The following is a 144179-nucleotide window of genomic DNA, read 5'->3' as shown; positions in this document are numbered from 1 at the left end:
TCCGGAAGCTGAAGGCGTCAGATGAGGTGGAAGGTCTGAGACTTATGCCACCTCCAGACCGGACACAAGCTACCGTGGAGGGGCCGAACTGGCCTGACAACCAGCTTGACTGGGTGTTGGGTGCACCCGTCAGACTGGAGAGGACTGGCTGAGGGGAAGGGCAGGTCACAGGGCCCAACAGAGACACATTTATTCTTCCACTTTATTGTGGAAGAAAAAGTGAAACCAAGAAACGAACTTGCTGGAGGCAACATGGTAAGAGCGACAAAACAGGCTCCGGGGCTTCCCTGGTGGCGCAGTGGTTGAGAGTCCGCCTGCCGATGCAGGGGACGCGGGTTCGTGCCCCGGTCCAGGAGGATCCCACATGCCGCGGAGCGGCTGGGCCCGTGAGCCATGGCCGCTGAGCCTGCGTGTCCGGAGCCTGTGCTCCGCAATGGGAGAGGCCACAACAGTGAGAGGCCCGCGTACCGCAAAAAAAAAAAAAACCACTAGGACCAAAAAACCTTGAGGCCTATGAGTAATGGGAGAAAAGAGGAATGTGGCATTTATCTAATTAACTTACTTAGCTGGATACCTAAACATATTTCTGGGAGGAAAACCACATTGGGTTTTGACTATATCTACTTAACTTTATTGTGGAAGAAAAGAAAGTAAAAACCAGGAAGCAAACTAGAGTAAGCTAGAACTCGCACTTGGAGGTAACGTGACGGAGCAGCAAAACACAGGTTCAGAGCTGGGTGGATCTGGACAAATTCCTGAACCAGCCATTTACTAGCTGTGCCCCCCTCGGCAGAGTCGGGCTCCTTGTCTGGAAAACTAGCGTTTTGAAACTACCTTGATGGGTCAGAGAAAAATCTGCTTCCTCAGTGCCTGAAACACTGGTACACAGTCATTCATGTCCAGATCCAGTTGCGGGGATAAGCACGAAGAAAAGTCCGTAAGATAAATGTTCAAAGAACTAACTAAACACAGATGGAGGGTTATCTGAGTTGAAGCAAAGGGCACATCATACGATAACAATCTTATTGATGAATCTTGTCAAACCACCTTGATATCTGAGTTAAAACCCAGACCTACTAAACTTCACAGCTGAAGCCTTAGTGCAATTTAGCATGATTATTATGAAGTTAGTTAGTCTGAGAATTTAGCTGAGCCCAAAGAGACAGACGTATCCCTCTGTTCACTTCACAAATACTTACTAAGCACCTGCTGTGCGTTTGGTACTGTTCAGGCACTAGGAATACAGTGTTGAACAAAACAGTGAAAACTCTGCTGTCGTGGCACTTACATCCTAGCAGGGAATGATGGAAAGTAAGTAAGTAGTAGGTTAAAAGGTAACAACATCTATGGGAAAGTAGGGAAGGGAATATGGAATCTGGGGGAGGCACGCAATGGAAAACTGGGCGGTCAGAGGCAGCCTCACTGGGAAAGTGACTTAAAACAGGACAGTGAAAAGAGAGAGGGAAAAAAAGAGAGAGAGAGGAAAAGAAACCAGGACAGTGAAAGAGCTGTGGGGTGTCTGGGGGAAGAGCCAAGGGAATGGCACATGCAAAGACCCTGTGGTGGAGATGAGCCTGACTCTTTGAAGGCTGTAGAGGTCTATATTAAGGCACGAAACTCTGTTAACTACTAACAGTATATTTTAAAAAGCAAACAATAAACTATTTCCTTAACTATTGTCTAACATTCTTTGCAGGTACGTGAGCACCTGTTTGTGAACTGGTCCTTGGACATAGAAACATTCACAACAGGAACTCAGACCTCTTTCTTCCATATTTTATTTGGAAAACATTTAAATATTTACTACGTGCTAGGTGTTTATAAACTCACTCAATCCTTATAACATTCCTCAGGTAGCTACTAATGTTATCCCCATTTTACAAGGGTATAAGCTGAAGCACAGAGAGGTTAGGTTACTTGTCTAAGATCACACAGCTAATCAACACCAGAGCTGTGATTTGAACCCAGTCTGCCTGGCTTTAGAGTCCACGCCCTTCACCTCTGCACTCTCCAGGCCCTGGTCCCCACAAGCGGTGAGCTGGCGTCGGTGGGAACAGCTCCAAAGAGCCAGTTGTGCACATCTCTTCCCAACTCCTTGTTCGGTGGCTTCCCCTGGGTAACTAGAAACCGGCCCCGATGGGAGTGTTGACAGAGGGGGAGTCGGCTACAGAGCCCGGCTGCATCCTGGTTGCCAGGCAACCACCAGCCCACGACTGCCCCCTCTCACCCTTTGCCCTGCTCGACGGGCTTCGCGGTCCTCCTAGCTTCCCGACTTGCTTCCACCCGACGCTGCTCACTGCAGGTCCAGCCAGGCCCCGGTGGGTTATGTCACAGTGGGGTCCGTGGGAGTCAGGGTCGTGTCCGGTGATCGAGTGGCCCCCGTGGGTGTCAGTGTCGCGGAGGCCTGGGTGTGGGCTCCAGCTCGGCTCGGGGGACGGGCAGCCCCTCCTGAATCACGTCCTCTCTGTCCGCGAGCCTTCTTCACCCCTAATTCACGTCCGCTGGGAGCCCCCTGTGGGTCCCGGAAGCCAGGGGAGAGTCAGGTCCGAGCCCGTGACCCCGCCTCCGCAGGTCCCACCCTCCACACACCCCCAGGAGCCCTTCCTCTCAGCGTCTCAGGCCGGTTCCGGGGCTCCAACCATATCCTGTCTTGGGACCCACCCTGGCTTCCCTTCTGCCCACGGGTCCCCGCTGACTGCTTCCTCCCGACCGGAGGCCCGGCGTCCCTGCGGCGCTGCACACCCAGCACTCCGTCTCCTCCGCCCCGTGTCCTGTCCCCCGTCTCCCCTCAGTACCAAACTCCATCTCCTTTGTCTGTCTGTGACTCGATAACAGCCCTTCTCTTTCCACCAAGCCCCTTGGTGGCAAAGCACTGTTTTCATCTATGTGTGTCCCCAGCACGGAGGGCAACACCAGGCATGACAGGCCTCCAGAAAGAGCGGGCGGCCAATGACCAGTTCCCGGCACGGCGCCTGGTGCAAGGACCTGCTGGACGTGTGTCCTGAGAGGAGCCTTCAGTCCCTCGGGTCTCACGGCCAGGGCTCTGGCCACGTGTGCAGCTGGCCCACATCGAGGCCGGGGTAGGGGGGTGAAACGAGAGGCTCCTTCCTCCGTAGGAGACCAGGGCCCTGCGCTTCATCTGGGCCGGGAGCGCGGACTGCTGAGCAGGAGTCTGTAGCCAAATGTTTATCAAAGACTCCGGACTTGAAGACTTGCAGTTCTAGGAGCGCAGAGCAAACCACTCGCTTTCAAGTGGCCTCTGGCAGGACCTTCTGGCCGCCCTCAGATGGTTAGTGGGAAAGCGTGGGCGGGGGAGCTGCTGTCGAAATCCAGGGTAGAATTTCCTGACCTTGGAGCGTCTTTTTAACTCTTTACGTTTCGGCCGCTGCCATCGAAGGAGGGATCCTTCTCGGCTGTCACCCCACCTTGGAGGTGTCAGGACACCCAGGATTTCGCCTGGAAATCAGCGACCTGGTGATTAGTCACTCAAACTCCTCCTGGCTTCTGCAGCCAAACCTCAGCACTTTAACTTAAAGGCCTCAAGAATTTCCAAGCATCCCTGATAAAGTAGCTCGCAGTTTTTATGAAGGCTGTGTGGAAAGTGGCCCAGAAGAGGCCGGAGGGAGGTCAGGCCCTGTGGGCATCCGTGGAGCCGGTCCCGCTTCTTGTTTGTTAACCACCGGGAGACGTGGCCGTCCTGGCCTGCGCCCCTCACCCTCCATCCCCCCACCCCAGACCCTGGTGACACCGTGTTCCAAATGCTCGTTCTGCTCAGTCACAGCTGCTGCTCCCACAGGGCCCGTGGTTTGGCTCCGAGGTGTGAGGGCCTGGCGGGTGGGCATCGTCAGAGCACGGCAGGGTCTTCGGGTCGCTGCGGCTAGCTGAGGCCGACGCCGGTGACGACGCAGGGCAGAGGAGTCCGGTTTTCCAGCCCCCCGTGTCTCTCTCGCCTGCCCATCATTAACACTTAGGTGACAGAGGAGGGGCCCGCAGTGATCGGGGACCCAGGTGCTTCAGTTTGGGTGGTACTACTGGTATTAGAGGCCATTATGGCCACGGCCACAGGAACACCGCAGCTGGCTTCGTCCCAGCCGTCTCTGGGCAGGAATGCTGGGAAGGAGGCCTCTGCCCAAATACAATGGCCAAGTAACCAAAGTAGCACATTACTGCGTGCCGGGCTGCAAAGCCCTCTGGAAACCAGGCGTGTGGCTGGGGCCTGAGGCCTGATGGGACCGGGGCTAGGGTTAGGGTTAGGGCTAGGGTTAGAGTTAGGGCTAGGGTTCGGACTAGGGCTAGGTGTAGGGCTAGGGCTATTGTTAGGGCTTGGGCTAGTGCTAGGGTTAGGGTTATGGTTAGGTTGAGGGCTAGGGTTAGGGTTAGGGTGAGGGCTAGGGTTAGCTCACTGGAGGACAAAGTTATGAGGGCTCATGTGTGTTTGAGAGCCCAGAAGAGAGAGTGGCGGCGAGGCCCACTCAGGTCCATGCCTGAGGCAGGGTGTCGCAGAGGAGAAGGTGAAGGCGAACAGCGACTGCCCAGCTCCTCCAATGTGTGGCCGCACTGAGACCCGGCCCCTCCTGCTTTCCTGCTCCTTGGTTCAAGAGCCGGGAGGAGGGGGGCCGAGCTCCCTACAGAGGCCCAGAGTGCAGAGTTGTTCAACATTCCATCTCTCACCTGGAGAAATGTAGCTTTTGGGGAAGGTGTGTATATATAATATTTTTAAGAAGCAGAGGTGCATACATTATAAATTAATTTAAAAATCAGTGTCTTCTTCCTTACCTAAGAGATTTGTTGAGGTTTCTCCCCAGGTTTTTCTGACCCCAAGTCCTCTCCTGGGCCCTGAGCACCTCTGCCCGGCACCTCCCTGGCTAAGAGCCCGAAAGGGCAGCAGGACCTTCAAGCACTGCATTTAGGTGAAGGATTTCATAAGCACTAAAATACTAACGATTTTTGCTTTGATTACTTATCTTCCCACCTGGGGTCACCTATTTTTGTAGAACTCATTTTTTCTCCTTCAGCTGCCCCAGCATGATGCATTTTTTTTGAGCCAAATAATAAACTCTGACATTCATTTTTGTTTGTTCTTTTGGCCATAAGTAAATACATGTTTAAGCAATAGCTCTGTACAGCTCCTGAATGACGCAAAAACAGCAGCATGTTTTAATTTTAGGTTTGTAGGTCATGGAATTGGAAAATGATTTTAAATATAATGAAAAAAGTAATATACTTAGAAATCTATACCATGAGAGGTAGAAAGCTATTTCTCACCTCAGTCTCCAAAAGACCCAAGGCCTGTGCCTGCCCGAGGTGACATCTTGGGCATCGCCCTCCTTGTCTGCCCCCTTCCAGCCCTCGAGCTTGTGTCTCTCTGTCCCGTCCAATCACACTGAATTTCCCCAAGTTCTCCCAACACATGACAAAAGTCAGCCGCTCCCGTTTAACGAGCACTTTCTTTGTGCCGGACACGTATCTAAGGTCTTTAAATACATCAACACGTGTAATCCTCAGGACGACCCTGGGAGGTAGGTACCATTTTCCATCCTTAATTAGAGATGAGGAACTGAGGCCCAGAGACGTTAAGTTGCTTGCCTGAGGTCACACAGCTTAAAGGTCAGGCCGAGTGAATCCAGCCTCAACCTTATACTCCACACCTGTGCAGAGCTGCCCTCACCCCTCCCCCTGCCTGGCTTCTCGGTCTGCAGGAGCCCACGCATCCCCCCAACAAGGTCTTCACTGTGGGCGGAGCGGCAACTCCCACCCCAGGGGTCTCATTTCATGCACCCACCACCCCGAGCACGATCATCTGCTTCCCCGTCCATCTCCCCCTATTCCATGTCCCTACCGGGGTCCACACAGGTCATTTTGCACTTTGAGTCTAGTGCAGGGGATCAATACACATTTGCACAAGGCATGGGAGACAGGCGTGCATCACACAATGGATGAGCCTCTCAGCTGCTTGTGGCTGAAAGCGGGCCCAGGTCCCGGGGATGGTTTCCTGGCCTCAGCCCGCTGTCTGATGCCCTTGGAGGCTACCCCCAACACCGCCTTGGCCCCTGTGCCCACCCTGTGCCCACCCTGTGCGGGGCCTTCTTGCCTTCTGCTTCTCTCTGTCATCCCCAGTCTCCTCTGCTGCCAGCCCTTCTCTCAGCTTGAAACATGGGCAGACAATAGACCCCAAGAAATGACAGAAAGACCAGGCCTGGGTCTCGGTGGACAGAGGTGGGAACAGGCCACCCAGTCCCTGCCAAGTTCAGCCTTTGATGGCGTCCGGCAGGGCTGCCTGGAGAGGCTGAGAAAATGCCCATCCCTTCCCGAGGAGCTCACCCAAGGCTCCTAGGGGGCCACGGCCACGGCTGCTCTGCAGACCCCCCAAGAGCCCACGGGCTGTGCTGTTGCCTGTCCCCCAACATGCTTAGAAGAGCTGCTTGGCCAGTGGCCCCACGGCCTCCGGGTCTGCACGCAGTGGGTGATGACTTGCCCCGCCCTTGTGGGCCTCCCCGTCCCCTGGGGCTGGGCCTGGCTGGCCTGTCCACACAGAACCAGCTCTGCTGGGAATTCTCTCCATCCAGCCCTGCCCGCTTGCCCTCTGCAGGGCCCTCTTTCCATCCCCTCCACCTCAGCTAAATCTCCGCCATCTGCGGGCCGGCCTGTGGGCTCCGGGGGCTCTGGGGAGACGGCCCTCTTCCCTGGTCCATGACGCGATACCTCAACTATGCGGTTCACAACTGCTGGGCTCTGTGCGGTTGTATCCCTGGATCCCGTTATGAGCTCACATATAATTTGTCGGCCTTCTCTCATTCCCCTGAGTTCTCGCTCAGTGTTTGTTGTTTCCAAACACTTTATCTCCTTGCCATTAATAACTATGTTTGGGATTCTTGTCCTCCTTAGGGTAATCCTTGCATTTTTTCCACCCTGGACCGCCTTTTATTTACTGCCCTTAATGATCGCCCCTTGCTTTTGGCATCCTATTCTCATCCTCAACTGGGAGGCTCCTGCAGTTTTGGTTAATGGGCAGCTGCCTCCCCGGGTCTTCTGGGCAGGAAGGCGATGCCAGAGGGATGAACGTTACCACGGACACCCCTCCTCCTCCTGCCTCCAGGCCCTGCCTGCTGGGGCCTCGGGGAAGTCCTGCGAAGACACAGAGACGTGAGCTCTGATGAAGACATAAAATAACCAGGACCGCGTGACTGGGATCTCACGCTCGGGCCCAAGTGTTCCTCCAGGGGTGAGGCATTCTTTTATCAAGGGCAGAAACTAGCTGTGTTTCCCATCTCTTTTACATGATGCAGATGGGTTAGTACTAGAACAAGATTTGAGATAAAGTTTCTCCGTAGTTAATCCTGAGGCATGGGATGGGAGCCAAGGAAAGATTTCCTGGGGTGGGAGTGCAGGTGCTGGTAGGGAGAGTCTCTTCCTGCATGATCTTTAGAAATAAAATGGAGATTTTTCTATCAGGAGGGCTCAAGTCCAAGCCTTGTCAAATGGGATCCTTAATACATTTAGATTCTATCAACATCTTCTGGCTTTGATTCCAGCCCTTTGGACATTGTTCTCAACAATACTCTCTCCTTCTGTTCTATGTAACTGTTTATCTCAGTATCTCCAGAGTTATTTTGGTTTAGGAGCACACTGTAAATTACAAAGGAGCAGGTTTACAACAGGCGTGCTTGATCCTGGAAACTTATTTGATCTCCATGCATCTGCTCTCAGACTCTGAAGATGGTTTACATGTGAACCATGTAACCACCCTCCTCGGTTCTCAAATCTCACCTTAAACTGACAGTTTCAGGATCAACCGTCTTGGCCGTCAGCAACTCCGGGGAGGGATCTCAGCTGAGGGAACAATTTGAGCTGAATACCTACACTGCTGACACTTAACACTACACCCCAGTTGCCTGCGCCCTGGGACAGCTGTCGCAGGAAATGTGGCAAATGCAGTGCATGAAACAGACTAAGTGGTCGGTGAATGTGTGGACGGTTAATGGTGATGATAACATGATGGCAGAAGTGGTCCTAAGTCAGTGTTTTCCCCTCTGGGTCTCACTTTTCCCATATTGATTTTTTATAGTCAGGACTTTCCCCATATTAATTGTTTATAGTCAGGACCTTTCCTTTACCCTCCCAGACTCCAGACCATACTACAAAGCTACAGTAATCAAAACAACATGGTACTGGCACAAAAACAGACATGTGGATCAATGGAACAGAATAGAGAGCCCAGAAATAAACCCACACACCTATGGTCAATTAGTCTTCAACAAAGGAGGCAAGAACATACAATGGGAAAAAGACAGTCTCTTCAGCAAGTGGTGCTGGGAAAGTCGGACAGCCACATGCAAATCAATGAAGCTAGAACACACCCTCACACCATACACAGAAATAAACTCAAAATGGATTAAAGACTTAAATATAAGACATGACACCATAAAAATCCTAGAAGCGAATGTAGGTAAGCCATTCTCTGATATAAATTTTACCAATGTTTTCTTAGGTCAGTCTCCCAAGGCAATAGAAATAAAAATAAAAATAAACAAATGCGACCTAATCAAACTTACAAGCTTTTGCACAACAAAGGAACCATAAACAAAATGAAAAGACAACGTACAGAATGGGAGGAAAATAGTTGCAAATGATATGACTGACAAGGGCTTAATTTCCAAAATATACAAACAGCTCATACAACTCAACAACAAAAAACCAAACAACCCAAGCAAAATATGGGCAGAAGACCTAAACAGACATTTCTCCAAAGAAGAAATACAGATGGCCAACAGGCACATGGAAAGATTCTCAACATTGTTTAATTAGAGAAATGCAAATCAAAACTACGAGATACCACCTCACACCAGTCAGAATGGTCATTTCTAAAAAGTCTACAAATAACAAGTGCTGGAGAGGGTGTGGAGAAAAGGGAACTCTCCTACACTGTTGGTGGGAATGGAAGTTGGTGCAGCCACTATGGAAAACAATATGGAGGTTCCTCAGAAAACTAAAAATAGAATTACCATATGATCCAGCTATCCCACTTCTTGGCACACATCAGAGAAAACTATAGTTCAATAAGATACATGCACCCCTATGTTCATAGCAGCACTATTTACAATAGCCAAGACATGGAAGCAACCTAAATGTCCATCGACAGATGAATGGATAAAGAAGATATGGCACATATATACAATGGAACACTACTCAGCCATAAAAAGGAATGAAATAATGCCATCTGCAGCAGCATGAATGCAACTAGAGATTATCATACTAAGTGAAGTAAGCCAGAAAGACAAATACCATATGATATCACTTATATGTGGAATCTAAAATATGACACAAATGAACCTATCTATAAAACAGAAACAGTCTCATGGACGTAGAGAACAGACTTGTGGTTGTCAAGGGGGAGGGGGTCGGGGGAGGGATGGATTGGGAGTTTGGGATTAGCAGATGCAGACTACTCTATAAAGAATGGACAAACAACAAGGTCCTATTGTATACCACAAGGAACTATATTCAGTATCCTATGATAAACCATAATGGAAAAGAACATTTAAAAAAGAAGGAATTTTATATATATATATATTTTATATATTTTATATTTTTTATTTATAATATAAAATAATATAAAATATTATAAATATAAAATATAAAATATAATATAAAATATATATTTTATATTTTTATTGTATATATATATATAAAACTGAATCATTTTGCTGTACAGCAGAAATTAACACAACACTGTAACTCAACTATACTTCAATAAAAAAATAAATAAATATAGTCAGGACTTTTCCCATATTGATTATTTATGGTCAGGACTTGATTACACATAAGTCCTTTCCAACTCTCAGATTTATTCCATACGTGGGGGTTGGCAAGGCACACCTCTCACCCCACCTCACCCAGACCAATGCTCATTGAATGGCATGGATTTTCATGGAATCGGCTAAATTTTCCAAAACCCTCTATGTTCCCTAAAGTGCTACTTTTCCAGCCTTTTTATGTTTGCATGAGAATGAGCTGGAGCTGTGGGTGGGGAGGGATTGGGATTGACATGTACACACCACTATATATAAAATAGGTAACTAATAAGGACCTACCATATAGCACAGGGAACTCTACTCATACTCTGTAATGGCATATATGGGAAAAGAATCTAACAAAGAATGGATATGTATATATATAACTGATTCACTTTACTGTATACCTGAAAATAACACATTGTAAATCAACTATACTCCAATAAAAATTAAAAAAAAAAAAAAAAGAATGAGCCGAGGCATCGTAAGGTCAAAGAGGCAGGATTCTAGGGTTCCCTTGTCCACTCTTCCAAGGTTCCCCCAATTTCCGTTCCTTCCTTCTCCCCACACTGCACCCCCCCATGCTGGTCATTCAGGGCCCCTTGTTTGTAAAGCCCAGGGAAGTAAATACTGAGGCCAATCTTCTCCCAGACTGAGGAGATCCTGAACCCACACCCAGAGAGAGTGGAGTCACCAGTCAGGCTTTCTTGGGATAACCTGGACTGCCGCCCTCAGAGCATAACAAACACCATCCATTCTCAGTCTCTGGAGGATCACGCCAGGCATTTAAAGCCATCACTGACTGCTTTTGCTACATTTCAGAAGACATTTGCTTTTCTCTGATTAGCCTATACCAGGAAATCCAAAGGAAGCTTCATCTTTGTTTTCAAGGCACCGTAATTTGAGATGCTTCGGACACAGTAAAACCAGAGGCAAGGGCCCCATTCCTTGTCCCCAGGGCGGGGGTTACTTGGCTCACGGGGACAGGGCTGCCCGGCACCCTTCTAGGCCCTGGTCCCAGCAGGCACAACGGACATTTAGAATGAGAGACACAGGAGGGTCGGGGCAGGGGAGGAACGTGGGGAGGACCCCGATCCCACCTCCTTCCCCCTCCCCCTCGGTCTCCCCGCGTCTGCTCACCCCCAAGTAGTCACGTGAACGTGCTCCAGGCCGGGCCCAAGTTTCTACCCCACGGGGGCCCGATCCTGAGTGAACACAGGGGACCCTGTGCAAACAAGTACTGAGAGTTTCAAGATGCTGACGGCAAACGGGGGGTGAAACCAAGCGAGGGCCCTCCTGCGAGCGAGCGGGGCCGCGTGGGGCTCTCGGGCGGCACAGCCTCGAAGCTGCCCGATCCCAGGACATGGTCACAGAAGCTACGCAGCCGGGCCAGGCCCAGGCGGGCTTGTCAACACCGGGGCCCGGGCCCCTAAGGCTACTGGGCGGGCCTGCTCCCTCTTCCCCGCTCTGGGGGCCCTTCGTTTGGGGGAGAAAACAGCCGCGGCCGAGATGCAATCTCAGCTTCAGCGCCGAAGTCGGGGAAAGGGAGGCCAGGAGAGCCGGGCTGTGCTCGGAGGGCTTCAGAGGAATGCGAGCCCAAGGCCTTCAGAGGAGCCACAACAAACGAGAAATCCTTCCTCCCCACCTCGGGCTACGGCTACGAGGACTGGGATCAGATCAAGCCCCGCAGCGCACTGGCGAGGGAGAGCTGCAAGAACGCCGAGTTAATGGCTGCCTCGAGGCCCGAACCCAGGCTGCTCCCCGGGGCGGGCGCGCACCCCGCGTGCAGGACGCTCGGGAGGACCAGAGCATCCGGGGGACCTCCGGCGTCCGGAGGCTCGGTCACCACCGCCGAGCTGGCGCCCCCAGTCTGACACGGTGTCCCAGCAGGAGAGGGCGCTGGGTCCCCGCAGGGCGGGCACAGGGCGGGTGACGGGGAAGGGACCCGGACAGGTTAGTGTCCCCAGCGGACTCTCTCCGCGTGCTTCCCGCCTTCTTCTGCCACAAGAAAAGCAAAAGAAAAGCAGCCAAACCCCCAAACCAACCACCTTTCTTCCTACCAGCGTTGGAGCGGTCTTGCCGAGAAGGCTTGGCCGGCAGCTCCCGGTGCTTGGGGTCCCAGTGCTGGCGTCTGAGCCGACGGGTGTGGGTCTCTGTGGGGACGTGGGGCCGCTCCCAGGCCGCGTCCCCCGGCCTGAACCTCAGGGAGAAGGCCTGCTGACGCCCGCCCGCTTGGCAGCGCTCCTCCGCGGCCGCCGAGGGGCCGGATATGCGGGCTCGCTGAGGGATGTTACTGGGTGCAGGTGTGGCTGCAGCAGCCCCTCCTGCCCTCCATCAGCTGCATCAGCTGTGGGGCCGGGGCTGGGGGCTGGTTATTCCAGCAGCAGCCGGCATCCTGCGTGGGCCCCAAGTCCTGAGGCTTCGCAACTCAACTACTAATCATTCGGCCTCCCGACTTCCTTACGCCGCACGTGGTTTGATTGATTCTATTGTTTGAATCTCGCAATGCCATATACCGATGTTCTTGCACTTAAGTGCACCTTTGGGCCTGCGTGTTCGTTTTGAGCATTAAATTATGCCCCAGGACCACCCAGAGGGGCAAGACTCGATGTCCCCATAAGCCAGATAGAGAGCCAGAGAGTGCCTTGAAGGGGGGCAACCAGGCCTCTGGTCCACCCTGGCTTGTTCCAGGCACTGGGCATCCTGACTACACACTGCCAGCCCTGCTAATCCTCGCCTTTGGAGGGGGTGTAGAAAACCTTGAGGAAGGCACTTGGCAGCCCTGGGGCTCCCTGAGATGCAGGGCCCAGGGCAGGGTGCCTGCTTTCCTGGATCTAAGGGCATGACTGTAGAGACACACATTTGGTCCTGGAAAACGGCTGCTGCGAATTTTCTTTCCCTCATCTTCTATTTTCTTTCTTTCTGAAACTTCTTTTAGATACATGTTAGACTTGCTCACCTTATTTTTCACGTGTTCTATCATATGTCCCTTCTATTTCCTCAGATCCAATTTCCAGCCCACTGATTTTCAATTGTCTCTTCTGCTTCGTAGCCATTTGTTGTTTTAAATTTCATTTATCATGTTTTTAATTTTTAGAAGTTCTATTTGTTTATTTTCTACATCTGCTTGTTTTCCTTGCCCATAATTTTTTTTTTTTTTTGGCCATGCCGTGCAGCATGTGGGATCTTAGTTCCCTGACCAGGGATCGAACCCGTACCCCCTGCAGTGGTATCACGGAGTCTTAACCACCGCCAGGGAAGTCCCATAATCTTTTATTTCTTTTTTTGTATCTTTAATCATGTAACAAGATTTATTCCAGACGGTGGCTGGATGGCAGCAAGTTCTTGGAGATGTAATCTGGCCCTTGTTGCGTCAGCTGGTTCTTGCTCTGGGTGTCTGGTCTCCTCTTCTGAGATACGTTGGTGACAGACCGGGCAGGAGGGCTTTCTCAGATTGTTCTGTCTGGTCCCTCTTGCCCTTGGTTCTTTCTTCAGAGTCTCTTCTGTCCCTGCAGGTAAACCTCTGTGGCACATTAGCACGGACAGAGCCCCCGCGTGGGGTGCAGCCGGTGCTGCCTGAATCCCTGGCTCTCTGGGCTTCCTGGGTAGCTGGTTTTTCCCAGGCCTTCATCCCCTGAGGCAGTATTGGATGGGTTTACCCAACAGGGACTGGTAGAATCCCAGAACAGAACAGAACCCTCACAGAACAGGTGGTCACGGCAAACACTCTGGTCCACGTGCCGACACCAACCTCCTAGCTGCTGTCACCGCTGCAGCCTCTGCCCGTCACCCTGGCTGCTTCCTCCACACTTGCTGGTCTGGCACCTGCAGCCCACCCACAGGCAGTGGCCTTTCGTGGCTGAGAGCTCCTTCCTGGATGCCAGGTTCTGGGAGGTTCCGTGGGAAGCCTGGCCCGCTGCTTCCCAGCTTACTGCCGTCTTGCTGTCTGCACATGTGCATGTGTGCACCCAGGCTTGGGGGGTGCGCACCTCCATGCCGGCCCAGAGCAGTTTGCTTGCAGCGGTGCTGGAAAACCACCCCCGGCTCCAGGATGAAACACCGCGGTCTCCTTGTACCCCCTCCCACCTCCTCCTCCCTTACACACACCTCCTGGAGGGAACAAGGCCGCCAGACCACAGTCTGGCCTCAGTCTCCCTCCACCTCCAAAGAATCCCACGTTACTGTGGGGAGCTCTGAACCGACCCCCACAAGCCCAGATGAACAGGCAGAGGCAACTTGTCGACTGAAAAGGAAAAACGCACGACCTACAAGTTGCGAGTTATGCTTTCTTCGGGGACCTTGCTGCTGAGGACCATGGCCCAGGAGACAGCCTCTCAGATGCTCTGAGAAGCTTCTCCGAAGGGGTCAGGGAGGAGCCGGGATGCACAGGAGTTTTTGCCGGAAACAATCAAACATGTAGTGGAGCATCAAATGATGACCGCTAATCACAGAACACAGACATCGCAAGTTAATGATTTTCGTGCTTTTCTATGGATGGAAAGATGCGAGAGTCTGGGCTCGTCGAAATCCTTCCTTAGATCTGCATCTTAACTGTCTAGGGCCAGGGTCCTGTTTTTCTCCATCCTGAATTCCCTCAGGGTGCACCGTCCTGGCTGATGGTTTGATGCAGGCAACATTCCTTGTTTACTGGAAGGCAGGCAACATTTTCTTGTCCGAGGCCTCTTTCCATTTTGCTTGCAGACTCTTTCCACATCTAATTATACTGGTAATACATGTAGAGACAGTAATATCTTCCACTTATGGAGCACCTATTCGGTGATAGTTTTACATATTTTCTCTCTGATTTTTACTATATTCTTTCTGGAGAATTAGAAATCATCACCATTTTTTTTTTTTTTTTGCAGTATGCGGGCCTCTCACTGTTGTGGCCTCTCCCGTTGCGGAGCACAGGCTCCGGACGCGCAGGCTCAGCGGCCGTGGCTCACGGGCCCAGCCACTCCGCGGCATGTGGGATCTTCCCGGACCGGGGCATGAACCCGTGTCCCCTGCATCGGCAGGCGGACTCCCAACCACTGCGCCACCAGGGGAACACCCCCTTCCTTTTTAAGGCTGAATAATATTCCATTTTGGGGGTAGACCACGTTTTGTCTATCCATTCCACTGCGGATGGATAAACATTTTTGAGAGAGGAATAAAAGGATCAGACGACCTCCCAGGGACCCATGGCTGCTCTGGTGTTCCATGGTCTGCACACTTTTCATAGGAGCCTGGTGTTTCCGCCCCAACAGCATCCAGAAATAGTGGAGGTGCGGGGTATGGATCACAGCCAGGTCCTACTATTTTCCTGGGGTAACAGTAAAAGAAGGTTGGGACCCTGGGGCTTGAACTGGAAGCCACCAACGGTATGTGGCAGGTATGGAAGGTGAGCTTGGCTATAGGGGGCAGGGACAGTGCTGTGACATGAGGGGCTGTGCCCTTGTGGTGGCTGCTCTGAGTCTCCATAACCCGGGATTCCAACTTGAAGAACACAAGGGCCTGAAAGAACCTCTGATTCCTTTATATTATAGAGTAAGAAAAACAATCCAGAGAAGTGATGGGCCCAAGCTCCCTCAGCTGTTGGTGGCTGAACTCAGACTAGAATCTGGTCTCTCTGCTTTTTGTCTTGGTATTCATTATCATGAAGCCATTGCTGTCTTCCATGGATTCAGAGCCAGGAGACCAAGGATGGAGTGGGGATTCTCTGGGTCCACGTCTGTGCATTTGCAGAGTAAGAGGTGAATGGTTCTGTGTTTGGAGCAGCACTGAGATGGGCCAGGTACCCCCTGCAGGCCTCTCTCACTCCCTGGGGCAGCCTCCTCAGAACTCTGGGCTCTGCAGATCTCCAGGCTGAAGCTGCAGGACCGGACAATCTCTACGGTCCTTCCAGCTCCGTCCTGGGGCTGTAGGTGAAGCCAGGAGTCCCACGCCTTCATCCCACACAAATGCGGCCAGAAGCCCGGGTCCCCTCTCCCTGCACTGCAGTGTGGAAAGGGACTCCTCGGCTGCATCGCGTGACCAGGAGATCATGGCTCTGAGGGTTGGAATCCAGGGTTCACATCTCAGCTCTACCACTATTGGCTGAAAACCTTTTTACATGTTTTCTACTACTTTCTACCATTTACTGACTTTAAGGCTGGTTTTTACTGTCTTTGAATCTCCATTTCTTCATCCGTAAGATGAAGATCGTAATCCTGCTCGTAGGACAGATGTGAAAACCAAACGAGATAACGGATGTAAAAGTGCTGAATAAGAGATGAGCTGTTTTCAAATGTCACGTTATTATCAGAAGGTCCCCAAGCGCGGAATCTGGCTTTGAGCATATTCATCACTTCCGACAGAAATGTGCAGCGTGTAAGGTCTAGCAGTTAAGTATTGAGATTTTAAACAAGCCTTGAATATCCAGATAAATACCATTAACTTCAAAGACGTTCCTTAATTGGGCGATTCATTATTCTGATAATGTTGCTGTTACTTAAGATTTCTTTCAAATGCATCTTTTAGAGCTGCCTCCAGAGCCGGTATTATCTTTGGTAGAGGTAACTTTATCCATTGGATTGAATTTTGGTGAAAAAACAATATTTATACCCATGGAGCCATATAGACTTTTGACCATAGGGGCAGATCAAGCCAGATAAGGCACATGTGTTTAAAATGAGGAACACCTTCTACGCCATGAGCTTGTTATCCTGTGTGGCGGACTCTACTGTTCTGTTTAATGTAGGATTTTTCTAAAATTCAGGCTCCTGCTCTACACTAACAAATTCTACATTTTGTTTGAAGAGGTGTGAAAATTGACAGCTGAATTGGTTTGCTTATGAAAGGGCATGCTGGATTTTTAGGAGATGCCATTCCTGGGACCCAGAATCCCAGTCAGAGGGCAGCACAGAACTTGTGTTTAGAATGAAGACAGTGTTCCCCCAGAATGACTTATACGATCATGCAGGTGGGGTTGGCTTTTCGGGAAGGGAGAAGTGACGCCTGCAGGGACTTTGCTTTGGGTCTTGGGGAACAAGTTTCTCCTGGACTCCTGAGAATGTCCTTGGGAGCTGTGGACGACAACAGATGTTCTTGCTCCGATTCTGTCTTTGAGTCCCCAGAAGACCTTGGGCACTTTCTGTGCTTCACAGGAAAGCAGTGCCCACTGCCCGGGCTGCTGAAGAGGCAGAATAATTACAGGTTCTCTGTACTGAACCTCTTAGCCAAAGGGAACCACACTCGCTGGCTGTTTTGCATGTTTCACAACAAATGACAACAGTGTTTTCAGGCAAGCGCTCACCTCAGAAGTGTCATTTTGGCCGTTCCTCCAGAAGAGAACCATAGCTTTCTTTCTCTTATTCTCCCTGAACCAACGTCCAGTCATCATATCAAAACCAACAAGAGCCAGGCCTTTCCCTTCACGGACGAAGCCTCTTTGGCAGGAGGCCGTCTGCACAGTAGAGAGAAGAGAGAGGAGGGGGGAGACCGGATGGGAATTACGAGAAGGGAGGAAAGGGAGTGGGGGGCAAAGGGAGCTGGGCCTGAAGAAAAAGACGAGACGGTCCAGTGGTTTCCGAGCAGTGACCTCTGGGTGGTGTGACTCGGCCTTTAAGAACACCTGGGGCCCCTCGAGATTCTACGGTCTGCCCGAAAGAGAACCTTTCATTCATATTACGGCTCCACAAGTTCTGGTCACTGGTGTCTATGCAGCTTGGGGACTGACTGATTGATTAGTCTTTGGTCCTTGTATTACTCAGGTTTTCCCAAAGAAACTGAACCAGTAGGGTGTGTGTGTGTTGGTGGGGGGTGGGTAGATGAAGAGAGAGGTTGATTTTAAGGAGGTAAGAGATTGTGGAGCTGACGAGTCTAAAGTCTGCAGGTCAGGCCAGCAGGCTGGAGACCAGCGAAGAGATGATGGTACAGCTTGAATCTGAAGGCGCCTGGAAGCAGAATTCCTTCTTCCTCAGGGAGCTTCAGCCTTTGCTCTTCAGTCCTCGACTGACTGGACAAGGCCCACCACACCGTGGAGGGTCATCTGCCTGACTCAGAGTCTGCTGCTTCAAATGTTCATCTCATCTAAAAATCTCACCTAAAAAAAATGCCTTCACAGCAACATCCAGACCAGTGTTTGACCAAATACGTGTCCACCGTGGTCCAGCCAAGTCGACACGTAAATTAACCATCACCCTCCCCAACGCCATATCTAACTGGGATCCACTCAGAGAGTGACTGGAATCCACAGCGTTATGGGTGGTTGTCTGGTTTATGAGCTGAGAGAAGACATTCTCTCAAGGGGCCTCAGCTGGAACCTGACCTTCCATAACCTCCTCATCAAACTCACCTTCCAGGAAGGGACGACATCCGTAAAGGCGCCTTGTCCTAGGCTTGACAGCCGAGCGCAAGAATTACCGCGCAGGTTTATTAGATGTGCGATTCCTCGAGGGAATACAACGTTCACGGTTGGATGGGACTCGGCTGCAACCTGAGCTCCCCTTCTGGACGCGTTTTGGGTGCTCTGCGTGGACGGAACGGCGGCCATGGGCGGCCCAGGAGGCGGCCCCCGCGTTAGCTGGAACCTGCATGGCCGGGGAAAGGGGGGCCCAGACCTTAGGCCACGTGGTGAGGGCCACAGTGGGGGGACGGCAGCAACGGAAGGAGGCAGGCTTCCTCTCTGCAAGCTCACACGCGCGTCTTCCCTCCCCACTTTTGAATGGCGCATCTGAAAAAACACTGAATCCCAGTTTCTCTCCCTAGGCTTTAGGGACATTCGGATTAACACAGTCATTCGGCAGAAAACGGGACCCTTGGGTCACGTGACTGCAGCCGCTCCTCATTTGCTCCGCCCCCCGTCCCGCAACCCGCATGGGGTCGCTTCCCTCAGTGAGGGCGCAGGTTCAGGGAGGGCCCTGGGTTCTCCGTGCAGCTCCTCCCTCACCTTCCTGCTTGGGCTCCATCTCCAGCCACCTGACTACTTCTCTCTCCGGACACTTACCTGGGGTTAAAGTTGCCCGGGCAGATCTCCCAGCAGGGGTGCTGAGTGCCAGGGAGCCGACAGGCTGCACCGCGGGGACCAGGGCGAGCAGTAGGGAGAGCTGGGGGAGCAGGCGAGGCTGCACACAGGCTCCCCGGGCCTCGCTGCCCACCCCAAACCAGGGGGCAGCCTTCGAGATTTTCTGGGCCAGGCTGCTCGGCCACCCGAGGAACAAACAGCCACCGTGGCAGCGTTTCTAAGACAAGGGCGAGGGGCTGAGAAAAAACTGGCAGGCAGGATTTTCGCTCTCAGATGAAGGCGGCTGGCTCAGATCTAGAAGCGAGTGGACAGACGCCTGTCACCCAGTGGCCAACTCAGGCCAGGCGTCTGAGCAATGCTGCTGTGGGACATACGGCCACCCCGGGGCTGGGGAGTTAGTCCCGTCCCCAGCCGAGGCCTCTCAGGGACCGGGGAGTGCGGATCTGACCTTAGCAGGTGCTTCAGCTGAGCCCCAAGTGTGCACCTCGTGCTCAGGCCCGTCTCCGCTGAGATTGGAACAGGACAAAGGTGAGCCCCATGAGAGAAGAGTCTCAGCCCCGGTGTTTCCAAACAGGGACTGGCCATCTGCCTCTCCATGCACAGCTGGCCCATGCCCTGCTCCCAGCCAGAGGTCTAACTTCCAAGCTTCTGGAAGACTAGAGATTTCAGGGTTTTCAAGGCACATCACCCATCTGTTTAAAGGCAAGTAAACTCCCTCCAGGGCAGAGTCGACACCCCGGGCACCACACCAGGCCCTTGTCAGGCTGGAGCCTCGGCCTCCCCCCAGACCTGGTCCCACCGCTCCCAGAACAAGCTGGGCCTCTCCACATGCTGCTCATGGGGACCTCAGCCGTGAACAAGGGTCCCCAGCTTCCGTGCTCGTCCGACTGCCCACAGATCGTCGCTGCTCTCTTGCGCCTCAGAGGAAGCTGCACTCTCCTTACAATCGCGCCCCGTTTGGTAAATACTTAGAAGGCTTGTCTCCCGCATACTTAGTGTCTGCTTCAACCTCGGCACTGCATTTATGACCGAGCACATACCCTATACAACTATATACATATATCAAGATATTGAAGGAAGGAAGGAGGGGCTGACACAGGAAACAGCTTCTTCCCAGAGAAGACCTCTGAGAGGAGTTAGATTTGCGCTCAGATTTCAGGGGACACAGTTCTTACCTGATTCACCAAGGGGTGATGTGTACCAGGCTGTGGGCACCTGCCTCTCTCACCTGCAATTAAAGGATTGCCAGCCTATTCTGCAGACCTTCTATTGACTGTAAACAGTCAACCCAGGGGAGGAAAATCCCTCTGAAGGGCACTGCTGGCTACAGGCAACCCCAAACAAAACTGAGAGAACACAGCTATTTCTGTCTTAAGGAGGAATAGTTAATGCCATTAGAAACTAAGATAAAAAAGAAAGAATCCTCTGTCTTTACAGATGAATCATTGAAACCTGCTTCAGAAGACCACCCATGGTTCCAGAGAAAGTATTTTGCTGGTTAAGTTTTTAATGTTCAAGTCTCTTGGAAAGGCTAATTTGAAAGCAGCCAGAAATCACACTAGTTCAAATGCCACTGGTGGTTTATGAAAGGACCGGCCCTGGCCTGCTGAATCTCTACGGTAGAAACCTTGCAACCTTCCTCTGGCTGAAATGTGACATTAAGCAATATTCCTGAGAGCTGACGGCTGATTGGGACAATTACGTGTTTAGAATCATCCACCGGGTCTTTGTGAAATGTCTTCAAAATTATAGAAGATTTTGGAAATTCTCAGATTGCTGTTTAGCTTCAATATAACTGAACGATACAGTTAAGCTGTACTTTCCTACCTTCTTGGATGCCAAATACGTTTTTAAAAACTCAGACAACTTCTCAAGTTAAAATGGGACAAATGGACATATTCAGAATGACAAGTGGACAGCTGCAAACAGACTCATCATAGCTGTAATCATGCAAATGTGTCATCTGTGTGATGACAGAATACTTTGGGCCTCCTGTTAGACCCTCCTAGGATCTGAGCTACTTTCCTCAGAGAGCTGGTGGTCCCCCAAGGCCCCCTCTCCCAAGTCTGCATGGACACTGGGAAAGAGGAGAGAAGCTAATGAATGTCCTTCCCTCATGGAGTCCACAGGGACATTTAACACCAAGCTGGTGATACTTCAAATAACCTATTTTGGAAAAAGAACCTGAAAAAGAATAGATACATGTATATGTAGAACTGAATCACTTTGCTATACACCTGAGACTAGCATGACATTGTAAATCAACTATACTCTAATATAAAATAAAAATAAAATTAAAAAAATAAATGAGCCATTTTTTTCCAGGAAGTCTAATTCCTCTCAAAATCTAGGAACAGCTTACAAAGCTTTACTGAGGGAAGGAAGGGAAGGAAGAGGGGGGCGGAGAAGGGAGAAGGGGAGGAGCTGGGAAGAAACACGGGCTCTCACGGTGACCAGCACTGCCCTGTGCGCTTCCCTCACTCCCACAGCCCACCTCTCCCAGGAGAACGCCCCACTGACCTCAAAAGAGAATGAATGGAAAACTTCTCCTTCTTCAGACCTTTCCTCTCGGTGTCACAAAATGAAGGAAAAAAAAGAAAGAGGTCATGATAAAACCTTGATACTAAAGCTTCTCAAATAACTCGGTACATTTTTCAGTAGCTTGACCAGCCCGAGAGATGTAACCAGAGGATTCCAGATCTCCCTCCTAGAGTCTGAAATCCAGAGAGGGACACATGGGGAAAGAGGAGATCTTGGTGAGACCCTCCATGGAGAGCAGGAGGGGAACACATACCTGCATTCACACCATCAACCATTTTCTCACCAGACGTGTTGATAAGAGTACCAGGTAACAATTTTATTCACAAATTTAAAAAAAGGTCTTACAAAACTAGTTATGTAAGAAAACCAACATTTACAAATTTATCAGTTCCAGTATGCAAAATAGTCATGATAAGGTCTAAATTGATGCAAGCTGACTGCCTTAAACAATGATGGATATTTTTTCCTTTTCTATTTTTTTTTACAAGCACAGACAATAGTGCTTAACCTAGGTAACAGCAACATTAACACTTTATCTAAAGTAGAAAAATCTACGTTTGAAAAATACATTCCATATACACAAGATTAGAAAACCCCATGCCTTTACGTGGCTGTTCTCCAACCCTGAGCTCATCCTTGTCAGTGAGCTTCTGCAGTGCCGGAAGTCACGAGCACCTGCACTCCCAGCCCTGTTATTAGCTGATGGCCATTCCTGGCATCAGCACCCTAGCAGCTGAGTTTATCTGAGTTCTGCAGGATATTGACATGAACTGCCAACTGGATTGTCCTCTACGGCATTTACAAAGAGTGTAGACTATAACATCGTTGTATGTTTCCATAGCACATAGTAGTAAACTGTCTTCCTCTGGATAAAAATAACCCAGGATTGGGACTTGCCTGGCGGTCCAGTGGTTATGACTTCGCCTTACAATTCAGAAGGTGCGGGTTCGATCCCTGGTCAGGGAGCTAAGATCCCACATGCCTTGGGGTCAAAAAAACCCAAAACAAAAACAGAAGCAATATTGTAACAAATTCAATAAAGACTTTAAAAATAGTCCACAACAAAATAACCCAGGATTTTTCAAATGCAGTATCAAATGAAATCAATTTTTTAACCCTAAGTATTTCTCTATTGATCAAAAGTGATGTTTCAGGATTTGTGGCCAAAGTCTCATTCCCATCAATCTTAGCTTTCTCCTGCAAGGGTTTTTGCCTCTGAAGTTAAAGAGGGCTCTACATGTGGAAAATACACTCAGGTTACAAAAAGGAGCACAACCCCGGCCTACTCTGATCACCCCTCTGTCATCACAAAAGTGATCAGATTACAAACTACGGACGGCACACATGTGACTTACAGTGAAACTTGCATTTTCGTGGACCTCTTGTGATCAGGTCCTAAATACTTTACATATATTTCGTAAGGGCAAGTCTCAGAAGAGTTGGTGAGTACCAGAGCTTAGGAACCATTGGTCTAGGCTAAAAAAGGAAGAGAAAAAAGAAAGTCAATCAACTATGACTGGACACCAGGTAGACAGGAAAGGCTGTGCATTACCACAAAACCCTCTAATTTCCCATTTCAGTGAAAGGAACGGAGGTCACGTGCACGACATACCCTGAGCTCATGTCTGCACAGGGATTCTGAGCTGCGGATGGAGGGACAGTCCCAGCATGAGGAAAAGGCCTCGTGAGAGCTCACTACTGCAGGAGAGCAAAGCACGGGGCAGTAAGAGGGAAGATAAAAATGTCCTTGGGAAAGGCAGTTCTAATGCTCACTTTAAACTCTTTTTTTTTTTTTGGCTGCATCGTGCAAGCTTGCGGGATCTTAATTCCCCGACCAGGGATTGAACCCAGGCCCTCGGCAGTGAAAGTGCTGAATCCTAACCACTGGACTGCCCAAGAATACCCTCTAATGCTCACTTTACATGTCAAGTAGAAGACTGATTTGGAAACAACATATCTCAGCATTCTCTAACACAGGGATGTTCAAAGGTCTGTTTCTGTTTTAAGTGCAAATGGGACAGAGCTAATAGTCATCACTTAAAAGACAACAGCCAGAGCTGATCACGTACGTTCAGGCAGGAAAAAAATAAATTCTGCTCAAATGATTCCTCTCCAGGGCGCAGAGACGAGCAAACGAGCCATCCCCTGGTTCATGACTGAGCTGGGTTATTTCTGTCTCAGCTCTAGAGCTAATTCTAGTAGGTCAATACCAAGGTGGTAGCGGATGGATCGCCTTCATAGAAGCACCAGACTCTTAAATCCAGCGTCGTTGGGCTACGGTGGGAATTACTGTGCTGAAGAAGCTTAGGAGATTGGTGGGAGCCCTATGATATCCTGGTCAAACTACACGATGGCAGTTATAATCCATTCACCTAAATGCTGCCTACAAGCTGTGCTTTTTCTTCTGGTCCTAATATGCAGAGTCTCCTAAGACTACTCACCTGGTGTCATGCTTCAGCATCAGGGAAACCTGATATGTTGTCATTTCTAAAGCCTTTAGTATAAAATACGATGCAAATAAAAGGTCATTATCAATACCGATTCTCTATAAAAGAGAAATTCTGGATCTTTTAAGCTCAGTCCCAGGGACAGAAGGAACAAATGCTTCCACATCAATGGATTTTCATATAAATCTGCTCATCTAGGATGCGCACGCTAAGGGGTTTTTAACGCAGAGGGAGGGGCAGTCCTTTCCCAAACACACGCCCTAACTCAGGCCCCTCTTGTTAACTAATTCAGCCGCTGTTCACAAGACAGCAGCTGAGGCGAGAAGCGTCAATTCTGCAAGATTTGGTCTCTTCTGATTCCCAGTTAGGACAGCTGACATCATCTAATAAACCCAAGACTCAGGCAGGCCATGTGAAGTCAATTCTAACCTCCTATGCTAATTATTTAGAAGATGAAAAAGTGACCTTCAGGAAATAAAAACACTCCCTTTTGAACCCATCCTACCTAAAAACTAAGGTAACTCATCTGACGTTGCCTTTTCGTAGGATGTATGAAATTATTTCTGGAAAGAAAATGTAAATGAAAATGTATACTCCGGGTCTTCAGTCTTGGCAAACCACCTCCACCGTGAAAAGAAGCATGAATGCATTTCTGTTTCTCGTTATACCCCTAAGCTCGGTGGCTGCAAACTTGGCCCGTCAGCCTCTGAAGTCAGCCTGTAGCGTAGAAGCTTCTGGTGTAAGAAAGATGCAAAGTCTCAGAAGTGCTTGGAGTGTATTCCTTGAGGTCTCAGCTTACAGCTGGTCTGGCTCAGAAGCAACTGGTTGAAAGGCTTAAAATGCCATCAGTGTGGTTCAGATTTACTTTCTTCCCCCAGAAGCCACGCGAGGTCCAGACGGTGCTGAGTCCATAAGCAGAGGAGGGGCTGCCCTTTGGGCTCCATATGACGCTTCACTGCAGAAAGAAGCAAGTCCTTTCAGCCTCCTGAAACGGTGACAGAGGGACAGCTTTGAACACAGCACCTGACAAATTAAAGCCTTAAACTGTGACTGTAAAAATTTATGGTGCTTAGCTTTTACTAATTGTACACATGAATTTTATAATATATGGACAAGAAGTTCCTGTAAGGGTGTCGCAATATCAGGGACCCATGTGCTCTGAGAATAAAAATAAAGATTTCCTAACAGCCCACAGTCACTCCATATGTGCAAACAGTCCTTAAAAGATGAAAAAGTGCCCCAAGCAAACTATATCAATGAACAATTCTTTTGCTGATTTTCAACTTCAGTCAAACATTTAAAGCTCGTTTCTGTGTTGCACTCCTTTAAAGCAATTGTAGGTAAAGATTTTAGGATTCTTTAGTCTATTCTTTAAAAGAACAAAGATGGTTAATAATTAATGCTATTCTTAGTCTTTGAACTTAAAACTTCTGTGAAGCCATTGGAGAAAGTTTAGAAAGAGTCTGGAAATGAGACTGCTCTTATAATGACCTCCCTGGGATACTCACACATACGTCACAGGGCAAACGTCCTCAGGAGAGAGCAGCCTTTAGATCTGTCCCTTATCACAAAAGCACAGTGACCTCACTTTGGGAGGGGCTGAGGCTTGGGTCACCTGCGTGTTATTGTACGTGAGTGAAACCTTCATTCACGCGGTAACCCTTCATTAACTTACCACTAATTTGGCATTAGTGACATATCAGACACATTTACAGAAAAAAATTTTTTCAAAGGTCTAAGGAGATTATCTAGAAATAGAAACTTCTGAGGTTCTCTCAATAATAAGATAGTTTTATCAAATATGTTGATCAACTGATATGATAATAACAACCATATTAATGCTACCAGGGAGGAAAATTATACTTAATTGGCCAATAAGGAAAGAATAGAGATTTTGAGAGATTGAGAAACTAGAACCCAGGTCATCTCATATCTTTTCTACCATCCCTTCCATTATTTCATGTTGACATTTAAAATGTGGGTTAAGAAACACCACCAAAGAAAGCTTTTCCTGTTATTAAACAGGCTGGCTTCATTCTCCCAAATATCTTAGCAAGTGATGCCTCAATATCTTAGTCCTGGTTCCCTTCTGGGAAGGTGTGTTTAGGGAACATTTGATTAAAATGGAATCATGCAGACTAAAGACAGTCCTCACTCCTATTTGCTTTATCCTGAAACATACCTATCATTATCAGACTCTGGGTGGCATTAAACTACCCACAGGAAGACTACCGTGTAAAAATAAATTTTCGGAAACAAATGCATCACACATTAGAAATCTGAGCCTCACACCAAATACAGACAAAAGTCCCTTGGTGCACTTGGCAATAAATCGAATCATCACACTGTATACCTTTAACTTATGCTATGTTATATATCAATTACATCTCCATAAAGCTGGGGGAAAAAGAGTGAATAGAGGTTAAAATACAAGTGAGTGCCTGGGTAGGAGTTTAAAGTTTCACTGAAAATAAAACAGAAATAAATTGTTTAAAAAGGGGTGGGGCTGTTTTGGCAACAGCTGCCCTCATCCACCCCCCAAACAGAAACCCCCAAACAGAAAACAGTGCCCTCCTGAGTTAGGAGTGAGCCCACATCAGGGGCCAAGCTCACTGTACTTGAACTTGAGGAGCCAGGAGTCCTGCCCTCTGGTCCATTAATAGAAAGCTTCTGAAATCAAATTCTTTGCAAGAGGTAAGTTCAGTAACTACAACTAAGAGAAGTGTTTTTCAGAGTTTAGAAAAGATTCTCGCTTAAAATGGGCTCAAAATAGTATTTGCTATTTTTAATTATATGGAGAAAATGGAAATGATTTACATTTTAACAATCCCTTTCCTGAATTCAGGATGTCTTATTTAGATTTGCCAAAATTATCTAATAGTTATAAGACAACACATCTTGGAAAGCCTATAAAAACCCTTCATTAATAAATTACATGGAGTGGGGCTTCCCTGGTGGCACAGTGGTTGAGAGTCCGCCTGCCAATGCAGGAGACACAGGTTCGAGCCCTGGTCCGGGAAGATCCCACATGCCGTGGAGCAACTAAGCCCGCGCGCCACAACTACTGAAGCCCGCACGCCTAGAGCCCGTGCTCCGCAGCAAGAGAAGCCACCGCAGTGAGAAGCCTGCGCACTGCAAGGAAGAGTAGCCCCCACTCGCCGCAGCTAGAGAAAGCCTGCGTGCAACAATGAAGACCCAACGGAGCCAAAAATAAATACATAAAATAAATAAATTTATTAAAAAAATATTTGGTGATGTCCTTAGCCACTGAGAATTACCTCAAAAATAAATAAATAAATTACATGGAGCAACCTGAATGTAACATTTCCTCATTCATCTTATATGTCATTATAACTTTCCATCAGACTTTGAGTTGAAGGTATCTTTATGTAATCATAATTACCTTGACAACTATCTTTGAAAAGAATTCATGTCCTGATGCACCAATCTTACATACTAAACTACGTTTCTACAATTTTGCATCCATGTAGCTGGGACAAAAGGGCTCATCCACCCTACCTCCACCTCCTCAATAACATAGACAAGGAAAAGGGCAGGCTGAGTTGCTTCTGACACGACTTGGCTTCGAGATGCTTTATTCCTTAGTTTTAGAATTTACACCACAAAATTGGGGACAAGCTACAAAATTAAGATGAGCAGTAATTCTATTTACTGACAATACTCAGAAGAACTGCAGCTAGTCTGATGGTGGCACCGTCCAGAGGTCTGTGGGCCACGTCCATTCTGAGACCTATATGCACCTAGGCCAACTCTTAAGTCTTTTCTTATTATCCTCATGAACAGTGTGAAAATTAGAGGCCGGCTCCAAAGAACAAGGTCAGTAAGTGACCTTTCCCAGCTACAGAGGTACGTAGTCTGTGCTTTTTAAACTGCCTAATTTGTTTGATTTTCCTCCTTTCATTAATCTCTTCTGCATTTCCGTTATTATGAGAAAGCCAACATCGTTTTTTCTCCAAAGCCAACAAATGTTTTCAGTACAGAATTCCCTGTACATGCTTTATAGATTTTCTTCATAGTTAAAAAAAAAAGTACTGCAGATTTAGATGCATATAAACCCACATATTTGTTCTTAGAAGGAACTATCTCCATCCACACTGACTTTAGACTCTTTCTGATTTTATTAGACAAAGACAGGACGTCTCAAGGAAAAAGAGGTGCTTTCCAAGAGCCCGCGCAGCTTGCTTGTGGCTCATCGGCCACGTCCCTGATCTGGGGCAGGAGGACCAAGCATGAGAGCAGCCCTGTCTGTGCAGAACGGGGCTTGCGGGGCCTGGGAGCCCCTGTTGCTGTGACTCTGCCCTTTCATACTCAAGGCCGGCATCATTCTTCCAGAAGAACGTACACCAACAACGTATGTGCTCACATTCAGGGAACGCTTATACACATTAAGCCAAACTCAGCAAAGGCCACCTCCTCACCTGGAGGAGAAAGCAGGGACAGGGCCCAGGTGCCCCGGGGTCAGAGCCCATCTCCCTTCAGTCACCACCTGCCCCACCCCAAAACCTGATTTCAGACCCTTCCATCTGGAAGGTTCTTCTGCTGTATTTGGTGCCAGATCACAACCAACAATCAATTTCCAACCAAACTGATCAGTCAGTCAAAGCAAAGCGATCTAGAAAAACCACAGTGAAAGAGAGAGGAGGGAAAAGGGTAGCCGTGAGGGACCTAAATTCTCATTAACTTGACCGTGAATGGACAGCATGTAAGTACTGGGCATAAGAACATCCCAGGGGAAGACAAAGGTGAGGAACTGCTTCCAAGATGCTCCCATAACTAATTCATCTCTCAGTCAGGATGGTGCTGGGGTGCAGTGCTGGGTAGCTGGAGTGACAAGAGGAGAAAAGAATGCAGCTGCCCTGGATGGCCTTAGAGATGAGCTGTTAGTTAAAAAAAAGGACTCCTGAAATTTAATTTAAATATATTCTCCTATAACATACAAGAAGTTATGAAGGATGGAAAGATCTTCTCCCCAGGTTCCCCCACATTTAATGGGGGACAGAGTCCTGTTCCCTCTGGGCTTCCTTAAGTCACTGCTGTGCCCACACCGAATCCATCGCTGCCTTACCTGGGGTGACGGCTGAGTGGCCAGGTGATGGACATCTCCTCTCTCCTGAGCCAGCTGATTTCTAGCAGTGAGCGCGTCCTGAGTTAGCGCTGGTTCTGGCACTGAGTTCTTGGGTCTCGATAAATCAGTAGTTTCTGTAAAGTTTTCAGGGTGAGCTTGAATTGGAACTGCTCCACCAACCAGACCCCGACTACTGTTTGAGTCCAAGGATGCTGAACTTGCACTCTCTGGATTGAGAGACTGAACATCTTCTCCAGGGAGCTCAGGATAAGAATCGCAAGAAGAGATGTCGTCACCACAGCTGGGATTCTGCATCAGAGGCCAGGCGTCCGAAAACTCGCCACAGATGGACCTCGAAAGGGACCCAAAGAAAGTCGGCATTACTTCCCCTGCTGGACCTGCGTTTCTGGACACATGTTCAAAAGAGCTGTAAGTACTCTACTGGGAGAAAAACCTACTACAAAGCAACATTCCAGCTATGCTTTTCAGTTTTCTAGATGAAATAAACAACAAGTATTGAGTCAGAATTCTCATGCTTCCTTTGTTATAAACTTGCTTCAATACAGTAAGTTAAATAACTACGTTTACTTTAAAACCGAATTTTTATACCTACTTCTAACCAATATAGTTAAACTTAATCCGATGTCTAAAATAGGCAATTTCCTGGGTCTTAATTGAATTCCTTTGATTGCTGTTCTAAAATTCTGAGTATGTGACATGCTAAAAACTACTTACAGATGATGGAAGTGTCACAAATCATGAATATAAGACAAAAGCAAAATTAGTGGAATATAAAGAATAAAGAATGTTATACTGGCTATCAGTAACCCTGAGACACTTACCTAATTCTTGCCAAAGTTCCCACCCCCTACAATGTCTAGAATGTTATTCATAATACTAAAAAAGAGATGTCCCATAGTTTCACATGAAAATTGGTAAATGAGTAGCCTGTATATTTGCACACGGGAACATGAAATTATATAGATTAAAAACACCCATTTACCTGTCCTGAAGAACGGTCTTGGAGTGCACCCTACAAGCAGGAGTCTCCCGGCCAACGCTGCAGGCCCCGTCACAGCACGGCGATGGGATGAGATGCACGGGCCCTAGGAAAGCCGGCAGGGCTGTGAGGCGCAGTGCTTGTTTATACCAGTTCAACACTGCTCTCGAAAATTTAGCTATTCCCCTTTGGGTGACTTTCGGGGGGAAAGGGGTTATGAGGTTTAATTTTTTCTCTTTTTTCTTATCTTAAAAATGATGGGCCCCTTCTATGAAGGACCTGGAAGAGTCAAATTCCTGGAGACAGAGAGTAGGATGGTGGGTCCCAGGGGCCGGAGGGCAGGAAGAATAGGGGGTGAGTGTTTAAAGGGGACAGGGCTTCAGTTTGGGGTCGTGGAGAAGTTCTGGGGACGGTGGTGACGGTTGCACAGCAATGTGAACGTGCTTAATGCCCCCCAACTGTACACTGAGAAACGGCTAAAACGGTAAATTTAAGGTGATGTCTATTTTACTACAATGAAAATAAGGATGAAGAGGAATGATGAGAGGGTACGTGAAACGAGACTTCCACCTATGGCTGACGGTTTGTGCAGAGTGGGCTATAGCCATGCAGCGCAGAACATAAATGTCTAAACCCTTTAACTCAACACACACACAACTTTTTGTTTTTTTACTGCTAGGAATGTATCTTAAAGAATAACTATCTATGTGCACACAGCTCTGCAAACTATTATGTTCACTGAAGCGGTACGTATTTTTGGTTACAAAGATAATACACATTCACTGAAGAAAAAACTTTAAAAATAGAGAGATGAGATCAGAAATTAAAAAATGAATCTTCCTTAATTCCATAAGCTGCAAAACACTGTCCACATTTCTGAACAGCCTTCTAGACTTCTCTCTCTACATATACAGACATATGTAATTCTGATTTTATAAAACTATAAATATAGTTAAACATACAGACAAAATTAGGAAATTAGCATTAATCATGCTGTTGTGTTAAGAGAACATTCTTGTTCTTAGGAAACAAGCACTGAAGTAAAGGGACACCTTATCTGCAACAGATTTTTCTCTTTTTTTGGCTGCACTGCACAGCTTGTGGGATCTCAGTTCGACAACCACGGACTGAACCCAGGCCATGGCAGTGAAAGCCCAGAATCCTAACCACTAGGCCACCAGTGAACTCCCTGCAACTGATTTTTAAATGGCAATTTAAAAACTGTGTACATGTCTATGTAAAGCACACAGCTGGCCCTTGAACAACGTGGATTTGCACTGTGTGGGTGCACGTATTGGAGGATTTTCCTCAACAGTAAATACTACAGTGCCACACGATCAGCGGGCATGTGGCTCCGAGGATGCAGGACCACGGATACGGAGACACCGTGAACACAGAGAAGCCGCAGACACAGAGGGCTAACTATGAGTCACAGGTGGATGTCTGACTGGGCGGAGAGTGGGTGCCCCAACCCCCAAGGTGTTCAAGGGTCGACTGTGTACACCCACCATACTTGGAAAGAGACAAAAATGATAAAGCCAATGTGGAAATGAGATAAAATGTTAATACTGGGGGAATCTAGGTACAGGGTATGTGGGAATTCTTTGTCCTATTCTTTCAACATTTTTGTAAGTCTGAAATTATGTCAAAATAAAAGTGAAAAGAAAATAGGCACTGCCACTGAGGAAGAAGCAATTTATATGATGAGCGACACTGAACCTGGGCGGGCGACAGCGGGGGCGGATGCTGTCCAGTCTCTGCGTTCTATTACAAAAACGTGCAACAAAGCCATCCACGTATTTAATCTTTCTTTTCAGATAGAAGTGACGATGAGGCAGGGTTTGCACAAAGCTGTACTTGATCACATTTCAAACCCAAGTTTCTCTCTCAAGCGATCCTCTTTGCTAACTCTGATTTAGGGGCAGTGCCTGGGCTGCCTTGAGAATCACCAAGGCATCGGTGCTGTCAGGAGCTGAGTCTACGATCTGTGCAGGCAAAGGCAAAACCAGATCCACGCACGCTATGGAAATCCCATGTTTTATTCTTAACCCTAAAGCAGAAGACAGTAGTGGCCAGTAGAGAAATAATTATGTTGAAGATGCCTTACCCCATATATTAAATATTAGACTGAAAAGCTGAACCCTTCAACTTCTTGAAAAGAAAGATCGGACAGTTCTGAGACTATAAGCAATTGAATAGGGAAATGTTTAACTTCAAGGAAGGTTACAGGTGACAAAATGCTGCCACGCTATTGCAACCACAGGCGCCAGGGGACCTGTGAGGGGGGAATGGAGCAGGTGGAGGGCAGGCCTCCGGAAGGGCTGCGGCCACCTTGATTCTTACTTTGCAGAGGAGGTGAGTTTGTGGGGACAGGGGCAGGAAGTGTGCCAGCTGGTGTGACCTTTGCCCGTTTTTGCCCACGTTAGACCCCAAGTCCATCTGAATCACAGGCAGACGTGGCTGTGTCGTGCCTCACAGTTATTGCTTTTTCCCAAAGTGAAGGTTTGTGGCCACCTTGCATCGAGCAGGTCTACTGACAGCATTTTTCCTACAGCATCTCCTCACTTTGTGTCTGTGTCCCATTTTGGTAATTCTCACAATATTTAGAATTTTTCATTATTTTTTCATTATTGCTATATTTGTTATGCTGATCTGTGATCAGGGATCTCTGACGTTACTACTATACTCGCTGAAGGCTCAGATGACGGTTAGCATTTTTCAGCAATAAAGTATTTTTAAATTAAGGTGTATATATTATTTTTTTAGACATAATGCTGTTGCACACTTAATAGACTACAGTACAGTGCAAACATAACCATTATATGCACTGGGAAACCCCAAAATATCACGTAACTCACTTTATTGCAATATTCACTTTATTGCAGTGGTCTGGAACCGAACCCACAGTATCTCCAGGGTCTGCCTGGACTTCCCTGAACTTTCACTTCTGTTAATAACCCCAGAGGCAGTTATGGTTTGTGGAAAACCCTGTAATAGGTCTCCCTCCTCCCTCTTCTTTAAGATATCCCAAAACACACTAAGACACTTACATGCAGGTTCAGGTGGAATCCACCAGACAAGAAAGGAGATGGATCCCCTGCTCTACAAAAGGCTCATAGTATTTTAAATCAATTCACCCCAAAATAAAGGCAAACTTGCTTAAAAAGTTACTGAGAAATTCTAAAATTTTAATGAGATGGTTCTTTTCTGTTAAATACTTAAGAGACACAAAACACCCAAAACATCAGGAGATGGGGGAGAATGACTGAATTAGATTAGCTTTAACTGGAAAACTAGTGGGAGCAGTTCTTTGCAGCTTCAGGGCCTGCATTCCTAGTGGCCCCCAAGCACTGAACTTACCGCAGGTCTGGGCCAAGTCCCGGTGGCACTCACAACAGGCGTGGGGTGCAGGGGCGCTGAGCCGAGGTCTGTCGAAACAGGACAGTTCAGAACCGTTGTACTGCAGGTCCTGTGCCCTCAGGGACCCTGTGGAGGCCAAGAACTCGGTCAGCAAGACAGCTTCCCCAGGAGGAGCCCACAAACATCCCAGTGCAACCAGAACTACCCCAGCTTTTGCTGTTATAAAGGAAAGGAGAGCTGTTGTTCACATTTAAAAATAGTTCTTCTTACACGGAAGCAAAGACACGAAACAATCGGTCAAGACAGCTCGAGTTGTAAGGTACTTGTGTTGCCAGAACTCAGACGAGCTGTGTTTCTGCCGAGGGGCGGGGGTACCCCTGCCTCCTCAGGTCCCCGGGAAGTGGTGCTGCCCGGTGGCCATGCCCTCAGCACCTTGTGGCAGGAGGCCTCTTGGGGAGCAGGCCCCTGGGATGCCTGTTTCCACGTGTCCTCTCTGTCCCTTTGGCTGCAACCTGACTCTCCTCTTAGGTTCTCATCAAACACCCAGATGGCAGTGATGACCAACACCCTTCACCAAGATGCTAAGACACAGAAAGAGCTCAGAACTCACAGCTGGGTTTCTTCTCCATAAACTGCCGCTTACAATATATGACACAGAGGATGAGCAGGGCCAGCAGGACGGTGGCCAGGGCGCTGCAGATCACGGCAGCCAGGGCCGTGTCCCGTGGGCTGGAGGCCGTGGACGGGATCCTCACCAGGTTGACCTTGCTGGTACCTGAAAACCACGTGGATGGAATCAGCACATCTCGACCACCCAAGGGACTCAGGTGCTCACACTGAACTCGGGGTCCCCTGCAGCAGTGGCCTTCATGCAACATCAATGAGACCAGGGGGAGGTGTTCTAGAGGGCTCAGACACTCCCTCCGCCCGGGAGATCGCTTGAATACCGCACCTCTACCTGCAACTCTCCTCTGTTCCCATGACACCAACCACGCGCAGCCCCGACACGTGTGCTGTCGGGCCCGTTGGACCAGAACCGTCTGCGAGTTGGGAATCTGTCATCTTGTTCTTCCTCCCCAGCACTTGGCATTGTGGGCCACAGAGCAAGCACTCGACATGCGTTCTTTAATTGGAATTAGATCTTCTACAGTTTTAAGCAGGCTGAACTAAAGTATGCTTTGGGGGTCAACTTTAGGGGAAAACCAGGACTTGGATCATTCATAACCTCACAGTAGGCCTCCAACTTCTGAGACAGTGAACATTTTTTAATGCCTTAGCTGTTAAATTACTGAACAACACCTAAGTTTTGGAGAAAAAGACCGAACACTGCTGTGACCTCAGATTGACAGCACATCTCAATTTGGATGAAGCACATCTTGAGGGCCGTTTGCCCCTGTGGCTCACGGTGATGGTAATGGACTTGGCAGCCCTAGAGATGACAGGTTGGTGTCTGCATCTGTGCTGCATACAGCACAAAAGGCCACCTGGTACTTTCTCCCCACGCCTGACTGCATAGGCCCCACCCCCATCCCAACCCCTGAAGCCTGATTTCCACTGTATGACCCCTGAGGCTAGAGCCAGAGAGAAACTTCAGGGTTGATATTATTGAATCATACAAATACAACAGCAGGAGCGATCGTTTTGGAATGTTGCATCTTGGTGTATCTACACTCAGTGATTCTGGGCCACCCTCATACACGTTTCTTATTGCCACTGGGAAAGGCACGTAAACCATATGCCTTGGACCTGGATGAATAAGAATCTTAATCCAATCACACATTTTGAAGGATATCTGTTTGTAAACATGTTTTAATATTCATAAGAAAACAGTGCTTCTAGCTATGTAGATATATTGTCATAATCAAATTGCACACGTTAGATGTTCATCATACAGCAAGTTAAATAGATTACACCTCTGACCTGATAGAGATGAAATCTAAACCTGAAACAGCCTCTGTCAGTGGACAAATTCACAAGAGGATGTATGAACACAAGCACAGCTGTGCAAACACTGGTAAGTAAATACACGAATAGGAATTTATATCAAATGCAAGTAAAATCGTGGGCTATGCTTGGGAAACATTAAGTATTACCTATTGCGACCAAATGGTGAAGTTGATTTATGTCTGTGAGAAAGTGGTTTAGTTCAGAGTGAGATCAGGCCCCTTAGCTGAAACTTTCCACCAAATAACCAAGCTCTAGTCAATACCAGGCTTTAGCAGAACTGTTATCAAAATGAGACTGAATACATTATTTGAGTGAAGATAAAGTTCCTAACTACGATGTAAGGATTAAGTTAAACTCATTAATCAATGGAGTATTAGATATTCAGAAAAACCCTAATGGGAACCAGGAATTCAGGTTAAAGTAGATCAAGATGAGAGTCTTCTGGGTTCTTATTGTTTAAAACCTTTCTAAAATGGATTAGTCAACTTCCTTGCCTTCATAGAAAAGGAACTGTTTCTAACACAAATAAGCTGAAATGCCCTCAAATGGGTATTATATTTTTAATTTGGTGGTTTGTGACTCAGGGTTTATTTTCCCCAAGCCGATCAGAAAAGTCTTGGTAACACATATCTTTCCAAGGAAGGGTGCTAATACTGCGATTTCAATGCTACTGAGTTGTCATAACATCCATTTTAAACATAATTACACCAAATAAGCTATTTCTCTATGCATTTCCCAGGCAGGAGCATCTGAAGATGAACAAGAAAAATACGGACATTTCACCTCTCAGTTTTTGACACCTATATACGAAAAGGCATCTTGTTAACGCAAACACCCCTCCCAAGAGTCCCCATGGGAAGCACGATCTGAAAGCCACATTCTTTATTCTTGTTTATATGGACAAGTTTATGACAACCCTTACAGCAAACACCATCTTTTTTTTTTTTTAAGGGGAATGGGTTCATCATTCTCAAGTCTGTCACATCAGCAATGCAGACATAACTACAGAAGCTATGAGAGACTAGGCCGAATATCATTAGATTTTAGAACCACCCTCAGAAACTCATTCACATCAGTTCCCGATAAAAGCCTATTTTCTTATCATTCTTTTGACTTGAGCAGTAAAAACAGAGGGGAGGGAGCGGTACCAGCTGTATGAAGTGGCTTCTACCCTACTAAGTTCTGGCTCAGAAAAGGATTTATCGACTACAAACCAAAAAAGATTGATTCTCTGACATGTAGCTGCTGCCATGATACTGAGATTCAAGATTCTTTCCACCCACGGCTTTAACTCAATTCCCTGACCAAGCACCTCGATGCCTACAAGGCACCTCACCCTCACCTTGCTAGGATCCTGAGGGTACTTCCAAGGAATTGGGAATAGGACTATCCACATTCTCTGGAAAGTTTTAACTTTTCTGGAATACAAAGGCACATCTTACCCTAACCAATTAAGCTATCAGATTCCTCCCTGATCTCAGCACTACCCTTTGGCAAGTTACTTTAGAGTGAGAGCTGTTTCTTGGCTTAAATTTTACGTTCCAGGACACACTGTACATGGGCTCAGTTTCACGCTGAACATTTCAGTGGGCTCAGCAGCTCAACTGGACGATGATGTACTGAGTGTCTGTAGTGACTAAGACGTCTCAGTCCTACAAGGCCTGACGTTCGCTGAGTGAGGATCTGAACAGATGAGAACACGGGGGGCACCTGCAAGGCCTGCTCCCCGCTTTGGAGTGGGACGAGGTGAGCGAATCTGAATAGCTGAGACGCCCTCCTTGCCCCTCAGCCTCTAAAGAGCTTCGGAACGTGGCTGGGGAGACGTGTGTGTTGGGGGCATTTGTTGCCGGGCTCCGACTGCTTTCGGGAAAGTCTGAGGAGGAGCTCAGGCCGAGTGGACCTTGGTGTGCTTTCCTCCACCTGACGCTGACACGCACCTCCGGTGACCCCACCCTCCTGACGATGGGATGAAGTCCGCTGACCACCCTCTATTTATGGAGGAGAAAACCCAAACTTTGAGGGACTTGCTCAAGGTCACACAGCAACATGCAGGCAGCTTGAGAACCGGAACATGGCCTTCAGATCCTTTCTGGCGGACCACCCTGTCCAGGGATGCAGGTAAAACATCTGTCAGGTAACAACGAGCAGAACGTGGCTCATCTCTGTAGGGAGAAGCTGGCCGGGCCCCAGAGAGACCACAGGCCTCCTGATCACAGACCTGTCCACGTGTCCAGGTGTGCAGGTGTCCAGGTGTGCATGGAAGCGGGTTGCACTTGAGGGCCTCTGGCCCAGCGTGGATCTCAGTGTCGCACGATGAGCTGGGCAGAGGGGAGACTCTACGGAGGGGCTTGAGTCTGGAGTGGATTCGAGGGCGAGATGGCAGGAGGAGCAGCGCCCAGACGCCCTCCACCAGTAACCGCGGCTCCGCTTCCTCTCGAGCCCCTGCTTGTTCAACCTCACGCCCGAGTAGGCTGTGTTTAAGAACCTGCTGAACAAAAGCACCCTCTTCCCAGAGCCCACTCTCCACAGAGGGTGCTGAACAGGGACGGAACTGGTTGGCGCCATCTGGCCCCTCCCTGCGCCTCAGCCTCCCCAGGGACGATTACACAGGGCCTCATACATGGCACCGAGGTCCACTGCAAGGGGCCATGAGAACTTCTCTCAGGGCGGAACGAGCTCCATACACACCTGCACACCCGGACAGGTCTGCGGTCGGGAGCCCGTGACCTCCCTGTGGCCTGGCTGGCTTCTCCCCACAGAGGTGAGCATGGTCTTTACAGTAAAGAACAGGATTAAGTCAGACGCTGCATCTCACTTCTCTGAACTTTAGGTTCCCAGTCCAAGCTGCTTTCCCAACTCCAGAGTCACAAACCCAACGGCCAGCTGGACGTCTCCACATGGATGGGGAAGCACCTTAAGCCCAGCATATCCAAAAACGAGCTCTCCACCACCCCGACCCACCCTCTTCCCAGCACCCGCCCTGCGCCCCACGACTCCCTCCTGCCATGGCCTCGGTCTGCAGCACCCTCCCCGGGCTGCGAGCATCACCCCTTCACTGCTGTAGCTCTCTCCTCAAGTGTCACCTACTCAGTGAGGCTTCCCTGCCGAACTCCTTAAAACTGTCATCTCTCTCCAATGCCCCCCGGCTTTCCTTTCCTCCCCAGCACTTGCCACCATGTGGCATTTCATATATTTAACCTGGGTGCTTCCGTGTCCTTCTCCCCTGTGGTGGGAGCAGTACAGCCCACTCTGCTTCCCCAAACCCACCCCCCTGCCTTGTGTTTAAGCTGGTCCAGCAAGAGACTACATTTCCCAGCTTCCTTTGTAGCCAAGTGTGATACATCCAAATCAGAGTCAAGGGGGCCCGGGAGGATGAGCAGAAGGGATGGTGTGGCATCTGTGTCATCTCCACTTTAGGAACAAATTACTCCAGAGTCCCCTTCACTGGGGCTGGAGCTGCATGTAGCAGCAGCCCAGTCTGGATCCTACGGGTGAGGAGGACAGATGAGGAAGCTCCCAAAGGCTGACAAAGCAGCAGGGGCCAGACGCTGGGCCTCTGAAGGATGCCTGCAGCACAGCCGCTCCACCAGCTGCACCACCTGGACAGTCACAGAACAGAGAGGACCTGCTGTCTTATAGAAGCTGCAGTACTGGGGGGCTTCCTTGTTACAGCTGCTTAGCCTTGAGCACAACCAATTAAGTCCCTCCCTGAAATACAGGCTCCACAAGGGCAGAGATGTCATCGGTTTTGTTCACCACTGTACTGATGATACTTACAAGAGTTCTGGGCACACAGCTGGCGCCCAATAAATATAAACGATGAAACGAATGCATGTCTGTGAAAGAAACTGGAAAACCCTAAGTATTCCCCAAAGTTTGTTAAATGGCAAATTGTCCAATCACTGAGACGAGATTATACCCACAATGCGTTTGTCCTTTACCCCTCCACCTCTGGCTGGTGACAGTCCAGGTGCAAACAGCTGGGGGAAAATAACAGTTTCATCTGCAGGCACTTACTTTACGTTATGTTAATTTGACTCTGGGAGAAAAAGCAAGGGTTGCTCAGATTTATCAATACACAAATCTTGAAGGTTATTGGCTATAACCTCAGAGTAAGAATGAAACAAACATTTAGCTCTCTCTATTCAATCTGAATTAGCACCCCATGGACTCATCAAAAAGGAATCTTATTTAAGTTATTATCCGCCAAATGTAATCTCAGTTAAAAATCCACACTTAGCAACAACTGATTTATAGTGAATTACCAAAGAAGCCAGAAAAGGAGAGGACCTTCAGGAGGGCAATCACATCTTCCAACAAAAGCTGCTTTGGTGTCAATTTCAGAACCTGACCGTTAGGCAAATTGGATACAGGGAACGATTAAATCGCATTCCTATCATTTTACCAAATTAGGCATCTTTATCTTAAATTTTTACCCACCCCCTCCCCCTAAAACCACTCAGAGGGATGGAGAAAATTACATGAACATTTAGAGATCTGCTAACAACAGAAGCCCATGAATTTTTTTTTTTTTTTTTTTTGTAGAAAGTCATCCAAATTATCATTGACATTATCACAGACACCACACACCAAACACCTACAGAGGGCCGGCCTCTTATTACCCACTTTTGAAATGTCACAATAATCCTTCACAGCAAGGGTTTTACAGATGAAGACGTCTGTTCAAATCTATAAACAGTTTTTCATTTAAACCACAATTGGGTATTCATACTCTGGAAAGCAAACCAAACTACAGGGTTCCTTGGTTTGTACTCCATTTGGCTGGCTTGTTTGATTTCAACATGAGTACATTTTTAAAAATTGATTTCTTTCCTCATTCTTTTCAATCAAATTTACTGTAATATAAAGTATTCAACAATTTGAATAAAAGATAAATTATTTTTAAAAAATGAAGACAGCTGTACAAATCTATAAACAGTTTTTCATTTAAACAACCATCGGGTGGTTGAATCCAGATTTAGGCCCGATTTGTCTGTCTGCTCTTTTAAAAAATATTAAGCTATGCTCCTTCCAATATTCCAACAATATTGCTTAGAGCAAAAAATATACTATGGTGTGAAGGACTGCTAGTTCAAATTTTGTACAGACCAGTAAATTCTACTTAATTAGCTAACATATACAATATAACTTGACCTAACTTAAAACACAGACAGAGCTTCACAAATTCAACCTCTCTCGCCCCAAGATTGAAGAGGCTCTTGCATGTCATCGCAGTGAAAAAGAACATACGGCTCTTTAAATTTATTTTTTAAATGTTCTTTTTAAGGTCTATATGGTAGAACTAGATGAGTGTCACATAAATAGAGTAGGGAAGAACCAGCTGTAAATGAACTAATCATGCTTTCTGTCTGGGCTTCCATGTTTAAGATCTCACCAATGCCTGTGTTTTCATCAGACAGTTCACGTAAGAAAATAATACAGCAGGTGCCACACTACGTGACAGATCATTTTGGAAACTCCAACAGAATTGGAAATGTGAGCCTTTTCACTTGTCGATGACCATGCTTTGGCACATGCAACTCAATTAACAATTAGTTCAGGAAGATAAACTTACAATTTAGACGTTTGCTAATAATTTTCAGTAATACATTTTATCTTTGACTCTTATATTTCTTTCAAGGAAAGTACAAATCAATCCACTGCTTTCTGTGTGCTTTCATCACCACACAACCACTACCAACCAAAAAACTCCATGTTGAATAACTGTTTAACAAATTTAAAACCTGATGAAGCTATTTCTAGCTATGTTCTTTCATTAAAAAAATATATTAACAAAGAGCATTTTGCAATCTTAACTGAGGCAAGGATATAGTCCTGGAGTGTAAGGTTTATCTTGTCAATCTAACCTGGTTAAACAAAAATATCCATGGTAACACTCAATGTATGAATTCCAGATGTACTAAAGAAGTCTGTCAATAAAAAAAATAGTTGGATTTTTTTCCCTCTTCTAATTTATTTATTTGTTTACTGAGGTATAGTTGATGTACAGAATTATATAAATTTCAGGTGTAACAACGTAGTGATTCACAATTTTTTAAGGTTATACTCCATTTATAGTTATAATAAAATATAGGTTATATTCCCTGTGTGGCACATTATATCCGTGTATCTTATTTATTTTATACATACATTCTCTTCTAATTTAGATGAGGGTATTGATATGCAATTACGATTTACATTTTTTTTCACCTCCTCCCCTTTCTCTTGCCCTGCCTGCCCCTAGTTACAAGGGACACCCACATTAAAAGAAAGCTGCTACTCTTTTTTTTTTGGTATTTGAAGTATCCTTGGTTTTATTTAAAATAATAATAATGATGATGAAGGAAGGGCAATAAGACATGATTACATTTTAGTTGACATGCTAGAATAGCACTGTTCCTTTTTCTTTCCAAGTGGAATTTGTTGATTATGGATAACAAAGGAACATGTAAAGAAATAATATCAGTAATTTATTTCTGAGAAATGAAGACAGAGAGTATCAAAAGTGTCCCTGAGTATTTTCTTCTGATTTTTTTGTAGACCTAATAAAACTATTTCTTACTTTTCTAAATGCAAAGTATAAAGAATATAAGTAAATATAAAGTATGGTTCTTATCCTCAGGCAAGTTTTAATCCAGCTGGGAGGAAAAAAACTGTGTAATTCTTATTCATGGAGATATCCTTACCTAAATGTGCCCGGGTTGTTTTTTTTGGCCAGCCATGGGGATAAAAGTTTGTTACTGAGGATGTTGGAGTACATTATAGAGGAGGCTTGAATCCTCAGTGATGTCAAATACGAAATGGAGTATCTAAACTGAGGGTGGGCAAGCTTTTCCTGTAAAGCTCTGCTATTGCAGTGAAAAGGAGCCACAGACAATATGTACCTGAATGGCTAGGGCTGTATTTCCATAGAAAGAGCAGGGATCAGGATAGACAATATGTACCTGAATGGCTAGGGCTGTATTCCCATAGAAAGAGCAGCGGTTTACTGATCCCTGCTCTACATCCTCTCTGCACTGTCTACCACCAGATTTCATTTATCTGTTGAGATAAACCCTTTGGAGTTGAAGCCACCGACATGTTCCTCTGAAATAAACAATAAATAAAATAGTTGGATTTTTAAAATCCATTTAATATCAAGCACTCTGACACTGGATGTAATGTAATGTAAAAGAGTGAGTCTTTATCATTTTACTTATCTTTCATTTTAAACTTTGGTCTTTGAACTATGTGGTTTGTTTTTCAATAACTGATACAAAAAAACATTATTTGAAAATGAGATATTTTTCTGTTTGCACAGAAAAAATATATTTTTTAAACTGAATTGATTTTTTTTTATTGTGGTGAAATATACATAACATAAAATTTACATTTAGTGACACTGAGTACGTTCACAACATTGTGTGACTATCACCACTAAAGTGATGGTTTTCCTCCCCCTTTTCGCCCCATGTCCTGGTAAGCACTAACCTGCTTTCTGTATCTATGAATTTGCCTATTCTGGATATTTCATATAAATGGAATCATGAAATATCATGTGACCTTTTGTGTCTGGCTTCTTTCACTTAGTGGAATGTCTTCGAGTTTCACCTATGTTACAGCATGCATCAGAACTTCATTCCTTCTTATGACTGAATAACATTCCACTGTATGGATGGGCCACATTTCGTTTATCCATTCATCAGATGGTGGATACCTGAGTTGTCTCCACCTTTTGACTACTATGAATAATGTTGCTATGAACATTTACGTTCAATCTTTTTCCATATATGTTTAAACTTTTCACGAAGATACACAGCAACGGTTCCACACGCTATCAAAAGGTACATTATTGTTATTTCACTAAGGAATTAAGTTAATCAGTCACTCACCTATTTAATGTTATTACACTAAAGCACTAAGTTAATTAGTAAGTCAGGAAATAAAAACAGTTCCCGGGCAAACCCAGAGAAGAGTGGAAGGAGACAGCGCCAGAGAACTGGTCAGGATCAGCGCATGTAGGGATTGTAAACCACAGTGAGGAGTTTGAATTCTAGTCTAAGAATAATAGGAAGTATTCAACAATCGTAGAACATATTTATAGCAGCAAATGTCTACATTTAAAAAGATCTAGGGCTTCCCTGGTGGCACAGTGGTTGAGAGTCCGCCTGCCGATGCAGGGGACACGGGTTCGTGCCCTGGTCCGGGAAGATCCCACATGCCGCGGAGCGGCTGGGCCCGTGAGCCATGGCCGCTGAGCCTGCGCGTCCGGAGCCTGTGCTCCGCAACGGGAGAGGCCACAGCAGTGAGAGGCCTGCGTACCGCAAAAAAAAAAAGTAGCAAATCAAAGTCAGTGCATATTAAAGGATTATACACCATGACCAAGTGGGATCTATCCCATGAAGGCAATGATGATTAATCATAAAAAAAATCAATGTAATACACAATAAAAAAATGAAAGGGAAAAAAAACACATGATCATCTTATTTATGCTAAAAAAGTACTTGACAAAACCCTAACCCTTTCACAATAAAAACACTCAATATATCAGCAAAAGTCCTTGCCTGCGCCTGCCCCGAGCCGGCGGTTCTCTGTACACCCAGCACCCAGCACCCACAGAGACATGCCCTGTGCCCACAGAGCAGATGTGGGCAAAGCGGTAGTGGCCAGGCTCAGACTGGGCTGCTCCGATCCAAGCAGATTTGTTCAAATCCAACAACTCTTGTAACACTTTCCGGTCCTCCTCTCAGAACACCACAGCTGTCCCAAATCCAGCGAGTGCCACCACGAGGCACGTGGCAGTGCTCTGTAGTCAACAGCTGGTCTCTTGGGGATCTCCTCCTCCCTTCCATATCTCTGCTGTTAAGAGACTCAGGCCTGGAAACATCTCCACTCCCCCATCTTCTAAACCCAACCCAAATGGCATCCAGACATCCAGTATGGCAAGGATGAAGCAGGTCTTCATCGAATCTGCTAGTTCCACACCTTATTTTATTGACACAGAAATGTTGAGGATCCCACATTAGATTGCTTTGAAGAGCATGATAAATGCCAATACTAAATTTGCTGGAGTTTTATGTACAAGATGAAGACAGACAACATTTAAAATTACTTAAGATATGATTCCTTTAAATGTGGCTTAAGAAATATGGACACTTAAAACTCTACTTTGAAATAAGAATAGATTCTGTCTTACCTAGAGATAAAGGATGGGATGTGGAACAGAGATTCAGTTTTCATTTGGTTCATTAAATCTGTAAGGCCATAAGACAAGTCATATAAAAAGCTTCCAGGATTCTACTTATATGCACATTGGAAGGAATTTCCAGGTGTTACTGCAAGTCTTCAAGGTACTGTTTCAGCAGTGCTAATTTAATGCTGATACACTCTGGACAAAGTTTTACACTGTCAAGCTCTCACTGCTCCCTTGGGGACTGAACTCTTTCCTCTGAGGCTTTGGATTTGACATTTGATGATTTATGTGCCAGGGCAACGATGGTTTGGAATCTACCCCAAATACAAGCATAATGAGTAAATTTTGCTCATATACTTCTCACCTATTCCTGGTCCACAAGAGCACTAGATTCATTTGAGTAAACTGATTCCAAAGAGGTTGCACTGACCTAACCCTAACTCTAACTCACACATGTAAGGTCAACTGATTTTTAACAAGGGTGCCAAGACCATGCTCTTCAACAAATGGTGCTGGGAAAACTGGATGTCCATGTGCAAAAGAATGAAGTTGGATACTATCTCATACCATATTAAAAAAATTAACTCAAAAAATGGATCAAAGATCTAAGTTTAGGAACTAAAGCTATAAAATTCTTAGAATAAAACATAGGGTAAAATCTTCATGACCTTGGATTTGGTATTTGGTTCCTTAAATACCAAAGCATAGCATAATAAAAAAAATAATAATAATGGGAAGGGATTGGAGGGTTTTAAATGTGGAGGGTGACATGCTCTCACACTTTAGAAAGATAACCACCTACTGGATGCTGAGGTAAAGAGAGAAGGACAACAGGTGAGGGGGAGTACAGTGGTCTAGATGATGATGATGGCTTGGGTTAAGACTGTAACCATGGAGATGTTGCCAAATGGTTACGTTTGAGAAATATTTGTTGTAAGAGCAACTGGATGTACTAGTTGTGAGTCATGTGCAAGGAAAGATGGAACCAACAATGACATGAGGTTTTGGAGTGAACCCAGAACTATGGTGCTATTTACTAATCGGGATGGCAGAAGCTTGAAGGACACTGCATTTGGTGGGGGTCGGGAAGGAAGGGAACTCTATTTTAGAAATGTGAAGTTTCAGGTACCTGTTACCTGTCTACCCGGAGCTGCTGAGTTGGCAGCTGGATATCCCAACAAAGCATAAAGGAGACTGTAACTGGAGACACAGATTTGAAACTCTTGAGTGTATAGATAATGTCCAAAGCCAGAGGACTGTAAAATCACCTACATGTGTAGTGTAAATAAAGAAGAGGACCTAGGACAGAACTCAGGTACACTGTGAAATTAGGAAATCTGATAGAAGAGGAGGAGCTAGCCTCTGGGATAAGAAGAAAAGAAGCCTGAAAAAGAATTCATTTCAAGAAAGTAGTGGTAAACAAAGGTTAATGGGATGAATTCTTCCAATTCTTAAATAACTAAGCAACATCAGGATTTATTTGGGGGATTGGTTACAGAAAGCAAATTTCAACAGTTCCAGAGGAAAGTTAAAACAGATGTGTGATTTTTCGCCCCCTGACTCCAGACTATAGTACAAAAGCTACAGTCATCAAAACAGTATGGTATTGGTACAAAACAGGTACATGGATCAGTGGAACAGCACAGCCCAGAAATAACCCCATGCACCTATGGTCAATTAATCTACAACAAAGGAGGCAAGAATATACAGTGGAGAAAGACAGTCTCTCCAATAAGTGGTGCTTGGAAAACCATATGCAAAAGAATGAAATTAGAACATTTTCTCACACTGTATACAAAAATAAACTCAAAATGGATTAAAGACCTAAATGAAAAGACCATAAAACCCCTGGAAGAAAATACAAGCAGTACTCTCTTTGACACTGGTCTTAGCAATAGTTTCTGAGATCTGTCTCCTCTGACAAGGGAAACAAAAGCAAAATGAAACAATTGGAACCTAATCAAACTAAAAAGCTTTTGCACGTCAAAGGAAACCATCAACGAAACAAACAAACAAAAAACCCTACTGAATGGGAGAAGATATTTGCAAATGATATGACTGATAAGGGGTTAATATCCAACATATACAAAGGACTCATATAACTGAATATCAAAAAACCCCAAACAACCTGATTAAAAAATGGGCAGAGGACCTGAACAGGCATTTTTCCAAGGAAGACAACAGATGGCCAACAGACACATGAAATGCTCAACATCACTAATCATCGGGGAAATGCAAACCAAAACCACAGTGAGATATCACTTCCCACCTGTCAGAATGGCTATCATCAAAAAGACAAGGAATAACAAGTGTTAGTGAGCATGTAGAGAAAAGGGGACCCTCCTGAACTGTTTGTGGGAATGTAAATTGGTGCAGCCACTATGGAAAACAATAAAATGGAGGTTCCTAAAAAATTACAAATAGAACTACCATATTTTAAAAAAATTACTGACCTTGCCCATTGCAGCTGTCTACAAATTTATTGTCGAATGAATCTCTGAATTAAAATGAAACTAAAATGTGATTTCAAAATACGATATCACAAAGTAAAATAAGAGGAGCGAAGCTCAGTGGGAGTTTATAACAAATAGTAATCACAGCTCAAGCAAGATTTCATTACTCATTAAGCAAGATTATTTACATTAAGAAAGTATCATTTTCAAAGGAATGATAGAAGGATTATACTACGATTTGCATCTTTTTTTTAAAAGGAATCATTCTGACCTTACTTTTGAAGCTTCACCCAAATCATCGAACTTGACATTTCTGTTTACCAGAATCTGAGCCAAGTAAACATTGGCCAGACCATCTTCTAACATCTGTATTTGGGGCAGTCAGTTGTGTGCAAGTGAAACCAAAAGTTCATCGTGTCACACCAGTTTTCAAACATGCTCTGAGTGCTGAGTTCCCAAGTTAGTGCCCTAAACTGTTTTTATTGATTTTCCTTTTTGAACTGAGAGCACATCAAAAACAGTGCAGCTAGGCAAGCATTCTTCCTTTGTTGAGCAATGTTTTAACATTTGTTTATAAATACAGAACTTCTGAGCTCGTTTCCTTCTTTTAAGTTCCCTTGCAGGCACTGCCCTAATTACGAGTCCTTTCATGATTTAAATGCAAGTGAATCAAGGCAGAACCCCAAGGGGGCCTCAAGCTTGCTTTCTTCTAATACTAATACAGATGAGTCACAAATATGGTTTTATCATAAGCAGAACCCACCTCTGAGAAGTAAACTCTTGTATCTTTATTTCCCACTTGGCCAAGTTGGGCTAACCACTGAGGATAAATAAAGTGACATGTAAAAGCTGAAAGGCTACAGAACCAAAGAAACCCAGGGTACCCTGTGATGGCACGGTTGGGCGCCCTGATTGTGGGCGGCTCTCAGGTTTCTGAGACCCCCACAGAGGACCTCTGAGCCCTCTCTCCATCTGCCATTCTGCCTTGATCAATTTCTGTTTCCCTCTGGGCTGCCTGCCCATGGCTGCTTTATTGCTATTCTCAGCTTGTTACCATGTTTGTTGGGAGGAAACTATGAAGAAAATGTGAAGTGTCCTTCTGGAAACTGGAGGGAGGGGGAGGGTGGTGGATATAATTCTATGCATTCTTAAATTTAAAGCATTTAGAAGTGTCCTTCGCATTTATGTCTATTCTCATCTTTATATACAGAGTCTTTCCTTTGGATTATTAATAAACATTACTCTCTATTACAAGACATTTAAAAAGATATGATTATAGTCAATATTCCAAAATGGTTTCGATTATTCCATTATTATCTTTTGAATTAAAGAAGGAAAGTCCAAATCTTGCAATGAAAACACTAGTGATATGAATCAAAGCTCCGTTTTGCATTCTGGAAAGCTTTCATCAAAACATTTTTCTGAATTTCTTACCCTAGAAGAGGTGTGTGATTAAAAGAAGAGGTGTGTTATTTAAAGAAACTTCTTTAAATAACAGGCCTATCAGTTCTTATCTGCAACTTTATCTCTGCTCCTAGAAAATCCTATTTTTTGTTGTTGTTCTTACTTTTTAAAATATTTTAACTTTAATGGAGCATTGTTGATTTACAATGTTGCGTTAGTGTCAGGTATACAGCAAAGTGATTCAGTTATACATATACGTATATTCATTCTTTTTTAGATTCTTTTCTCATATAGGTTATCACAGAATATTGGGTAAGTTCCCTGTGCTATACAGTCGTCCCTTGTAGAAAACCTTAACTAAAGTCAGTGGAGAAATGAGATAACTGATTGTTAATAGTTTGGAACTGACGGAACACTATTACCGATCAAAGGGTTAAAGATAAGAAGGCAGTATCAGGATTTTGATTACGTAGAGCAATTGCATGTAATTACACCTACTGATGTCGAAGCAGAAAATAGTAGCAGTGACCATCCAGATAAGTTAATACACATAATAACAAACAACTAGCAGATTCTAGTGGACATCAGCTCATATAAGTGGAGCTCATGCAAGTTGTGTTCACATGAACCTGATTCTACTGAGTGAGAATTAAAATAGCAAACACACAGCTCTTTCCCCCAGAGCTGCCGTGTAGGTGGATGCTGCTCGAACTGGAAGCACTGCTGGTTGATGAATTCACTTTGCTGCTGAAGGTCCAGAGCTCAACTTTCAGAAAGGATTGGACAGAAGCCTCCCTCCACTGGTCCAAGTGTGGTACGTGGACGTCTGCAGGCCTTTATCCTTTCTTCCTTCTCTCTTTTCCTGGCTTCAACATGTACTATAAAATGCTGCACATACTCTTTTTTTTTTTTAACATCTTTATTGGAGTATAATTGCTTAACAATGTGTGTTAGCTTCCACCGTATAACAAAGTGAATCAGCTATACGTATACATACATCTCCGTATCTCCTCCCTCTTGAGCCTCCCTCCCACCCTCCCTATCACCCCTCTAGGTGGTCACAAAGCACCGAGCTGATCTCCCTTTGCTATGTGGCTGCTTCCCACTAGCTATCTATTTTACGTTTGGTAGTGTATATATGTCCATGCCACGCTCTCACTTCGACCCAGCTTACCCTTCCCCCTCCCTGTATCCTCAAGTCCATTCTCTACGTCTGTGTCTTTATTCATGTCCTGCCCATGTTTTGTTTTTTAGAGTCCACATATATGTGTTAGCATACAGTATTTATTTTTCTCTTTCTGGCTTACTTCACTCTGTATGACAGTCTCTAGGTCCATCCACCTCACTGCAAATAACTCAATTTGGTTTCTTTTTATGGCTTAGAAATACACCATTGTATATATGGCTGCACATACTCTTGGTTAAGAGCTGGCTCTGCCATTTACTAGCTGTATTACCACCAGCAAATGACAACCCCAGTTTCCTTATCAGTAAAATCAGGAAATAACAGTATCTACCTCGTAGGATTTTTGTGAGACCTGAACGATGTGATGCACATGGAGGGTTAGCATGGTGCCTCCCACAGAGAACCTTCTGTGTTAGCCATGCTTCCTCCTGTTATTACTTGGAACCAGACATTATATTCTAACTGTTATTATGTCAGAATCTGGAGTGTTTTTTAAACCAACTGAACCACCTGCATAGTGGGCAGGCTTCTGAATACACTGATGGGACAGCCTGGGTCCTTGTTACATGGCCCTAGAGGGCAGGAAAATTCAGACGGAAAATTCACAATGAAGACAAACCAACATGACTCCCCAGAAGTTTAGACGCGTTTCTTACGAAAGACACAGCTCTCACTACTTTTATCTAAGTACCTCAAAGGGTCTCACCATGTGATCTCCCCATGGTAACAGAAGCAATGTTATATAAGAATCAGCGACCATGAGCAAAATAACTCAACCTCATGGAATACTGTGAATGAAATGGTAAAGCTACTACTAAGAAAAGCCTTTAGGAAAAAAAACTTTAGGCAAATCAGAAAAGTATCAATGGTCAGGCACAGAGAGAGCTCAGAGAATACAGAGCAGGGGTACACCTGCCAAGACTCTGAAGCAACCCTCCGGTCCCTCTCTAGAGGGATGTGGCACACAAGCTACAGGACCTGTCCTCACCGCTGCTTCAATACACTGGCGGAGCATTCCGTGTGGATGAGACACAAGGTGAGAGCCCCAACTGAGGATAACGTTAGTCCAAGATCTCCAAGCCTCTCTCAAAGCCTTGTATTAAGCACTGTTGGTACAGGATGTGGAGAGAATAAACTAAAACAATATGCTTCTTTCTATTCTAGCTCCTTGAGCACTAAGACCACAGTTTGGTCTTATTACCGACATACTGACAGATAAACAGAAACAGACTTTAAGCATAAACAATGATACATATTTAAATTCAATGCAAAAAAGGGGGCATTGAAGGAAGAGGGATTAATACAAATGACTCTGAAATCTGTATTTTGTCATGTATGTATTTGCCTGGTTCTATTGCCAATATTTAGATGGTCTGGCCTCACTGTGAAATTACAGCAGAAAAAAAGGCCAGTTCCATGGATGTGTGATAACTGTCTTTGTGGACAAAGGAATTTGACTTATTCTTTTCTGAGGGTGGATGGTGATGCTCGGTGAGCATCTGCAACGTGGTGGATAGCCAACGTGGGAAGAGAGACCCTCTTATTTGAGAGGAAGAGGGGTAAAGGGGAGACAGTGAAGAGGAAGGAGGCTGGACCACCACCTGGCCAGCACAGCGCTCACGACCAAAAAGACATGCTGACCGACGGGAAATTCTACCCAACGTCGGGGATGTTTCACCCTCTTGTCTCTCCTCGACTTTACCTGTGACCTTTTACCTGAGAGTCACTCTTGCTCCCACCTGGGGACACCTTAGGGTCAGGAAGTCAGTGATGCATGTATTTGCAATAAGCTGATGGTGTGAACTGAAGGAGGAATGTGGTGGGTTCAGATTCTCACCAGCACAGCTACCCAACTACATCTTCTGACTTCAATTACTAACCTGCGTGGTTACAAAAAATGATTTTTAAAAACCGGCGGAAATCACCAAGTCTCTGCTTGGTGTGTGTAGAGACGGGCTTGGTTCCCTGTCCAACTGAGGCCGTATTTTCCACTGCGAACCTCATCCGACTAAGTAAACGAGCCCCCACAGCCTGTCTCAACGGAGTCTTGGGGAGCCCAGCACCTTCTTCCTGAGAGACGGCACCACCCAGAGCGTCTCCGTCGCTCCATCCATCACCAGCCGCGTGTTCACTGGTGCAAATGCCCTCTGAGGCCCTTAACCCCTGAAGGACAAGCACTGTACTCTGCCAGCAGGGTTCTGCTTTGTTCTAAGCTGAAAAGCCACAGTATCATCACTCACTCTGACTACAATAATGAGTACTTTGTCTTTCAATGGCCAGAAGAATAATGATTTAAGGATGTCCTTTCTCATCCAGCAGGGTTATGTATTGCTTTGAAAACTGTCTTTCCAAATACCTGGATCTCTGTCCCCTTCTCCCTCCCACCAGCCTCCACTTGGTTCTCACCCACCATCTCCTCTGCACCCTGCAGACCCTGCCCTGCTGCCCGAATCTGCCAGCAGTGGCTGCTCTGGACTCGGAGCCACCAGCTTTCACCAACACTGGCTGGGAGCCCCGAGGGGCCAGGGGAGGACAACCCACCCAGGGGCGGATGCACTGAGCCCCGGCGTGGTCCTGGCGGGAGGGGTGAGAAGCAGCTGGGAAGTGAGCCTCGTCCTCACCAGGCGTGTTGTTCCCCAAGGGCTCTGGTCCCTGAAGCTGACTAGTCACTGCTGATCGACTGTTACCACATGGAGTGGTAAAGGTTTCCTTTTTTCATTTCTTTAAATTTGGCTTTGGATCGTATTTATTAGTACCAAAGGTCAATGTTTCTATCCAGAAAATGAAAATTAACTACATTTATAAGGCATTGAGGACTTCCCTGGCGGTGCAGTGGTTAAGAATCCGCCTGCCAATGCAGGGGACACAGGTTCGAGCCGTGGTCCGGGAAGATCCCACATGCTGTGGAGCAACTAAGCCCATGTGCCACAACTACTGAGCCCTGTGCTCTAGAGCCCGTGAGCCACAACTACTGAGCCTGCACTCTAGAGCCCGTGAGCCACAACTACTGAAGCCCGCGTGCCTACAGCCCGTGCTCTGCGACAAGAGAAGCCACCGCAATGAGAAGCCCACGCACTGCAACGAAGATCCAATGCAGCCAGAAATAAATAAATAAAATAAATAAATTAAAAAAAAAAAAGTAAGGCATTGAAGTGAACAGCTGTATTTCTTCTCAGCAGGACAAAAGGAAATTATAGATGGACAAGATAAACAGTTTTCTACTCCTCAAGGTGTGTGTGTCCTTGGAAGTGCCATCAGAAGTGCAACAAAAAAACCAAAGGAAAACAGGATTCAAGGGCACTCAGCAGCCCAGTGATAGGCCTGGAACAAGTGTGATAAGATGTCGGACAGGCAAAGGGGTCAGGAGGGTGTTAAGCGAGGTGCTGGGGTGGGGTTAGGATGAGGGGTTCAGGCTCCCAAAAGGTAGAAAGACAACCCCGGAGGCCTGGGGGGTGGGGAGTGACCTGAAAGGCTGGCGGTCCAAGGGGATCCTGAAGTCCAACCCAACACACAAAAGCATCCCCGAGAGGGGGAAAATCCTGGCTAGGGACCTGTTGCCACGAGGCTGAAGGTCCCAGTAGCTGAGACTTGGTCTTGGTCAATTATTTAACTGAACTTGGTTTCTGCTCTTTTTTTTTTTTTGAAGCTGAAACAAGCAGCTTACCTATCTATCTATCTATCTATTTATTTATGGCTGTGTTGGGTCTTAGTTGCAGCATGAGGGCTCTTCATTGTGGTTCGTGGGTTTCTCTCCAGTTGTGGCGCCCGGGCTTAGTTGCTCCGCAGCATGTGGGATCTTCCTGGACCAGGGATGGAACCTGCATCCCCTGCACTGGCAGGAGGATTCTTAACCACTGGACCACCGGGGGAGTCCCCTGGTTTCTGTTCTTCTTAATCTTGCTTCCAGATCACTTGGCTTAGAGACCTGTCCCCCACCAGAGCTGTGCCACATATTATCATGCATATCTTTGTGGGGAAAAGAAGGGAAGGACAGACAAGGCAACTGTCACAGCAGAGTGGCTGGTGAGACAGGGATGTGAACCCCAGGCCACCACTACCCGCAGTTCAACCGCACGATCGACCAGCGACTTTCACCGCCCGGTGCTGTTCGGAGAAAGTCTGTGATGCCCAGGGAGAGCTCGGTACTTTAGACTTGTCTCTGGCACTGGGTGGATTATAACTGTTTGGTACTGTAATTATGATAAATACCATCTTTAACACTGAAAAAAATTATAAGCCACACAATGGCCACAGATTGTCTATAGCATTCCTCTGTAAACAGAATAAAGAAAAAGATTTTTTTCCTGCTTTCAAGGATGTTTTTCTTCCTTTTATTATCCCACAGTCCCATAAGGTCTTGCTGTGTTTACTTGACTGATGAAACAATGAAGCTTTTAAACTTCTACACCGAGAAACAGAAAAGACACCATAAAAGAAACACATTATTATGGCCTCAACCATCTGTGCTGTAGGATACACAGACTCAAAAATAGTTTTGCTTCAACTGCGACTAACAGACCGGGTTGCCATCTGGGAATTGGAACAAAGACATGAAACTTGGGCCCCTGCCCTCCTGGTTCCTGCGCAGGACTCTGCTTAACCCCTTGAGTGCCAGGCTGCACTGGGGGCCCTGGACTCCGTGTTCCCGTGAAAGCACGACCTTGTTCGTTTGACCTCACCCTCGGGGAAGGCAGTGTCCAGCTCAGCATGCTTTCACCTAAGGACTCTGCCTCCTGAACTTCTCAGCTTTCCTGTTATTAGTAAAGTGGATAATTCTTATTTACCTCCCTGCAGTATTGAAAGAAGTAATTTTTTGTTTTTGGCTGCATTGGGTCTTCGTTACTGCATGCAGGGTTTCTCTAGTTGCGGCGAACGGGGGCTGCTCTTCCTTACGGTGCGAGGCCTTCTCATTGTGGTGGCTTCTCTTGTTGCGGAGCACGGGCTCTAGGTGCGCAGGCTTCAGTAGTTGTGGCATGCGGGCTCAGTAGTTATGGCTCGCAGGCTCAGTAACTGTGGCTCACGGGCTTAGTTGCTCCATGGCATGTGGGATCTTCCTGGACCAGGGCTCGAACCCGTGTCCCCTGCATTGGCAGGCGGATTCTCAACCACTGCGCCAACAGGGAAGTCCCTGAAAGAAGTAATCTTCTGTGAAATTATTCTAAAATGATGAAACTCAAATTATTTCCACCCATTTTTAACTTCCAACTAAGAAAAAAAAAATGTGTGTATGTCTCTGCCCAGTTTCACGTGGCTGGGTCTAGACTGAAGAGAAAATCTGGATTTGGACTGTGTTTCTTGCTGTCTCTGTTACAGCAGAATTGACCCTGCTCTTAATTTATTTATAACCTGACAGTTGACAGACCTTATGGTAAAGAACCCAAGTCTGGGTTAGGTTGGAAAGAGCACATATGTCTTGAGGTTTGGAATGTGAAGCAGATTCAGGACTTCAATTGAGGGGGCTTTATTTCCTCTTTTAAACCTATAAGAATCTTCCTTTGGTAGGTGAAAAAACTGGGACACAGACAAGTTAAATAATTCATCTGAAAGTCAGCTGTTAGGACCAGGACTCAAAAGCAAGCCTCTTCATAATGAAGATTAAATGAGCTAATCCACAAAAACATCAAGTAGATACTGGTTGGCAATAGTCTTGGGATGATCAAATGAGGTAGTTATGTGAGTGTCCTTTCAGTGCTAATAAGCGTTAGAAGTAAGAGAGAAACTTCCAGGATCTTATTTTTTAGATCCTTCTTGTGTCCCCAGGGCCTAAAATAATAGAAAACATTTACCATGCAGTAAAATCTTACGACGTGATATAAAATCGTAAGTTCACCTCTTCAAAATTTGTGTTTTGCCCAAGTTTAGAAAAAAATCAACTGAACGCTATTCTTCTGTAATTTTCTTTGACATCACAGAGCAGGTAAAATATAACAAATATTATTACGTTATTAATATATGCAGCCAAAAAAAAAATTAACTCTTGAGAAACGGGTGGAAAGCCCGTTCTTCTAAGTGCATCCTTTTATCGAATCAGCTAAAACCGTTGCATTGAACTGGTCCCCTGCTTCTTCCCTTGCTCTCCTGAAGTCCATCCTCAGCAGCACAGAAGGATCTCTGTGAAATGTGACGTCAGATCCTGTCACTCCTGCAGTTACCATTCTCCCTCAGAGGACAGGGTCCTCCTTGGTCTGCACGGTTTCCCAAGGCCCTGCACCCACTGGCTGGGCTCCCGCCTCTGCTCATGCTCTGCCCTCCTCCCTGCATCAGGGACCCTGGGACAGGCCTTCTTCTGGCCACCTTATCTTACATAATACCCCTCTCCCCCGGAGTATTAGGGCGTCGACTCCTTGAGCACTGGGAATTTAGTCTGTGTTTTTCACTGCAGGGTCCCTGGTGCCACGTCAGTGCCCAGAGTAGGATCCAGTACATCTGTCTATGAACAAGAGGTCAGACTGGTCGACAGTTATCACATCAGAGAGCTGTCTTTATGCCCTCTGCTTTCCAGACTAGCATGAGGCCCCCAAAAAGGACTCCCTGGGAGACTTCCTGAGCTAAGCAGCCAGGCTAACACCAAAAATTTGAAAAAGTAATTTTCCTCATTTTAAAGAAAAGCAGGCCTCTTATGACCACTGGAAAGCTTTCCAGGGATGATTGATTTTCAGTGCACTTTTTAAGTTTGATACTGAAGATTTTGCAGAAAATCATTTAAACACAAAATTCGACATTTCACACCAGAACCCTTTGGTCTCCACATAGAAAAGGAAACGTGGACAGAAAACAGTAATATATGCACACATACATTTTTTTTAAATGCAAGAGAACAAAAAGGTGTCTAAACGCTGTCTTCAAGACAATGGTACGTATGATAAAGAGAACCCCTCTGAGGTGACTCCAGGCTCTGCTTGAGATGCTCCCCTTTGGGAAGACTTTCACATCTCCCCTGGGGCAGATGATGACACAGCTGTGCACATCTGTCAAAACCCACTGAACTGTGCACGTAAAATGGATGCCTCTTCTTGTATGTCAAGTACATTTCAATAAAGTTAAAAAATTACTTTGGAACAGTTAAAGACAAAAGAAACACTTCTTCCCTTTCCTTATAATTGTACAGTATTAAGAAGCGTCCTGAATATCTAAGAAAATGGATACATGATTAATATACAGACAAAACCCTCACAAACACTTAATTTCTCTGATACGGTCAATATAATAAATGAAGCAGTTAAAATACTTGTTTAAACACCTGAAATGGGATATATATATATATATATATATTTTTTTTTTTTTTTTTGCTGTACGCGGGCCTCTCACTGTTGTGGCCTCTCCCCTTGCGGAGCACAGGCTCCGGACGCACAGGCTCAGCGGCCATGGCTCACGGGCCCAGCCGCTCCGCGGCATATGGGATCCTCCCAGACCGGGGCACGAACCCGCATCCCCTGCATCGGCAGGCGGACTCTCAACCACTGCGCCACCAGGGAGGCCCTGGGATATATATTTTTTAAATTCCTATTTGATATTTGAGTTTAAGCTTCCAAGTTTTACTGTCTACTACCTTTTCCACCCTTTGAGTTATTAAAAAAAATTTTTTTAACCTTTTTATTTTCCCTTTGAGTTATTTTACATTACTTTTTCAAGTAGGATGACTCAACTACATTTCAAGTATAGTTTCAATGTTTTTTCCTTAAGTTTGAAATTAAACTCTTACTCCTGGTCCTTCTGCGCTGGCCTGGAGAGGCAGGCCCGACCTGGGCGCCTCCTGCCTCTCCTCCCTGTGACCACCTCCTGGCTGTGTGAGGGCAGCGCAGGCTGTGGGACACGGATGAGTGTCGTACCCTCCAGAACTCAAGCCCTGCTTGCTATTTTATTTATTGATTTTAATTTATTTATTTATTTATGTTTGGCTGTGTTGGGTCTTCGTTGCTACACGCGGGCTTTCTCTAGTTGTGGCAAGCGGGGGTTACTCTTTGTTGTGGTGCGCGGGCTTCTCACTGCAGTGGCTTATCATTGTGGAGCACGGGCTCTAGGCACGCGGGCTTCAGTAGTTGTGGCACATGGGCTCAGTAGTTGTGGCGCACGGGCTTAGTTGCTCTGCTGCATGTGGGATCTTCCTGGACCGGGGCTCGAACCCGTGTCTCCTGCAGTGGCAGGCGGATTCTTAACCACTGCGCCACCAGGGAAGCCCCGCTGCTTGCTATTTTAAACTCTCCTGATGCTTCTCTTTTCCCTCCTCAAAGCAATGTTCCTCCAATGACATCCCTCGTCAAGCAGTTGGCGTGGGAAGCAGCCGGGCGCTTACCCACAAGGCAAAAACACCCCCCTCCACGGGGGCAGCTACATATTCCAGGCGCCCTTGGAATGTGGCCCCTAAAGGACCAAGCGCTGGTTTCCAGGCAGCAGGAGCCCTGGCACACCACCTCCTGGGAATAAATACTCTGCTCCGAGAGAGGGAGTCATCGCTAAGCTGCAACTTTGAGCGTTTCCACTACGGGTCCGGCATAAACTGTGAGACGGCTTTTCTCCACACCTATTTATTTCAAGTGTTTAACGGGTACACACACAAATCACTGTACCCTTTGCAAAAGTCCACAACTTAATGAAACAGGCCTGCTGGATTTTATATTTTTTAAATAAACTGCCCTTAATCTAACATTCATTTAATTTAGGGATGGCCTTTAACAGACCACAACCTGTTTCTTCGTGAGCAAATATTTAAACGAGTTCATTGACTTTAAATGTCTGAAAGAGACTGAAGATAAAGGCCGAGAAGCTAGATTTATAGACGACTGGGTAATAATCAACTGCCTGCTCGAAGGGCGGGATCAAAGCCTTCAGCGTCTCCAGACCAGGACTCTCCCACCTCCCAGAAGGCAGCCAACTGACCAGAGATCTCAAAGCATCTCCAGACTCAAGGGACACGGTCCACAGACCCAGTGAAGGCAGCTAAACTGCCCTTTCCTGTTCTTCTTCTTATGCGGGACCAAGTGAATGGCTTACAAATATTTGGCAATTTTATATCGGGAGAAAAGAATGCACATAGAGCGCACGAGTGTAAGAAACAGTTTGCTCTTCAAATTTTTTGATTTTTATAACTTTAATGAAGCTAGGGCTAAGGAAAGATAAATACCCGAAACAGCTAAATAATTGTTCAAAGCAGATGTATTTACCGCGCCCTTTTTTCTCTCTAAAGAGGCCAAGATGTTAAAACTGCCCTGCTACTTTTTCAATATCCTTGGAACACGAGGCGTTTGCTATAACTAATTGTCAACCTATATTTAGAAAACAGTTGTTTCCCTCCAGAAGCAAATCTGCTTAAAAAACAGGTTAACCATTTGCAATGGAAATCATTTCAAAGAACTTACAGCAGTTTTTCTGTTTTCTGGAAAAGATTTCACCAAATGTGATGGGGCCTCCCTCCCCTCCCCTTTCTGCGTCCAGAGCAATAATGAAAACGGCAGTGCCTGTCGTGAGTGACATTAGAAAAGCCCAGGCGGGGTCCGTCGTTGAGGTGGACTTGGTCCCTCTGCTCTACACTAAATGGCAGGAAGTCACGGCGTGCCTGGTGCTCTGCGGCTGCCCCGTGGGGCCCTGCGTCCCCCCTCTGCACGCACAGGCTGCCTTTGCGCTTCTCCCTGCGTCCACCTCTCTGCCTGTCTCAGCTGCTCCCCCGCTTCCTGCCCTCCGCCGGGCTGGCTGGGCCGACAGAGCATCATCCACAGTAAAGCCTAGGTGGACCACACGGGGGTTCACGAGGCATCCTCGAGGCAGGACGTTCGTGCCGGGACCCTGCAGGGAGCCCCGGTGGATTTCCGTCTGTTTGGTTCCCCCATAAGCAACCTTCCGTGACCACTGTTTTAGACGGTTTGTCAATAAAGTAAGGGAATCACATAATACTGAGAAAAATAAAGGGAAGAAAAGCAGAGAACTACGGAAAGTGGAAGGAAGAGAGGAGAATGGTTCCCTAAACCAAAGAATAAAGAGTGACCAGCACGGGGAACCTGTTTCAGATGCCTGGGGAGGCTGCCCTGCAGCCCAGGCTGTCTTCTTTGATCTCACTGTCCTCCTATTCCCCACCCTGTTCTGTTTTAACAGGAAAGACCCAAATCTTGAAGAAGCTGCCCTTCTCCACCGTTTAGGAGGTCCAGGAGCCCCCATCTGTCCTGAAGCAGTCTGGAAGCCGGGCTCCACCAGCACCCCCAGGGCACCAGACCCCCCACCCGACACTTAAGAGTCACGGCCTGAGGACCACAGACTCCGTGAGCATCCTCTGTAAACTGAACCGTTCATTAGCACAGGGTGGCTTTGTGGGCCTGTCCTGCAGAGGATCCAGGAAGGACTCCAGGAAGTCAGGCCACTAAGTATTAGCAAGCCCAGGAGAAGAACTCGCTGTTGCAGAATCAGAAAACACACACAGATGCAATAACATCACATGGTGTTTCCAAAGCAAATGGATTTGCTATAAATCTTTTGGATTATATGCATCTCTCTGCATCTCATTCTATGTCACTCACTCTGATCAGATTCAGTGAGTGTTTTAGTCCCTGGCAGTATGAAGAGTCCTGGGTGCTGGCAGGATGGCAGGAACTGGCTCCTGAACCTCAGGGGTTCAGCTGGAACACAGGTAGCAGCTGAGGTCACCTGTATTTCACCACAAGTAACTGGAAAACCCATACTGGCATCGATTTCAGAACACTCCCCATTATTTCCTTTTAAATTGGTTTTCTTTAAAAGAGGTGTTTACCAGGCACCCTTACTTCAAAACAATTTAGCATTGCAGATCAAGAGAGAAAAATATCAGTGCCTTTGGACACACAAACACCAGTGGGCATCCATCTACCTGCCCACCTGTGGAAGGCTCACGCAAACATGGACAGAGCAATGCGTGTGGCAGAGACAGCCCTGAAATCCAAAGCCCACGCCATACTCACTCGAAAATATCATTAATGTTTAGAATAGTACGTGAAAATTATATATCTCAAGTGGAAAAAGGATACAAAATTGTATGTACAGCATAATTACACCTATTTTAAAAAAAGATCAGTAGTAGAGATAGAAAAAATACTGAAAAGAAAACCACCAGAAGGCTGTATTTTGTATGTGCTAATGCTGGAAATGTTTTGTTTATGATGTTCTCCCCTTCTATTTTTCTATTAAACTTTAAAAACTATCTTTAATGAGCAAATAATTCTTTTAAAAGTTTACTTTGAAATTTATTTAGACGTTATTTAGACGACAGTTTGAGTTTCCTTTGGAAAACAATCAATCTTTCATAATGGAATATATTACTTACGGGTGCAGAGACCTGCGGGTGTTCTGAGAGTACTGAGTCATGTAAATTCCTAAATAGTTGCAGGTTAGCACAGCTCCTGACTTTCCTTCTCCCCCACCGGGCGACTTATCCGATCGCTTATCTCTTCGGAATCACGTGGCTCATTTTACAAAGCCCCCAAGAACAAAGCAAACATCTAGGTTAAACACCCTTAAATAAAAACCGCTTTGGATTTTTTCAAAACCATTTGTTCCAACTACAGTTCCAAATTAAGTAAACACGCCTGAAAGAAATCACACCAAATCTGCATTTCTTATCAGGCCCATGGCAGGACACAGTTCTAAAATTTCCTGGTGTTTTTCTCTATTTCTCCTAATGCTCTAAACAGCTGCACCTCATCAGGAGGTGAAGCTACAATGAGGGGCAAAGCCTGAAGCAGGGGTTTCTACCTAAAGGTTGCCATTTATTTATCTGCTTCTACAGCGATATCAACCAGACATCCTCACAAATTAATGCTACAGGCAGACTAACTGATGTTCACACATCCACTATTACTTTGCGGGGAGGAGAGCTTAAAGCTCATGTTGGCTGGGCAGCAGGCACGAGGCCTTGGGCAATGGGACAGAGAGGAAAGCAGCCAGCTGGAGTAGGGACTCTTCAGCCTGATATTCTGGCCATCCGAGTAACCAAACGCAAAAGTCCAACGCAGCCCCTTTCTAGGTAACCTTCATTGCTCAGCCCCCAGTGCAGGGGGAGGACCAGCAAGGCAACATCAAAGCCAGCTGCATCTGAGACCCTCCCCGAGTGGGGCAGTTCCCAGCCCCCGTACCCCACAAAGGGTACACCTGGGGTGGGAGGGGCCGCAGGCACCATTGGGAAGAAGGCTGGTGTACTTCTGGATGCGATTCCATTCAGTTCTATCTAAACTCGGCCAACATGGCATGCTTAGCCCCATTTTCCAAGGAGTAAGTGGAGGTTCAAAGTGGTGAGCTGACTTGCCCGACGTGACGCCATCGGTCCAGGCAGAGCCTGGACGTGAATCCAGACTTCTTGATGGTCCCAGGCTGTGTCCTACACTCTGCTGCTGATAGACGCCAAGGTTCCGAGGACTCTTTAAGACTGGGCCAATATAAAGAGTCAGGGGGGATAGAAATTTCCTTCTAGTTTTTTTTTTAATATTTATTTTATTTATTTATTTTTACTTTTGGCTGCGTCAAGTCTTAGTTGCAGCACGCGGGCTTCTCTAGTTGTGTCGCGTGGGCTCTGTACTTTGTGGTGCACGGACTTAGTTGCCCCGCGGCATGCGGGATCTTAGTTCCCCGACTAGGGATGGAACCCGCGTCCCCTGCATTGGAGGGCGGATTCTTTACCACTGGACCACCAGGGAAGTCCCTCTTAGTTTTTGAAATCAGTTTACAAGGAATACAGGTACGCCCTACAGGGAGAGAAACGCCTATTGAGACATTCTTGATCACAAATCGAAGCTGCAGAGAACAGATCTGTTATCTGATGGCTAACGTCTCCTCCATCTCCTGTTACCCGCTATCCAGTTGAGTGCGGCGGCTTCCCACACTCACTACTGGTCTTTGAACCACTGCCTCTGCTAAACACCAGACCCCCGGGCAGGCCCGCGGCCCTTTCTCCAGACAGCAATTTCTCCCAAATGCTAGGAGGTGAGGCCTAGGCACCCAGGAAGCACTGCATGGTAGAAGGGGCAAGGAAGGAGCTGAGAGCTTGGAGCTCCTGCCCGCCCGGACACCACACAGAGGATCACAGATACCGACCATCTCCTACTCACATCAGCCTTAGCCGGGAGGGGGGGCACCCCATTTTACAGACATGAAACCCAGCCCCCGGGGAGTTCAGTCACCCTCCACAGTTACACCAGCCAAGACAAGGATGGGCCTGGGTGGGCCTTTGGAGAGCTGACGGAAATATGGGAAGTCTTCAGTCTTGTGCTTTCTGTTAAGTTTTCTCGTAATCTCGCGAAGCAAATCTTCGGTTTGCTTCAGGTATCATATAAAAAAAAAGTATTTACAGTCATTTAAAATTATTCTGGTGTTATTAACACAGACAGTCATCCTCTTTAAGGACTTCTTTGTTGCTTGCTATAAGCTGTGCATCTGGGGTACGATTTCGGTATGTCTTGTGGCAGCAGAAGCCCTACAATATCACAGCAGAGGAAACAAGGCCTCACCACGACCACTAACCCCAGCGGAGCTTCGGTGTTCCTGGGAAACCCACCGCTTAATCTAATCTAGCCCGTCCACTCTCTGGGATGAGACCCTCAGCCACCTGCGCCGGTCCAGCCTCACCCGGCAGAGGGGCACCTCGTGCCTGCCGCACACACAGCCAAGAGCGAGAGCGCCGCGCCGGACTCTGGACGCACGAGCCCGGCTTCCTGCCCGCCTGCCCCCCGCCCGGCCCAGGTTACAGCACGGAGCCCTCGCCGCCACCTTCTCTGGGTTCTTCAACAAACCTCACGTGACATCACTCTTTTGTTCTCTCATATAGAACAGTCAGCCTCTCTCCACTGGACCTTCCCCTCAACCTGCAAACAGGCAGATGTGTCTCCTGCCTGCAAACAACACAAAACAAACCCCCTGGCCTGCCCATGCCCTCCTGCGCATCCCCTTCTGGCCAGAGCTCTGGACCGAGTGGTCTTCCGTCGGCTCGCTCCTCTCCTTGCACATCCCCTACATCACCGTCATCTGGCTTCTGTCTCCATCACTCCCCAAAATGGCCGCCAAAGACCTCCGGGGCCAAGTCCAAGGGCACTTCCCACCTCGGCTGACCCACCCCGCCCCTGCCCCGGCTTCCTCCTTCTCGGGCTCATCCTCCCCTGGCCGATCCTTAGATCACAGCTGGAAAGTCACAGTCGGGGCAGCCCCCCTCCGGCTCCCGAGTCATCACCCATCACTTTTTCTTAAAGCCGCAGATCCTCCCAGGCGGGACTGATCGGTCGCCAGGTGCGTCCAGGTGTGCAGCGCCTGAGTGACTCGACAGCTAGCCGCCTGCACCCTAAGCTCCGTGAAGGGAAGGACTGGGTCTCTGTGTCCCATGGTGTGCACGCTCCCAGCAGGGACCCAAGTATTTGTTCAGCAGGTAAGTGAGAAAGGCTGTACCTCCCAGGACGATGGTGTTTACCTGCACCCATCGGATTCTCTCCTTCAGGAGCCTGACCAGGGAAGTACACACCCCAGCGGCCCGCTGAGAGTATTGGGGGGACGGGGGACTGAAGCAGAGCCTGAAAAAGTAGCTGCAGCGAGCGTCCTGCTGCAAAGGCCACAGCCCCCAGACTCCAGGGCTGCCGCTGGGCCTGGGGAGTCAGGCCTCCCACTGCCACGTGTATCACTGAATCAAGCCCCATCATTCCAGGTAGCTTGAGAGGTGCCACCACCTTCGAGCTTAGAGTCTAAATAACACAGCAACTCCTCTGGGGAAAATCACTGAAGGAGCAGTTTTTCGTGGATGAGTTCAAAAGCCCAAAGCAGAAGAAATGAAAACATAAGGCGCCTTACATAATGTCCCCCAAAGACCTCAAGATCTCTTTTGAAGAGATTAGCTGCGTTCTGGAATTATTCCCAAGAACTGTGCCAAAGGCAGCAAGCTTTCCTTCCAAGTGATAAGGATTAAGTCTCACTAAAGACCACCAGACAGTTGTTTCGTAATTCCAAAAGCTATTAGCTGTGTGTACTGCATTTCTGACTCTGAAAAATAATTTCTATTTCTTTGCTTTCTAAAAAGTCTCATATAGGGAGAAACATATCTATACACATAAATTAAACTAGCCAATTTTCTTTTCAAATTATAACGTACGGCTTTACAAGACATTAAAGGTTAAATGTGAAATCTACATTTAAAGGCTAATTTATGATGTCCAAGCTTAGCCAGATCCCCAAAGGCAAAAAATTCCAGTGCCTCAGACTTAGGACTAGATTACCTTAAATTTAAACTCAATAAATTAAAGGGAAAAAAAAAAACCCTCTAGGACTTTCCAACTCTAAACTGGTCAATAGTGGTTTCTTCCCTAAATCTTTTTATGGTAGTTTAGCATGAAAGGCATAATCTTGGCCTTCTGGACGGAATGATGGCCGAGCGGAGCCACTGGCAAGACTAGGTTGCTGCCACGTTTTACCTGGCAAGGGGACGTGTCCTGCTATGGGCTGTGTAGCAAATAGAGACTCTTTCAGTACCTCCCCTACGTTAGATTTTTAGAGCTTTTGTTAAATGACGAACCTCAAAGCAAATAATACAGGAAAAAGTTAACATGCAGTGGATTACACCAGCCAACTGAGAACAGACTGGACAGCTGGGTTTTTCCAGCGAGACCATAGGGCGTGGGGGGCAAGAACACAGTATTTGGAGTTAGACCTGGGATTGAATAGTGTCCCTGCCAATTACCAGCCAACAATGGAACGTTAGTAACCCCTCTGGACCCAGCATCCTCAATGACAAATGCGAGCTGCTGATGAGACGTTGAGAAAATTAAGTAAAACAAATTGTGACCAATACACAACAGGTACTCAATATGGCATCTGTTAATTGCAATGAATTATTTGGCGAACATTTACCTATTATAAAGATGGGGGTCAAGGTACGTTTCTATAAAAGTTGGAAAGGGTCAAGTTCTTTGCCTTTCCATCACTTCAAATGTAGAAAGTAATGCGTTTTGGTAAAGGACCTGATAGTAGGGACTGCAAAATGCCATGACATTCTTGGAAACAAAAGTGACCTTATCAAATAATTTGACCATGTGACCTTATCAAATAATGTGACCATGTGACCTTATCAAATAATGCAATGACTTTCAATGGATAAAAGGGGGCTTCTGTCACAAAAAGAAGCAAGAGGTCAGATCCCATGCATGGAAAATTATATTAAACTAATCCCTAAATAAACATCTGTATTACTCATGTTCCCCGAAAGTCAAGAGCAACTCATGCAGGGATGGCGCCCTCCTCCAGCCTTCCTCCTGGACCTCGCTGCTCCCACAGCTCAGGAAGGCCCTGCTCAGCAGAGACAAGCCTGCCCTGAGCACACCTGGAGGCCGGGGTTGGGGGGCGCCCGCCCTCTGACGTCTCTCCTGGCCCCTCACTGGTGGGTTTTCATTGGCCAGACTTGTATTTAGGATTAAGAAGAGTGAGGAATCACTCTTCCCTATTCAAAGTCAATGGAGGTTGATAACCTGAAACAAACACCTTTTTCATCTAAGGAAAAAATATGGTCAAAAAGTTCAACTGATGTTAATACAAAGAAGAAAAGGCACAATTTTCTCTTTACCAACACGTAATGGGTTTTCTCTTTTTACTTATTTGTTAAATGAGAAAAGTGAAGGAGGGAATGAAATGAACTAGGATGCACACTCATTCGGCAGGTGATTGCCATTCCCCGAGGGGGGTGCCTCCAGAAACGCCTGGGAGCCACCCCATGACAGCGTGTGGGGCCTAGGAAGAGCCCGGCACAAAGACACGACGCAGTAGGATGTGGACCCCCTAGTTAACTGGAGTTGCCTGAGTTATGATCTAGAATGAAAGATAAGAGTCTGGGGCTTCCCTGGTGGCGCAGTGGTTGAGAGTCCGCCTGCCGATGCAGGGGACACGGGTTCATGCCCCGGTCCGGGAGGATCCCACGTGCCGCGGAGCGGCTGGGCCCGTGAGCCATGGCCGCTGAGCCTGTGCGTCCGGAGCCTGTGCTCCGCAATGGGAGAGGCCACAACAGTGAGAGGTCCGTGTACCGCAAAAAAAACCCCAAAACAAACAAACAAACAAAAAAGATAAGAGTCTGAATGGAACGTGGCAGCAGCAATGCCTCTGTGCTTCACCCGAGATTCCAATCAATGGATGCAGTTTGCTGACTGAGACACACAACAGAAGGGCTTTCTGTCCTGCTGGACTCCTGATAAAAGGCCACGCACTCTCAGCCGCGCAGTAGAGAGAGATTTTGTTCCATTTGCCCAGTGAAGAAAGGTTTTTAAAAAGGCCCAGAGCCCCTCTGCTCTTTGTATGGCGTTACTCACAGTGCGGCTCGTAGTGGGGCGGGGGGTCTCCGCAAGGCACACACTCCATGTCTTGAAAACCAACAAGTTTGGTCTTCCTGTAAAATCTAGAAGAGAAAGGGACATAATCCTTGTTAGCATTTTCATCTAAGCTCACAGTTGCAGCAAACAGACTTATGTGATAAATTACTGGCAGTCTCCATTACCAGTTCTAGTGTTTAAAAAAAGGTTATCAAAGGCTTAACGATAACAGCAGACAGACACATCCTTAGAAAGGTCCCTGAGCACGCGCGGTGAACGCTTAAGAAATAACAATTCACTAAATGTAACTTTGCAGGTTCTACTCAGCCGCACTTTTCATACACTGAGGTGGGGTGCCCGTGAGGGCGTATGAAATCTGGACATTTCTATTGTCATTTAAATGACAAAATGCCTTCTGAAGTGCTGGTTTTTAACCTTTGAAATTCAGAGACCAAAAATGCTAAGCAAACCATAAAACTATTGGAAAAATGCAGGCAGATACTGATACAATCGTGATAAAAGGGGGCATCTTTCTAGGCATGACAAGAAACCCAGGAGCCAGAAAGGAAGAGATTAACAGCTTTGAACACACACGCATGTGCGCGTGTGCACACACACACACACAGACGCACAAATACTAGAGGCATCTGAAGAGCAAAAACAAAGTATCATCAACATAGTGGGCAAAAGAAAATTGGTAAATAGTTCTAGTCATGGTATTGTCTATAACTTAAGACTATAACATAAAACTTAAAAATCATTATGGTGAAAGTGAACAAGGCAACTGAAAAACAGGCAAAAAACACTAATTCCCAAAAGAAGAACATTTCATAATTTTAAAACTTCACAATTAAAACTAAAAACATGATGCAATTAAATTTAAAAAATTAACAGTAAAATGGTTAACCTCATTACTAACAAGTAAGTGCAAATTGCAGTGAAAATATACCATTTTCACTTAGAAAGTTGGGAAAGTGTTGGCGTGAGTCTAGGTAAATAGACACTTGTGTTTATTGTCAGTGGGTATATAAATTGACACTTTAGGAGGGCAATTAGCTGTAGGCCATCAGAACTCAATAGAATAGTTTACATTCTACCCAGTAATTTAATTTTTTGAAATTTATCTTCAAGAAATAATCAAGTGGGTGAAGCTGGATGTAAAGAGTGTAACCACCGCATTGCTCATAAAAGAAAAAAAGCCAACGAGGCACAGTCCCATACCCAAAGCAGACATGACCAGCCATGGTAGACCCAAGGCTGTGGAATACAAAGGGGCCTTTAGAAATGATGATGCAGATCTACATATCTATTTTTTTTAATTTATGAAATATCAATAAGTGGAAAAGAAAGAAGTGTGAATAATATAATGCCATTTTGCACAAACACACACTTTGGTATAGATTCTTTCAGATTTATTTACCAATGCAGCTAAGAACAATTTTTGTGTATCTATTGGCATTGTAAACAGTTTGGAAGGATATTATATACCACATATTAACAACTGATTATTTCTAGATGGTGGGGATTCAAGTGATTTTACATATATGTATATCTTCCAACTTTTTCATGACAAAAATAGTGACACGGAGAATAAATTACAGATCAAGTTTATAAAGACACATAGATGCAATTATTTTGTGGAATTGATAATGTAGTAGCAAATCTGTATGATTTGTGGTTGAAGCAAAATTTGCATTTGAAACTAGATAATTAGACCAAATGTCCAGACACATCCAGCACTTGCTCAACCTTCTATTTTCATTTGATTGTGAAAATCTGTTTAATATGGTGATTTTCCACCAGAATTTATAAAAAATATTTATTTTGGAATTTATAAAGTAAAAGTTAAAGAACAAAGTTGGAGGATTCACACTTTCTGATATCAAAACATATTACGAACTCCAATTATCAATACTGGCATAAATGCAGACATACAGACCAATGGATCAGAATAGAGAGCCCAGAAGTGATCCCTCACACGTATGGTCAAATGTTTTTTGACAAGGGTGCCAAGACCACTTAATGGATATAGGACAGTCTCTTCAACAAAAGGTGCTGGGAAAACTGGATATACACATGCAAAAGAATGAAGTTGGATCCTGATCTTTCACCATATACAAAAATTAATTCAGAATTAATTAAACATAAGACCCCAAACTACAAAACTCCTAGAAGAAAATATAGGAGAAGTTTCATGACATGGACTCCGGCAATGATTTCTCGGATATGACATCAAAAGGCAACCAGAAGGCATATAATAAATAGGCAAAAAAAGCAAAAATAGACAAAGGGGAATATATTAAACTTAAAACTTTTGTGCATCAAAGGATACTATCAATGTATACTCATTCCCAAACTCATGGAGTTGTATACAATAAATATGTACAGCTTTGTCAATCATACCTCAACAAAGTGGTTAAAAAATGTCACAACCAAAAAAAAAAGAAAGTTTTAAATTATAGTAATTATAGTTTCTTTGGTGGTTAAAAAAAAAAGATACAATGAAAACAGTGAAAAGGCAACCTACCCCTGTGGGAAAAAATATTTGCAAATCATATATATGATAAGGGGTCAATATTCAGAATATATAAGGAACTCCTACAACTCAACAACAAAAATCAAATAACCTGATTTAAAAATGGGCAGAGGACTTGAATATTTCTCCAAAGATGATATATAAATGGTAAGCAAGCACATGAAAAGACGGTTAACATCACTAATCATCAGGGAAATGCAAATCCAAACCGTAGTGAGGCATCACCTCACACTCATTAGGATGGCTGCTATTAAAAAAAAAGTGTTGGCGAGAATGTGGAGAAACTGGAACCCCTGTGCACTACTGGCAGGAATGTTAAATGGAGCAACTGCTATGGCAAATGGTATGGAGTTTTCTTAGAAAAGTAAAAATAAAACTACCATAAGATCCAGAAATTCCACTTCTGGGTATATACCCAAAATCTTTTTTTTTTTTTTTTTTTTTTTTTTTTTGCGCTACGCAGGCCTCTCACTGTTGTGGCCTCTCCCGTTGCGGAGCACAGGCTCCAGACGCGCAGGCTCAGTGGCCATGGCTCACGGGCCCAGCCACTCCACGGCATGTGGGATCTTCCCGGACCGGGGCACGAACCCGTGTCCCCTGCATCGGCAGGCGGACTCTCAACCACGGCGCCACCAGGGAAGTCCGCAAAAGCATTTTTTTAACTTTTTTAAAAAATTCATTTATTTATTTTTTGGCAGTGTTGGGTCTTTGTTGCTGTGCGCAGGCTTTCTCTAGTTGCGGCGAGCGGGGGGCTACTATTTGCTGCAGTGCACAGGCTTCTCATTGCAGTGGCTTCTCTTGTTGCAGAGCATGGGCTCTAGGCACGCAGGCTTCAGTACTTGTGGCATGCGGGCTTCAGTAGCTGTGGCTCGTGGGCTCTAGAGCGCAGGCTCAGTAGTTGCAGCGCACAGGCTTAGTTGCTCTGCGGCATGTGGGATCTTCCCAGACCAGGGCTCGAACCTGTGTCCCCTGCATTGGCAGGCGGATTCTTAACCACTGCTCCACCAGGGAAGTCCTAGCCAAAAGAATTGAAACCAGGATCTTGCTGAAGAGACTGTCTTTTCTCCATTGTATATTCTTGCCTCCTTTGTCATAGATTAATTGACCACAGGTGCACGGGTTTATTTCTGGGCTCTCTGTTCTGTTCCATTGATCCATATGTCTGTTTTTGTGCCAATACCATGCTGTCTTGATTACTGCAGCTTTGTAGTATAGTCTGAAGTCTGGGAGGGTTATGTCTCCAGCTTTGTTCGTTTTCCTCAGGATTGCTTTGGCAATTCTGGGTCTTTTGTGGCTCCAAATAAATTTTAGGATTTTTTGTTCTAGTCCTGTGAAAAATGTCATGGGTAATTTGATAGAGATCACAATAAATCTGTGGATTGCTTTGGGTAGTATGGCCATTTTAACAAAATTAATTCTTCCAATCTAAGAGCATGGGATATCTTTCCATTTCTTTAAATAATCTTCAATTTCCTTTATCAATGCTTTCTAGTTCTCAGTGTATAAGTCTTTCACCTCCTTGGTCAGGTTTATTTCTAGGTTTTTTTTCTTTTTCTTTTTTTTGGACACGATTTTAAAAGGAATATTTTTAAACTTTATCTTTCTGATATTTCATTGTTAGTCCAAAGAAAGGCAACGGATTTCTGTATGTTAATCTCGTATCCTGCTACCTTGCGGAATTTGTTTAACAGTTCTAATAGTGTCGTGTGGAGTCTTTAGGGTTTTCTATATAGAATCATGTCATCTGCATATAATGACAACAATGTGAATATACTTAACACTACTGAACTGTACACTTAAAAAATGGTTAAGATGGTAAATTTTATGTTACATTTTTTTTACCACAACTAAAAAATGCATTAAGAAATCTAAAAATAGGTAAAAACCATAGGACAATATAAGGGAGCTTTCTTAGATGTACTTCTTGCTAAACATTGTAATATATGCAGACTAATTCTCTTTATCTCAGACAGAAAACATGCCAAATTATAAGTTGATTAAATTAAATTAAATATTAAAATTAAATATAAAATATAAATATATAAAATTAAAATATAAAAATTAAATTAAATATTGAGATAGTCTAATATAGTTTTTAAACAGAAAAACTCTTTCTATGTAAATAAGCTAAACAAGTGCTGGGAATCAAATGTGGACATTACTGAACATTTTTAAAATAATGAATTCTACTTGTGACAAAACAGTTTGGAGGTCTGAGCTCTCCCTGAAATTGAACAAAATATATTTGCCAAAAATATAATTATTAAAATACATGATCAGTTTGAGGGCTGTAACACAAATGAGGCTAGCAGGTGAGAAAATCCCATGTTTTCAATGACCATTAAGTCTAACTAGAAACCCTAACTAGATAGGAGGTTGGATGGGCCTGCCTTGTTGCCACTGCTCACAGGAGAGGTGATACTTGGGCGTGATGCTCATAGCAGCTATCAGCAGTGGTACAGAGATTATCCAAAAGCATTCAGAACCTGCTCTGCCAGCTTCTTGATTACAATGGCTGGACGGCAGAATCCAAGATTTTTTTTTTAACTGCTACGAAATTTTGAAAGCCATCAACCGACTTTCACTTTTTCCACTTAGTACAAAATGAGATTAAGGTCTGAATCCTAAAGCACAGAATAATTACTGAATCACCAATTATGTATTAATGATCAAAGACACTGTTTTTTTATTTTTAAAAAGTCTCCTTAAAATTATCATCCAATTTGAAGATGAAGATACAGAAATTAGAGTTTTAAGATGTGACAAAAGATTAAGTGGGTAAAGAAATCTATAAATCTTTAAAAATTATTCTACTCTCTATTTTGTTTAGATTGCCAAGGTTTGGGGGACACAGATATATTGGCAACTCTGCTGCTGACCAAATGAGACAGGACACCCATGTTTAAACATTAAATAAGACAAAAGAGAACAGAGACACATACACGGTGTCTGGTTAAACTGCTTTTTATCGTTGAACTTTAAAGTTTACTCCGTGCTTTCAGCTAATGCAAAGAGACAAAAGGAAACCACATTGAGTTTTATCTAATTTACTGTCTGATGAGATGCAGCATATAAATACATCTATCCACCCAAAATATTCCCCAACACTGAATGTGAAGAGGCGTTTTTAATTGAGCTGAACCCAAATAATACTACTTAGTCTAATGAACACCAGCTTGATAACTGCTATTTTAAGAAAGCCTGGTTGCAGACACTAACTCTTCCACCAATGAACGCATTTCTGCAGGGGGATGACAGACCCCAGTCCAGCCCTGGTTTCAGAACGATCTCCCTTAATACAGGTTTGAATGCAGCTGCCACGTCCTGTGTGTGACATCAGGTCCCGTTTCCTGCAGTGCGTCTGTTGGGGACGGGTGACAATTCTGCCCTCTTCTACACACCCATGGGCTCCGTGTGTATGCTGGAGGGTCAGCCCCCTGTTCACAGTTCTCGGCAGCCAAAGCGATGGCCCCAGTGACACTGAGAAGATGCTACTGAAAAGATGACCGTCAGGGGAAGAGCCTGGTGTTGGCTGGGGCACTTGGGATGGGCAAGGGTTGCCAAGTGCCACTGTAAGCAGAAGGACGGAGGACGGACCAGGCGGCTGGGGAGCAGGGCTGATGGTGGGGTGGGGGGGGAGTGGGTACAGAACCGGCAGAGGCCATCCTCAGGGGCAGCGAAACAGGACTCGAGCAAGTCATTCATCCGCTCCAAGGATGGACTTCCTCCTTTGTAAGGAGGGGGTGATGTTAATCCCTAGTGTTAACCATCCTGGTTACTAAAAGCAGCAAAGAACTGGCAGGGGCTGGGCTACTCTTCCAGGGCAGGGCCCCAGGTCCCCTCGGCAGAGAAGGGAAGGGGGCGTGGGCCAGAACAGGGGCTGGAGGCCCTTTGGCCACTTTCTGCAAAGCTTTCACTGGCCCCCAATAACATTAATTGGCAACAATGTCAATGATTTATCTAGTGCTTATTGTGTACCAGGCGCTCTGCTAGGCGCTCTACATGAGCTATGTTCTTAATCCTTCTGACAATTCTGTAGGCTGGTATTATTATTAGATGATATTTTTATAGGTGAGAAGAATCAAGGTCAGAGAAATTAAGTAACTGGCCGAAAGCTGTTGACCATATTTGGGAACCAGGGCACTGAATTTCCCTAATTGGTCAAACTGTAGCACAGAGGAGACTTTCCACACCGGTGTCCTGTGGGGGGCTGGGCCTTTGGGCAGCAGCAGATCCTGATCTGAGTGAGGCCGCGGCTGCACAGGGCAGGTGTCACACCAGGAATAAACCTGCCCACCTTATGCATTACCATGGCATTTTTCTGGAGCCAATACTCAATTTGTTTATTTTCTTTCTGCCTCAATTTTCCTGTCTGTCAAACAGGTGTCAACTATTTTCCTCTTTCACAAAAATACAGTCCAGCTGGGGGAGCACTTTGAAAGCACCCTGGAAGACCTGGAGGAGTAGAAGTCACTCTGTCATTGTTGCCTGCCTCATACCTTCACGCTTGCTTAGAAAGGATGTAATTTTAAACGAATCATATAAATAAACTACGAAACACCATTCAAATGTCTACTCACTTCTAACTTTCCCACATCTAAGCACCCATTTACAGAATGAGCAAACACCGTGACACTAAAGCAGTGGGCTCAGGTGACAACAGATTTGGTGAAGCAGGAGGAAGCGTGTTGGGCGGGGGCTCCCTCTCATGCTCCAGCAGCCCACGCCTGGGTTCCCCCATGTAAAAACCGAGTCCTGGGTCTCTGGGCACTGCCCAGCTCAGCCTGGCATCCCCCGTGGACCCCTCCTCTCCCAGACCCCCAACCTCTTCCCCGGTGAAGAGGGCAGAGGGGCCAAGACACGGTTCTGTCAGAACAGGAGCAGAGAGGTAGCAGGTGCCCAGTCTCTGTCCTTCCATCAGATGTGCACAAGCTCAAGACTCTGGGTAATAATACAGCTATCAGTGTCTTCTGAGATTACAGGCCACTACTTTTTAAAAAAAATAACAGATCACTGAGATATACTTCACATACCACGCAACCTACCCCTTTAAAGCATTCAAGTAACTGGTCTGTAGTACACGCACGGAGCTGTGTAAACATCGGCACAGTCACTTTTAGAACATTTCCATCAGGGAAGAGAAGGAACTCTGTACCCTTTGGCAATCACTCCCCCTTCGTCTCAACCCTTCCCAAGCACCAGCCCTAGACAACGACGGATTCACTTTGTGTTCCTCAGATCTGTCCAGTCTGGACGTTTCACACCAGTGGAATCCTACAATATGTGTTCTTTTGTGATTGGCTTCTTTCACTCAGCATAATGCTTTCTAGGTTTCTCCATGTTGTCATACGTGTCAGCAATTCCTTCCTTTTTACTGCTGAATAATATTCCATTGCTAAATGCACTCCATTTTGTTTACCCATTCATCAGCTGATGAACATTTGGGTCATTTCTACTTTTTGACTCTCATGTATAAGGTTGCTATGGACATCTGTGTACAAGTTTTTGTGTGCACATGTTTTCAGTTCCCTTGGTTACATGCTCAAGAGTAGAAGTGCTGGGTTGCATGGTAACAATATGTGTGACTTTCTGAGGAAACGCCGTACTGTTTTCCGAAGTGGCTGCACAATTTTACATTCCCAGTTTCTCCACATCCTCACCAACACCTGTTACTGCCTGTCTTTCGGTTATAACCATCCTGGTGGGTGTGAAGTATGTGGATTCTTTTTTCTTTTTCTGCATTTGCTGATGACTAATTGACGTTGTGTATCTTTTCATGAGCTCTCTTGCCATTTGTGTCTCTTCTTTGGAGAAATGTCTATTCAAATCCTTTGCCATATTTTAATTGGGCTATTTGTCTTTCTGTTATTGAGTTGTCAGAGTTCTTTATATATGCTGGATAAGATAGCCCCTTATCACATATGTGATTTACGAATAGTTCCTTTAATCCTGGGGGTTGTTGTTTCAATTTCGTGATGGTACCCTGTGAAGCACAAAAGGCCTTAACTTTGATGAAGTCAAATACAGCTATGGTTTCTTTGGTCACTTGTGTTGCTGGTGTAAGACCACTACTGTTTGCATTTGTTTGGGTTCTGAGTCTCCGCATAAGGACTTGCTTGACCCATGAGGCTATTTCCTGCCCTGTTTCTGGCCTTCAGGCCCAGAGCTTTATCTGCCCTCTGGCTTCATTAAAAGCCCCAGAGCTGGCACCCAGCATCTGTCAAATCCCTGCTGCTGTGGGCACGAGCTGGCGGAGTGCAGTCAGGGTCCTCCGTCTACACTGACCTGGAGCGTGGATTCTGGTGGCAGAGTCCAAGCCACACTGCGTACTGCCTGTGCCATCTCACCTGAATAACCTTAATGACGAGGCTCACTTTCTTCGTTTTTAAAACACCGTGAACGTCACAGACAATAATTCATGTAAACTGCTCAGCCACTACATAATACAGTTTGCTGCTCCTGTCATGCTGCTGGCCCTGGTTGCTTTACTCCTGCAATAAAGCCTGGGTTCCAGGAAAGCTCCAGGAATCCTCATCTCCCCTCTGTTGGCTCTACTAGATACTAATTAGGTTCTCCTGATGCTCACTTTGTCCCCTCCCCTCCTTACTTCCTGCAGCAATGCCTCGCCCCTAACAGACCACCACACTGGCCCCACTGAGTCCCGGGCTTCATCAGGACTCTGGCTTCCAACTGCCTGTTTTATCTGGCATGTCCGGCCAACCGTTACCTAGAAGCACTTAAAATGTTAAAGTTCCTCCTCCTGGGCTTTGTCTCTCCACCTGGCCCAGGTGTGGTCCCCTTTCTGTCCACGGCCTGGCTTCCTTCTCAATGTGCCCATTTAAGGTCTCTACCGGTACAGCTGCCCACCCCTCGCTGCTCTCACTGCCCCTCCCTCTCCTCCGCTCTCCCTTCTCCCGTAGCTGCCTTGGCCTCTTGGCAGTTTCTGAAATACTCCAGGCCATGTCCACCTCAGGGTCTGTGTCCAGAGAGAGCTCACCTTTTCAGCATCGCCCATCCTGATGACCCACTCTGACCCTGCAACCTGCATCCCCTGCATCCCCCGAGGGGGCATGCCCAATGCCCTGAGCTGCTTGAGATTTTCTTTTTTTCCATAGCAATCGTATCTTCCACCTTTTTGTATAACTTATCATTTACTGTGTAGGTATTTGTCAAATCTTATTAGGATATAAGCTGCCTGTGGGGGGGATCTCTGTCTCCCTCCCCAAAGCGATGCCTTACAAAATACTGCAGAAATGACTGGATGGCGGTATTTGCATTTCTCCGATCATGTTGAGGATGGACATCTTTGTATGGTCACAGGCCACACACGCTTCCTCTTTTGTGAACTGTTTTTTCTTTCGTCCCTTTGTCCATGTTTTCTTTTTTATCGATCTGCAGGAACTCTGAGGATTTTCGGGACACTGGGCCTCGGTCACCACGCTTATCCATTTCGTTCTAACCACGCCTGTCGCCGTGCAGGGCACACAGGAGGCCCCGAGAATAGAAGAGCCACGAACCTCGGCAAGTGTGCTCAAGTTAATATCAGCGGGCATCTGCACTTGGAAGGGAACCAGGGAAAAGCCTGTTCAGACTGACTGACTAATGACACGGGAAGGACCGGCCACGTACCCGGGCAGGCAGTCCCCACAGATGGCGTCGCGGGTGGCTGAGCAGTTGGCCTTCTGGAAGCGGCTCAGCAGGGCGCAGTCCAGGCACGGCTTGCACTTCTGAAAGCCCCAGTGCTCCTTGAACCTGTGCGGCCAGCACCTCACACACTGGGCATCCTCCCCGTAGCCAAAGCCACATTCCTGCGGGGATGAACAGGCAAGAGACAGCTATTCAGACCCCGCGAGCGTGAAAAAGGAGGACGAGGAGATGGGGGAGAACTGGGCTGGTGGCTACCCAGCGCCCGCCTCTCTGGACACAAAGGCCGCCCTTTCAGCGAGTTCCAATGTGTCTCCCCCTGCTAATAATCTCTCTTACGACCTAAGTATACTTAGTCATCCACATTATTCCAGGAGCACGAGCATTTGAATAAGAAAGGCTCTCCCCCTCCCCCCGCCTCCCCCGCTGCTGCGGCATTATCTCCAGCTTAGGGCAGAATTAGGCACTTTCTTCTCCAACTCGGCTGGTCATCTGAGTGCTCAGAAGCTAGAGTGGGGGAAATATGTAGACACCTACTCACTTATCAAGGCAGAAAGTAAGTGCTTTGATAAGTAACAGAACACAAGGACAGCTGCATACGAAATGTCAGAAGCTTACAATATCCGTAGAGAAAGTTGGAATGGTTAGCTGTTTATTACTGTCTGAGAGAGGGAAGATGCTTACACAACGCTTATAAGAACACTAAATCCTTGTTTGGACCAAACCCTGTGATACTAAAGGTCTCAAGCATCTCTAGATTTGGCCATCAGAACCCGGAACTGCTTTCCAAGGATGGGCTTCACAGACAGCTCTTTGACCTGCATACACTCATTTCCACAAGTTCAAGTACTAAATCAATCACAGCATGTCATATGATGTCGTTATAGTGCAATCACAAAAAGAATGCTATAGACAAGTGTTCATGATAGTTTAAAAAATAAGTTATAAAACAGAATGAGAAATATGATCCCATTTCTTACAAAAACATTAATAGTAAGTGCTAACATTTATCGGGGGCTTCCTCTATGCCAGGATCTCATTAATTCATCCTCCCCCACAATGAGGAAAGCGCTTCCCATGCTCCTATTTCCTGGATGGGAGTATGGGGTTTCCCAGAAGGCATGTGCCTTAACCAAAGAGACATTGCTAATGTCAGAACCAGGATCTGAACCTACACGTTTTTTAAATTAATTAATTAATTTATTTATTTATTATATAGTGCTTTACAATTTTCAAAAGTTTCACACACGTGATTTCATATAATCCCATAATAATCCTTTTTTAAAAATCCTCTATCCCTATATTGCGCCTCTCCCTCCCTCTCCCCACTGGTAACCACTAGTTTATTCTCTTTCATCTCTTTCATCTGCTTCTTTTTTTGTTTTACTCGCTAATTTGTTGTATTTTTTAGATTCCACATATAAGTGATATCATACAGTATTTGTCTTTGTCTGACTTACTTCACTTAGCACAGTGCCCTCCAAGTCCTTCCATGTTGCCACAAATGGCAAAATTTCTTTCTTGTTTATGGCTGAGTAATATTCCATTGCATATACGTACCACATCTTCTTTATCCATTCATCTGTGGATGGGCATTTAGGTTGCTTCCATACCTTGGCTATTGTAAATAGTGCTGCTATGAACACTGAGTGCACGTATCTTTTCAAATTAGTGTTTTTGTTTTTTTCAGATGTATACCTAGGAGTGGAATTGCTGAGTCATATGGTACGAACCTACATGGTTTAATTCCAGAGCCAGACTTCATACCACTACACTCTGGGACTTTCAGGCACTTTATGTGACATATACACAGGAAGATGTCTGAAAGATTACATATCAAATGTTAACACGGTTATGTGCACTATGTGATGGTTTCTAAAGAACATTGGCCATTAAAAAGAAAATCAGACAGCAGCTCTCGAGCTGCAAACAGAGCCCCACGTGGAGGCCATGCTGGGAGCCCACACACAGCCAGAGGGGCAGCGGGGGGGCGGGGGCGGGCAGGGCTCCCACTCACAGCCTCAGCTTCCTCATTGGGAACCATGGAAGCCAGAACACAGATCCAGTGAGGTCAGAATTCTCGTTTCTCCATGAAATTTATATATATATATATATATATATATTTTTTTTTTTTTTTTTTTTTTTTTTTTTTTGCAGTACGTGGGCCCCCCACCGCTGTGGCCTCTCCCGTTGCAGAGCACAGGCTCTGGACGCACAGGCCCAGCGGCCATGGCTCACGGGCCCAGCCGTTCCGCGGCACGTGGGATCCCCCCAGACCGGGGCACGCACCTGCGTCTCCTGCATCGGCAGGTGGACCCTCAACCACTGCGCCACCAGGGAAGCCCTTCATCCATATTTTTATACAAAGTCAAGTAAGCAGTACTTATTGGCTGAAAATTAAATCAAAACCAACACACACACACAAAGATACAAATGAACTTATTTACAAAACAGAAATAGACTCACAGACAAAAGTATGGTTACCAAAGGGGAAGGGCGAGTGGAGGGAGGGGTAAATTAGGAGGTTAGGGTTAACATGTACACACGACTGTATATAAAATAGATACTCAATAGAGACCTACTGTAGAGCACAGGGAACTCTAGTCAGTATCTTGTAATAACCTGTAAGGGAAAAGAATCTGAAAGAGTGTATATATACATACATATATATGTATAACTGAATCACTTTGTTGTACACCTGAAGCTAACACGACATTGTAAATCAACTATGCTTCAATTAAAAAACAAAAACCAACACAAAGAGTAGTATTCCCTGTACTCAATAAGCCACTCAATAAAGGATATTAGCAATGATACTTCAATCCAGACCTCACTAATGAACTCACTCACATTCGGGAGGGGCCATCCCTTCCTTTCCCCCTGCAATTCCTCTGCCTGTCTTTCAAATGTGTGTGTTGAACAAGCACAGCAAAGAGCAGGGGAGAAAAACAAAGCAGAAGGTCAGCACCTTCCTAACCCTGAGGGCTCCAGCTAGTTCTGAACCAAAGGCACAGACAGGAGCAGGGGGGGATATTTTTAAATACTAATTCACAAATTAGAATTTCTTTAGAATTGTTAACAGGGATTATCATTTTGGGGGGGGGTAGCGGAATTATGAGGTGTTTTCAGTTTTTATACTTCTGTAATGATTTGATTTTCTTGCACAAAGCATCTCTAGTAATCAGGAAAACAATACAGACACACACTGAGAAAGAATTTCTTGGGATGTGTACTTGGTCCTGGCGGGAGGGAGGCCACTGCTATTTTGGGGGGCTGTGCACAGCAGTGGGATCTGCACCAGGACAGTGTTAGCTGCTGAGAGAGCCGCAGGCATCCAAAGGCTTTCTTTAAGCACAGAAGGGAGCCTCCCACCCCGAGTCCCAGGATCAAAGCGTGTGCACATGACATCCGGGGCGGGACCTCCTCACTCACAGGCTGGGCATATCCCTCAAAGTTCCTGCGGCAGCGATTTCAACATCACGCTTTGATCCAGGCAGCTGGGACTGTAAGGGTCTCATATACAGGTTAACACACAACAGAGAGGGAAAGAAAAAGGGAGGGGGAGGAAGATAGGAAAACAAAGGGAAGGAGGTAGGCATCTATGAACTGGTAGCAAACGTCAGAAATGTTGCTTTTCAAGCCAGGCTGATACAGGGGGAAAGTGTATATTTTCCTGCATTGGAGCCAAAGACACATCGGCCACTTGCCAGCTAAGTTATTTTGGGAACTCTCTGACCCTCAGACTCTTCATCTGTGAGATGGGATAACAATGCAGGCCCTACAGGGTTACTGTGAGGAATAAAAGGGAAAACATATAAAGCCTCTAAACTCTAAATCAAGCAGAGGTGTCCGTAAATAAATGATACCGATGGCCATTACTATTTTGGATTCTCTACAGCCCAACAGACCTATTTTCTTGATTCCAGTATAATAAAGCTTCCCTGGGGAATAAAGGGATCTTCAGACCCCAATTTTTTCTAGGCTAGTTCAAACATCACTTTCCATCTAAAACATTTTTATTGAATAAAAATTTTTCTAAAATGAATCCCAAGTACCTCTTTTTTTATTTATTTATTTATTTATTTATTTTTTTTTTTTTTTCTTTTTGCGGTATGCGGGCCTCTCACTGTTGTGGCCTCTCCCGTTGCGGAGCACAGGCTCCGGACGCGCAGGCCCAGCGGCCATGGCTCACGGGCCCAGCCGCTCCGCGGCATATGGGATCCTCCCAGACCGGGGCACGAACCCGTATCCCCTGCATCGGCAGGCGGACTCTCAACCACTGCGCCACCAGGGAGGCCCTATTTATTTATTTATTTATTTTTTTGTGGTACACGAGCCTCTCACTGTTGTGGCCTCTCCCATTGTGTAGCACAGTCTCTGGATGTGCAGGCTTAGCGGCCACGGCTCACAGGCCCAGCCGCTCCGCGGCATGTGGGATCTTCCTGGACTGGGGCACGAACCCATGTCCCCTGCATCGGCAGGCTGACTCTCAACCAATGCGCCACCAGGGAAGCCCCCAAAACCTCCTTTTGAAAATGGGTACATAAGATAGAATTTAACCTTTCCTGGTTGAACTCACTACTGCGTTGCACCATCATACAAAGAACTAGGCAGTCCTGGGCCTGTGGGCCGCTCTGCTGTTCTAATGCCTCTGCCACGTGGTCAGCTGCCCTCCCTCCCTCCTGCCAAGCCTCACCGTCTACAGCCACTCACTTCCTCTCTCCAGTCCTGAGAAACTAGAGAAATGATCTGACTAGAAATGAACTTGAAAGAATATACACAGGTGTGTTGACAGTTCCATCTCTTTTGAGAAAGAACATATACTTTAGTGTTGGGAAATCTTTGTGCTTCTTTTTTGATTCCTGGCCGTGTCTAGAGTTTATATTGTACATAAGGACCGCTTTGACCAATGAGTTTTTGCCATGTATCGTTGTGTGTGATTTACATGTCATTAGATTTTATAGAATGAGGATTTCATGAAACTTCTGTGTTTTTTTTGGTTCACTCTACACTGGACCAAATCATGTACAGAAAGAAAACAAAGCCAGGCTCCAAATGCATCAGAGCTTGCCTTTATTAACTGGATATTGGCTTACTATTTCTGCCTGCAGTTTATATGCTCTGGTGGCAGCTGTAGCAATTTCCTTTGGGGTAGATTTAGGTGAGGGGTTGAGATAAGGCTTTGTATCATCACTATCACAAAAGAGTACCAAAATGTACAGAGCAGGTACCATGAGCCATACTTGTACAGAGATTGATTTGGGGGCATTTTACTCAAAATATATTTTCTCTCAGAAACAGACTCACAGATACAGAGAACAGATGTGTGGTTGCCAAGCAGGAGTGGGGGTGGCGGAGGGATGGAGTGGGAGCTCGGGATTAGCAGATGCAACTAGTATGTGTAGGATGGAGAAACAACAAGGTCCTCCTGTATAGGGAACTACGTTCAATATTTTATGATAAACCATATGGAAAACAATATGAAAAAGAACGTACCTATGTACAGCCTAGTCACTTTGCTGTACAGCAGAAATTAACACATTGTAAATCAACTACACTTCAATAAAATTTTAAAAATATATACTTTCTCTAAAGTATTTGCCATTTAAAAAAAGATTATTAGAAACACAGCCTAATATTATTCTTAAACTTTTAAGAATAATATCATCACTTTCAGTTCATGAGAGTCTAAGAAGTGTATGAACTGACCATTCCACATGTTAAATTAACTAGACATCTTGAATTAACTAGAAATTCAGAGCAATTATTTCCAAAGAATTACTGTATAGCATCCATGGCAGCAACCACATTTAGAGCTGATCTGTCATATTTCTAAAGCACCATAAACATAGAGATGCCACAATTATTTGAAATCCAGGCTATAAAGTAAAAAGCATATAAATATTAAATTACCCCCCATATAAATGTCTACCTTGATGTTTTTATTTCATTCAGTAATACAAGGTGGTTAAAATGCCTTGAAATCTTCCATATTAAGTTCAATAAACAACTACCAAGAGAAACGGAAGGAGGCGAAACAACGGGGAGAGAGACACAAAGACAGAGACAGTGACAGAGACAGAGAGAGAGATGGGGGGGTCACCAGCCCCTGTCCCATGGTAACCCCTTTCCATCCTTCGTCCCTAACTTCCTACTCCCCCACTATGCCAGGTTTGGGGAAACCTCCCAGACATACCCTCCTCGTGTGTGGACAACTATTCTGTGTCTCCTTTTTGTTCACCCCACTCAGCGCATTGTGAGGAGCGCTGGCATCAGCCCCCGAGCGCGGGTTCCTCCACAGGGATGCAGGTCGTTATCCCACGGGAGCTGCTCTTACTCATCACTGCATCCCAGGTGCTGGGGCACAGAGGGTACCCTTAGAGTGCGGCCAACTGAGCTGGCAAGCATCACGTGATCTAATTGGGCATCTCATGAAAATATCAACAGCATTAGATCTTTTAGTTTTTCCCGTGTTACCTTGGGGTACAAGGGGGCGGGCTCCCAGGCACAGTACTTCCTTTAGGGACAGAAGCAGAGGTGTGGACAGGTCCACGGTTGACAGGAGGAAGGGGCACGCTGCCCACGCTGGCTCTGCTTAGTCTTTCCTTTGACAGACTCTCTGCTTGACCAAAGTCTGCAGGCGTCCCTGAGCCACTTTTTCGACTGCACCCTGTTCTTAGGTCTGGTCTTGAAGAACCCGGTTGTCCGAGGATCCTGTCCAGTTGGTTTAACCAGAATCCCCCCTCCTCAGTACCTGCTTATTCTCCATATCTGACCTCCCAAGCCACCCACCCTACCCCCCGCCCCAGGTGATGCCTGGTCCCCCGTCCGGCTGCAGCAGGAATCCTGGTGTCTGTTTAGCCAGGACTCCCCCTTCCTCCGCTGCCTCCTCTTGGTGATTGTCCACCCTGACCCCCGCTCTGCTCCTGGGCTATCACCCCCATGTGTCCACGGTGGATCTGGAGCTGAATGCAGTTCTGGAGCGAGGTCTCTCTTCTCCTGTTGCAAAAGCTCCTGAATAGAATTTGTTTTTACTGCTTTAACCTCTGTCCTGTTCTGGTTTTCTCTGACACTTTCCAGGTTGTACTGAGTTCTCCCTCTCACCAGTTATTAGAAGGACTGTGTGTGTGTGGGGGGGGGAGGCTAAGGGAGAGGGAGGAGAAGGGGGAGGGAAGAGTGACTCGTCACTGGCCTGGGCTCCAGAACTAGCTACAGGTTTTATTTTTATGGACGACGGTCTGCCATTAATATCAATGCTAGAAATGCATTGAGGCTTTAAAACAATATGGCAGTTCTTTATTTTTGAAATTATGACCTGGTACCTTAAAGCTTAAAGGAAATACCTAGGACTTCCCTGAATCGCCGAGAAGACCTTTTCATTAATAAACTTGGAGGTGGGAAAATATACACATGGATAAAAAAGAATGCAATTAAAAAAAAATCATTGCCATAGGGTTCCTACTTATTTCCCCAAATCATAAAATAAGTGACTAACCCTTGGCACCTGACGTCACCCCCCACCCCGCCTTCCCCAAAGCCCTCGTCCCTGGAGCCGTCAAAGGTTCTCTGCGTGACCACGCTTGAGTCGGCCTCCTGAACCTTCTCCCGGCCCATCTGCGCATGTCCTCGTGAAATCTAGTTCCAGGAAGAACCCTGCGGGCTCGGTTTAACCAGGGCCCTCACCCTCAGGGTCCTTGGCCTCCCCCGCCCAGGTGACATCCGACCGTCCCACCCTGTGTTCAGCGAGAATCCCGTCCGGTCGGCTTCGGTCAGAAACCCTCCGCCTCTCATGTCTCCTGGTAGAGTAATTCCCACCGCTGACTCGAGCCCTGCTCCCCGGCTGTGAATTCCCACTTGTCCAGCTGTATTCGGAGATCAGCCCCTTCGCTCCCCCCTGTAAAACCCCCGTACCCACTGCAAAGGTTCTGAGTAACGCCTGCCCTGCCAACTTCAGCAAGTGGCACTGAATATCTTTGCTTTCACTGTAGTTAAGCCAGTGCGTAATAAAGAGCTAATGGGGCTTCCCTGGTGGCGCAGTGGTTGAGAGTCCGCCTTGCAATGCAGGGGACGCTGGTTCATGCCCCGGTCCGGGAGGATCCCACATGCTGCAGAGCAGCTGGGCCCGTGAGCCATGGCCGCTGAGCCTGCGCGTCCGGAGCCTGTGCTCCGCAACGGGAGAGGCCACAGTGGTGAGAGGCCCGCGTAACGCAAAAAAAAAAAAAAAAAAGCTAATGCTGGGTAAACAGACGGATGAACAAATACTGTGTGAAGCAGTATTTGCTAAAGTTTATTATTAGTAGTAATATTAGTACACTACTACTATTATTTTATCCCAGGAAGCAAAAGCCCGTAAGGGCCACAGCAACATCTCCTAGCTGGTAAGGCCAAGTCCTCCCCCTGGGCGGGTGGAGGTGTGAGCAGCTTCCTTATCTTGGGTCCAAAGCAGGAGAGGGCTGGACCCAGCTGGGCTTCTTCCAGCCGAGCTGGGGGCAGCCGTGGCTCTGTCACTCTGCCCAATATTTTTAAGTCACATTTGGTGGCTTTCCAGTAGCAAAAATGACTGAGAGTAAACAGTGCTCATATCCCCTTCTCTCTTCTCTCCCTCTGCAAATCCAGAACTGAACAAAAAACACCAGTGGATCCCACCTACACGCTGGGGGGGCAGGCCCGTCCCCGGACAGGGGAGATCCTCACAGACCATGAATTATCCAGGAAACACATCCAGGGGCCTCCGGTCAAAAGCACTATTTATTTGCACAGCCAATAAGTATTAACTTGGGTTCTTTGAACTTTGAAAGCTCAAACTGGATGGAGAAGAAGTTATTTATAAAGAAAATCTAGGGCACACAAATGGAAATGACAAATTAGATTCAGGTGTGGCTGGTGTCAGCAATCAGCTTTTTAATTTCCTTTAAGAAAACAACACCAAAGACATATCTCCCCAACTTTTGGTTTGTGAAAACCCATAGTTGAGTTTTCTAACGAAAAATTACAAGCTAGAGCTTGTTAATATCTGCCAAACACCACTGGGCTTGATTAGGTATAATTAAACACAGATAAAGTGAGCGACACTGTAATTAAATGGCAGAAGTGAATCTTTTTTATGCTTGAAAATTACATTAATGTTTTGTGTGATTTTCTTCATAAGGATGTAAACAGTTTTCCAAAGAGGAGACGTCTTTAAAAATAGGAAGCCCCGCACGCACCCCCGTGGAGGGAAGGATGCTGTTGTTTACAAGAATTAACTTTTTTCACATTAACTAAAGTCATCCCAATAATTGCTTAGCAAAGCTTACTTTGAAAACCGTTCCAGAGACGTGAAGCCTGTTTCCAGAGGCTCATGCAAAAACTAGTTTCCTGATTTACTGCCGGGAGGCGATCGTGTTAAAAGCACACTGTTGGCATTAATGCTTGGTGCGGAGGAGGGGCCGTGGCCGGGCAAACTAGTGAGAATTCAAGTCTCATGTGGTCACTTCGGGAAAACAAAAATCATCTCCCGCTCGCTCTCACGAGCCCCAAGGACACCACTGAACACTCACGCACACGGCCGTGGTCAAAACGCCCAGCGCAGCTTGCTTACAGAGCCATGGAAATCATACTCGGTATTTTTTGCCTCGGAAATAGGAAAAAGACATTATTCATTATCTTTATCATAAACTTTCAAAGACTAAAAATTAAACCCTGCAGTGGGGGAGAGAGTAAATATGGCTCAAGGGGATAAAATCCTCAACACAGACTCTAAATGGCTCGGTGATCCGTCACATATTTTCCCAAAGATTCAGGAAAACGACTTCGTAAGCTGAGTTACTAAAAAGAGCAGAAATGACAGAGATGGTGCTTGGGGCTCTGTGGGAGGGACCTGGGAACCGAAAGGACTGCTGAGATGCTACGGCTCAGCGTGGCCCCAGGGCGGCGCTGGTGGGCGGAGCCAGTGGAGTGGGAGGGACAGGTGGGGACCTGGACAAGGAGCACCGCCCGGAGGAGGAGGGGGAGAAGGCTGCCCGAGGAGCTCCTGCCTCGCACACGCTGGGATATTTGTCTCTGTTTTCGAAGTTGGTCCTAAGCCACAGCTTCTGGAGGGGAGTCGATCATTCTAGAACGATACTGTCCAATATGACAACCATAACCTCACATGGGGAAACTTAAATTTCATTACTTAAGATGAAATAAAATAAGCAACCCAGTTCCTCGGTGACACCAGCCACAGTTCACGTGTTCGATAACCACAGTGGCTCGTAGCACCCGTGTTGAACGGCACAGGTAGAGACCACGTGCATCAGCACAGAAAGTCCTTCCAGGTGCGCTGTCCTCGGGCATTATCAAGACGGGAGGCAGACGGTGACCCCAAGAGCCCCCCTCCCCCCCCACACTGTCACTTACTTACAGGGCTGGTGGACACACCGACTAACCTCTGTGTCTCATCTGTAAACAGGGGTAGTTATACTCCCCACTTAAGACCTATGCTGTAAGAATTCCTTATGTCATACAAAGATCACATAGAACCTGGCTCACGATAATACATGTTGGCCAATTTTCGTTGCATGGTATATATCACAGACTCACAGTTAAAGACATTTTGAGAGAGTCCATATTTTTTAGGTTAAGACACACCCCGTAGATGAACACACGCAAAGTATCCAGGGTGAGAGGTGAAAATAAGTACTCATTTAAAAAGTGCCCCAAAGATGGGGCTTCCCTGGTGGCGCAGTGGTTGAGAATCTGCCTTCCAATGCAGGGGACACGGGTTCGAGCCCTGGTCTGGGAAGATCCCACATGCCACGGAGCAACTGGACCCGTGGGCCACAACTACTGAGCCTGTGTGTCTGGAGCCTGTGCTCCACAACAAGAGAGGCCGCAACAGTGAGAGGCCCGCGCACCGCAATGAAGAGTGGACCCCACTCACCGCAACTAGAGAAAAGCCCTCGCACAGAAACGAAGACCCAACACAGCCAAAGATAATGAATAAATAAATAAAATGTGACACCTTTATATAAAAAAAAAAGTGGCCAAAGATGAGAAGGGTACTGTTCTCCACAAGCATCAAGGGTCTTATTGAACCTGGAGCTGCTGCGTAGACTCCTTCCACTCTCACAACTGAAAGGAAGTAAAAAGCGGTCGGGAAGCGCTGACCACACACCACAGGTGAGCAGAGCACACGCTGCCCCAGGAAAGCTCTTCCGGCACCTTCCAGCAAGCCCAACTGCACGTCCCAATGTAGAGACCTAACCGTGGGAGAGTAAGCCATACCTCGTGAAAAGGCAGGACTGAATGCCTTCCAAAGAAAATAATAATTAGGAGTAATAAAACCACAGATGGAAATTTTAACTAGACCTGCTTACCCAAGGTATTTCCAAGCTTGAGTTTTAAGGTATAGATACATGTTTGTAATTCGAAGAACCTCATGACCCGGAATGTATTTTGGATAGACATGATAGTCGAAAAATGGACAGAAGTTTTCAATTATGCTTAGTACAGCAGAATAAGTTACATAATAATGTTAGAATAAAGATGATTAAAAACTCTATGTTTGGTGAAAATGCTCTTTTAAAAATTCTTAATATAAAGAAAACTTTAGTTATGGATATCAATAATTTGATCCAGCTTCCCTACTTTTTCATAACTAATTATAAAATATTTGTTATTTATTGTGCTTTCAAAATTTCAAACACCACTGGTAACCAAAATGGTACACCTCAGTTAAAAAAGTAAAGACTCTTGTACTCATCTGCTTTATTACAAATTAACAGGTAACCCCCCATGATATATTTCGTATTCCAAGCAACAAGCAAATAGACTATTTATAAATGTAGTTATCTAACAATTTACAAAAACTTATTCTCAGTGAAAAGAATAAATTTTGCCTTGATTTGCAAAGCTTGGAAGTGACAATTAACCAGTTGAACATACTTATTGATTTAAGTGATTTATCTGATTTTAATATACTCAGAACTTACTCTTCTTTCCTTTGAAAGATATATGTTCTTGCTAAAAATTTAATAAAGGCAGCCTGGAAGGAAGAAACTGCAAATTCATGAATGGACAGTTTAAAACTTCTAGCTCCAAAGTAATTGTTTATAAAAAACTCACATCCTTTGCCTTGATTAATTAACTAGAAAATAAAAATGTATTTTTACTTCCATAGGTATGTTTGACTCCTTTGCCTTTCTTATGTTTTACATTTTAGACCCTGAGTGAGGCTCACTTGCTAATTTTATTTACTAAGAGCTAAAACCAAGCTAAAAGACTTGGCAAAACATTATTTGCAACACACAATCACACATTCATTAAATTTTATATTACTAGATTTAACTGTCACCTTTTTTTCCAAAACCTATCCGAGGCTGACAGATTCGTCCACTCCTTGAGCAAAGATTCACTAAGTGTCTGTTACAAGGAGCTGGGCGGTCTGTTTAGACATTGAGGGTGAAAGCTGAGGGGTTGCCTGCCTGCAGGGTGGACACCTCAGGACAGGCAGGAACACGCTCTACATTTGTAAATTTGTGCTTCTGAGTGGGTCCTGAGAATCTAATATTTCAGTGGCGTCGTTACCTTTACTTTTACTCTTTCTCACTCAATTTTTTGTCCTGGTCTTTTTTTTTATGAGGAAAATGATCATAAATGTTAATAACTAAAATAAGTACACACAGGCAGGGTTATTCAGATTGCTTCCTTTTGGTTGCTCCAATAAAGTTGGACAGCTACTGCAATACTCGGAAAATTACTACCTAATGAAAAATACTTCTTATGGATATCTGTGGGAAATTATGAAATACAGAAACTTATCAGATAATCTCAGAGGATGGATTTAAAGAAAAATACTGCAAGCTGATAGAACCTTCATCTTCATTCTCTAGATAAAGGATGAAGGTTAGGGAGCAATTCCTTAGAAATGATTCACTCATCTCTTCGAATCTGTGATTCATTCATATTTTCACAGAGATTTGACAAAAGAACTCTGAGGGGTAGAAACATCACTGTTTTCCTCCCGGGCACAATTGCATTCTTAACTACTTTGTTGACAGATCCTAGATATGCAGGCCTGCTGTTATAAAGGACTTTTTTACATCCAACAGAGCAAAACCTATGTCTGAAAACGCATGTTACTACAATCCACAGGGATTTAAAAAACATCGGCCAGGGTGCTTCAGCAACTAGACACCGCAGAGTTCAAAATTCAGCCAGTTCCTTCCAAGCGGACGGCGCAAGAAGCTGAAAGCCAACATATTAAACACAACACCCAGAGAGGCCATCCACCAGGAATCACTTGTGGAATGCATAATTCTTTGTTTCCTGCTGTTTGCAGATCATCGATCAAAAATCTATGAATGACAAGACTCAAATTCAGAGAACAGCGGACTGTAGGGGAAAGGACTTCTCTTTGAAAAGTCACTTAAAATAAAAAGACACATCTTTTGTTCCTTTTCTATCAGGAAGACCTTGGTGCATTCTTTAGAACAAAACGATACATCAATTGTCCACAACTGGTAACGTCTTCAAAAGGTCAGAAAATAAAGCAAATGCATGTGCAGCTCTGAACATGCTCACAACAAAGAAGTGCCCAGGAACACCGAGAACTCTGAATCCACCCCGTTGGAACACAGCTGCTTCACAAGCAGTGGTGGAGATGAATACACTTAAGACGCTCCTGGGAGTAGCATATACTCAAAGTGGGAAAATTAATAATCATACTGGCACTGTCAAAGGAATGTTCAAAACTCTGGCTTGGAAAAGAACTGCGACCTTGGAGCCTGGTTACTTAAGACACTGCTGGGCTCTGTTTTTCTTGACTAGTAATTGTAACCTTAATTTTAAGAAAAAGAAGGCCCAGTAAATAGTATTATTACCATTTTCTGTTATCAATGCTTTATTTTTAAATCTTTAGTAGAATGCTGATTCTTTTTAATTAAAGCAAATAAACCTTAATGATTCTATTTTTTTAAATTTATTTTATTGAAGTATAGTTGATTTACAATGTTGTGTTAATTTCTGCTGTACAGCAAAGTGATCCCATTATTCATATACTTTTTCACTACAGTTTATCACAGGACACTGAATAATTCCCTGTGCTATACAGTAGGACCTTGTTGTTTAATGATTCTATTCTTTCAATAAAATACAATAAACACTAAATTATACACAACAATGACATTTATTGAATTACGGTTATTAGAATCTATTTATCTCAGTAAGACACATGAATCGAATGTATTGAAAAGGGAATTGTGCAATATTTGGCTAAAGGGACATGACGAACCAAGAAATCTTCACTAGTCATTAACTGAAAGAATTTAGCTGAAAAGAACGCATTTTAAAGACATAGATCTACAACTTTCCCACACACCCGACAGTTACCTTGGACAATTCCATGCCTGGCCCACACTGCTTGCAGAGAACACAGTTTCCTGACTGATTCCTGAATTCCTGTTGTCCACAGTCTCCTGTTTCACAGATCACTCTACATGCCTAAAAAAAAATGTTTCGCAACACGTTATCTTAAGGGAAGTTAATTCTATTTTTCACAAAAAAGGAACAGTATCTTCAGTGTTAATTCACATAATCACTGAATGTAAACATTAATTCAGAGTGAGGCCAACTCAGTTTTCACTTTAGGAAGAATAACCACTTTCTGGAAAAGTCAGTGGAACAATGAAATCAACAAGGCTGATTCCTCTCTGTATTCCTTGAATGAGAGTTCTCTTTTTCTGGATTTAACTGCTATCTTCTTCTGACACTTTTCTGAGTGCCCAAGAACATAGGTAGAAACTGCTATCTTTTCTAAGTAAGAAGATGTATAAAAGAACAGTTAGGCAGAGACCGAGGTCCTTTTGCAACCTGAAAAAATTTGAATACAAGAATTTTATTTTTGCTCTTTAAGAAAACATATTCACCCATAATGAGTTGAATAAATAAGTAAATGGAATACATATATAGTCCCAAGAACTTTGCTATTATCCTTTAGACATATCTGATACCCAGCTTTGATGTAGAAGTTTTTCAGCTGAATTCCATTTACTTACAGTTCATCATTCAAAAAATTCTGACAATCGTGAGATCAGTAAAATTCCTGATAATGATGAAAATAACAATGGCCCAATTCTCTGAACGCTTCAGAGTAAAAGTGTCCTGTAAACATGAACTTACTTTCCTACTGATTGCCATTTTGCCACTTAAATTGGACCTAACAATATACTTAAAAAAAAATTAAAGTATAGTTGATTTACAATGTTGTGTTAATTTCTGCTGTACAGCAAATTGATTCAGTTATACATATATATAAATTCTTTTTCATATTCTTTTCCATTATGGTCTATCTCCAGATATTGAATATAGTTCCCTGTGCTATCTAGTAGGACCTTGTTGTTTATCCATCCTATATGTAATAGTTTGCATCTGCTAACCCCAAACTCCCAGTCCATCCCTCCCCCATTCCCTCCCCCTTGGCAACCACAAGTCTGTTGTCTATGTCCTAACAATAAACTTTGGTTCACAGCATAGGACTTAAATGGAAAGATTATCTGCTTAGCAAAAACAAAGGTTGTAAGTCATTTTCAAGATATAGTCTTTATTTCTTATTTTACCTAAAAATGTAAGTTCATCTTATACACACCATCTTACAAAAGTGTGTATATTTGCTTCTTAACAGATGGTATTTCATTAAAAATGTTGATATTAACAGAATCTCAGACTGGTGACAACATTCAGTTCAAACTCTTGCATCAAGCAGGGACTCCCTCAGTAACATTCCTGACTATTGACACAATTTTGTTTCCCTAAAGGAAAACTGAGAACCTTAGAAAGCACTGGGGGAACAGAGACTGGTGTGTGTAATGTCCATGGCACAAGTGCACAGAAATGGTTTTTGATGGTTCTAACAATGGGAGGTTGTTCAGTACAAACTGCCTCCACCTTGAAGCAAATATCTATAATGAAGTCAGCCAACCTCCTTAAATAAAATCACAGCCTTAACCTCTAGAGCAGGCAGGAGGGAGAATCCAAGGTGGGGTTCAAGACGAAACCATGATTTGGGGCTAAAAGTCTAGTAATCACCTCCCACCTTTCTTAACCCTCATTAACAACCAATCTTAGAGGAGTTTGGTTTTATTTAAGGGAGAGAGGAGATTCCCCTCCACCACAAAGACACTGCATCACTTTGAGAGAGAAATGCCACAGCTTCTCTTGCGGACCATTTCTTCCAATGTTTAACAACCTCAACTCAAGGAAGGGATGTTTTCCTTACATCTATCTGCATGTCAGACTCCAATCTGACCCCATTTCCTCTTACTTTGTCTTCCAAGAAGATTTCAGGAACTGTCTTCAGTGTAAATAATTCTTTTTATATTTGTAGATCATGACTGCTTCCAAGAAGTAGTCTTTGTCTTCCAAGAAGACTTCAGGAACTGTCTTCAGTGTAAATAATTCTTTTTATATTTGTAGATCATGACTGCATCTCCAGATTAAATGTTTCAGTAGCTCTTTTGAACACCTTCATAGATGTTTTGTGCTAAAGCTTTCAAACGTTACAATTCTCCATCTGTCTTTGATGCTTTTTGAAACCAAGAAGGATATAAATAACTATATAAAACAATAGCATTTAAGAAATGATTCCTAATTTTTCACAAACTGTTAAGTCATGGGCTCCAAACTAGAATCTAAGGTCTTGTTAGGCTGTGCTGTGAGAGGCACCTGCCTATAAACTCAGTGGAGCATCACTATCATGCAGCAACGAGTGATGCTGTGGTTTTATGATTTCATCTAGATTTAAATAAATAATTGCGACCACTGTTACAAAAGTCAAGACCCAACAGCAACCTCTGACTTATTAATTAAGTTCAACAATGATAAAATGAATTTGAAAGAAAATTTTAAGATATGGGGTTAGAAATAGAAACTAGATTGGGTACTAGTTCTATGAATTCTTTCCCCACATTACTATGAAAGTAAAGAGCTGACTTACCAAACAGGCTAGTAAAACTACAACCGTGAAAAATGCTTTCTGTTGTTCCAGTAGCACTTTGAAAGCCATCGCTCTCGTTAAATGTATTTCTGGTTGAAGAGTTCTAAAAGATAAGAAGATACAGTTAACATTAATAACATGAGTGACTGCATTCTGTATTTACTATACAATGTTACCATTTACTATATACACTAGTAAAACATAATATTATTTAGTATGTTAGTAAAACATAATATTATTTAGTATGTTAGTAAAACATAACACTATTTTTTTTTAAAGGAATCACCTTTTAAAAGGATACCATAGACAAATACGATGTTAATTCTTTACAAATTTAGGTTATGAGAATTGAAGCTTTGTCTACCTACACAGTATATACAAAACTCCTGCTGGCTCTGAGTTCCCAGGCTACACATGCCTTTATTTTCTTTCTATCCAAGTCTCTACAGTGTCCAGTCGACTTCACCCAGCAGAGAATTACATTAAAACTGTGACTTATAGAAACCTTCCATTTATACTGGTTTAGTCATACAGGATGATAACAATGATAAAATAACAATTAACACATGCTAAGCACACCATGCCAGGTACTATTTTGAGCAGAACTCATTTCATCTTCACAACTACTCTAGAAGGTGGATACTGTCATTATCCCCATTTTAGAGATGGGGAGACTGAGGCTCAGAGAGGCCTGAGTCACTTGCCCAAGGTCACATCGCCAGTGAGAGGCAGAGCTGGATGCAAACCCAGGTGGGTGGCTCCAATGTCCCCGTGTCACATACACCTGAAAACAACCTGCTCCGTTTAATAAAAACTGTGTGCTTGGGTATTGGGCCTTCAGCTCCACTAAGAAGCAGAAATAGCTAACATCTGGCATTTGTGAGCTCTTCCCCAGACCAGTGCAGTGCAAATCACCTACTAGCAGAAAAATGAGCATTTATTTAAAACCATCTAAAAATCATTTACAAGTGATGAATTGGAGGCACTATGCTGACATTTCAAGAAAAGATCAACTAAGCCTCTTTATCTTTACCAGGAGTGATCGAAAGTGTAGAAACGAATCTGTTTTGTTTTGTTTTACAGATTCACTCAATGTCAAGAGAAGAGATTTATTTGAAAATTTTTAAAAAGTGAAGACTCACCTGGTTGCTCCATCGATCAGACAGAGAAAGAATGGTTCAGTTTCTCTTTAACAGAAACCCAGAGCAGATAACCTGACTAATTGGAAAGAAACCAGAGCAGAGAACCAGAACCAAAGAGCTCAAGAAAAACAGCAACAGTAACAACAAAGGAAGCGGGCTGAGCAGGCTGCTGCCCTAACTGTGGACCAAGCAGCCAGCCCAGGCGCACCCCACCCCCGCCTGGAAACCAACCCAGGTGGTCATCCCAGCTGCCCCAGCAGGTCCAACCACCAGGGCAATGAAAACTCATTTCTAAGCTTGGCTGAATGAAAGACCCGTTTTGAGTGAATTCAAACGGCTTTTTTTTTTTTTTTTTTGCTTTTCCAGCTTCTTGGTCATAGCTTTTTTCCCCTTGCATATCTCAAAATCATCCAGCAATTACCCAACCATGCAACCTGCTGCTGTGTAGACACAGCATTGGGGTCAGAAGATAAAATCACATTCCCTGAAAGGTATGCTTTAGGCTATCTCTTTCCCAGCGGGGTCTTCAGTTTTTTTTAATGTGTTAATCTTTTAAAAGTAAGAAATATAAAATCTACTTGGAAGTAAACTAATATGGAAAAGAGGGTATAAATACCAAAGCATTTACATAAAACATGAGAAATAAAGAGATCGACAGAGTCTGTCCATAATCGGTCGATAGTCGAGCATCTAGTTTACACAGAAAACTCTCCTGGGATAAGGTGCAGATTACTGTGTAAGGCACACAAACCCTGCAGCATCTCCTTGTAAAGGCACATCAAGCTAGAAGTCATGGTGCTCCGATTCTGACTTTGTAAGATACACCCATTGTGTGTACAAAAATAAATATGCCAACATATTATCAATGGTTTAGGTTTATACTGTGGCGATCCAGGTGAATTTTTTACCCTCTTTACCCTAAAAAAATCTTTGTAGTGTAAATATTTCATTAATAATGGAAAAAATATACGTATAGTGCTCTTGGGGCAAAAAAAGGTAAGTAACATGATCCTTTTTGAAAGTTTATAAACTAAAAAAGATGATGAGATAAAAACCACATATACACTACCAAAAAAAAGGAGAAAATTTGAACAAAGTGTACTATGATTTTTGCATCACAAAGATTTGGAGTTTTTTTTAGATGACAGGGTAGAAAAAAATTAATGGAACTAGATCCAATGTGCTGATTTGTCTTATCTTCCCAACACACATGCTAAATTGAGTAGTTTGAATGGGAAATACAAAAGGAGCATTGCTTCACCTAAATTTCCAGGGGTACAGGTGGGTTTGTCCCTGCAATTTATCTTCTGAACTCCTCGGCCCGGCACCTATGCCCTGTATAATCTCACCGGCCGGCCTGCCGGTCCCATCACGGGTCACTGCTTTCACTGCCCGCCCAGCTCAGCCATACCCCGATACCCACAGTTCTTCTGGACACCCCTGATCCTGCCCTCTTGGTCTGGACAGCCTTTCACTTTTTGGGTCCCTCTGGGAACCAGCTCAACTCTCACTCTGCTGAATGCGGTCCACAGCCAAGCAGAGTGAAGAGAGGTGCTCCCTGGGGCTCCACAGCCCTTGCCACATCCATGGACAAGACCCATCACATCGCAGGTCAGTTTCACTCCCAGATTGAATGTTCCTTTAAAGCATTCAATTTTAGGATCACACCTAGAATTCTCTGTGTTCCCAGTGTCGAGCACAAAGGTGCTCAGTGAACATTTCCGGAATTAACTAAGTGAATGAAGAAGCACAAAACAATGAAAACTACATTGTGGAAAACACCTGAGATTTGTTTGCACGTAACAGATCTAATTCTTCTGTGGTGAACAGGATAAACATTCTGTTTCAGATTTATATAAAATCTTATTGCCTTCTCAAGGCATTCAGTGCCTTAGATTAGGACACAGGATTAAATGATATAGTGACGTATTTTTTAAAATCCTAATTGGCTTAAAAAACGCAAGCAGGGATTCCCTGGTGGCGCAGTGGTTGAGAGTCTGCCTGCCGATGCAGGGGACACGGGTTCGTGCCCCGGTCCGGGAGGATCCCACATGCCGCGCAGCAGCTGGGCCCGTGAGCCATGGCCGCTGAGCCTGCGCGTCCAGAGCCTGTGCTCTGCAACGGGAGAGGCCACAACAGTGAGAGGCCCGCGTACCGCAAAACAAAACAAAACAAAACAAAAAAAACGCAAGCAGTTCTTCACAGAAAATTTCTTACACTGGGAGCTGGGGATTCAACTGTGTCACTGAAATACGCCACTTCTGTATTCTGTGGCTTCTTGTTTAACCTGGCTTTTTATACCAAGAGGCTGAGATGTAATTTAGACTTGGGTGGGTGATCCTGAGAGCCATCAGGGTGATATAAAGGCCAAGTTCAAATAGTCTTCCACAGGTAAACCCACCATAACTGAAAACAGCCTGGGCGTTATTGAGAATGGTCACAGGAATGGCAACCGGAACACCTGGGTTTTCAGTCCCATTTCTTAGCAAAGTCCCTCTGAGACCACACATCTACAGAGACAAAAACAGACCCCTTTTCATGGGGTGTGCTGAGGGTCCGCTGAGATAATGCAGGTAAGATGCGTAGCCCAGGGCCTGGGACAGAGTAAGAGCTCATGGCTGCTGATGTTGCCGTGGTTCCTGCTGTTCTTGGGAGCATCACTTACTAGCTGTGGACCTGACCCAAGTCTGTTTCCTCCTCTCTGAACTGGGCGTCGTGACAGTACCGCCTCCTGGACGGCTGTGAGGAATAAGGGAGCTTAACAGCTGGAAGAAGTGACTGTTCCTGGCCCAGAATAAGTGCTCAATACTCGTTAGCAATGGTGGCCGCCACTGTTAGTGATATTGTCCTTGAGGGGCAAATGGTCCAGTGTGTGTGAGAGTCCCTGAAGGCTGCGACCTTCTGGACAAATGTGGGACATGATGCAGACAGTCGCAATCGAGGGGCAGGTAGCGTTCCAGACCTCTGGACCGAGGCTGCAGAAGGCGTTCGAAGACTGAGCACAGGGTCAGTGTGAACTTAGCGTTCCTGGTATCAAGTACTGTGTCAGCGCCTTAGAAGAAGTACAGCTTCTTTCCTTACCTACCCTCTAAAGTAGATCTTTATCCCCACACAATGGGGAGAACGCTGAGGGCCGAAGGACACATGTACCAGAAACAGTGGAAACCAAAGCAAATTCACACTTGGTGACCCCGAGGCAGGGCCCTGGCGCTCTGCCAGCTTGACTCAGGGCTGTACCCACCGCGCTGAGCATCCAAGTCCCTTCCACTTAGCACAGTAGGGCTACATCCAACTGGTCAACACGAACAAAGCTATGTAACCACATAACACGTTGAATGAACACCAACTCTGATGAAGCAGTTATTAGGTGCCTGAAAGGAGGTGGTGCCATCTGGGGGAGGATGCCGCAAAGGTGTGCTTTGCAGGGACTCCCAGCTAAGCAGGGCTGCAGAGACTTTTCATACCACCTGGCCACAGACTATTTAGAAATAAACAATTTAGCCGGTGCAGTGTTATAAGCGTGACCTTGAACTTCCTGGAAACAAATGAAATACCTTATGAAATGCTTTGGCATTCATAAAAAGAAGGAAAAGTTAATGAAATAACAAGCATTTAAGTAATAATATTTAAAGTAAACATAAGGCCATAAAAAGGTATTTACTGAAATTGCTTTTAACTTCTGGGTCTGGCCAAGGTAAAGAAATGTTTTTATAGATGGAATTCCGTGTTCTCTTTATTTGGGGGAGGGCTTGTCAAGCACAAGATACACACATTACGAGACTATGTACAATGGGCCCACAAGGGTTTTCATAGTTTGCCTAAATATCAGGAGAAGACCAAGGATGCTGGTTTACAGGAATCTAGGTGTGTGGCATTCCTGCCTCACCATCTGCTCTACAGCAAATGCAAGCAGGTGTCAGGAGAACCAGGCAAGCAAGAAAGAAGAGGTAGGAGCCCAAAGCACAGAGCTGGCAAACACTCTGTTAAGCAGCAGAGAAAGTGGCTGCTTATCAAGTTAACCCGCTTAGCCTGCTCATCTTAATGAATGGTAGCTAACAGGTAGGCATCCTAATTGGCCAGCCTCCAGACGGGGTAAATCCAACAGATGCTGAAACGAAGTGCAGCCCCCTTCCCTTCCTCGTCCAGATCCTGAAGACCTGGGCTGGTGCGTCACCAGGCAAAGCTCAGGGTTTCCGGGAGCAGCTGTGGAGGGGCAGCCCCGGGATCTGAACCGCGGTGGCTGCTTCAACCTGCAGGTCCCTCCACTGCCGCCCCCTCTTTTGCCTTGGGGCTCTCCTATACACTGTGCCTCCTCTACCGTGCCTTCCCTGCACCTGTCAAACCGGGATCTCCCTAAATCTGGCACGGGCACCCTCCTCGGTGCTTCCACAGCACCCTGGATATCTCTCTGTCTCACAGGATGATTATCTGGTACCTTCTCTCTCTTTGTAGCTCTTGTATTGCATCTTGCCAGGATGCATTGTTTCCTTCTGTCAGTACAGCATTTAATTTTAAAAGTAAGTTTTCAATATTAAAAATGAAGCATTTTCCTGAAAAATTAGAAAGCCTGGCATCCATGAGTCCCACATTAAGGCAACATGAGCTACAGCTGAGCACCTGTTGTCCCGTCCATAGAAGAACACAGGCGTCTGGTGCTGCAGTCCCTACTCCTCCCTATTGTCACAGGGGGGCAACCTTCCTTCATTCATCATCAACCAAGCCATGTGAGTTTACCATCAGTTAGGGTCTGAGGACTTCATGACAAGAACTGCGATTTCCCTCTAGAACGGTAACTCACCCAAAATATGTGCCCAACAGATGCTGAATTAATGAAGAAATTCATTAGCTAGGGATAATATTTTTACCCTTAGGGCTGTTGTAAGGGATAAAATAATACAGGGGAGGGCCTCCCTGGTGGCGCAGTGGTTGCGAGTCCGCCTGCCGATGCAGGGGACACGGGTTCGTGCCCCGGTCCGGGAAGATCCCACATGCCGCGGAGCAGCTGGGCCCGTGGGCCATGGCCGCTGAGCCTGCGCGTCCAGAGCCTGTGCTCCGCAACAGGAGAGACCACAGCAGTGAGAGGCCCGCGTACCGCAAAAAAAATAATAATAATATAGGGGAAAAAATCTGTGCAACCACAGTTTGAGCTTGAACTATAAGTGATGGTGGTAGCACACAATTCAGGTGAGGACCCCATTTCTGAATATAGGGCTATAATATCGACAAAGATCACCAAGGAGGAAGATCTGGTATGTATCTTTCTAATTTTAACAATTCAGTAACCTTTTTGAGAATAGTCTTTATTTGTGATCTTATAAATGACCAAAATATATGAATGTGAAATAACTAAAAAAATCTGGATAATTCGTTTCAGAATAAGTTGCTTAATTTTCTTTCCTCCCCCCCATCCCTTCAAAGCCATTTGATTTATTATTCAGCACACAGGGCATGCAACATGTAAACATTTTCATCTAGCAAAACTGTATTAACATTAGGTCATGAAGCTACAACCAACTCATACATTTTTCCAATATGCAATAAGCTGAAATATTTTTAAAGAAATCAACATTAAAGTACACTGGCAGGCTTACAATTTACAAAATCAGCACTGAAATGACGCCAATGCCACACATACAGCCTTTTACATTTAATGGTGGAACAGAACCATAAATGGCTGAGAATAATGTCAGTCCCATATGTGAAGAGAATAAAAAATTAATTAGAAATTTAGGGTACTGCTATTTCCAAACGGGGCAATAACCCCTAGCCTCTAACTGTTGTTTATCTTCGTCTTCAATTTCACTATATCCTGAAAACTGTTCTCCCTACATGGTAGGGTTGGCAGCCCTTTTTGTAGCCTAGGAAGCTCACGAAGGTATGCAGTAATAAAAATATACATATTGTTGTTGGCTGGGAAATGAGAATGATTTCCCTTTTCAAGTCAAGAACTATCTTCTACTAAAAACTCTACAAGCTTTAAAATGTTCTGTTGCCAAATACAATATCTTCAATTCCTCCAAAGTTCAAAAACATTAGGGGCCAGTCACTGTCAGGCTCCTATAATTTTTTTCAACAGAACTTAACCTGGGATACGGTTTTTTGAGACTAATTCTTTTCATTTCTCTGAGTTGTAGATGTTATCATTTTTGCTTTAGGAAAATCAGTCATAGTGTTCTCAGAATGTTCAATCAACGAGCGTCTCGTAACTAGTGTGCTCTTCCCCCACTTCACAAATGTTTCTCGACCCTAAAATACAAATAGGACAATTGTAGCATCAAGGTCTGGGGGACCCCAAGCATCGGCACAGTCTGTTCTAGAGAATCGTGCATAGTAATGTCTACAACACAGCTGTTTAAAGTTTTATGTTAGAAGCCTGGATAGATTCCAGAGTCCTTCTTTGTAACATGTGTAGTGTTCTCCATTATAAGAGGCCTCCATTCTGTTAGAATTTCCTCAGATTAGAGCCATCTGAGCAGACGGACGGGAAGAGTTGGCTGAATAACATCTAATCTTGAGGTAGACAAGCTCCTTTGTCTTATATAATTGCTGAGGTTGGTTGTTCTCTTTTTAAAAACCCAGGTCTTAAAACGTCAATTTAAAAGGTACCCATTCTGTGACGTGTGGACTAGACGATAACCCAATACTGTTTAAACATCTTACTTTTAAATGTAAACATTTGAGACAGATAAAATACGATGAATGAATTCACTGCTCAGCCAGTAAATCATGAAAGGAAACTGCGTTTCTACTGCTTGACTGTTCTTTTTCTTCAGCCAGAAGGTCATTTTAGAAAGGCTATGAACATTTAAGAATCAGCTGCCATGAGACAAACGCCTTGAACTGTTTAACTGTTCCTGGCTCTCTTATCACATAAGCAGCTGTCTCTTTATTTGGGGTGTACATTTATTCGAGGTGGGTATTCTTATTCAACCTGTTGTCAACAGATAGAGCATGCTGGCCTTTTCCAGATTTTTAAATGCTTGACTTTAAATATTGATTCATCAGATTTAAGAGGACTTGGCTTTCTTCATTAAAGATGCCTTCAGTTTTTTTGTGCTGTGTTATATTTTGAATGGTTGAACTGGTTGCAGAGGATTGGGCTAAGCTTGGGTTCAGAGATTTAAATAGGTGAAAAAGGAGAAGAATATTCTCCTCATGTTAGCAGAATTCCTCATTTAGGTTTCAAATGTCCCCAACATACCCTGGATTCATATATTAGAGCTACAACTAGTAAATTAAATTAACACTTAAGCATAGCATGTGATTATTACATGTATGTACAAACATATTATATATAAATTAAATTTGATGACCATCTAAAGTAAAAAAAATTTTTCTGTTCTTTTAAAAAGCCTCTTAAAGGTTACTTAAATTTAGCAGTGTTCCTTATTCAAGTCTTCTGGATAGGAAAGGCACTTTACATTACAATTTCAAGTGCATAAAAAGTCTTCCTATGTCCTTACCTTTCAAATTCAAAATCCAGCCTGGACTCAGAGCCTAAGAATACCCCCATCAAAGAAACAAATAACTTCTATGAATGTCCCAGAAAATGCTAACACAACATCCTAGAGCTAGCACTTAGTATGGAAAAACATTCCAAAGCTAATAAAGCCATGTGGCCTCAGTAACAAAGTATATGTCATGAGACACTTCCATGGGTTATAAAGGAATAAACATAGAGCTCATGATAATGCACTATGTATTCATGTCAAGGCAGTATTTTCAAAATGAAATTGTATTTCTATGTTTTGTATTATTCTCAGAACTTGATAAATATTATGCGAAGAAAAACTCTTTTTAAGTACCGACATCTCTGTGAGTAACTGTCAAAAACTGTCTTCCAGGGAAGGACTCTATTCTCACCCCCTCTAGCTACATATGTTTAAATTAGATAATAAGCAGTGCTTGAAATAAACATGTTTTAAAACTACACCTAAGGTGAAGCTGTACAACAGAAAGCATATGGAGTAAATCCTGAACGAAGGCAATATAATGTTCCCTTTGGCATACAAGTATCTGGTCATGAAATAACAGCATATTAAAATAAATCCTTCTGTTTGTGGAAGTCATGTTTAACAATAACTGTTTCCTGTTTATATAAAGAAATCGTCTTCTAGTAAAGGAAAACTGTCATTGGAGTAAAAACCACCCATTCATAAGTAGTTTGTTAAACTGTTTCAATTAAAGAAATATCGAACAATGCTTATGTTTTTTTGTTGTTTGCAAATTGAGTCCTTTTATTAAAATGCAAAAAAAAAAAAAAGTGATCTGGATTTCTTACAATGGTAACTGCAGGTGTGACGCATAGCTCGCTACCATCAAAACAGATCGCTGTATTTGGATGCTTCCAAACGTCATCCTCAAGAGTGTATGAGCTAAATTTCTGTTCCATGAAATGGCATGAGACCCTTGACCAGGGCTGTGAGAGGGGCCCTTCCCATCACTGCGTCTACGGGCTGCTGGCACATCCTCCGAGTGCCCTCCCTACCGCTCCCCAGTTCCCGCCGGGCCGGCCGGCCTGCAGACCGCTTCCCGCCAGGACGAGCTGGAGCGCCCCCGTCCAGGCCCCGGGAGAGCCTGGCGCACACACTTACACACTCACGCACCTTCGCATACATGCAGCCTTTCTATTTACAAGATCCCTGCACAGCGGGGCTCAGCGAGGCCACTCCCGTCGCCCACGGGGGCCGTGGGGTGCTCACACCCTCCGCTTCCTCCAGCTGCAGCATCTCGGTGGCCTTGCTGTCAGCCCTCCCGGGAGTCGCCTCCGCCGGCCCTGCCCGCCCGCCCCCTACTCTGCACGCGAGCAGCCCAGGCCGGCGCCCCCTCCCTCCACCCGCAGCTGCCTCCTCTCCGCGCGCGTCCCGCGCGGATCCGCCGCGCGGCGCGGCGCCACAGCCCCGGGGGTTGGCGGAGCACCTACCTTCCCGGGTGCCTGGAGGCTGCTCCGCAGGTCCCGGCGGCGATCTGACGCTCCGGTACGCGCTGAGCCGGGCTGAGCGCGCGGCACTCGGTGCGGAGCTGGGCCGGGGTCCCCTCCGCGCGCGCACACCCGGCACGTCCGGGCGCCGCGGGTCCGCGCTGCCCCGTAGCCCGGCAACGGCCACCGCCTCCGGCCCCGCCCACAGGGAGCCCCGCCCACATCGGAACCACCGCCCACCACCCACCCTCTGGGCTCCGGGCTGCGTCCCCGCAGTCCCCCGGGTGCCCCAGGCTGCGGTCCAGCCGCTGGTGGCCCCCGGGCTGCGGGAGCTGCTGACTGCATCCCGCTGGCGGACCTGGGCAGGCAGGAGGGGGCTCACCAGGACCACGGAGAGCGGGGCTGTGTCGGGGACCTGCCTGCGGCTAGGGGGGCGCCTTCGCGTCCACCTGGACCTGTTTCCAGGCCTTTGTGCCTCTACGCTGCCGGTGACCTTCTACCCCGCGCCCGCCTCTGCGCCAGGAAAGGCCCGGGAAACAATGTGACACGTGTGCGCGGCTGGTCCGAATCACCAGGACCCAGCCCACCAGCCGCCTCGTCATTCGCAGATGCTTTTCCCGGCGGGTCCTCCCCATTTCGCTCGCCGGACATTGGCCTCCAGAGGTCGGGGTGCGTCCACCGCCTCGGCGCGGGCACAGCCCGGTCCGGCCCAGGCCCCCGGGGATCGTGGGCCGCGCAGGTCCGGGCTTCGTGCCTCCACACGCGGCTTGAGGACGGTGCCGAAACTTCTCCACTTGGCGCGCTTACGAAGCGAGGCTAACGGTGCCCGCTCTACAGATTCAGTGGAAGGAGTAAAAGAACCATGCACAGAACAAACAGGTTTTCGGCGCTACAATGCTGTAGAAATGTAAGCGATTGTCGTTCATCCGTCCAGTGAGTAAGTGGACAAACTTCCCCCCAGCCCAAGAGACTGCGCACGCACCGCGTTGGTGCAGGGGCGCCCACCACTTCCTGTGCTGGTTTTGATTTCCCCGGCACACCTGCACGTCTCTTTGAATGGAACCAAATCCCATGTTTCCTTTCTATACCGCAAGGCCCATAGTAGCGGTCAATCAATGTTTGTTGAGAGAATGAATAAGTTGTCACAGTTGGTCACCAATCCGCCCGTCTCATGACCCCGCACCGAGAACGGCGAAAGCGCTACTAGGTACTTGTAAAAAATACATTAAGAATATCCTTCCAAGTGTCAGCCTCAAGGCTGTCATGGCCGGAATAGAAACCGCAATCACGACTTATTTTTAACCATTTACAAATGATACGCACTGTCTTACCTGAACGCCAAGGCGAGTGTGCCTGTCCCCAGCCTACCTGTCGGCTGTGATCGGGGACCACATCACACCCCGAGGTTCCCTAACAAGCTCGCCCTGAGATGGTGGTAACCCGTTTGTCTCACCAGACCTCCCCTTGCCGAGGGCACAGTGTATCTTCTTCGTAGCCCAGGGCCCAGCCCCCAGGGCAGCCTCCGGCCACCGTGGTGAAGCTGACTCACTGCTGCCTCTCTGTCAAGGTCGCACACACTCACCCCTTCCTCCTCGCTCTCTCTTCATCCCACCACCCCGTCCACTGCCATACAGGCCCTCGGCACCTTTCCCCTGAATGCCCCGCCGTCACACCTCCCTTCAGACCTCCCTCCCGGCTGCTGTTCCACCCGTCCTGCTTCCCCCTGCCTTTCATCATGGTCACTGTCCAGTGAAAAGATTTACAAAGAGTCCTCACTGTGAAGAATGGCTTCCAGTCAGGGATTTCCATGTTTGGGCTCCACCCACATCTTCAGCTCTATCTTTCCTGCCTCTAGACGGGACACTTGAAGTTCTGGCCAAACTGGTCTGCGTGCCTTGCCTCCTGTGTGCCCTGAACGTGCCCTTCCTTTGCGCCCCAAGCTTCCTCTTTATGCTCCCTCCCCTGAGTTGGGGACCAGCTCAGAAGCCACAGCTCTCAGGAGTTAGGGCGAGGTCTGAGGCCTTTTTACCACAATGACAGCACCCTCCTGTCTGGAGTTCCTGTGACTTAGCTTTCTTCCTCAAGGACTTAAAAGGAGTCCTGCTTTCGAGAAGCAGCATATTTTGCTCAAACTTGCATCTCTGAGAGTATCAAACATTCACACGAATGCTCAATAAGTGTTTTCTGAGAGGAATTTAATGTGCCAGCGCAGGAACTACTTTGTTTTTTCTCTGGCCTCCCTTTCTATCCAGAGACAGTGGCACATTATTTAGTTCACTCATTCTTGCATCACGTCCTCTGTATGTGACTGCTCTTCCACGTGAGCCCGCTGCCAGCTCTCTGCGGACAGATCCTATTAACGTACACAGCCTTTGGCATCGCATATTCTGGCCTTGGAGGCCAATTGGCCGTTGGCTAGTTGCAGGCCCTTGGAAAAGTTACTTGACCTTCCCAATTTTCTATATCTTCTACTGTTGAAATAAGTTGTTTCACTGGTCATTGTTAAATAAGATACGGTATTTAAAGAGCTTGGCCCAATGCCTGGCACACAGTAAGTGCTCATTAAATGGCAGCCATTGTTGGCAGGGCTGTACCTTTTGTCAGGCACACAATGCCAAGCATCAAAAATCGATGATAACTGAAATGGTATTTGACAGTGGAGAGCCATTGAACCTCTGCACAGTAGCCTTTAGAGCACTATCATTAATAAATTGAAATTTTAGTGAAAAGGCTAAATTCTTTTTTTTTTTTTTTTTTTTTGGCCGCTGTGGCTTGAGGGATCTCAGTTCCCCGACCAGGGATTGAGCCCAGGCCCATGGCCGTGACAGCCCAAAGTCTTAACCTCTGGACCAACAGCGAATTCCCTGAAAAAGCCAAATTCTTATGAAAATCTCGGCAGAAGTGGGTTTTTTTGTTTGTTTTTTGTTTTTTGTGGTACGCAGGCCTCTCACTGTTGTGGCCTCTCCCGTTGCGGAGCACAGGCTCCGGATGCGCAGGCTCAGCGGCCATGGCTCACGGGCCCAGCCGCTCCGCGGCATGTGGGATCTTCCTGGACCGGGGCATGAAACCGCGTCCCCTGCATCGGCAGGCGGACTCTCAACCACTGCGCCACCAGGGAAGACCAGAGGTGTTGTTTTTAAGACTATGTTACGGGTTGGTTTTCTGAAGCTGGTTTTAGCAATATCTAAGCTGATACGCAGTGTATTTGTTTAGAATATATTCCTAAAAAAGTTGAACCAATGAAGTAACAAACTTCTTGAGAAAATAATTTCAGTGATAAGCTAGCTCACTGGAAGCAAAATTAATGGAAAATTGTTTGACTTTCTAGTAATTTCCATGTAGAGCACTATTTCATGGGAAAAAGGAATAGAACGCAAGCTGCATGAGAATCCTGAATTCTGTCCCTTTGCTCACAGTGCCTGGCACGTGGTAGGTACTCATTAAAAATTTGTTGAATGAATGAATACATGGGGGGCCACAATCTCAAAGAGTTGTAAAGTTTGCCAAATATAGTTAAGAAAATAAGAGGGAAAATAACCAAGACCCAGCTATTTAAGTAATTCCCAGCACCCACTGCTGCCAATCAGACTATCAGCGTAGGGCTGGGGCCTGATGGGGAGCAACTTGCCCAAGGTCACACACCAAGTTAATAACAAAGCAGGATCCAAAATCCAGGCTTCCTGAACCCTAATATAATCATCACCGTACCACGAATGCTTAAATTAATACACATGGAAAGTCCAAGGAGGGTATTTATTTAGTTGATATAATGTCAAACTCATGGCATTTATAGAGCAAAGGTGCTATAAGCTGCAGCACTTGCACTGACCCTGGTGAGTTGATGGCACTGCGTTGGCCAGACTCTGCTCACGTGTTTACTGAGAGGAGAAACGAGCCATTGACTCTCCTCCTCTGCTTCCCTATAAATACAGGGGACTCTTCCGCACGTGGCAGAATTAAGGAACAGGCTCGCAGGGCAGCAACCAAGGAGGCTAGGCCATAGGGCTGTCTTAGTACTGGGGACCAGTCACAGGATGGGGAAAGCTGTACTTCTCACAAAGGGACTGGGTTGTGTTGGAAGAAATGGTTTCATAAAGTCACTCAACACCCCCATCTCACCTCCCTCCACCTTCTCCCCAGAGATCTGAGTTAAGTCACAATGGATGATGCTAAAGTACTTCTCAATCGAAGGATGTGAGACGTGGTCACTTCAGAGTGGTGAGTTCAGCAAGTGGGTGGATCTGCGGGGCAGCTTGGAGCAAAGCTGAATGGCTTGTGACAGTTGAGGAGAAATGAAGCACCGCCACCAGGGAGCCTCCTCCTGCCCCTCCTTTCATAACCCATTCCTCTAAATGGTGCTGACATTTTAAAGAATCACTCTTTAAAGGCACACCAGTTTCTGAATGTTTCCAGGGTGCCTTGGACCAGCCCTGCCATCAAAGGGAGTCTGACCAACCAGACCAATGGTGGATGCTTGAGTGTGGTCCAGTCCTGAAGCAGAGGAAGAATGAATTACGTCCTGAGGTCCTTTATAGTTGAAGATTCGAGGCCAACTGATGGAAAACCCTATCAAAAAATTCTAATAGCGCTCATAAAATATACCAAAAGAAGGAAAGAAAGGAAAACAGAGCACGTTTCTGCCCCCAAATTTTGGCTGTAATGTTTGCTAACCGTTAAGTTCAGCTGTATGTAATTCTTATAACAGAAGGAATTAACTGCCCAGCCCTAGAACAAAAGAACCCGAATTGAAATCAAATAGACTCTAGTGGTGCCACTTAATCAGCCCTGTGACCTTGCACTTGTTATTTAATCCCTCTGAGCCTCACTTTTCTCATCTGTATAATTGGAATGACAAACTTAATTGCTGGAAATTTAAATGAGATGGTGTCCTGAAAAATACTGTCAGAGTGCCTTGCACACAAGTACTCAATAAATATTATTGAATTAATAACCAGTACACTAATAAATATTAGTGAATGTTACTAAGTAATAATCTGTAAAGCTTTATATGAAACCTTTATGAGGGTGATAAGACATGAGAGATATTTGGCCTTGAGAGCAGTGTATATGTGTAAAATTTATAATCAATAAATAAATGTATTCACAAGAAATATATTCCTTTTTTTTTCAAGAAAAAACCCAGAAGGAGTTAGTGAAAATATGTTCAAGGATTCTTAACATAATCAAATGTAATAGGGAATATATATCATGTACCAGCCCATAATGAATATGTAAACTGAAATCTCACAAAATCCCACTGGGAATCTCCCTGGAGGAATAGCAACCTTTAATTAACTATTAAACTTTTCATGCACACCACTGACACCTTCTAAGAAAGTATCAGTTCCTTGGAAACACAAAAAGATGTGCATATAATGTCAAAAGATGTACATAATATATATATGTGCACACACGTATATATACATACATACACAGACACACAAATATATATAATTCACATTGCATTGATATATTAAATTTTTGTGAAAATTATTTTAAGTGTCATGGTAAACTATGTGTAACAGTAATTGTGTTCAGACTGGTTAGAGGTACGGAAGCAAAAGCAACTGTCGGAAGTCAGCGGACTAATCCAGGTGACTGACACATCTATCATAGAAACAAAACCTGCATAGCAGAAGGAAGTGGTCATCTTGATCTTTCAAACTAACTCTGGTCTCCAGTCAGCAGTGCATTTGTTTTAGCAGGTGTTGGAAAATATCCATGGTGAACTGGGAAGGACACAGGACCAGGACTTGGAAAACAGGCCATGTAACTTAGTTAAGAAAGTTAAGTGACTTTTCTGCAATCTCAGTTTCCTCATCTGTAAGATGGCTATAAAAATTCCATCCTGCTTATTTCAGGAATATGATCTGATCCACTCCCTCATTTCCCATATGAGAACACTGGGGAGTGAAGCAAATCCCTTAAGGTCACATAGCTAGTCAGTGACAGAATCAGGACTAGAAATAAGTCTTTTGAAGTCTTGGACTTTCTGCAGTAACAAAGCTGCCATTGAAGCAACAGATAGGAAAGTGCTTAAAAAATGTAATATAGGGGTTTTGTTCTGTGGAAATCTTATGGTGTATCCCCTCTTAAATCACAGTCAGGATCATCAGGCAGCAATTAATTCAGAGACAGCTTTTGAGACTACCTGTACATTCAGCAATAGGCATCCTTCTTTTAAAATCAAATACAATCTGTTTCATTTCTCAACCAAGACACAAGAAGTAAACAATTAACTGAATTAATTCAGACACTGAAGTGAATTTTCAATGACTTGACTTGCCCAAGCTAGTTCTCTACAAAACCTAAATTAATCAGATAATTGCGAATTCTCCCTTTTGTTTTGTGTTGAAGGAAGTCTGTTTGTTAGAATGAACCTAGTAGCAGAATAAATAGTCATTAAAAATTTTTTTTAAGTCCCAAACATGAACTAAATGACCAAGTTCTTAAGCACCCTATTTCTTTGGGCGTCTTCTCCAGTCATTATCTTAAAAGTTTAATTTTCTTTATCCTAATGTGAACATTACTACTGCTTTTGTGATTTAAAGAGGACTTTTTCAGCAAACAAATGAAAAAAATCAACCTAAGCTGATAATTCAGGATTTTGTGAACATGCTTTGTCACATTGTCAGTAGAACAAAAATTTAAATGCCTCTCTTGGCATGACTAAAAACAACAGTTAAATCTTTCAAATTCTCACTGACACATCTTAAAAATATAGTCAGTTTGGTATGGTTTTAAATAATCTCCATTTAACTGCTATCAGTTTTAAAATTAAGCAAACAATGCTAATTATCCTCCTTAGAATATCAGGAGGAAAGTTTAGAAAGTAATTTAATTAATTGGCTCTGAAAAATTAATTACACGTGAAATGAGACTCATTAGGCCCTTCCTGTCTCATCAGAATTTCAGACTAAAGAATAACCCATCTCTCTCATCACTTACACTTTCTCTGTGGTTCGGCTAGCATTAAAATAGACTACTGTGATGATAAATATTTTACCCCCCCAAAATTAAGACCAGAATATTAAAATGAACTAATGTGAACATGGTGCTCTTACATTTCCACTGTGTTTTCTTGCATCTCGATGTAAAGACTTCGCTCTGTGTGTGTGCACGCGTGCACACATGTGATCAGTGAATTGACAAAAGTTAACTTTCAAATTCAGCACAGCAATATATTTTGGTTTTGCCATGTTGAGCGTAAACTAAAGTGAAAATGTGGCTAAAAACTGTATGGAACATCCTAACTGCTGATTACTCAGTTTTCATAAAGAGTTGGCAAATTTTAACGCACAACAGCTGTCACTACATTTAAAGTACATTTTAATTTAGGAATATTAACTTTGTGAATGTTTCTGTACATGAGGCTTGTGCTGTTGCCAAAGGTTCCAGAAAACCACTAGAGGTTTTTTTTTTTTTTAAACAGACTTAGCACAACTTAAACCTCCTGTTTGAAAATTCTTCAGTTTTACCCAGAAAAGGCTTTAATCATACTTGAATGCCTCTCCAGTGATTCCTTTGAGGATACACACTGCATAAGGAAATGTATTTGATAGGTTGGAGTCTTGGAGGTGAGAGAATAAATAAAGAAACAGTATTTCCAGAGATGCACTGTACTCTTTTCTATGAGAAAACAAGGAAAACATTGGCATCCAGTGGAGTTCCTCCACCCGTTTACTAAGTAAAGTAACCTGTAAATACTTAGAGCAATTACAGCCTACAGACCTCGGGCTCTGCAGCGGCGGGTGATTGCTAAAGTTAGCTCTCTCCCTTTCTGTCCTGTTGGAACAACTCATTTCCAAGTAAAATGTGCGCGACAGATTGCAAACCCTTTGTACAAACTACTAAAACGGCACCGAGTATCGTGTTTCCTCTCATCCATACACATAGTATTCAAGCACAGAAATGCTCGTGCACTCTGGACTAAAACCATCTTTTCTGAGAACGCGCAGGAAAAGTGAACTGAAAGCCACAACGAAACATGAACGCTGTGCCTTCAGCGTGCTGAACTCTGCAGTACTCACCCTTTTCGGCAGCTGAGTTTCTCCTTGGCAGCGCTTCTGTGCCAAAAGCTCTACCTTCCCCAAAATGTATGTCAGCGCAAGCCCAGACGAATCTTCCAATCCAGGAGAAGAAAAAGAACCCTGCAGATCAAAGGCAGACGAGCAGCGAGATGAAATGCCCGTAATCTGATCGGTGATCAGTTGCAGCACATCAAAGGCAGGCCAAGTTTGCGTGTGTGCGCGCAGGGCTCTTGGAACGCTCCTTTCAGCAGGTAGTCGCCCTCCCGCCTCCCCGTCCTCGGATTCTTTTGTTTGACCCGGATCACGTTGCTTTCCTCCTTTTTTCTTGCACCCAGTTGGCCCGGCGGTGCCCCCAGCCCGGGCTGAGTGGCGGGACCGCAGCGCTCGGGTCCCCACGCTGCGCGCCCTGATTGCGCGCTGGAAGCTGCGCCTGGTGCCAGCGGGCCGCGCTGGATCCCTTTCATCTCGCCGAGCCGCGGATCCCATGACATCACCGCGCCGGGCCTGGCAGGAAGGCTGCACCGCCCGCGGGGAGCGCGCCCCGCCCCGGGAAGCAGGGCGGCCCGGCCTCTAATCGCGCTGCACGCCTGCGACTCACGCAGCGCAGCTCTGTCATCTGCTGCCCAGCTGGAAGGCCTGGCGGTACTGCGGGGTAATTCCAGCGAGAAAGGCCCCCTGATCCACCCTGGCTCCAGAGGACAGCATGTAATAATCGCCTCTTCCTTAGAGAAATCACAGTTCTTCCCAAAGACCGGGGGTCCAGTATCCAGAATTGTTCGGAGAAGCACCAGGACACTGCCAGGGGAGAGGGTGACTTCTTCAAAGTGTGTTTTTGTTTGCAGTGTGACAAGTCCTTAAGGATTTTAAGTAAACTGTCTTTTCTTTGAAATTTAAATTGTTAGACTTTGCCAATTAAACAGCGGTACTTTAAAGTAATTAACGAGCAGATAACCAAGAGTTACCTAGTGTCTGATATCTGCCACCCTCTCACTTAAGGCCCCGGACGGACACTTAAACTTAGTCTTGGTCTTAGTTTGGGATTCAGAAAATTAGATTTTAAAACAACGTGTACTTCTTAGATAGGTGTAATTTATTAACACTTGTGAAGCATTTAAAATTCACAAAAGAAAAGCATGATGTAGAGGACAGTCTTGCCCCGTGCTTACCCCAAAGCTGTGCTCCTTGCCTTTTAGGGCCGTTTCTGCTAAATCCATAGTTTGAACTCTTTACTCACTAAAAAACCATCACATTAGTCTATTTATCCATAATTTAAGATTAAACTTTGTACTTCCCTGGTGGTACAGTGGTTAAGAATCCACCTGCCAATGCAAGGAACACAGGTTCGAGCCCTGGTCCAGGAAGATCCCATGTGCCGCGGAGCAACTAAGCCCGTGCGCCTCAACTACTGAGGCTGCACTCTAGAGCCCACGAGCCACAACTACTGAGCCCGTGCACCACAACTACTGAGGCTGCGCTCTAGGGCCAGTGAGCCACAACTACTGAACCCATGTGCCACAACTACTGAAGCCCATGTGCCTAGAAGCCTGTGCTCCACAACAAGAGAAGCCACTGCAATGAGAAGCCCTCGCACCAAGCCCGCACGCACCAAACAATGCAGCCAAACATGAATTAATTAATTTTAAAAAAAGAAAATGTTTCAAAAAATAAAGAAATTTATTGCACATTATTTAGAATTGTCTTGCTACCCTTCCTTAACAGTAGCAGATTCAATAAAATAAGCTTACTTTATTTTTAGTATTTATCCAAATAGAAAATAAAAAATTTCATCTTCTTTACGATCTAGGTTACAGTACATTTCTGAATTCCAGACCACTCTTTTACGGCCTGAAGGAAATTTTTCTATTTTCTAATGGCAACTTGCCAACTTTTAGAAGGCCAGTTAAAAATATTTTTTCAAAATTTAGAAGACAACAGAATTTAATTTATATAACTTCCCTTCCTAATTAGTTTCATCTAATTTTTTCCTGATGTGGTATTTTGAAAATGTAGTTTATGGTGTGTTTATTTCCAGACTTCTATGATTCTCGAACAAATTTTGATAGCAAAATTTTTGGTTTCAACAGTTAATGAGTTCAGTATAACATTTAAATAGTCATTTTAGGGGCTTCCCTGTTGGAGCAGTGGTTAAGAATCCGCCTGCCAATGCAGGGGACACGGGTTCGAGCCCTGATCTGGGAAGATCCCACATGCCGCAGAGCAACTAACCTCGTGCACCACAACTACTGAGACTGCGCTCTAGAGCCCGTGAGCCACAACTATCAAGCCTGCGTGCCACAACTACTGAAGCCTGCACACCTTGACCCGTGCTCCACACAAGAGAAGCCACCGCAATGAGAGGCCTGCGGACCGCAACGAAGAGTAGCCCCCGCTCTCTGCAACTAGAGAAAGCCCGCGTGCAGCAACGAAAACCCAACGCAGCCAAAAATAATAAAAAAAATTTTTTAAGTCATTTTACCCAACATTTCTTGTATAATTTTCCTCCCTCACACATCATTTCTCAAAGATGCTCAGAGCTTGGACAGTATGTGATACAGGTGTGATTTTCCATGACTTCTCCAAAGTACACCAGGAAAACTCCTGTGATACTCCATGTAACGTTTCCTCGGCTCCATTGAATGCAAAGAAAATATCTCAAAGGACAAAATACTTCCCAATGGAAATAGGAAATATGCCCATTTCTTCTCTGAGTTAATCCAACCTTGCAACCAGTGTTAAATCCATATTCCATCAAACTGCCCTCAGAAATTAGGTTTCCTGATACACCGACATATGAACTCATAACACCTACATGCTCTGTAAGGCTCTATGGATAAGCAAGTAAACCCTAATGTCTTGAAAGAGCTCAACACCAATAGAAATGGGTGAGGGGCTGAATTAGGATTCTTACAGTTCCACTGGAACCTGGTCGGGGGTCTTTGAAAGCAGGGACTTCAATGAAAACCCCTCAAATGATCCTCGGTTTACACAAATCTCATCAAGGACGATCTGTAGTTCAAAATATGTCTAGCAATGCGATATCATCTCCAGTGGGGGAGTTCATTCACCAAGTGGCTGAAAATTATTTTGAGTTGTTTCTCTTGTGGCCAAGACCCCCCACGTGTAAGATGAAAGGGGGCGAGGTGAGGGCCCCGTGTCACCAGGAGCAGAAGGAGGCTGAAGGCCGCCTGGAATGAGGCCTCCCGAAAGGGCTCAGTAGGGCTGAGCCCCAGGCCACGGAGCCCCCTGCAGTGTGGAGGCGTGGTGCACCGCTGTTGCCTCTGCAGGACTCCAGGAAGGGGAGCCGCGCACAGCTTTCCTCTTTCCCCTCCAAGACGCTCAGATTAGAGCCATTACCTCTGACGCTGTCATCACAGGCTCCATAATGATCGGTTTTAACAGCACCAAGTGGCCGTATTGTATTGCTGGTTCCTAGTGCCACGTCGTGTGTAAATGGCATACTTCGCTCTCTGCCCCAAGTCCTGTCTCTGCCACCTGGCTGTGCCGTGGGGCTGGGCAGCCGTCTGATCCACAGCGAGGGGCCCAGGCTGCCTTGTGGTGCACTTAACACTGAGGAGACTTCACTTGTTCATGTCAAAGAATGGAGGGGGCTTCCTGAGGTTCTTGAGGAAGAGGTCTTATGTCCCCCAATTGCCACCGAGTGCTTTTTTCTTTCCCACACCTGAGACGTGCCTCCTTTGTTTTGCTACCTTGACAGGCACATCACATAAATTCCACAATTGTGAGATCTAGGCTCAGGGAACACATATTATTTTTTTCCCATCACTTTTCAGAGCTCTTGGAGCTCCCTAGAAGTCTTCTCTAATGCCATCTTTTCCAAACTTTCTGTTCAGAGGATATATCCTGGATGATATCTGATAAGCACTGCTTTATATACATCAGTTGGGAGGAATCATTTTAGAATTTGTTTCATTTACACATTTTGTGTGTGTCTATGTGTGAAGTAGCTCAATGTCAAGGAAGGAGCATGGGCACTGGAGTCAGAAAGGCCTGAGTTTCAATCTCTCTCATCATCTCTAACTGGGTAACAGCTTGGAGAATTGGCGTAAACTGGCTGAATTGCATCGAGCTTCATTTTCCTAAACTATAGTTTAGGAAGGGGGAAGGGGACATCTACCCTGTTAGTGCCATTGAGACAATGGCCTTATGTGAGAATATCCTGCTCCTGGGTATTTGTCCGACGAAATGAAATCACTGCCTTGAAGAGACACCTACACCCTCATGTTCACTGCAGCATTGTTCACAGCAGCCAAGACCCGGAAGCAACCTAAGTGCCCACCCACAGATAAATGGATAAAGAAGATGTGGTGTGAATATATACAACGGAATATTACTCAGCCTTAAAAAAGAAGGAAATCCTGACATTGGTGACAACACAGATGAACCTGAAGAACATATGCTAAGCGAAATAAGCCAAACACAGAAAGACAGGTATTGCATTGTTATATGAGGAATCTTAAAAAACAAAACAAAACACTGAACTTATAGCAACAGAGTAGAAGGGTGGTTGCCAGAGGCTGGAGTGTGGGAGAAAACAGGAAATAGAAAATTTTAGAAAGAAAGAAAGTAGAATGGTGGTTTCCAGGCCCTTGGGAGGGGAGCCGTTGGGTGTTACTGTTTACTGGGTACAGGGTTTCAGTCTTGCAAGATGGAAAGCCATCTGGAGATGGGTGGTGGTGATGGTCATGCCACAGCATGAATGTACTTAATGCCCCTGAACTGTACACTTAAAAACGGTTAAGGTGGGGCTTCCCTGGTGGCGCAGTGGTTAAGAGTCCGCCCGCCGATGCAGGGGACATGGGTTTGCGCCCCGGTCGGGGAAGATCCCACATGCCGCGGAGCAGCTGGGCCCGTGAGCCATGGCCGCTGAGCCTGTGCGTCCGGAGCCTGTGCTCCGCAACGGGAGAGGCCACAACAGTGAGAGGCCCGCGTACCACAAAAAAACAAAAACAAACAAACAAAAAGAAAACGGTTAAGGTAGTAAATTTTATGTTATGTGTATTTTACCACAATTTTAAAATTGGGGGAAAAAAGCGTCAAGCAGAATAAACCCTCCAAGAGAAGCTAAATTCCTTTTCCTTCTCTGTGAGGATTAAAGAACAATATTTAATTGGGATATCGAACTCAAATTTGAGTTGGGGTCAGTAGTCGAAAGGGAAGGGCAGGCTATCACATAGCTCCTGGGTCTGGTTAATCTGAAGCCTGGGTGAGTCAGGTGTCCTTAAGTTCTCCAGAGTCCTGGGACCACTTTGGCATGATCTGGGACCACGCTATACGTGATTATAAAAAGAAAATGATTCAAGCCTGTTACGAGTTGAATTGTATCCCCCAAATTCATATGTTTAAATCCTAATCCCCAGTACCTTAGAATGTGACCTTATTTGAAGACAGGGTCTTTACAGAGGTAATCAAGTTAAAATGAGGTCATTAGGGTGGGCCTGAAGCCAGTATCACCGATATTCTTATAAAAGGAGGGAATTTGGACACAGATACACACAGAGGGAAGATTATGTGAAGACACAGGTAGTAGACGATGGCCACCCAACAGCAAAAGAGAGAAGCCTGGGGCAGATTCTCCCTCACAGCCTCAGAAGAGACCAACCCTGCTAACACCGTGATTTCAACTTCTGTTGTTTAAGCCACCCAGTCTGTAATGCTTTGTTTGGGCAGCTCAAGAAAATCAATACAGAGCCCTGATCCAACATCTCAGAAGGCTGACAGTCTCCTGATCAATACGCCCTCCAATCTCCTTCCTAAAAATTCCTCTCACCCCCTGCTCTGGCTGGACTTGTCCTCCCTGGTGGCCAGAAGACTCCTTCCTTCTCCCGAAGTGCCAGCCAGGGGTACTGTTGAGTGAAGCAGAGTATTACTGAAAGTCACTGAAGAGAGGGATTAAAGCACATTTTTTGGCTATTATAAATAAAGCTGCTATGAACATTTGTGTACAAGTCTTTGAGTGGGTATATATTTTCATTTCTCTTAGGGAAATACCTAGAAGTACAATTTCTGGGTTCTAGGGTATATGTTTAACTTTTTAAGAAACTGCCAAATTTTTCACAGTGATTGTACCATTTTACATCCCTGTCAATAACGTATGAGATTTCCATTTGCTCTACATCCTTGACAATACTTGCTGTTGTTGGGACTTCCCTGGTGGCCCAGTGGGTAAGACTCTGCGCTCCCAACGCAGGGGGCCCGGGTTCAATCCCTCGTCAGGGAACTAGATCCCTCACGCATGCCGCAACTAAAGAGCCCACACGCTGCAACAAAGATCCTGTGTGCCACAACTAAGTCCCGGCACAGCCTAAATAAATAAATATTTTTAAAAATTAATTTAAAAAATCAACTTGTTATTGCCTGTCTTTATAATTTTAGCCATTCGAATGGAGTCTACTGGTACCTCATGATGGTTTTAATTTGCATTTTGCTGATGCTACTGCTTACTTTCTTATACATATAGACTTCATTTTTTTAAATAGTTTTAGATTTATAGAAAAATTAAGCAGTTAGTACAGAGATTTCCCATATACCCCCTGTGCCCTGTACACAGTTTCCACTATTTTTAGCATCTTATGTTAGTGTGATATATTTGCAATAATTAATGAACCAATTTTGATACATTATTATTAACTGAAGTCCTTAGTTCACACTAAAGGTCACTCTTTCTGTTGTACCGTTCTTACGGATTTTAACAGATGCATAATATCATGTTTCATACAGAATAGTTTCACTGCCATTATGGTATTATACAGAATAATTGTATAGATTTTGACAAATGCAATGTCATGTATCATATGTGGGATTTTGACTGAGATTCCATTGAACCTATAGATTACATTGGGAAAAACTGACATCTTAACAATAGTGAATCTTTCTATTCAAGGACACAGAATATCTGTCCATTTGTTTAGATCTTCTTTGATTTCTTCAATCAGAGCTTTGTAGTTTTCCTCATATAGATCATATATTTTAAAAAATTTATACCTAAGTATTTTAGGTTTTGGGGGGGTTGTTAATATAAATGATATTGTGTTTATAATTTCAAGTTTCAACTGTTCAGTGATTGTATACAGGAAAACAATTGACTTTTGTGTATTATATCTTACAATCTTGCTGCTATCACTTTTTAGTTCCAGGAGTTATTTTGTTAATTATTTGGGCCAGTTCTTTGGATTGTCTGTAATCATGTCATCTGTGAACAAAGAAAATTTAATTTCTTCCTTCTCAATCTGTTGATTAGTTGTAAATGTGTATTGCAAACTCTAGGGCAACCACTAAAAACTAATCTAAAGCCACGTTCATGTAACACTTTGCTGCTCCACGCAGTTACCTTATAGCCAAGCGCTCCTATTCCTCTCTCACATCTCTTATAACACTGCTGTCTTTTTTTTCCACGTATCTATAGGCTGTATCACTCAATACACTGTTGCTGTTGCTACTCTGAACAGTTATTTTTTAGATCCATTAAGAATTTTTTAAAATTTAGCCTTTATTTTACCTTCATTTACTCATTCTTCCCTTATGTGGATTTAAAGTTTCGACCTGTATTACTTTCCTTTTCTTGGAAGAATTATTTGGTGATTTTTTGCTTTTCTTTCAACATCTTAAATATTTCTCTCCACTCTCTTTTTGCTTTCATAGTTTCCAATGAGAAGTCTGATGTAATTCTTATCCTTGTTTCTTGATAGGTAAAGTCTTTCTGTTGTTTTGATTTTTGTTTTTAGATTTCTGTCAAGATTTTCTCTGTCTTTTGTTTTCTGCAGTTTAAATAGGATATGCCTATGTGTAGATTTTTTTGTGTGTTTATCCTGGTTGGTAGTTTCTGAGTTTCCTGGATCTGTGGTTTGGTGTTTTTCATTAATTTTGGAAAATTCTCAGCCATTGTTATTTAAAATATTTCTTCTTTCTCTCTCTCTCTCTCTCCCTCCCTCTCTCCTTCCTTTCTTCCTTCCTTTCCTTCCTTCCTTCTTTCTTCTCCTACTGACATTCTCATTACTTGTGTGTTATGCCTTTTGTAAGTATCCTGTAGATTTGTTTCATTTTTTTCTTTGCATTTTAGCTTGGAAGTTTCTACTGATATTTCTTCAAGTTCATTGGTTCTTTCCTTCACTGTGTCCTGTGTACTGATGAGCCTATCGAAAGCATTCTTCATTTCGGTTACAATGTTTTTGATTTCTAGCATTTCTTTTTTATTCTCTCCTTTAGAGTTTGCATCTGTTTGCTTACATTACATCTGTTCTTGCATGTTGTCTTCTTTTTTCCATTGGAGCCCTTAATATATTAATCACAGTTAAGTTATGTGATAATTCTAAAATCTGTATCATGTCTGAGTCTAGTTCTGATGCTTGCTTTGTCTCTTGAGACTGTGTATTATCTTGCCTTTTAACAGGCCTTATGATTTTTTGTTGAAAGCTGGACATGATATATGAGGTAATTAGACTGCTAATGGAATGGTGAGAATGTACAGAAAGATATAGTAATGAATGTCTTCAGAATAATACTACAGAGAGAGAGAGAGAGAGATTTTGGCTTCATCGGGAAGTACAATGTTAGATAAAGAAAAGCCTGCCCTTAAAATCTACTTTAAGAAATGCTGATCTAAAGTCAAAACATTTAATGATGCAATGATTTATGAAATTGAAAAGCACCTAACACATAGTTGGGGGCATAAAACACACAGAATAATTATAACTGCTAAATAAAATCAGGACAAGGTAAAATTTATTTTTAAAAAGAAGTGTAATAGAGCAGCCCTGCAAAATAAAACTGAATTGCAAAGTAAAGTGTTAGAGTAGATGGATAATCGTTCACTTTCACACACTTTTTCTTGCCTTACTGCACTAGCTAGGGCTTCCATTAGGATGTTGAATTGGAGCAGGGAGGGAACACATCCTTGCCTTTGTCTTAATATCAAGGATAAAGCATCCATCTTTCACCACTAAGTACAATGGCAGCTGTTGGGATTTTTTTCTGGGATTTTGTTCTTCATCAAATTGAGGAAAGCCTCCTCTATCCTTAATTTTCTAAGGTTTTGTTTTTATCTTAAATGGATGGCGACTTTTGTGACATGCTTTTTTGTGCATCTATTGGGATGATTATATGTTTTTTCTTCAGTTTGTTTATGTGGTGAATTACACTGATTAATTTGTAAATGTTGGGTCAGCTCAGTCTTGCATTCATGGGACTTGGTTGTGCTGCCTGAGCATTTTTTTTTTTTTTCTTGTGGTACGTGGGCCTCTCACTGTTGTGGCCTCTCCCCTTGCAGAGCACAGGTTCCAGACTCGCAGGCTCAGCGGCCATGGCTCACGGGCCTAGCCGCTCCACGGCACATGGGATCTTCTGGACCGGGGCACGAACCCGTGACCCATGCATTGGCAGGCGGACTTTCAACCACTGCGCCACCAGGGAAGCCCTGAGCTTTTTAATATATTGCTGGATTCAATTTTTTTGCATTTATGTTCATGAAAGATAGTGATCTGTAGTTTTCTTCTCTTGCAATGTCTTTGTTTGGTTTTCGTATAGAGTAATGCCAGCCTCATAAAATATTGATAGGTTGGGAAATCTTCCTTCCTCTTCTATTTTCTATGAAAGTTTGTGTAGAATTGGTATTATTTCTTCCCTAGATATAAAATTACCTTTCAATAAAGCATACACGGGCCTCCCTGGTGGCGCAGTGGTTGGGAGTCCGCCTGCCGATGCAGGGAATGCGGGTTCGTGCCCCGGTCTGGGAGGGTCCCATGTGCCGCGGAGCGGCTGGGCCCGTGAGCCATGGCTGCTGAGCCTGCGCGTCCGGAGCCTGTGCTCCGCAACGGGAGAGGCCACAACAGTGAGAGGCCCGCATACCACAAAAAAAAAAAAAAAAAAAAAAAAAAAAAAAAAATAAAGCATACACTATGCAGTTGCTATTTTTAATTTGTAGAAAATGACTACATTATGGACCTTTCCTAACTTTATTCAAGGTCATAGCCTATAGGTTGTATGAGCCTCAGGGTTTAGCCTCTATTTATTTTCCATCTTCACAGATCATTAAAAGCAAGTAAGAGATGCATACACTGCTGGAAGTAGATATAAGGAATTTTGCAAAAAGAAGCTGTTCTAGTCAACTTTCAACTTTCTAATGTCTTAGCTGGAGCCACACTGCTTAGGTGAATGCTTGCTCATGCCCGGCTGTGTTGGCTTGAATTCCAGTATTTCCACATGAAATTCCGAGTGTGAGTAAGTCACTTTAAACTTCAGATTCCTTATCTCTAAAATTTGGGACAATAAGTGTACCTACTCCCTAAGGTTTTTGTCAACCTTAGAATAGTACTGGCATATAGTAAATATGGAACACATCTTAACTCTCAGCCATTTAAAGTATTGCTAAAAGAAAGTCATTTCTGACTGTATCAGGTGAGAAAAAATTTTCTTTGGAAGAGAAAAGCACCCTGTATTCTGCTTTTTCTAAGCATTTCTCATGGTGAAGTCAAAAGATATTTTGCATTTTGTCAAGCAACATGTTTTACAGCATTTGAAAGTGGACAACTTTGATTTTTTTAAACTGCTACTGTGATATTTTATATTTAGTATTATATTTAGTATTACACTATACCATCAAAAAGTGCGAAGAGTATTATGACAATTTTCAGAGGGGATACTTCATTCACATTTGAGGTTAAGGATTCACCACTCCTCAGATAAATGTATAAGATTATAAATAAGATTCTCGCAAAATAAGAAATGAAGTGTATATTGTATGCATAAACTTCAATGATTTAAAAGGACTTTCATATACAGGCACAGCTAGACAGTGAGTGAGTCCTCCACTACTGGAGAGGCAGAGTGCCCCCAAACAGAGAAGGATGTCTGGTCCTTCACCAGCTAAGGGTATGGTGGAGGGCAGGAGTCACCATGGAGACAGGGAGGAATGATGGGAAGACAATAGGAGTGGCCTGTCTGTGCTGGGTCTGGGGGCATTTTGTGAGCCTGCCATCCTGGTGTGGTGCAGGCTGCCTAGAGAGAGGGCGCAGACCTTGAGATGCTAGGAAGGCCCAGAACTTCTTGTGCTAAGACTAAGGGTATGGTCTGGAGGGGCTGCACATGACATGATGAATAACAAAGACCTCAGCCCCTGAAAGATGTAGCAAGTCCAACTGGTAAAAAGTCAGAAGTGAAGGACCCTGGGGCCCAGTGCACATGAGATGCTGCCAGGAGACAGTCTATGATCAGAGGCAGAAAAGTGTCCAGTTCTCCTCAAATGCCTTGATGATCTGACAGCTCATTTGGGGTCTCCAAGAGGTTGGGAACAAACACTCAGTTTTCATGTGCATTCTGCAGAGCTATTAACAATAGCTCCTGGTTAACCATTTCCCTTCAACCTGGTCCTCTGCTAGGTTCATAATCAACTCCCCCAGTTCATAGGCCAGGAGACCAAGGGTCTGAAAAGATGTATCAACCTTCCAAGGTCACATGGCTAAAATCAATCTCAGGAGTGTATGACTCCAAACCTGTGTTGTTTTACACTATTGCACTATTTTTTCTGTTAATTAACTATCTTTCTAAAACACTGTTTTAGTTTTCACAAGTAGGGAGCCCTGGCAACTTAAGTGTTAATAGCCTCTGTAAATTAACCTTGGCTTCTTGGACTACAGAAATTCCCCATAGGAGGCTTATGGTACTCCTATGAAAAGTGTTAAATTTCAAGGACTGGGTTTTTTTTCTCTGATTACAAAACAGTATATATTTATCATAGAAAATTGGATAAGTACAGAAAAACAAAGTAAAAAACATTATCACCCATAATCCTAACTTATTCTTCTTTATAAAAAATTATATGGATTCAAACGATTAAAGCAAGAAGCTTGGGACTTCCCTGGTGGCGCAGTGGTAAAGAATCCGCCTGCCAATGCAGGGGACACTGGTTCAATCCCTGGTCTGGGAGGTTCCCACATGCTTCAGAGCAACTAAACCCATGCGCCACAACTACTGAGCCTGCGCTCTAGAGCCCGCAAGCCACAGCTACTGAGCCTGCATGCTGCAACTACTGAGGCCCACACGCCTAGAGCCCGTGCTCCGCAACAAGAGAAGCCACGGCAATGAGAAGCCCGCGCACCGCAATGAAGAGTAGCCCCCGCTCACTGCAACTAGAGAAAGCCCGCACACAGCAAAGACCCAACACAGTCAAAATAAATAAATAAAAATTTTTTTAAATTTAAAAAGCAAGAAGCTTTTCATTACTGGCAAATCTTGCATGGAGAAGGCAGCTAGCGAGCTGGTTTCCGACAAGGGAGTTCTTCCACTCATGTTTGTTTAACCTTCTGGTCGGTATCTTAAGTGCTACTTCAGTGCGATATTTAATACAGGAAATGCGTTGCTGCTGCTTTATCTCATAATCACATCTGCGTGCAAAGCTTTAGGAAACAAATATCTCTGAAAATCACTCCCTTTATTGGGAACCTCTCTGACACTGGGGGAGAGACTGCGAAATAAGATACTGTCCTCAAATGAGGTTGCTAAGAAAAAGGTCTCTTGTGTTGGAATTCGAATAGAAATTGCACGATTTCCTCTCTAAAGGTCTAGCATGAAAAGAGACATGTGACTCAGATCAGAACATTGGTACAGGAATCTGTAATAAAAATTCAAAGTACACTGAAATGTGTACAGTGAAAAGGAACTCCCTTCCTTCCTTCCATTCTAATCCCATTACACAGGCCAACTCTGCCAGCCCTGTGATGGGGGCCCCTCCAAACGTGCGTCTTTGCAGGTGCACACTGCACACACACCCGCCACACCATACACGTATACCACACATGCACACTGTGCACACGCGCACACACATTTACTTATTTTTAAACAAAAATGTGGTTTTGCTATATTCTGCTCTATCGTTTTAAAACTTATCTTCTGTACACTAAATATATCAGAATGCTAGCATGGTATTTCCTTATTAGTGGATATTAAGTTATTCCCAATTATTTTGTTATTGTAAACAGTACCATAGTTAATATCTTTGCCAGCAAATGCTAATATTTCTTTAGGAAAGACTCCTAGAACATTGCTAGGTGAAATGATACAACATTTTATGATATCTCTGCATTACTCTCCAAAAATGTTTTTATCATTTAGTATTACTGCCAGCAGCATATAAAAATGAGCTCTTTTGGCCTTCCCTGGTGGCGCAGTGGTTGGGAGTCCGCCTGCCGATTCAGGGGACACAGGTTCGTGCCCCGGTCCGGGAGGATCCCACATGCTGCGGAGCGGCTGGGCCCGTGAGCCATGGCCGCTGAGCCTGCGCGTCCGGAGCCTGTACTCCGCAACGGGAGAGGCCACAGCAGTGAGAGGCCTGCATACTGCAAAAAAAAAAAAAAAAAGAGCTCTTTGACCCCAACCTTCACCTTTGCTTCACACTGAGATTTATCAGTATTTTCCACGGTTTTTTTTTTTTGCCAATTAGACAGGTGAAAAGTATTGTCTCATTTTAATTTGCATTCCATATTAACTACAAGTGAACTTAGGCAACTTTTCACATATTTATTGGTCATTTGTATTTCCACTATTGTGATTTCCTGTCTTTTTCTTTTATTTAATGTGTTCTGATTGATTTGAAACAATAATTTTGGTATTATAAATAATAATTTATCTGTTATATATGTTGCAAATATTGTCTCCAAATCTGCTACTGCGTTTTAAACTTTTCCATATTTGTATACGCATTTAACACAATCAATCGTTATTCTTAGCTCAAGGCACACTATTATCTGCTTACAGACTCTTCTGACGTATTTTACTTTATTCTATTTTGTTTTGCTGTGTTGTATTTTACTTTGTTTTACATGTTTTCCCTTCTATCCTCATTCCTAACTTCATTTCCTATTCCCTTTCTCCAGTATCTACCCTTGCATATTAAAGCACAATGAAACAATTTTACATTTTATTTTGCCCCTGATTTCTGGATTTTGTGTTATGATTAGGAAGCCTGACTTCTCCGAGCTAGTCTCCTTGTTTTTACCAGCAATGTCAAGCTAGCAAGTCACTTCCAGAGTACTTAGTTCACATACTAAAGGGTTTTTAGCATTTGTATGTATGATGTGATTTACAATAAGAAACACATATTCCATCGGCAAAAACACATATTCCGTTGGCAGTACTTATCTCTGTGGGACTCTCTATCTCTACAGCACGTGCTGGCCCTATCATAGCTCCCTACCACACAGTGCTACAAATTGGTCTCTGTTTCTACTTTGCACATCAGACCCTGAGCTCCTGGAAGGCAGGAACCACGAGTCACTCATCTTGGCCGACCTCGAGACCAGCTCGGCGCCGAGAACCAAACAGACAGTCAGTGGAGGGTGAGATCAGGGGGTGAAATGCACCATTCATCACTGTGTGATGCAGTTCGCTCACCACAATCATCTCGCCACTAGTGAATTTCTTAGGTAGAAAGAAATAACCATAGTCCCAACCTTCAACACTTCCCTTGGTAAGACTGTCCCAGACTCTGGGGAGACTGTTACAGGGTTCTTGGCAACTCAGTCCTCCTACGTCAGACTTAGGTGTGCCCAACGAGAAGCTCTAGCTCCATAGAGAAGCTGCGCGGAGCAGGGCTGCTCCTCTGTGTTGAGGGAGAAACCATCCCTCTCGGCTCCAGCTGCTCGCCATGTGGAGGACAGTGATGGGCCGACACTCAGGGAAGTCTTGTCCAAAGTCATCTTCCCATTAGGATGAGAGCTGTACTGTGAATGAACCTAATGTGCAAATTTAAATAGATCTCTTCTTAGCAATAATAAAAGTGGGAGAATTTGGAAATCTGGTAAAGAAACATTTCCTACAATTTGCTAACTGTAGCTTTAAGAAAAATGAAATTGAGACTGTCATATAGAGTCAGAGAGCACCGAATTTTTGGAAAGAAAAAGTTTTTGCCGTAGACTGGGAATCAGGCCCCACAGTGGTGAGACCTGCTTTTTTCTTCTCCTCAATCATCAGGCTGGTGCATTTTGGAGAAGTCAACCAGCCTCTCTGATGACAGAGGTTCCCTCAAGCTTGCTTCTCGTTCTTAAAACCCTGTGATTCTAACCTTTGCATTCCTTGATTAACAAAGATGCTACATATGGAACACATACAGCGATGGCCACTTTAGAAGGCTTCTTATTTGTATATGTCTATATGACTTGGCTACGTAAATCATATTCTGCCAAAAAGTGGGTACAACATCACTGATGGGATCTCTAAGGATATGAAAGAATTTGAGCAACAGGTAGAAGAAGGTGGGTTAGTAAGCATTAAATGTTGGATAATAAGGTAAGAAAGACAATGATTCTCAAACAAGAGAAGTCATTCATGGTTAGTTTCTACTATGGGCATAGTGGATCTAATGTTTGACATTTTTCAAAAACTTCAGTTGTTATTTGTAGGAAATATTTCCTGATATTCTGGGTACTTTGTTCTTTCTTTACTTTTACCTTTACTGTTTCACATTATGTCACCTCCAAGGAAGCAAAATAAGGACTTGCCTTCTCGGGTGTTAACACCTTTCAAATATTTGTAGAACTCTTAGCGAGCACCTAGGCAGCATCCCCTCCCTCTCCACCAATGCTCAGCCAGTCTACACTCTGCCAGGCCTTTTGACCTTAATGCACAGCCACTCCTTTGATCATTTTGGTGCCTTGCTCTGGACCCTTTCAACTATATCAACTTACTCCTGTTAACAAACACTGCTCTGCGCAGCTCAGCAGTACTCTTTGGAGAAGCAGACTGCAGAGAAAATATTCCTTTGCTGTTCCGTGATGTAAATCCGTGGAGCATTTGATCCAGCTCAAGATTTTCCTTTTCACTCTACTAACTGAGGCTATTTCAAGCACACAGTTAAATAGGCTGGCCTTTCAAGTTCCTAACAATAATAAAATGTGAGATGGTTTACCTGGGAGGAGGGAGTAATAGAAAGGACTTTGTATCGTCATCGTCTGCTGATGGATTGTTTCTACCTTCTTCTGATTTCCTTTACTGGAGCCAGTCAACCATTTTAACTGAAGTAGATAAGTTTTAAAACAGGAATACTATTGGGAGAGGATAGTTGACCTAAATTCCCACTAAGACGTAACTATTTATGTATTCAATTAAAATAGATAAACTTTAAAACAGGAATACTATTGGGAGACCTAAATTCTCACTAAGACACAACTACACTAACTATATATATATTTCCTATAATAAATTTTTAATTCTGGTGTCTAAAGTTCAAAGATGAACCACAGAGAGGGGAAAGCGGCTGGGAGAAGCTTGCAAAAAGAAGATTAAGAAAAGCAATGATACATGTTGTATTATTTATTTCATAATGTGGCTCCAGGCCAGCCCTGCTCTTTGAGCTCCTTCAGCGACTGGATCAATGCCTTTTAGGGGTTAGTAGTAATTCTCAGCATCTCACGTGGGGTATGGCACAGTGGATGGCCAATAGATAGTGGTTGAATAAATAAATGACTAATTTCTGTTAGGAATGACCTGTTTCTCAAATTTGATCCCCTTGATTCTATTACTCTTCTGATGGGTAGATTAGCATGTATTCTCTCTTCTAAGCTATGCCTTATGCTGTACTATGTTATCTCTGTTTTTCCTCTATAAATTCTGTGGTATTATTCTCCAAACGTGAGTGTGTCCGGGCCGCCCCGCCTCTCCACACAGTTTATCCCAGCATTAATGCCCCGGGGACACTTTTCAGAAACTCGGTGGGGCGGGAGCAGCCTGCTCTGTGCAACAGCACCTGCCACCCGCCTGCCCTTCCTTTGGGGTGCACAGGGCTGCGGGGCTGCGTGCTGGGCCTTCACCCCCACTCCCCTCCAGGCCTGCGGGTCCCCAGTCCCCAGGGAGGAAGACCTGCCCCTGCCCCCAAGGAAGGCTCACAGGGGAGAGGGCAGAGGGGAGGGCCGCAGACAGCAGGAAGAGCTTACCCTCCATGCTGATCCTGGAGTTAGAGACGAGTCATAGAGTATACAGCAAATGAAGGAAGGAAGAGAAAAAGGGAAGGAAAACCGAAGGAAAGAAGGGGAAAAAGGAAGGAAGGAAGAGGAAGGAAAGGCAGGGAGGGAGGGAGGAAGGATCCTTCCGACCATACGTTCTAACCGGGAGGAAAAGGAAAAGGCCCTTCTCTCTTTGTTATTTTCAATTAAAAATGTTAAATTACAACATATTTTAAATATCCAAAAACATGCAGGTGGATCTTACCAACAGTCTAAATTTCCAGTTACCAAACAACACCCTTAAGAACGTGGAAAGCAAGCCAGACTAGGGAAGGATATTCACGATATGAGGACCTGAAGAGCCTATCTCAGAACAGATGAAGAATTCTTACAAATGATAAGAAAGGCAAACAACCTAATTGTTAGATGGGGCACTTCACAAAAGTGGGCTCCCAAGGCCAACAAGTAAGTGAAGGTGCTCAATGTTATTACTTAGAATTTGCACAGCAAAGGAAACCATAAACAAAACAAAAAGACAACCTACAGAAGGGGAGAAAATATTTGCAAACAGTGCAACTGGTGAGGGATTAATCTCCAAAATTTACAAACAGCTCATGTGGCTCAATATCAAAAAAACAAACAACCCAATCAAAAAATGGGCAGAAGACCTAAGTGGACATTTCTCCAAAGGAGACATACAGATGGCCAAGAGGCACATGAAAAGATGCTCAACATCACTAATTATGAGAGAAATACAAATCAAAACTACAGTGAGGTATCACCTCACACCAGGCAGAATGGCCATCATCAAAAAGTCTACAAACAATAAATGCTGGAAAGGGTGTGGAGAAAAGGGAACCCTCCTACACTGTTGGTGGGAATGTAAATTTGTAAAACCACTATGGAGAACAGTATGGAGGTTCCTTAAAAAACTAAAAATAGAGCTACCATATGACCCAGCAATCCCACTCTTGGGCATATTATCTAAAGAAAAACATGATTTGAAAGGATACATGCACCCCAATGTTCATTGCAGCACTATTTACAATAGCCAGGACATGGAAGCAACCTAAACATCCATTGACAGATGATTGGATAAAGAAGATGTGGTACGTATATACAATGGAATATTGCTCAGCCTTTAAAAAGAATGAAATAATGCCATTTGCAGCAACATGGATGGACCTGGAGATTATCATACTAAGTGAAGTTAAGTCAGACAGAGAAAGACAAACATCATATGATATTGCTTATAAGCAGAATCTAAAACATTATACAAATGAACTTATTTACAAAACAGAAACCGATGCACAGACTTGGAGGATGAACTTATGGTTGCCAGAGGGGAAGGAGGGGACGGATAGATTGGGAGTTTGGGAATGACATATACACACTGCTATATTTAAAATAGATAACCACATACATGCATTAATATACGATATTTGTTTTTCTCTTTCTGGCTTACTTCACTCTGTATGACAGACTCTAGGGCCACCCACATCTCTACAAATGACCCAATTTCATTCCTTTTTATGGCTGAGTAATATTCCATTGTATATATGTACCACGTCTTCTTTATCCTTTCATCTGTTGTTGGACGTTTAGGTTGTTTCCATAACCTGGCTATTGTAAACAGTGCTGCAATGAACACTGGGGTGCATGTGTCCTTTTCAGTTATGGTAAAAAAGATAGCTAGTGGGAACATGCTGTAAAGCCCAGAAAGCTCAGCTCATTGCTCTGTGAGGACCTAGATGGATGGGATGTGGGGAAGGGAGGTCCAAGAGGGAGGGGATATAGGTATACATACAGCTGATTCACTTCATTGTATGGTGGAAAATAACACAACATTGTAAAGCAATTCTATTCCAATATAAATAAATAAATAAAACAGGTCACCAACAAGGGCCTACTGTACAGCACAGGGAACACTGCTCCATACTTTGTAACAACCTAAATGGGAAAAGAATTTGAAAAAGAATAGATACACGTACATGTATAACTGAATCACTGTGCTGTACCCCTGAAACGAACACAACATTGTTAATCAACTGAACTCCAGTATAAAAATAAAATGTAAAAAATAATAATAAAAAAAGAAGGAAAATGCGCACTAGAACCTTAAACAAGAAGCTGCCACAGCCACCAGAATGGCTAAAACCTAAGCAGACGGACAGTAGCAGCAGGTGCTCGTGAGGACAACCTAAGCAGACGGACAGTAGCAGCAGGTGCTCGTGAGGACAACCTAAGCAGACGGACAGTAGCAGCAGGTGCTCGTGAGGACAACCTAAGCAGACGGACAGTAGCAGCAGGTGCTCGTGAGGACAACCTAAGCAGACGGACAGTAGCAGCAGGTGCTCGTGAGGACAACCTAAGCAGACGGACAGTAGCAGCAGGTGCTCGTGAGGACAGGAGGAGCTGGAACTCAGACACCACCGGTGCTGGTGTTGATGGTGCGACCACTTCAGAAAACCACTTGGCAGTTTTTACCAGATCCAAGCATGTCCCTAACCTAAGACTCAGAAATTCTAGTTCCAGGATCTATGCAAAAGAAATGAAAGCATATGTATACAAACAAATATGTTCCTGAAATGTATAGATGCTTGATGCATAAAGGCCCAAAACTAGGGGAAAAAAATCAAACTTCCACCATAGAAGGTTAGATAAATAATTGTGATCTGTTCACCCAAGGGCATACTATACTTTTTTTTTTTTTTTTTTTTTTTTGCGGTACGCAGGCCTCTCACTGCTGTGGCCTCTCCTGTTGCGGAGCACAGGCTCCGGACTATACATTTTTTTAAAAAGTGATCTACTGCTACATGCAAGCACATGGATACATCTCAGTGAAATTAAGTTGACTAACAGAGCATATGCTGTATGAAGGCATTTATATGAATATCAAGAACAGGCAGATTTACTAGTTATTGAAGTCAGAATAGTGGTTGTCTGGGTCAGGAGTGGTATAAACCTGAAGGAGCACACACAAACTTCACAGGGTGCCGAACATGTGAATGTTACTTTAGCTGGTGGTCACGTGGGCATATACATGTATAAAAACTCATCAAGCTGTATATTTGAGATGATTGTGCTTTGTTATACAGATATTATTCATCAATTTAAAGAATATGAAAAATTATATAACAGACAACAAGATGTGTCACTTAGATTTGTTTAATGCCAGCATTTGCCACATTTACTTCTATTCCTTTGTTGTTGATTAAAACATAAAACAGTACAAAATATATTTGGAGCCATCCCCACATCCCACCCACATTTCTCGATCCCCAGAGGCAATCACTGTCCTGAAAGAGGTCAGCCTCCTGACCGCTGTGCCTTTATATTTCATTCTGAGCCTACTCTGCACCAGGCAATGTTCCAGTTTCTGGAGATTCAGCAGTAAATCAAACAGACAAACATTCCCGCTCTCCTGGAGCTGACATTTGAAAGAGTGCAGGGACAGACAGTAAATACGAAGTAAAATATATGGAGTGCTGGGTGAGAAGACGTGTGCTTTGAAAGTTTACATGTTTGGATTTATGCTCCACAAATTCTTTTGCAGGTCGTTTCTCTGAGATTCATTGATGTTGATGCATGTAGGTTGTTTTATGTGCTGTATGACACAAGACGGTGTGAACGCACTAGAATTCACTTACTCGTATATATAACAAGTATTAATTGAGCATCTACTAAGAGCTGGGCATGGTTCTAGGTGCTGAGAATCATCTCGGCCATGTAGATCTTAATGTCTAATGTTTATTCATTGCCCTGGTGCTGAGCATTTAGGTTGCTTCCAGCTTTTCACTGTTACAAAATGCTGCAGCGGACATCCACTAAACGTCTTTATCTACAGCTGTAAGTACGCATATACGAGAGCTTCACAAGGGGATCTAAACGTGGAATTTAGGGATTTGCTAGGTGTTGCCAACTTGCTTTCCAAGAGGCTGTTCTGGTTCCCAGTACTCCTCAACCAATGCCTGGCTTTAAGTTTTGGCCAGCTGATAAGTATGAAATAATATTTCATTATTTTTAGCTTCATTTCCCTGATTACGAGTGCGGTTGAGTATCTTCTCAAATGCTTACTAGCGATTTCTACTTCTTCTTCTTTGAATTACCCATTCATATACTTTGCCAATTTCTGCCATAGTTTGTCTTTTACTTATTGATTTGCTGAATGTTACACTTAAATTTTGATACTAATTTGTGGCCGGTTGTATGTGTTTCAATTACCATTTATCTTTGCCTAAGTTCTTTTTTTATACTGAAGTTAAAGAATGTTAATGTAATAAAATGTATACATCTTTTTGATGAATGGATAAGGTGTTTGCTTTTTCTATCTTGTTTCAGGGATATTTAACCTATTCCAAAGTTATAAAGATATTCTCTAGTGCTTTCTTCTAGTTTTCAGTCTTTTACTTTTTATACTTAGATTTTTAAATGCATTTGTGCATGGAATGAAATAGATGTATTTTCCCCCAGGGGACTGCCAATTATCCCAGTATATGCAGTGTAACTACTTGCACACAATAAGACTGTATCTGAGATATTATTAGTAAGAGATGAGGTATTCAGCTTTCTAGTGTTCTGTTAAAGTAGTTCAGACTTTTTAATCAAAGATTGCTAGGACCTTAAGATTACCATAGAAAAAATAAAAAAGTCAATTCCTTCCAGGTGGTAAAAGGGGCAAAATTGGTTGAATACTTCATACTTTTCTCACTGATTCGTAAAGCTACATCTATAGTATCACATATACATTAAATATTTAAAAAAAACTGTTCCTTGGTTTTCATTTTATTCTGTAAGTTTATTTAATCTTAGATTTGGGTATAATACTTTTCAAGTTAAAGAAGGTCTCTTCCATTTCTTGTTTGCTAAACTTTTACAAAGTCATGAATTTGTTAGAAATTATATGTCAAAGCTGTGATACATCTTCTAACATGATCATGAGATTTTCCTCCTTTTATCTACTGATGACATGAATCACCTTACTAGATTTTTCTTAAGTTAACTTTCTTGGGAATAAATCAAGTTGGTCCATCACAAACTGATCTAAGTGAATTTGATTACACATAACTCTTACCTAGTATTTAGTAGAAAGCAGGAACCCCTGAAAAGTTTGTGGTGGGAGGTTGGCTTTTGCCCCAAAACCTCCCTACCAGCTATAATGAAAGCATATCTTAGACCAGCTTCTGCACACATACCAACATTTACTAAACAAATTCTGATTTAAAAGTAGCTATGAAACTGGTTCTCTAACCGAGACGAAATTCCAGCTCTCTGTACATTTGAATGCTCTGCATAAAATGCATGGCAACATTCCATAGTCGCTGTCAGGCAAACATATTTGCCTAGAAATGGCTGGAGACAGGATTGTTTAAAGATTAAGCCTCGGGCTTCCCTGGTGGTGCAGTGGTTAAGAATTCACCTGCCAATGCAGGGGACACGGGTTCGAGCCCTGGTCCAGGAAGATCCCACATGCCGCGGAGCAACTAAGCCCGTGAGCCACAACTACTGAGCCTGCGCTCTAGAGCCCACAAGCCACAACGACTGAAGCCCAGGTGCCTGGAGCCCATGCTCCACAACAAGAGAAGCCACCGCAATGAGAAGCCTGTGCACCGCAACGAAGAGTAACCCCTGCTCAATGCAACACAAGAAGGCCCGTGCGCAGCAACAGAGACACAATGCAGCCAAAAATAATTAATTAATTTTAAAAAAAGATTAAACCTCATACTATCACTAAGGGTTCAGACTACAGGCTCACTGAATTCTTATGTCCTATAAGGGTGAGGAATGTCTCTGAAATATGCTAGCCTATCCCCATATTCTGAATACCTTTAATTTCACCAGTGAGAGCCCATTTTTCACATACATTTTTCTAATTAGTGATGCCTCACATGCTGACTGATGTAATACTAGCTAAACACCCCTGAATGTGGACTCATGATCACAAATATTGACTGTGCCATGTCAAAACCCGAATTTACTGGAACAAACATAGTGTCATTCTTTCTTGGCTAAAGTACTTCAAATTGCATAAAAAAATAAATAATTGATTCAATAGTGTAACAAATATTTACAGTATATTTTAGGGAATGGAGATGTAGCAGGAAGGAAACAGACTGAATTCCCTGACCTTACAGAACTTACATTCTAGTAGGAGAAACTGAAAACAAAAAATGGTGGGTAAAGGGAAGAAGGTTATATAATTAGTGTGTTAAAAGCTTATCAACAAGTTCCACTTTCAGTCATGCTGTCATCGTTGTCATGGACTTGTCCTTCTGCCATGGAGAACTAGAAAAGGAGACAAAATTTTTAAAACAATTGGTTGAAGATGTTGGACCACAGAGAGTACAGGGGTGTGATTCTGGATGGAGGGGAAACCAACAGGGTGAGTCCTACTGTCTTCTGGGCTTTAGACCTGGAAGAACTTAATCAGATGTACATATATCGTATTACTTCTAGAGTTGAAAATTACAACACCTGGAAAGAGAAAACTCACTCACTGAGATTAACAGCAGATTAAACACTGCAGAAGGAAGTAAGTGAAATTGTAGACATAGCAATGGAAACTCCAAATTGAATCATGGAAAGAGGGGAAAAAATGACCGGACAAAAATGAATAGTGCTTTAGTGACATGTGGGAAAATCAGTGATTTAACATATCATTTGAGTGAGAAAAGGGCAGAAAATTTTTTTTGAAATAAGAGTCAAAATTTTCAGAATTTGATTAAAACTATAAACCAATAAGCTCAATAAATTCCAAGCAGAAGAAACATGAAAAAAAAAACATACTAAGGCACATCACACTCAAATTACTGAAAACCAATGATGAAGAGAAAATTTTAAACGCAGCCCCAGGGTGGGAGGGAGCATTATGTACACAAGAACAAAATTAAGAATGTCCCATCCTTCTCATCATAACCAGTAAAAGCCAGAAAACAATGGAGAGACATCTTTAAATTGCTGAAAGAAAAGTGGGAACATAGGAGTATATATCCAGTGAAAATATTCCTCAAAAATAAAGACAAAATGGTCATTTTCAGACAAACAAAATCTGGAAAGACTTTTCCCCAGCTTGTACTGTAAGAAATGTTAAAAGATATTCCTCAGGAAGAAGTAAAATACCAGTAACTTGAATCTTAAAAAGGAAAGAAAAACATCAGAAATGGGAAATGTATAGGTAAATGTAAACGACAGTTTAAAGAAGAATCTATTGTGTAGTTTGTAATAAATGTAGAAGTAAAATGTCTGACAACAGCAGCACAGAGAATGAGACGGAGTGAAAGGGAAGTATCCTGTTACAGGCTCCTACATTACACATGAAAAGTTACAATATTATTTGAAGATAAGACAAAAATTAAAGATATTTATTGTAAAATATAGAGCAGCTAATAAATATTAATACTAATAAAAGGTGAATAGCCAATAAGTCAATAATGGAGATAAGAGAGAATATGTAAAAAATACTAAATTAATCCAAAAGGAGGCAGGAATAAAAGAATAAACAAGCAAAGAACAGACGAGTTAATGAAAAAATAGATGGCAAGATGCCAGATTTAAACCCAAATGGGCAGACTTGTAAATAAAAATTATCTAAACAATTGAATTAAAAGTTAGAGATTGCCAAACTGAATAAAAATGCAAGGTCTATAAGTATTTGGAGATCAAACAATACCCATGGTACTGTTGATAATGAAAACACAATATATAAAAATTTGTAAGGTGCAGTTTAAGTAGTATTTAGAGGTATTATATAGGCTAGAAAAAGTAGAACAAATGAAACCCAAAGTAGAAGGAAGGAAAAAAAATAAGGACTAGAGCACATATTCATACATTAGGAGTCAACCAAACAGTACAGAAAATCAGTGTAAGCAAAAGCTATTTTCTGTAATTATCAGTATAATCTACAAATCTCTACCTAGAGTGGTTAAGAAAAAAAGACACAAATTACTGTTAGGAATGAGAGTGGGTCATCATACAGATCGTGCAGATATTAAAAGGATAATGAGATATTGTGAACAACTTTATGTCAATAAATTAAAAAACTTTAAATGGACAAATTACTCAAAAGACACAAACTACCAATATGATTCAACAGAAAATATGAATAGGCTTATGCTTATTAAATATTTTAATCTGTGGTTAAATCTCTGGATAAAGAAAATTCCAGACTCAGATAGTTTTGGACTGCTGAATTCTACCCAAAGTCTTTCTATCAACCTTTGAGAAAATACAGAAGTGAATACTTCTTAATTTTATGATGTAAGTATTGTCCAGATACCAAATCCAGAAAATGACATTACACGAAAGAAGACAGCCATTTACAAAGATATACTGTGAATACAGAGGCAAAAAATCCTTAACAAATGTCAGCCAATCAAGCACATTAATATATAAAGAGTATAGTGCATCATGGTTAAGTGGGTTTCCTGCTGGGAATCTAAGGATGGCTAAAAATCATCAAGATACTTCACCATATTAACAGAATACACATAACTGCCAGATAATCTCAGTGCATGCAAAGAAAAGTATTTGACAAAATCCAACACCCACTAATAATAAATACTCTAAACAAACTAGGAAAAAAAGGGAACTTCCTCAATCTGGTAATCTGCGAAAAACCTAGTGTTAACAACATACTTAATGGAGAAAGACTGAACATTTTCTCTCTAAGACTGGGAGGACGGCAAGGATGCCTGTCTCTCCACTTGAGCTCAACATCGCCAAAAAAGAAAGAAGAGAAGGAAGGAAGGCAGGATGGAAGGAAGAAATACAAATTAAGAGGAAGCAGGAAAACTATCTTTGAACAACACCATTTACAATGACATCAAAAACATGAAGCCTAGCAATAAATTTAACAAAATATTGTAAAATCTGGTCATTGGAAACTAAAAAACATTGCTGTGAGAAATGAAAGAATATCTGAACAAATAGATACACTGTGTTTATAGACTGGAATATTCAATATATATTTTAAAGTATTAATTGTGGTAAAATACACTTAAAATTTACCATCTTAACCACCTTTAAATGTACAGTAGTGCTAAGTATATTCACATTGTCATGCAACCGACCTCCAGAACATTTTCATCTTGCAAAACTGAAACTCTGTACTCATTAAACAATGTAAGCAAACAACCCCTCCCAATAAACTTCTCTCATATCCTTGACCAGAATGAGTAACATCCCTACCCTTAAACCATCAGTGGCAAAGGTGACTGGGATCACCGTGATGTCATAGGGCAACCAAAGGTAACCACCTGGGCCTAGGAGAGCCCACCTTTCCTGAGCATGTTGGGAGATTCCTGAACAGACAGGGTTCTTTGCAAGGAAGGTGAGGGAATGGTTATTGGGTGGATCAGTAGCAGCAATACCTGCAAGGAAAATCTAGACTATTAAAGCATTTGTTTAAAGAGTCTCATGTGAGACAAGATATGATAGGAAAGCATCCTGCAGATAACCACAACCAAAGCTTTATTTGAATTGATGAGCTCTAGCAGGCTTTGTACTTAGGGGAGGACCTTAAAATGTATGCATATCTTGAAGAAGAGCCTTTAAAATCCAATGTACTCCCCCACTGATTTGCTAAATCTTTTATAATAAATTAAACACTACTACTTTTCCTCACCACCATTTTCTGTTTTAGAAGTTTCTTGAGGTAGAAATTTTCCTTAACTTGTACTTTATGACCTCAGCTTTATCTCTTGTATCTTCCAAGAAGTTAGGAAAATTCATTTATTTCTCTGAAAGGTTATATCTCTCCCTTTCCTCTTCTCTCTTCCCTTCTGTCCATTTCTCAAACAATTAAGCACATCCTGTATGTAAGACTCTGTGGAGAATAAACAGTAAAATCCTGACCTTAAGGAAATCATAGTCATATTGGCTGATGTGTAAGGTTTAAATAGAGGAAATAAGGCTAGAAATGTTGGCTGGACCTGCAACACGAATGTCATGTATGCCCACTGTCACACTCTCCCCTCAAGACTTTTTTTCTTTAATTGAAGTGTAATCAATTTACAATGTTGTGTTAGTTTCAGGTGTACAGCAAACTGATTCAGTTATACATATATATATATATATATGTATATATTTCTCAAGTTCTTATAGGTTATTACAAAATATTAAGTAGAGTTCCCTGTGCTATGCAGTAGGTCCTTGTTGTTTATCCGTTTTATATATAGAAGTGTGTATATGCTAATCCCAGACTCCTAATTTATCCCCCCCCTTCCCCTCTGGTAACCATAATTTGTTTTCCATGTCTATGAGTCTATTTCTGTTTTGTAAATAAGTTCATTTGTATCGTTTTTTTTTTAGATTCCACATATAAGCGATATCATATGGTATTTGTCTTTCTCTGTCTGACTTACTTCACTTCATATAATAATCTCTAGGTCCATCTGGGTTTCTGCAAATGGCATTATTTCATTCTTTTCCATGGCTGAGTAATATTCCATTGTATGTATATACCACATCTTCTTTATCTGTTCATCTGTGGATGGACATTTAGGTTGCTGCCATGTCTTGGCTATTGGAAATAGTGCTGCTATGAACACTGGAGTGCATGTACCTTTTCGAATTATGGTTTTCTCTGGATATATATAAGCCCAGGAGTGGGACTGCAGGATTATATGCTGGCTCTATTTTTAGTTTGTTAAGGAAACTCATACTGCTCTCCATAGTGGCTGAATCCCTTCAAGTCTTACTGCTTTATTTCTTTTTAACAAATGTAAACTCTTTGAAATATTTGAGATTTAAAGAAAAATTATGAAGATATTGAAAAGATTTCCCATATACCTCTTACCCAGTTTCCCCTATCATTACCATCTTACATTAGTATGGTACATTTGTCACAATGAACAAATCAATATTGATGCACTGTTATTGAAGTCCATACTTTAGACAGATTTCCTTAGTTTTTCCTAATGTCTTTTTCTGTTGCAGGATCCCATCGAGGACACGTCACATTTAGTCCTCATGGCGCCTTAGTCGATCCTGGTCTTTGACAGGTGCTCCTTATTTTTGCTGACCTGGACATCTGAGGAGCACTAATCAGGTATTTTGTGGTCTGTCCCTCTGATGGGATCATCTAATGCTTTTCTCACGATTAGACCAGGGCTCTGGACTCTGGGGAGGAAGACCACAGAGGTGAAGTGCCCTTTTCACCATATCATATAAAATCAAGGGCATGTGCTGTCAACATGGTTTGTGACTGCTGATGTTGCCCAGGGTCGCCTGGCCGAGGTCGTGTTCGTCACTCTCTCCCCTCCCCTTTCTGTGCTGCACTCCTCAGGAGGAAGCCTGCTCTTCTTTTTTCTGTCAGTTAAATTAATCTGTGAAACTGAGCGGGGACAGCGATGCTGTTGGTATCACACCAGGCTTTCTTCCTCCGAAGCCCTTCTAGGATGACATCGCCTCTTCGCCTTCTACTTGGTGTCCAAGTCCAAGACGAGCCTTGCCTTTCTGCTGTGCAAGCAAGGCCAGCACTTTGAGACGTGCTGGGGGCCCCACTTCACCAGAAACACTGTTCTCAGGGCTATGAGGTCATCTTCTCTCCTCCATATTTGTCCTAAACATTCCCTTTAGGAAGACACCTGGGCAGGGTTACATGGAATATGGTCTGAATGGTGCCCCCTGCAATTGTGCGGTGTGATGAACCACAAAGGTGGAGATCTGTGGCCTAAAGGAAACCAGTACAAGGTCCCTGTGGTTTCTGGCATCAGGGCACGTGCCCTTTCTCACACTGTCATATGCTCTGGGAGAGCAAAGAGAGCACCTCCACTGCCTCGAGGTCTGTGCAGGACTCATGGAGGACGGATGAGGACCGGGGGGCAGGGAGCGGGTGCTGGGGAGTCCCCGGAGCCAGGGAGGAGGAGGGGTGAGGGAGGAGCGGGACTCCGGGTGAGTCACTTTGTGCTTCTGACTAAAAGTCAGGAGGGTATGGAAGCCAGGGCACGTCAGAAATAGATGTTTTCAAAGAAATAAGTAGACGGTGGTATCAAATACTTTAGAAAAGAGAAGCCTTACAGAGACTGCATGATAATAATAGCTAAGATTTACTGAATGCTTATTATGACGTGGCTTAACTTGGTGGTTCTCAAAGTTTTGTGTGCATCAGAACCCCCTGGACGGCTTATGATTTAGTGGGTCTGGGCAGGGCCAGAAAATTTGCATTTCAAATAGTTCTCAGGTGATGCTGCTACCAGATTGTGGACCACATTTTGAGAACCACTGATTTAACTAATTCACTTCTGACAAATACCTGTGAGGGAGATGCAATTATTATTCCCATGTTACACACAAGGAAACAGAGAGATTGAATCAAGTGGCTACACTCCCACCTTCCAGCGGTAAGGCTGAATATGAACCCAGGCTGTCGGACTCTGGTTCTGGATTTTCAATGCTACACCACCCAGTGTCCTATATAATTAGCTCCACCACAGAAATCTTATCTACCTAAGACAGCATGCTGGCAGACTTACTGTCATCTATTATAGTTTTAAAGATATTATCCCCCAAAGGCAGCAAATATTTGAGAGTTAGTGAAATAAGCTACATATATTGGCAAAATCTAGGTTAAACACAAAAGAAAACAAAACCAGTCATTGTAAGAACTGTCTTTCAAAGCAATTAAGTTAGATGCTAAAGATGGTAGAAGTTAACATAATAGGTGGGTAAACCTTATAAAACCTTCAAATCTTTCTGGAATTTCAAGGTTTAACCCTGAATGTGGATTACTGTTTGCACTGAATCGAAAAACTTTTAACATCTATTTACGGTTTTCTCTTCTGGCTTGCTGCTAGGCAGAGCTGGTCAAAACATGTTATATAAACATGACAGAAAACATTTCCAAGTTAAATTTAGTTATTATGGAGCCTACACTTTAAGGCACAGTGGGCAGATGGAACACAAGTCAGATCTAATGATGGTCGTGGTTACTCACCTCAATGACATCTGATACCCTCTAAATGGCTATAGTTGCTTTTAAGACCTTAAAACCAGAGTAAAGGCAATATTAATCTATAGTCAAGTCAGTTCAGAAAATGAAGAGAAAAAATATATCCAGACCAGATTGTCTAAAATTACATGGGTCTTTAGAAAACCCTCTGCAAGCCTGCATTCCCCACCATCTTGTCAAAGGGAAGAGCACCAGTGAAGGGATGATGTACATGCAATCGTGGAGTTACTTCTCAGCATCAGCAAGAGGTAAGAAGAGAATGGGAATAAGCGTCACCACACCCTTATCCGTTTTCTCTACTTCACAAGATTGGGAAAACTCCCCTAGCCATGTGGTTCAGAGACAGGCACGTGGTGGTCAGGAAGGTGTCAATCTCACACAACAACATTCTTTTGGGGGGGGCTGTCCCCTGCACTGTAGGATGTTCAGCCACACCCCTGACCTCTACCTGCTACAAGAGAGTAGCAGCTGCTCCCAAGCCCCAGTCAAGATAATGAAAAATATCTCCAGACATTGCAAATGTCCCCTGGGAGGCAAAAAAGCCCCTCGACTTGAGAACCGCTGATTTTGACCATTCATCCTCTTCTGTCTTAAATCATTGCTACTAAGGGTGAGGCCGGCTTTACGGACCTTGGAAATAATTATTAAGTAATCTCTTTGATTTTGTTTTTCCTCTGGATGAAACAACTTTAACTCAAAAGAGGTACCTTCCCTTACCTGTGGGCCCGTGTCTTCTGAACTGGAAGGACTGTTCGAGATCCCGTAATCCAGACTCACATTTCAGATTAGCCTCGTGGAAGAATATATTCGATCCAGTTCTGTAAGAGGATGGATAGAAAACATGGTTCAAAACTGTTTCAAAAGGGAAATAATGAATGACAGAAGAAAGATGGCTGTTTCTGGTCCCCTGAGAAAAGCAACACTGTGATTAGGTGACGGCAGAGGTGGATGGGCCCCAGCAGGAGCCCCAGAAGCATTTGGCTGGTTTCCACGAACTCAGGAACTCCATTTTCTAGTTGTTTCCCTGTGAGTAGACACAGGCAGTCTGCCTTTCAAGGATCAGCTTAGAAAGGATCAAATCAGCAACATTGTGGAGTCATTGAACTGAGGAAAAGACATTAGAAAAAAAAAGGACAATGATGAGAGATTTCCGAGGTGCACAGAGCTCACTAGAGAGGATTTTTGTTCGTGATAGGAATGCAAGTCAGGAAAAAGAGGGAAAATATGCTAAATCGGTGGACATTTTGTTTAGGCACAGTAGAGACATATTTGTGTGCTTGATGATGTGTCTATTATTCAACACTTTAATGAATCCAACGTTAATCAGTGTTTAGCAAGAGATAAATCGCATGTTTCAACAAGCAGTTGGGCAACATGGACCGCACGCTTGCTCCCGGCAGGAGCGATGCTGGGGGCTGGGGTTCCGTGGTTTGCAGAGGACTCAGCCACTGTAGCCAGAGAAAATGGCAGTGGTTCCATTAACTCTGTCCCCAGACTGGCATTTTCAGGCCTATATGTGGCAGAGTAATACTATAGCAAGTTCTTTTTGTTACTTTAGGTATACTGAATGCTTGTCACGTTTTAAAGGCTTCTATTATATCCAGGTTTCCAGCACTATTGATTTAGCTTTACAGTGACTATGTAAATGGGTGAGAAACTTCACCTGCCCCAGGACTGCATAACCAAAGAATTTTACAAAATTTTGATCAAGGATAATGGTGTGAAGTGGGAAAGAATGGCCTTTAGTAGGTCAGAGGGATGACAACTCTGACACATACTAAGTTTAGACGTCTCTAAATCTCAGTATCTGCACCTGAGATGAGCATCACGGTAAGAACACTTGTGTTTGTTACCTCCGTTCTAGGCTTGAACAAGTTAAATTGTAGGGAAGTGCTTTTGCAGACTATTAAGAACCACACTAACTCTATTTCGTACTATTTACATCATAATGATATCATAGAGATCAATTTTTATTTTAAAAGCACCTGGACACCAGGCACTGTTACGTCTTATCGTGATTTTCATTATGGAACACCATGATTCTGAGGAACCGGAATGGGGTTCTCTCTGCGTCCAGCGTTGTCTTCATCCGTTTGGCTGCTGTCACAGAAAACCATCGACCGGGAAGCTTATAAACAGCAAACACTGATTTCTCACAGTGCTGGAGGCTGGCAAGTCCAAGATCAAGGCACCAGCAGGCAGACTTGGGGTCCTGGTTCACAGACAGTCGTCTTTTAGCTGTAACATCACATGGTGGAAGGGGCAAGGGAGCTCCCTGTGGTCTCTTTTCAAAGGGCACTAATCCCATTCATGAGGGCCCCACCTTCACAGCCTCATCAACCCCAAAGGCCCACCTCCTAATACCCCCACTTGGGGGTCAGGACTTCAACATAGGGATCTGGG

The 144179-nt window shown here is 44.3% G+C and overlaps 1 protein-coding gene across 1 annotated transcript; it reads right to left on the bottom strand.

Moving 5' to 3' along the window:
* Positions 1-24717: 24717 nt before the first annotated feature.
* Positions 24718-93891, bottom strand: TNFRSF19 (TNF receptor superfamily member 19; the record flags this gene model as incomplete). Its single annotated transcript, XM_082602420.1, has 9 exons — positions 93790-93891; positions 91188-91298; positions 76821-76999; positions 66656-66741; positions 33822-33986; positions 33212-33337; positions 29855-29975; positions 28852-29257; positions 24718-24750 (listed from the first exon to the last, which is right to left on the bottom strand). The coding sequence occupies exons 1-9, from the start codon at positions 93856-93858 to the stop codon at positions 24718-24720; spliced, it is 1296 nt and encodes a 431-aa protein (XP_082458546.1). The 5' UTR covers positions 93859-93891.
* Positions 93892-144179: the final 50288 nt, after the last annotated feature.

The sequence above is a fragment of the Mesoplodon mirus genome (genome assembly GCF_964341445.2).
Source record: "Mesoplodon mirus genome assembly, chromosome: 17".
Taxonomy (NCBI): domain Eukaryota; kingdom Metazoa; phylum Chordata; class Mammalia; order Artiodactyla; family Ziphiidae; genus Mesoplodon; species Mesoplodon mirus.
Note: the sequence above shows the minus strand (reverse complement) of the source record. Positions and strands in the feature narration are given on the sequence as shown.